This window comes from Pinus tabuliformis, chromosome 1_2 (genome assembly GCF_031772625.1).
Source record: "Pinus tabuliformis cultivar Carrire ecotype Pingquan chromosome 1_2, CPIR1, whole genome shotgun sequence".
Classification (NCBI taxonomy): Eukaryota; Viridiplantae; Streptophyta; class Pinopsida; order Pinales; family Pinaceae; genus Pinus; species Pinus tabuliformis.
In genome coordinates, this window is record NC_142298.1 from 447511399 (window position 1) to 447655577 (window position 144179).

A 144179-nucleotide genomic window follows, 5' to 3' on the forward strand; every position below is an offset into this window, starting at 1 on the left:
TCCTAGGTTTTGTTCCTCTCCTACGCTATAATCAATGTTGTCTCCGTCAGCCATCATTTCACAATTCATGCTGCCAGAGTGTACCTCTACATGGCTTCCCCATCCTTCTATTGCATCTGATACATATGTATTACTACTTCATTAACCACGAAGAATGGGATCTATTCTCTCACCCATTGTTGTTGCATTAAACATGAGGATGGGCACCTAAGTGTTCCCATGTTGAGACATAAATCCTCAATCAACTTGCACACTCCAACATGCCTCTTATTCTTTATGTGAATAAATATCTTGTCCCTGAGGCTATGATCTTTATTCAGTTGCTCATAGCTAACAAGAAAGATCAGGGATGGCTTGTCTCAGCTCATGAAAAACTCCATTATTTCATCCTGTTCAACCATGGTCCTATCTGTTCTTCGAGCCCAGAGTTTTTGTAGTTTCCATTATTCCAACGACCAACTCTTCTATGTGCATTTAATCTTAGCTTCCGACTCATTCATCCTTAATAAACCTATGTGCTACACTTTCAGAGCCCCACATTTCATAACTTTATTAAGGCAGGATATTACAAAATTGCGAGATTTTGATATTTCCCTTTAGCACCTTTTTCTTTTCCTCTTATTGTTTTTCCACGATAGGACTGGGTGCTATGACTAGTAGCATAAAACTTAGGTTTTAATCACTCTAAGATCCTACCGGGGGCCTATCTCCTTATGTTATTGCTCTACGCCCTTGGTTCTTTTGGCTCCATGACCAAACACCAACAATATTGGAGCTCCTTGGTATCAAAACTTTTCTCAAAGTGCAACTATCGAGAAGTTATGAAATCTCTGACCTCTAAAATATAATTACCACATGGCACCTCCATAACACTCCGTTTCTAAGCCCTTCAGGATCCTATCAGGGGCCTATCTCCTTGTGTTCTTTCTCTACACCCTTGGTTCTTTGGGCTCCATGACCAAGTGCCAACAACATCGAAGCTCCATGGTATCAGAAATTTTCTCAAAGTGAAATTATGGAGGAGTTACGAAATATCTAACTTTCGATATACTTCCAGGATGATATCATGATCGTGCCATATACCCCACATGGAGTATCCTTAGTGGTGACACGTGTCACCAGGATTTTCCCCAACATGCCACTCAATAATGCTGAAGATGACTGCCCTCTGTCCTCTGTAGAACCATGTCATGATGATTTCATCTTCCACTGACATTTCATGAGGGCTAATCAACTACTACCATGTGTCCTGTCTGAGGAGAGGGAAAGGGTCCCTCGATCCTTTGGTTTTGTAAATAAATACGTTTGTAAATCCCTACTCCCTGCAACCCTCGACACTTTTAAAAGAATTCATTAATAAGAAGTTACAAGGCTCTTAGGTTCTGAAATTTGGGGATCTCATATTCAACATGCTTTTGATTGACTTGGACTCTGACCCTTCCGACTCCTCGAGACTCCAACCCTTCGAATTTCCAAGGTTTTGAAATTCGGGGATCCGATATTCGACCTGCTTATGATTGACTAAGACTCTAACCCTCCGAGGTCCTGAAGTTATGAAATTTGGCATGCTACCCTGGTTCCAAGGTTCCAAAATTCAACCTATTTCCCTGATTTCGATATTTGGCCTTCTTCCCTAGTTTCGAGGTTCTGAAATTCAAACTGCTTCCCGGTTCCAAAATTGGGCCTGCTTCCCCAATTTCAAAATTGGGCCTCCTACTAAGGACTTCAAGATCCTTACTTCGGCTATAAATAACTTTTGATCCCGAGATCCATTTATGGAATTCCACATACTGTTGGAAATATTTTTCAAAGAACTTTCCAGTGGAGAAGGTCCGATGCAGTCCTTGAGCCCATTTTCTACCTGAAACATGGTTGCAAACTCTCTACCATTATTTTCACCTTGACTCTTCTTCTTATGCTTGGAATCCTTGACTCCCCGACCAACACAATCATATTTTTAAGGCTTCTCTAATAGGCTTTCTAGTATGATGATTATCTATAGAAAATTGTAGCAACCATGGGACTCCCCCTAAGTTTGATACACCAAACACATCAATGCTAGCATATGCTGCTATCACAACTAGCCTAGTGGAAATCGATGTTGTCTTGCCTAACATCATGTTAGCACATACATTCATGCTAATCTGGTTGACATCAATACCAACATACTTGATAACTGTTAGGCAATGCCAACTACCCAACTTGATCTCCCAACATGAACTGTTGACATCAATGCCAACACACTTACTTCCACTAGCCAAACAGACAATGCCAACTATCCAACAATATCCCCCTTTGGCATTGATGGCAACACCTCTTCACTTCTCCACATTAATGGCCAATCCTCGTGCTTATTCCACACATCTCCTTGCATGAGCCACCAATGGATTTCTTTCCTCTTCTTTGGCCATCATAACTTGTTCTCCAATAAGCTTCTCTCCCCTTTGACATAAATGGCAAAGAGATACAAATTGCTTCTTCTCCCCCATGCAATCACTGACTGTTGATGATGAGGGTCTAGCTACTGCTATGCATTATGCTCTACAAACTTCTCTTCAAGGGTTAATAAATTCTACTACTCTATAAACTGGACCTATGTGATATGCTACCCCTGAACATATACTTCCTCTACTTTGAATTCCTTCAGTTTTTGACACCTTATGGCTGCTAGCTAAATACTATTTCTTCCAATGCATCTTTTATACCAATTAAAAATAAATTGATACCAATTAAAATTTCTCATGGTATTGTTGCTACTGCAAATACCAATCATTAGTGATGCATTGAGATTATTTTTCACTACTATTGCTGCTTCATCATCTATGCTCAATCTTCCTAAGAATCTACATTAACCAGCTCTGCTCCTCTTGAGATTAGGCTACTCCAAATATGGATTGCTACTTAAATAATACCAATTGCACCAAAAAGGATGATACAAATTGGATATTGTACTAGGAAAACTCTAATACTTCCTTTCAGAAAGAAATTCCCATTTGCACAAAAGGCTACTCCATATGAACCCAGACCACCAATTGACATAGTGATACCAATTGAAAGCTAAGGGACATTCAAAGCTTGTACCTATTGTGTTTCATGAACACAAGACTGCTAGGAAAAATCAAATTCACAACTTAAATGAAATATGGGTATTTCACCCAAGATGTAAACCTTTCATTTCCTGAGAAATATTTTTTCCTGAGGTTGACAATTGATGCTTGCTACTGCTTAATAAAGAAGCTCCCCTTAAGATAATTCCCTCTGATCTCCTTCACATGCTCCCTTTCATCTACATAAGGACAAATCCTGTGGACTTGGCTTAATTGTGGACCTTTCGTCATTCCACACTTCTGTTGTAACTCATCCTCTTCTTCCCACAACATAATATGTTGTTGTGTACTCCCCCTGAAACTTGGTTGGCTACACTCCTCCTCTCTCTTTCAATGCTGATACATTTGAAATAAACAAATACATTACTGTAATCAACAAGGGGACTCGACCATACCTCCAAAGTTCAGATGCACCTCTATAATTATTTTTTTCACTGCCCACCTCTGACTTATTCAACCTCTCTTCAGGCCATTCTCTTCTATCACTAAAGAGAAATGAGGACATACTCCCCTTGAGAAAATTATCCTCTTTCTTCTTCCAAACCTTCTTTGGCTGAGTCCAAACATAAGCATTAGCATCAAGATGCTTCTTTGCCCATGTTTGAGATTTCTCTCGGCTGCACACGACTGGAGGACACTTCTCCTTCACCTCCTCTTTCTTCACCCAAATCTTTTTGTTGCCTTTCTGCCTTACAGAGGGGTCCATCACAAGGGTAAGAGGATTATTCTTCCTGGTTTTATTTTGATTTTATTCCTCCTCTTTTCATCTTTCTCTTTTGATATTAAGCACTGGAGACAAAATTGTATTCCTCTACTCCACTATTTTTTCTTGTCTTCAAATCCCAAGCTGCTACATTTTCATGCATATGATGAGAAGCATGATTTTTCTCCCCATATCTGCAACATGCTGCCTCATGCCCAAAGTTTCCATAGTTGTAGCATTCGATTTGGCTTAAGAATGGGACATAGGAATTACTATTCTTGACAACACTCTTGTCAAGCCTTCTATTACTATCAACATGCCTTCTCCTAGCCTATTTATGCATTATTAGGTTGCTACTACCCAACGCATCTTGTTTTCTTCCATGCCATCTACAGTCTATGGCCTTATGCCAAAAATTATTGTAAGAGAAACAATAACCATGAAAAGGATTTTGACAGTAAACAATACCTTTTCTTTGAAGGTGTTTTCTTTGAGAGGGAAAGGACCTTTGTTGGTTCTTCATATACCTTCCATGGTTGTCTGAAATGTTTTCTTGCATTCTTCCTTGTAGCTGCCTAGATTTATTCTATTGTTTTCCTCGTTGTTTCTTCTTAGCATTTTGCTGTTGCCTTTTCTTCTCTTGTTGCTACTGCTGTCCAACAAATTCTTTTCTTTTGTTATTGTTGGAACATCCAACTTCCTTTACATGAGTAGTTGACCCTTTAGCCTTTTCCTCCTTAGAGCTTGGTTCTTCTTTGAAACTCAATCCAACCTTGATGAGAGGGGATCTTTTCTTGGAAAGAATCTCATCCAAGACTTCCTTGCTCTCCCCAAGCTTCTGATGTTGAGACAATTCTTTATTTTTATTTTCTAGATCATGTCTCAATGGGACTACTTCAACTTGTAGTCTCTCACAATGATCTTCTCTTTCATCTAGCTGAATGGTTAACCTCCCATTCAATCTTCTAGCCTCTTCTTTTTGAGCATTTAGATCAACCATTTTTTTGCTCATCTTCTCATTCTCAATCTCATACTTGTGCAACTTATCCTTTTGCTTGAGATTTTCTTCTAATATCTCCTTGACCTCTTTAGCGTAGAGATCAACTTCTTCCTAAAATAGACCCTTTCATCTAAATCCTTTTCTTCACTATCAGAGGTTCTAGATGAGCCACCAAAGAGGTCTAAACCCATCCATGTGTCCATGGAATCTTCCATAGGTATCAGGAGTATTCCATCTTCATCACTTCCAGTGATACCACTATTCTCTTCACAAGATATACTCTCTTCTTATTTAGAGGATCCCTCATTTGTTATTGCTACTAAAGTGGGTCTATCTTCATTACTACTACTAGATGCATGACTATCTCTATCTTCAAGTGATCTACATGAACATCTAGATAATGAACGACCTATTTATTTATGTTTATCACAAAGCAATAACTTACCTCCTAAGAAACATGCCATTTCATCTGATTCTTCATCGTCATCAACTCGAGAGTGATGGGTAGTAGCTTCCTTAGTGGAAGAAGGATCTTCAATATTTTGAGTATATTTCCTTTGAGATTCCTTTATATTTTCCTTTATTCTCCTTTTCTCATTATCAATAGCCTTCACATATTCAAGTTCACTATTTGAGAAACAAGGTTCATCAACCTTCTTTGTTGTTGCATAGATTTCTCCTCCACATAGACATTGCAATCTGTCCAACATTTCCTTCGCTAACTCACAATGCCTCACTTTATCAACATATGGCTTACACAACCCTTTCATGATGATTTCCTTGGCTTATGTATTGAACTCATTCCTCTCTCCATATATCACAGACAACCAAATGTCTTCATTGATTACCATTAAATAGGTTTCCATTCTAATCTTCCAGAGCTCATAGTATGATCCATTTAAAAATGGAACTCCTTCTGTTGTTAGCCAAACTTGATTAGCCATTGTTTCCCTTTGATCTACCTTCTAGTGATTAAGCTATTCTTGAAGGAACCTTGCTCTGATACCAATTGTTGGAAACAATGTTAATACTGAGAGGGTGGGTGAATCAATATTAAGACTAATTTTAACTTTTATGCCAATTTATCTTTAGTCATTCATATTTGGCTTCCATTATATGAGAGAAACCATTAGCAAACCATAAAAACATCCATATCAACCAATAAAAGCATACACACCATGAGCAAAAAACACATCAGACACGAAGGTTTAACGTGGAAACCCTTCCGGAGAAAAACCACCAAAGCTTGTTTTTGTTATTGATGTAAAAATAATATCACCTACTCTATTACATCAATATGTTTGTGAGTCACCACTCACAGGAAGCAGCCAATCCATTTGATTATTTTCTAGCACCCACTAGCAAGAAGCACCTATTGGCATTATGATACAAGTGTTTTCCTTGATGGCAACTCACATAGATGAAAGACACAGTGCAGCAGGTCAGTAGAAAAGAATTGATGATCAGACTACAAAGAATGAAGAAAGAAAAGTATATACGCAGGTTCACTATATACCAAGTCGTGTACACACGCATGTTCACTATATACCAAGTCGCATATATACGCAAGTTCGCTATATACCAAGTAGTGTATACACGCAGGTTCACTATATACAAAGGCGCGTATACACGCGGGATTGCCAATCAAAAGTCGCATATGCATATGCATGCACTTTCATGCACGGAAAAGCGCGTACATGTGGGAAAGCTTATTTTTGGGTCCGTGGTATTTAGACCTATGGTTTTGGACCTTGGTATTGCATCCGAAGTGTTGAACCCAGGTATTGGGTCCCTAGTATTGGTTCTAAATGGTTTTGGACCATGGTATTGAGTAAGGCCTAAGACTATAAAAGGAGAAGAAGATCATTAGGCAAATGCATTCAGAAAATCTTGAATATCTGATGAAGTATGGGATCTAGTATGCAGGTTATGGATTCATAATGCTTTTCTAAGGAGGAATCTCAGTGGCTGATGGAGAAAAAAATATAAGGATAGATTGGGATCTAATGACTTGGAATGAATCATCTCTATATGGTTTGATCACGCTTATTCTATATCTGTATACTGACGCATGTAATGCTCTATAAATATTATGACCTGGGTATAACTCAAGTTTTAGAATAGCTGTAAATCATGAATGAATATTTATAGATGTATACGCTGGTTGACTATGATAAAAGCACATACATACGCAGGTTAGATACATCTAAGTAGCGTATACCATATGAACTATGATGTTTGAAGTTACAGGTGGTTCTAGTTGTTGATGAGTTCTGATGACTGTTTACTGGTGTCAGTATTCTGCATATTCAGTTTGGTTGATTGTGTTTAGCTTCAATGTTGATGGATGAGATCTATAATGGATCAGGATCCTAATGACTTATCTTTATGAGATTTGATGGACTAGATCTAGTTGCTAGCATATGTATTATCCTTGTATATGTAATGATCTGGGTTTGTCTGGAGTCAGGGAGTGCAACGAAGTTATAAGTAAGTAATTGATGACATATATGTTGGTTTGCTTTTGTGAAGTTGTGTATACACGCTGGTTCAACTCTTCCAAGTAGCGTATGCACTCTGATGCATGATTTTTGATGATACAGTTAGATCTGAATGTTGTTGCAGAGTTCTCTGTTCTGCTCTGTGTTCTGGTGACTGCAGTTTGTTGACAGGGTTTTAGTGATTTAGTTTTGGGTGATTTAGAGATTGATGATGCTAGTGTTGATTGATTGTGTGCTTCAATGATATTGATGGGTCCAGTATGAAAATTGGAAGAAACGTGGCCTTTCAGATTATGGTGTTGTGCTTCAGGAGTATCCAGTCTAAAAATTTATGAAACGTGGTACCTAGAGGATGAAAGAGAAGGTTATAGCCTTTTGTAGGTTGGCACCTACATACTAGTACATCAGCTAGTACAAGAGCTAAGGGGGTGGTAGCTCCCTTCCAGTAGCAGCTGGAAAACGAGTGAAGGTTGGAGCATTCAGTAGGCTGGCACGTATGTACTAGTACATCGGCTAGTACAAGAGCTAAGGGGATTGTAGCTCCCTTCCAAGAGAAGCTGGAGAACAAGAGAAGGTTGTAGTCTTCTACAGGTAGAAACCTGTGTACTGGTATAAGACTGCACTAGTATAGAAATATTGTAAAAAGAAGTTTCTTATTAAAAGAAGATAGAGACAACTTGCAGCAGGTGGTTTTCACCCACATTGGGTTTCCACCGTACATCATGGTGTTCATGTGTGCTTCTTGTGTGTGATGATCTGTTTTGTTTTATTGCACCTGTTTACTATTCATATGGTTAATAAAAGTTCTGATGCACTAACTAAATATCAACATTTAATGGATTAACTGAATCATAAGTTTACTGGATATACGCTAGTTGCATTAGACACAATTGCGTGTACATGTAGGTTCCCTTCACTGAAGTAGTGTATATGAATCTAAGTATGGAAATGAAAAAGTGTTTGATTTGATAATACTAATTCCCCCCCCCCTCTCAGTATTATTCCCAACAATTGGTATCAAAGCAGGTCCTTTGGTAGAAACTTGATCGCTTGAAGGAGATCCGTAGAACAATGAGAAAGAAGCTTAAGAAGAAAGCGCCTAAGAAGAAGAAGACATCTCAGAAGAACTATGACAGTGGGAGAATCAATTGGGGAATATGTGGAAGAATCACTTTAGATTCAGAATCACTTCAGAATGAAGATGAAAAAAAAAAGAACTATAGGTATGAATTTGTTATCCTCTGGTGATGCATTTCTCTATCCATTTGAAAGTGATAACGAAACAAATGAATTTGCTCTTATGGGTAAGCAAGAAAGATATCAAATAGAGGCAGAATTTAAAAGGTTTACAGACAAAATTAGAGATCAACAAGATCTATTGAACAAAAGGGAATGTGCCTTCAAAGAAGAAGCTACCAAACTAAAAGCTCAACTAGAGAAAGGAAACAAGGTAAGGAAGCCATTCAAGGAAAAGGAAGATCAATGTCAAAAGTTGCAGGATGAAGTGACATCATTAAGAAGTGAAGTAAATGAAAGGAGCACAACAATCAAGAAACTCAGAGAAAGATCCAGTTACTATGAAAGTCTTGAAGCTACGATCCTCTCGCTAAAAGAAGATCTTGAAGAATCAAATAAGCAGAATAAAGAACTACTCCAAGCTCTTGAAAAACAAGAAAATGAAGTTCTTGAATTAAGACACCAGTTGGAAGAAGGAAGAAAAGCTGAAGAAAACATGAAGAAGCAGTATCGTGAAAAGGAAGAGCAACTTCAGGTTGAGGTAAATATTCTAAAAGATAACTTAGAAGAAAAAGATAAGCTCTTACAATTTCAAGATAGTACTAAGATCTTGGATGATATTCTTAGTAGTCAAAGGTCTCCTGCTATCAAAACTGGTCTTGGTTTTCATGAATCTATTGAAGGTGAATCTAGTTCACAAAATAAGACAAGGAACTCTAATGCACAATCTGAAATACTCAACAAGGAGATGAGAGGTCAATCCCATCAACAACCAAGGAAAGAAATTCTTCAAAGAAAATATTTTACTCCTCCGATGAATAATGTTGAATGTTATGTATGTCATGATATTGGACATGTTGCAGCCAAATGCAGAATTAGAATGGTTCAAGACCATCACACAAAAAGATCATCACATTCCAGGTACTTTAAGGGATATTTTTTTTCTTGCAATATGTTTGGTCACAAAGCTATTGATTGCTACAGAAGGAATATGAAACATGTAATATGTTATGCATGTAACAAGCTTGGACATATAGCAAAGGAATGTAAGAACAAAGTACGGGCACCATACCAAAAGGAGAAAACATCATCACACTTGAAGATATGGAAGAAGAAGGAAGTACAATCAGAAAGATGTGTCATAGCACAATGTACAGATATAACAGAGTCAGAGGAAGCTGAAAGTGTAAAACTTCAGTGTTCTCAATCTCATATGCAAGTTTCATAAAGAGAAGTCGTGTATATATGTGAGTTAGACAGTGCACAGTCGCGTACATGTCAGTTTGAGAAAAGCAGTGGGACAGGCTCAGGAAAGGGTCTGATATGATTCAGTCCATTATTTGCTCTGCTTGATAATGGTTACAATCTTCTGATGATGTGTGGAAATATCTTGACACTTGTAAGATGTTTAAAAGTGTTTTGATCGTAAATTAATGATGATGATGCGTTAATACTTCTTGCTGATATATGCATGATCAGATCTGACAGTGAACAGATGGCACAGGTTCAGGGGGAGAATATGCTTTTAATAATCAATTGTTGGCATTATGGTTAGTAGTCCTTGGTGATGATGCTTATATGGCTAAATGATACATCTTGCTATGATATGGTTATGAGTTGTCCATGATAAAATCTCATATGATTCTTGGGGTTACATAGTTGGTGTTCAGATAAGATTTGTGGTTGATTCTCTGATGATGCATATATTGTGCTCACATGGTGATCTTCATAAGGATAAGGAGAAGTACAAAGCTTGAATACACAACTTCATTACTTGATAATGAGTCACTCATATGCTGCTGTCAACATATAGCATAGTTATGATGCAGTATTCCTATAGTTCTTGGTGCTCACATGGATGAGGATTGTTGCTGTTGATGATATCAAGAAGTCTTGACAAATGATCTTGAGCTCAAGATACATAGTGCTGGATACATGAATGATTACTCAAATTGCATTGTTGGAGACATGATGATGATGAGTTCTTACCTATATGATGATAGGTTGATACTTACATATGTTGATTGATGCAGATGTTCCCAAAGTGATGATACTTGGATCATGCAAATCTTGATGAGACAGCTATGGTGTTTTTCACATATGATATAATGTGAATGACTTTGTATGTCATATGCAGAATTCTGTTCAAAAGGATGAGTTGATATCTATATGCAGACATACCTTGTTATAGGTTGATGACTTATACACTAATGGACATATACAGGTTGCTGGTCTAGATGCTATTGACAGATGCTTATGGAGTAGATCATACATTGTGTATGATAGTTGCTGATTACTATCATGGTCTTATTTAGATGTTTGGTCTCTGTTATAAACGTCATGTAAAGGTCATATCAAGACTCATGATGTAATAGTTTGTCTCTATTCTATTGTAGTCATTTGATGAATCCCTTTTGGTCATATGATGTAATTTGTACCCCCACTATGCATGGGAAAGATGATGTAATATTTCAGTCATGTATAAACAATTGGTATCTGGTGTATCCCCACTTGGTTGGGTGGATGAGTCAATATTGGTATATCCCCACTTGGTTGGGAGATGAATGTATGTATGAGTCTTTGGTGATAGGAAGGTCATTTATGATAGAGTCATGTTCTTCTTGTAGAACATCTTTTTGCAGACCTTGCTTACAGTTAGGGGGAGCATGAACAACACTCTTCAGCAGAGAATAGATTTCAGCATGTACTCAAAGGGGGCATGGATAGATTGGTACAAATTGGCATATACAAAGGGGGAGCTCAATTAGAGATTTCAGCAGGTACTTAGGGGGAGTATGGATAGTGGAATGTATATCAAGGAAGAGAATATCTTGGTCCACCCTTTGCCCTTGATGTCAAAGGGGGAGAGTGAATTGGTATGGTTGTTGCCATCAAGTCCAAAGGGGGAGATTGTTGGCATTATGATGCATGTGTTGTACTTGATGGCAACCCACTTGTAGCAGAATATCTCACTTATACATAACTAGATGAATCTATAGAAGAGAGATCAGATGTGACAGAACACATGGGATGCAAGGCAGCTCAAAGGAATCAGTTCAGATGTAATGTACAATGACAACTCATTAAGTTGACAGTTCTTAGTATGGCAAGTTAGCTTTGCCATCAAGTCCAAAGGGGGAGATTGTTGGCATTATGATACAAGTGTTGTCCTTGATGGCAACTCACACAGATGACAGATCATAGTGTAGCAGGTCAGTAGCAAAGAATTGATGATCAGACTACAAAGAATGAAGAAAGAAAAGTATATATGCAGGTTCACTATATACCAAGTCGTGTACACACGCAGGTTCACTATATACCAAGTCGCATATATACGCAGGTTCGCTATATACCAAGTAGTGTATACACACAGGTTCACTATATACAAAGGCGCGTATACACGCAGGATTGCTGATCAAAAGTCGCGTATGCGTATGCACGCACTTTCATGCATGGAAAAGCGCGTACATGTGGGAAAGCTTATTTTTGGGTCCGTGGTATTTAGACCTATGGTTTTGGACCTTGGTATTGTGTCTGAAGTGTTGAACCCAGGTATTGGGTCCCTAGTATTGGTTCTAAATGGTTTTGGACCATGGTATTGAGTAAGGCCTAAGACTATAAAAGGAGAAGAAGATCATTAGGCAAATGCATTCAGAAAATCTTGAATATCTGATGAAGTATGAGATCTAGTATGCAGGTTATGGGTTCATAATGCTTTGCTAAGGAGGAATCTCAATGGCTGATGGAGAACAAGATCTAAGGATAGATTGGGATCTAATGACTTGGAATGAATCATCTCTATACAGTTTGATCACGCTTATTCTATATCTGTATACTGACGCATGTAATGTTCTATAAATATTATGATCTAGGTATAACTCAAGTTTTGGAATAGCTACAAATCATGAATGAATATTTACAGATGTATACGCTGGTTGACTATGATAAAAGCATGTACATACACAGGTTAGATACATCTAAGTAGTGTATACCATATGAACTATGATGTTTGAAGTTACAAGTGGTTCTGGTTGTTGATGAGTTCTGATGACTGTTTACTGGTGTCAGTATTCTGCATATTCAGTTTGGTTGATTGTGTTTAGCTTCAGTGTTGATGGATGAGATCTATAATGGACCAGGATCATAATGACTTAATATGAGATCTGATGGACTAGATCTGGTTGCTAACATACCTATTATCCTTGTATATGTAATGATCTGGGTCTTTCTAGAGTTAGGAAATGCAGCGAAGTTATAAGTAAGTAATTGATGACATATACACTGGTTTGCTTTGGTGAAGTTGTGTATACACGCTGGTTTGGCTCTTCCAAGTAGCGTATGCACTCCGATGCATGATTTTTGATGATACAGTTAGATCTGATTGTTGTTGCAGAGTTCTGTGTTCTGCTCTGTGTTCTGGTGACTGCAGTTTGTTGACAGGGTTTTAGTGATTCAGTTTTGGGTGATTCAGAGATTGATGATGCTAGTGTTGATTGATTGTGTGCTTCAATTATATTGATGGGTCCAGTATGAAAATTGGATGAAACATGGCCTTTCAGATTATGGTGTTGTGCTTCAGAAGTAACCAATCTGAAAATTTATGAAACGTGGTACCTAGAGGATGAAAGAGAAGGTTATATCCTTTTGTAGGTTGGCACCTACGTACTAGTACATCAACTAGTACAAGAGCTAAGGGGGTGGTAGCTCCCTTCCAGTAGCAGCTGGAAAACGAGTGAAGGTTGGAGCATTCAGTAGGTTGGCACCTATGTACTAGTTCATCGGCTAGTACAAGAGCTAAGGGGGTTGTAGCTCCCTTCCAAGTGAAGCTGGAGAATGAGAGAAGGTTGTAGTCTTCTGCAGGTAGAAGCCTGTGTACTGGTATAAGACTGCACCAATATAGAAATATTGTAAAAAGAAGTTTCTTATTAAAATAAGATAGAGACGACTTGCAGCAGGTGGTTTTCACCCACATTGGGTTTCCACCTTACATCATGGTGTTCAGGTGTGCTTCTTGTGTGTGATGATCTGTTCTGTTTTACTGCACCTGTTTACTGTTCATATGGTTAATAAAGTTCTGATGCACTAACTAAAGATCAACATTTAATGGATTAACCAAATCATAAGTTTACTGGATATACGCTAGTTGCATTAGACACAGTTGCATGTACACGCAGGTTCCCTTCACTGAAGTAGCATATATGAATCTGAGTATGGAAATGAAAAAGTGTTTGATTTGATAATACTAATTCACCCCCCCTCTCAGTATTATTCCCAATAGCACCAACACCCTCCTTTTGCAGACACCTGATTAGCCTACCAGAAGAAAAATCTAAAGCACCAACTTCATGGATTTATTGCAAGAACCAACTTACATGTCCTTGGATTTATGCAAGCACCAACTTGCAGGAGGCACCAACCCCCAAGCCTTCTAAGATACCCACTAGAGATGGAAGAACCAACTTCATGTATGTAGGCTCCAACCCACACTCAAAAGATAACTTATTGCTCACTATAATTGGCAGCCTCTCTGCCTATTTTCAGCTCTTTGTTCTCCTTAGCCCTTGGCCCATGCAACATTCTTTGTCCTCTTCTCACTCTGTAGCGACCCACTGTTATTCTCAACAATAAAAACTCATCACAAATCTCTCAACACTCTTTCCACGCCATAACATCATACTATTCTTGATCCTTTTCTATCAACAACACACATTCAACACTCAACCCCTTCTATTCCACAGGCTCTCTCGACCTCTCACACAACAACACAGGCCGACCTCACAGAACATCACGGTCTCTCTCAGGGTCTCTTTCCTCTACATAGGCACTCTCAGCCTCTCTTTGTAACACTGGTGGACTTGGCCTCTCCTCAACAACACACACACACCCATAGAGCTCTCCACACAACTCACTAGAAACTATACTGCATTCCCCCAATTGCTCAATTGCAATCTTGGGTTTTGTTCCTCTCTTATGTTGTGATCAATGTTGTCTTTGTGAACAATCATTTCATTGTTAACGCTGATAGAGTGTACCTATTCATGGCTTCCCCATTCTGTTATTGCATCTGATACATAGGTATTGTTGCTTGACATTAACCACTGAGAATGGGCTCTGTTCTCTCACCCGTTGTTGTTGCACTCAACATGAGGATGGGCACTTGAGTGTTCCCATGCTGAGGCATAAATCCTTAGTCAAACTGTGCACTCCAACATGGCTCTTTTTCTTTCTATGAATAAATATATTGTCCCCGAGAGTATGATCTTCATTCAATTCCTCGCAACTCACAAGCAAGATTAGGGATGAATTGTCTCAGCTCACGACAAACTCCATTATTTCATCTCGTACAATGATGGTCCTATTCGTTCTTCGAGCCAGGAGTTTCTGTAGTTGCCATTATTATAACAACCAACTCTTCTGTGTGAATTTAATCTTAGCTGTCGACTCATTCATCATTCATAAACCTTTGTGTTGTAATTTTGGAGCCCCACATTTCGTAACTTTATTAAGGCAGGATATTATGAAATCACGAGATTTTGATATTGACCTTTAGCCCCCTTTTATTCACCTCTTATTGTTTTTCCACCATAGGACTGGGTGTTGTGACCGGTGGAATAACACTTAGGTGCTAAGCCCTTCAAGATCCTTCCAGGGGCCTATATCCTTGTGTTCTTTCTCTACGTGCTTGGTTATTTGGGTTCCAGGATTGAACAGCAACAACATCATAGCTCCCTGGTATCAGAAATTTTCTCAAAGTACAATTATGGAGGAGTTATGAAATCTCCGACCTTCGAAATATACTTCCCATGTGGTGCCTCCGTAGCACTTCAGGATCCTGCTGGGGGCCTATCTCCTTGTGTTATTTCTCTACACCGTTGGTTCTTTGGGCTCCATGACCAAGTGCCAACAACATTGGAACTCCCTGGTATTGAAACTTTTCTCAAAGTGAAATTATGGAGGAGTTATGAAATCTCTGACCTTCGATATATTTCTAGGATGACATCATGCTCATGTCATCAACCCCATGTGGCGTCTCCTTAGTGGTGACACATTTCACCAGTATTTCCCCAATATGCCACTCAATAATGCTAAAACTAAATGCCACGTGTCCTCTGTACAACCATGTCATGCTGATGTCATCTGCCACCGTGAAATCTTGAGGGCCAATCAACTACTGTCATATGTCCCGTTTGAGGAGAGAGAATGGGTCCCTTGATCCTTTGGTTTTGTAAAATCCGTGCTCTCCTCAACCCTTAATGATTTTAAAAGAATTCATTAATAAGAAGTTACGAGGTTCCAAGGTTCTAAAATTCAGGGATTCGATATTCGGCCTACTTCCAATTGACTGAGACTCCAACCCTTCTGACTTCCCAAGACTCCAACCCTTTGAAGTTTCGAGGTTCTGAAATTTGGGGATCCGATATTCAGCCTGCTTCCGATTGACTAAGACTTTGACCCTCCAAGGTCAAGAAGTTTAGAAATTCGGCTTGCTTCCTGGTTCTGAAGTTCGATTTGCTTCCCTATTTCTAAAATTTGGCTTGCTTACCTGTTTCCAAGGTTCTAAAATTTGCCCTGCTTCCTTGGTTCCAAAACTTGGCTTGCTTCCCGGTTTTGAAATTTGACTTGCTCCTAAGGAATTCAAGATCCTTACTTCGACTATCAATAAATTTTGATCTCAAGATCCATTTATGGACTTCCACATACTGTTGGATTTTTTTTCAAAGAAATTTCTAATGGAGAAGGTCCGATGCAGTCCTTGAGCCCATTTGCTACCTGAAACATGGTTGCAAACTCTCTGCCATTCTTTTCACCTTGAATCTTATTCTTGTGCCTGGAATCCTAGACTCCCTGGCCAACACAGTCATATTTTTATGGCTTCTCCAATAGGCCTGCTACTATTATGATTCTCTACAGAGCACTATAACAACCATGGGACTCCCCGTGAGATTGATACACCAAGCACATCAATCCTAACATCTGTTGCTATCACAATTAGCCTAGTGGAAATCAATGTTGTCTTTCATAACATCATACTAGCACATACATTCATGCTCATCTGCTTGACATTAATGCCAACACACTTGCTAACTATCAGGAAATGCCAACTGCCCAACTTGATCTCCCAACATGAATTGTTGACATCAATGCCAACACACTTACTGTCACTTAGCCAGACATACAATTCCAATTGTCCTACAAGAAGGTGGTGAAGAGTCAAGTCTCCAAGTAGTGAAGTGGTGAGACTATGAGCTTCACACCTCAACTACACCATCATTAGCCTTGGCTACAAAAGTATTCATTATTCAGAGCATAAGAGCTAGTGTGAGAGTTAATCATTTGGAGCTTTCATTGTTTGGGCATCAAAAAGAGTGTCACTCTTTCAAAGTAAATACATAATTGCAGTCAAGTAAAATATAGTAGTATGAAATTCTCTCAAGTCACATTTGGAGATGTGTTTGTAAAGCTGGAAATCTTAGTGAAAATTAAGAAAGAAAAATGTAACAACCCTGGTCAAAATTCCATGTAATAAAGCTAATAAAGGAAAAATAATAACCAAGGACATGGGACACGTATTCCAAGATGAATGTTGGGCAAAAACATAGTGATGAGCATAACTTGTGATTAATTAATGTCTATGGAAATCGGCAAAGGCAGTGGAAAAGGATTTGGAAAGGCATGAGACATTTATTGGCATTGTATTTATGAAAATAATGGAAAATAGGAGAAAAGGGAGGTGAAAGGTCACAGGTTGCATGCGAGGAGGAAAATAAAGGAAAATTGAAGAAAATAGAGGCCTCATTAATAATAAGGTTTTTTAGGATTAGTTTGTAGCTTTTTGTCAATTTAGTTTTGGAGCTCTCGCTCTATTCTCTCTCTCTCTCTCTCTCATACTCTTGGACACTTAGATTTTTCGTGGAGCACCCTTGTACGAGTGTGGCATACTGGGGATTTGGAGAAAGAAGGAAAAAGAAGTGCAGGAAAGTGCAAGAGGATATCAGGATCAAAAACTACAATGGGTTTTACTTGCAGGTACCGAGTTACATGTATGATTTCCTTGCTTGTTTTGGCATGCATGGCACATGCGTGTGGTTTCTTGGTCATGATATGTCATTGGCATGGAGGATCACCTGGATTAACAATGGTTTTTCCTAGTATTTCCATTTTATGGATAGCCATGGTGTTGTGGGTTTCTTTGCTTTTGATTTCTAGTTGGTTCTCATGTTCCTTATGGCTGTGGGTTGAGTTACTAGTCCTGAAAGCCTTGGTTGGAAACACTTCGGATCCCTTGGTGGGTTGAGTTGTTAGTCCTGTAATCCTTGGTTGGATAAACACTCTGGAGTTCGGAAACAACTGTGGGTTGAGTTACTAGTCCTAGAAGCCTTGGTTGGAACAAACGCTTTATGTAACATCCTGCTCCCACATCTACCCGAGAAACCAGCCAACCGGGATAAACATGCGTTGATAGTCTAGTATGATATGATTCGACCTCCCAAGTCATGTTAAGGAAGTGGAATCGATGGAAACGCACCATATATACATTAATTATCACCTACATGACCCTCAAGAACCAATCCAATACTTTAGACAGCTTGCCTTAGGGTCCCACTGAGCTTTTGGATAATTTGAGGCTCAATCACTCCCATGATATAGGCATGAGTGTGACCAGAAACTCAAAGTTGCTCTCATAGGCTTACCTGCAAGTGACTAGAGACCAAAACAGTTAGTGTTATGCTAGTGACTCCAAGATTTTAGCCACTTTTTTAGGTCCGAAGTCCAGGTCACTGCCCATAATTGAACCATCTCTTGAGATCAATAAACTAACATGGAAATGACAGTACTAAATCAAATACTTGTTCAAGACCTTGACTGGACCCCTATTAGCCATGACAAGAATTTAGTCAAACATATTGCAGATGGGTAATCTACCGGTGTAATTAATAGTTCTGAGCATAGGGGTCTCATACTTAGATAAGAATCGTTAAGAACCATTGATTCCTCAACACATCAATTGCCATTCTATCCATTAGATCATAGATACATTGATCATTCAATTACAAGTAAAAACATGAGGAAGTCCATATATGGTTGTTGTCATAAAAACATACATAACTAGCATAATAGGGAAAAAAAAATACTCATGAAAGTACAACCATATAGACCACGTACAATCCATCAAAATACTCATATAAATACAAGGAGAAATAGACTTTAATTGATGAAGAAAAATCCAAATCTAGGATGGGAATTCCATGTTCCACCTGACCATAGAATGGATGAGCCAAATCTCTCTTCAGGCATTCACCCCCGTGCCATATTCCATATTCCAAACATGAATGTGGGATCTCATAGAACACATCAATAAAAAACCATCCAGGGCTTCCAGAGGCCACCCACCTCGACCCATCAAATAGTGATTCCACCTCACAGTTAGACATCACAAAACCATAATCAAATTGGTCTTTATCCCAACCATCCAAGGCTCCAGATTGTTTGTCTAACTTGGCTACGGGACTAGTTCCTCAACCCACAACTTTTACCAGGCTCTAGAGTATTTGTCCAACCAAGGCTACAGGACTAGTAACTCAACCCACCAAGGGATCTAGAGAATTTGTTCAACCCAGGCTACGGGACTAGTAACTCAACCCAAGCTATTCTAGGGCTCCAGAGTGTTTGTCCAACTAAGGCTATGGGACTAGTAACTCAACCCAAGCTAAGGAAACATGAGAACTAATAAAAAAAAAACAAGGAAATAAACCCACAATCACCATGTCTATCCAGGAAATGGCAAGGCTAGGTAATCAGCTGTCATTCTCGACCATCCTCCATGACAATGACAGATCACAACTAACAAACCTCATGCATATGCCATGCATGCCAAAGCTAGTGAAGGAAACATACATGCAACTCGGTACCTACAAATAAATATGATGTAGCTTCTGATTCTGATGCCTTCTTGTACTTTCTTGCTCTTCCTTTTCCTTCTTGCTCCAAGAATCCAAGTATGCCACACCCTCCAAGGGTGATACAAGAGTATGAGAGATAGAGAGAATAATGAGAGAGCTCCAAAAATGAACTAACAAAAGGTTACCAACTGATCCTTAGAAGCCTTTTTATGAATGAGGCCTCTATTTTCTTCATTTTCCACTATTCTCCTTCATTTTCCTCCTCACATGCAATTTGTGACCTTTCACCTACCTTTTCTCCTAATTTCCGTTATTTTCATAAATAAATGTACTAAAATTCATGTTTTTCCTTTCCAAATCCTTATCCATTGCCTTTGCCAATTTCCTTATCCATAAAAAACCAAATCAACACTCCCTAGGATGTCTTTCCCAACATTCATCTTGGAATAAGTGTCCCATTCATCCGTGGTTATTGTTTTTAACTTTTATTACATGCAATTTTCACTAGGGCTATTACATAACCCTCCCCCTTAGGGGACATCGTCCTTGGTGTTCAATCACACATATACCTTAGAAAACCACTGAAAGAATAGATACTGCTTATGGAGCTTTATAACACAACTCGATGCAATATTTACAATGAAATATCTACTCAAGAGAAAAACATCATGAAAGCATGACAACATACCGCACAACAGAGCTTTATAACATAGCTCATTATGATATTTACAACGATCATATTGCTGAGTGCCAACTCACATGACATCATAACATCATGATAACATAACCATAATGACATGATACCCATACCACATAGTGGAGCTTTATAACATAACTCATTACGGTATTTACATCCATACACATGGGTACATATAGCAACATTATCCAAAATATATATACTAAACACATACCAAATCATATACCAAGACATATATTAAAACATGTACTAAACACAATGTCTAAGCATATATCAAAGAATCATATAACATATATCAAACCATCATAAAGCATATACCAAAACACCATATCAATTTTCTTTGCCTCAACTGGAAAACAGGAAGGATACATAGCCTACATCTAATTTGCCATCTCCCATGTAGCTTCATCGGGCCCAAAGTGCTTCCATTGAACTTTAACTTTCTCAATTGCTTGGTTCCAGAGCATGAGCACATTTTTCTGCAATATACACTGAGGCTCCAGCTGGAATTTTCCATTTGGTTCCACATGCAATATAGACCAGTCAATCACATGACCAAAACCTTTAACATACTTCTTAAGCAATGAGACATGGAAAAAATCATGGACTTTCACTGTCGAAGGCAGTGCAAGTCGATAGGCTACTGGTCCAATCCTCTTAATAATGTTGATAGGTCCATAAAACCATGGTGCCATCTTAGCACATGATCCAATCCACAAGGAGCTCTTCTTCGATTTGATGCGCAAGTACACCTATTCCCCAACCTGGAACTCCTTGAACAACATGTTCCTATCTACATAACTCTTCTGCCTATCTTGTTCTGCATTTAGATTCTTCTTGCTTATGTGCATTTCTTGTTCCATGTTTGCCAACATATCTGGTCCAATAAATACCCTGCTAACCGGATCACTCCAACTGATAGGAGTGTTACAACTCCGCCCATACAGTGACTCAAAAGGACTCATCCTCAATGAATCCTGATAACCATTGTTGTATGAAAACTTGACCAAAGAGATATACTCTTCCCACTTCCTCTACTGATGCATCACATACATCCTCAACATGTCCTCTAATATCTTGATGACCCTCTCTGTCTATCCATCTGTCTGCGGATGATAAGATATGCTAAAGGCCAACTATGTGCCCAAACCTGCAAATAACTCCTTCCAAAATTTGGAAGTGATTTTCCCATCCTTGTCTGACACAATCTTCTTCAGAAAACGATGTAGTCTAACCACATATTTGATGAACACCTATGCCACATCACTAGCTGAGAACGTAGACTTCACTGGAATGAAGTGTGCAACCTTTGTTAACCTGTCTAGAATGACCATGATGGAATCATGCTACTTTACTATCTTCGATAAACCTATGATGAAATTCCATGGAAATGACCTCCCATTTCCATTTTGGAATCACAATCGGCTATAGCAGTCCACCTGGATTTTTACATTCTGCTTTCTCTCGTTGAAAATCAAAGCATCTAGCCACAAAATCTGCTTCATCCCTCTTCAGATTCAACTGATAATAATATCTCTTCACCGCTATCAGTGTGTTCTGATAACCCAGGTGACCTAAATATTGTTTCGCATGAAACTCCCTCAAGATCACCTTTTTGAGCTCACTACTATCCAATACATATATCTTGTCTGTGAACCTGACCAATTCATCTACTGTAATATGATAGTCCATGTGCTGTGCACCTACAACTTTACTTGTACCTGTACTTCTGCCTGTACCTATACCACTACATGTACCTGTACCTGCACCTATACTTGTACCTGTACTATCACCTTGCTGCAACCTATGCACAATCTCCATATACCTGACATCTTGTTGTTATGCCTACAAGATCCTATCTTGTAAATCTGTCCCATAGGAGCTCATAGCTTCCAAGTGATGTACTTGTATCCATCTATTGAGAGCATATGCCACCCTATTCTCTTTACCTTTGATGTACCTGATCTTGAAATCAAACTCGTTGATCATGGCCAACTATCTAGCCTTCCTGGCATTCAAATTCAACTGTTCAAACAAATATCTCAACCCAATGTGATCACTCATAAGCAAAAAATCACTTGCCCAGAAGATAGCGCCTCCACATATTTAGTGCATGTATACTCACTACTAACTCAAGATCATGTGTCGGGTAGTTTTGTTTGTGATTGTTTAGTTTCTTGGACTCATAGCACACCACCTATCCATCCTGCATAAGGACTCCACCAAGCCCTCTCTTGCAAGGATTTGTGCATACTAAAAACTATTTGTCTGGATCTATAATCTGAAGTACTAGTGCATGTGTCAACAACTACTTAAGCTGCTCAAGGCTAGCCTCACACTCCTCAGTCCATTCAAACTTATTATCTTTCCTTTGCAATGATGTAATGGGATAAGAAATCTACAAGAAGTTCCTGATGAACCTCCTATAGTAGCATGCCAACCCATGAAAGATCTCACAGCATCCATACTCTTGGGAGCTACCCACTCCATGATGGTCCTTATCTTCTCTAGATCTACTACAATGCCTTCGTTGGAGAAAACATGTCCCAAGTAGTTCACCTCAGTTTGAAGGAAACTACACTTATTGATCTCAACATACAACTGATGCTCCCTCAACAACCTCAACACTGCTGCTAAATGCTCAGCATGCTCTTCCTCATTTTTAGAATATACCAGTATATCATCAATGAACACAATAACAAACTTATCCAAATATGGATGCAACACACTATTCATCAAACACATGAATGTAGCTGGAGCATTAGTTAAGCCAAATGGAACAACAAAAAACTCATAATTCCCATACCTGGTCCTGAACGCAGTCTTGTAAATGTCCTCCTCTTTGATGCGTACCTGATGGTATCCAAATCTCAAATCAATCTTTGAGAACATTGCTGCTCCCTTCAGCTGATCGAACAAGTCATCAATCCTCGGCAAAGGGCACCTTTTCTTGATAGTCACTTTGTTCAAATACCTGCAATCAATTCATAATCTGAGAGTACCATATTTCTTCTTCACAAACAAGACCAGTGTGCCCTAGGGTGATACACTTGGCCTAATGTATCCCTTGTCGAATATTTCCTTTAACTGTAACTTCAGCTCAACCAACTCAGGTGTGCTCATCCTGTAAGGTGCTTTTGATGCTGGAGCTTCCCCTAACACTAACTCAATAGAAAAGTCTACCTCTCTATGAGGTGGCAACTCTATAATGTCCTCAAGAAACACATCCTGAAATTGCTACAAAAATGGATACCTGTTCAACACATATGCATCCTTAGCCTCCTTACCCTTATCTCTAGAAATGTGTACTACAAATAGCTTGCACCCGTTCCTATGGCTACGCTTTTCTTGCATAGCTATCCCCATCCTAACTGATGTAGCTTTCTTCTTACCCTTTAATACTCTTGGTTCTCCATTATCATCAACACATTCAATAGCATTATCATAATAGTCTACCTTGGTTCTAAGTAGATCCAACCAATCCATGCCCAATAACATACTGTATGAACCCAATGGTAATACATTCAAATGTGTTGCGATAGGCATACCATTTAAGTCAAATGTGCAAGCTCTTACCCAATGATGAACTCAATTTTTTGTACCTATAGTCAACTGCACTAACCAAGACTCTGCATGCAACTCCTTACCCAAACCACACTTATCCACCAAGTCAGGACTAACATAGCTATAATTAGATCCAGGGTCAATCAAAATAGAAATAACTTGATCACAAGCTTACCGTCCATCTTGATGATAGATTCCTAATGCTCTGCATGTTTGTTATTGAAGGCTGCATAGATACACGAAATAATCTAACCAACGTCTCCAGCAGTCTGTGCCTCTTGCACACTGTATATCTTAGGCCTACTCTTGTACTATGGACAATCCCTCCTATGATGATCTCCTCCACAAGTCCAACATTACATGGGCTCCTTGTTTTGATCCTTGGATATGTGTCCCTATCCTTTATCTGATGCATTGAACCTCTCAAGTGGTGCAACATTCTCCTTGTTACCAAATCCTGTGGTCTTACTCGCTTCTTGTCACAATTTCTTTTATTCTTTGTATTACCTCTCCAATCTGCCTTCAACTCAGTTGAATGCTTCAATTGTTCATAAAAAATCTTCATTTTTCGGATAGACTCCTCCAAAGATCTAGGCTCATCAAGCTCAATCCTATATTTGAATGCAACTGGTAACCCAATAACAAATCTCTGAATCTTAGCCTTCTCCTCCTTGAGGTAAGGCACATACCTCAACATTTCCAAGAACTTACTGGTGTACTCATCATCTATCATGGATCCAATCTTTAGTTCATAGAATTCTTTTGCCCTGTCATCAAAGTACATCTCCGACATATACTTTTTCTTGAATATCCACTCAAATTCACTCCAAGTCATATCTTCCTCATTTATGTCCTTGACATTCTTCACATCTTCCCACCAAATGTATGCTTTACCTTTAAGATTGAAAGTAGCCATTCTAGCTTTCATGTTCTTTGAGTAGTCATGCAACTTGAAGAAATTCTTCATACCAAGTAACCAAACCTCTGCATCATATGATATCCTTACCTCTCCATCAAAGATAGGTAGCTTTTCTTTCTTAAAATCATCCAACAAGTATCCCCTATCACTCCTCTTGTAAGGATGATACCAGTGACAATCATAGTGCCTATCTGAATCAGAACTAGAATCATACCTATGTCTATCCCTTCTCCTCTTCCAAGTGGCCAACAAGCTGCCATATCAGATTGTGTCATCTCTATCTAATTGGCGACTGCCATGCGATCTACTGCCATGTGCCCCATTAGTTCTGTCCTCATGCTCATGACTGATATGAAGCTGTCCTTATCACTACAAATCGGACAAGCTTTGAAGTATGAATGCATTTACCTCTGCTAACTTTTAATGTGACTATATGATTCAGTCATTATCTACCTTACAACTCCTTATCTCTTCCTTTAAGCTTCTTAGTGTCACTACCAAGTCATAAGAGTTCCCAACTCCATACTACTCTTCGGATTCATAGGGAGACTCTTTGTAGTCAACCATCTTGCTAGCCATTTGATATTTCTTCCTACAAGGTATATCATGTCAACTAAACCAAATCACAATAAACCAACATACCTTATTATAGCTTGGGGGGGATACCTTGTATGCAAGATCAACAAATCAGTGTGATACATGTATAACATAATCATGACATCATATAGAAACATAAAACATAAGCATACGACCATGCAAACACCATTCTAGCTAGGGTCCAGTCATCAATGCATGACCTCAACAACAACACACACCATGACCTCGTGCATGAAAAACACCATCATTACATCACTATAAACTTGACCACATGCAAACATGAACATGCATCGACAATGCATAACCATCCACACATATGCATAAACACGTATGATCAACCATGAATGAACAATTCTTGAAATAAAGCCTACACGAATGATACATGCAACTAAGCATACAAGAATGTAATCGAGCATGCAATAATGTAACCAATCATACTACAACGATATGTTTAAGCAACATAAATCAACATGTAACCAGTCATACACTCACAACGATGCATTCCACAATCACACCACAAATCTCACATGACGTCAACACTGCAATCATGAACAACATAATGCAAATACCACAAGCACATGTAATGCAAGGGTGAGAGACATGCATGCAACTGACATGCATGCATGAACAACACATAGCCCATCTAGTCTGAGGGGTGAACCATGCTCTGATACCACTCTGTAACACCCTCCTCCCACATCTACCCAAGCAACTGACTAGCTAGGGTAAACACGCGACAAGAGGCCACTATGATATGATTCAACCTCCCAAGTCACGCTAAGGTAGTGGAATCGATGGAAACACACCATACTTAAATTAGTTATCAACTACAAAGCCTTAGGAACTAATCTAATACTTTAGAAAACTTGCCTTGGGGTCCCACTGAGATTTTGGATAGTTTGAGGCTCAGTCACTCCCATGATATAGGCATGAGTGTGACCAAAAACTAAAAGTTTCTCTCACAAGCTTGCCTACCAGCAACCATAGACCAAAACAGTCAGTGCTATGCGAATGACCAAAGACCAAAATAGTCAGTGCTATGCCAACGACTCTGGGATTTGAGCCACCTTTTCAGGCCTAGAGCCTAGGTCACTACCCATAATTGAACCACCTCTTTAGATCAATAAATTAACATGGAAATGACAGTATTAAAGCAAATACTTGTTCAAGACCTTGATTGGACCCCTACTAACCATGACAGGAATTTTGTCAAACATATTGCAAAATATGTAATCTACATGTGTAATTAATAGTTCTAAGCATAAGGGTCTCATAATTAGCTGAGAATCACTAAGAACCATGGATGCCTCAACACATCCACTGCCATTCCATCCATTAGGTCATAGATACATTGATCATTCAATTATAAGTAAAAGCATGAGAAAAGGCATACATGGCTACTATCATAAAACACATACATAACCAACATAATAGGTGTTATCACTTAAGAATTCTAAGGCCAGAATTTCTCATACTAGTTTGATGATAAAGGTCAGTGCTAGTCTAAGTTTGATTTTGTTTTTCCTTAGAGTCTGAGTCTTAGGGGGTCTTGAGTCAAATATGCATTCTCATTCATCACTGGTCATTCTCATTCATCACCGGTCTCATAGCCATGTGTCAGTTTGGTTTAAAAATTACTATGTGCCACAAAGCCTTTTAGGTGATTTCGTAGCGCATGTAACCATTTTGAAGTGTTTTCACAGCGCATAAATCCTTTTAGCAGTTTCGCAACGCAAAATTCCTTTAGGTGATTTCGCAGCGCGATGTGTTTTAGGTGATTTCGGAGCACACAATTCAAAATTTACACTGACTGCACTGCGAAATCGGAGATTCGTGCATTCCGCAGCGAATATTTCCCAACTGTCAAATCTATCAAGTTAAGTTATAGTTGCGTCATTCATTGTTAGTTTATGCACTCCACATATCATGTCCAACTGCTTATCTCCATTATTACAGTCACTAGGTACATTGGTACACACGGATTGCAAGTTCCAAGAAAAGCCAAGTATCCACAGTCTTAATGATGATTGTATTCGTTGCATGAGGAACAAGTCTGCAAGTTTTCAATTTGAATACATTGTTATCAAGCGAGGCAGTTATCAAGTGAGGCAGCCATTCAAACAAGGCAGAGATTGAAATTTGAGCAGCGACAATGTTTCAAACCTTCATGGAGGGATCAGCAGAAAGGAAAGACCACAGATCAGGCAAATGTTTGAGAAACGAACCTGAAGGTTTAGACATAACCTTGAAGAACAGAGAAGTCGAGCATGCGTTTAAACAAGCTGGATGTTGGAATTTTTGCAAGAAGCTCCAGGGAGGTCATGCACAAGTTACTAAGGAATTTGCCCTGAATTTCACAGGACTAAACTCAAAGGTTGGTATGCTGGAATTGTAGGTCTCACCAGACATGATATCCACAGTTACGGAGATTCCAAGAGGGCAAGAAAGTTGGTTCAAGAATTTCAAATTTGATATGACCCCATGCAAAGAATTTCTAAAGCAGGAGTTCATTAACTCAGATTTAAGCAAGTTTGTTCCTAGAAGTTATGTCAAAGAGTCATATGCCAATTTGCTTACTTGTATACAGAAGTACCTTACCTGTGAAGGGAGATATAACAAGGTGTATTCATATCATTTTAAACTTCTGTTGCATTTCATAGGAAAGACATCTATTGATCTACCTTTTTACTTATTCCGCAGCTTAAGCAAAATGTGTGACAAGGTGCAGCTAAGAAAAGAAGCCTGTGAGACTTCATTGTTCCACCATGGCTTGGTTAAGTTGATTGTTCTGCATGAACTCCAGAGGGTAGGTAGGGATTGGGACACATTCATATTCATGTCTGGTTTCAAGAACAAGACCGGTCTCAGCCCTCAAGCTGCAAAAGATCTTCCAACAACAACTGGTCATCAGGCAGAAACAAGATCCAAGAGGTTTTCAAAGTTAAAGGCAAGAAAACAAGTTAGAGAATCCACCAGGCCACTGACTATCCAGGATACACCCCAACAGTCCCTTAAAGAGAAAACTCAGGTAAAAGAAACTACACATGAATCAAGCACAGGTGAAGGAGTTCAAAGAAGAAGGACTAGGAGCCAGGTGGCTAAAGAAAAAGGTAAGTCAGTGAGTATTGAAGAAAGCCCTGTTTCAAAGGGAGACTTAAATGACTTATTGCAAGCCATTGACATTGAAGAGTCTCCACTAGTTCAGGCAGATTTGATAGAGTCAGGAAAAGACAAGGCTAAGAGAGTCAAAGCCTCGAAAAAACTCAAGTTTGATGAGCAGGTTGATCAATTTGTTTTTAAGCCCAGGAGACCCATAACGAGGAAGTTTAAACAAGTACAAGAGGTACTGCCAAGAGCAGATGAAACAGGGGAGGTGACACGGCCTCATGAAAGAAAGGAAAAAGGCAAAGCAGTTGCCATTCAAGAAGAAGATAGTGTGGAAGACTTGAAAAGAAGATTGGAATCGGCCAACTTTGAAATTGCTAGATTGAAGAAAGCTGCCAGGAAATTTGCAGTTAAGGAGGCTTATTTTAACCAAATGCAAGCTCGGTGGGAGGACCAAACATTTCAAATTCCTGAGGTGGTTGATTTTAGTGTTCAATTCCGTAGCTAGACTGTTCCTGCAATAAAGGAAGCTCAATTTATCAGAAAGGTCAATACAAACCTCAGATCTGGGATCAAGGTCATGAAGAAACAAATTGAAGACTTAAAGATACAGTTAAGCCAGCTGAAGGAATCTCCTTAAAAAAATCCCACTTCAAGTAAGGCTATGTTTCAAATTTTGATGGTTTTGCTTGGTATAATCTTTCTTGAAGAATTATACATTTCCATTCAGTTTTGAAAGGCCTTGGAGCAGTTGAAAGAATGTTTAAACAACAAAGGGCTCAAAATACCTAAAGATTAGTTTGAAACAGTTACTTGAAGTCTTCCTGGTCTGCAGCCTTCCAGGGCCTGATTTTGAGATAACAATAGGGACAAAAATAATCATGAAAGTACAACCATATAGACTATGTACAATCCATCAAAATGCTCATAGAAATACAAGGATAAATAACCTTTCATTGATGATGCAAAATCCAAAATTAGGATGGGACTTCCACGTTCCACCGATTGTAGAATGGCTAAGCCAAATCTCTATTCAGCCATTCACCCCGTTCCATATTCTAAGCATGAATGTGAGATCTCATAGAACACATCAATCAAAAACTATCCGGGGCTTCCAAAGGCCATCCACCTCAACCCATCAAACAATGATTCCACCTCCCAGTCAAACATAACAAAACCATCATTAGATCGGTCTCTATCCTAGTTATCTAAGGCTCCAGAGCATATGTCCAACCTGACTGTAGAATGGCTGAGCCAAATCTCTCTTCAGCCATTCACCCCTGTGCCATATTCCAAGCATGAATGTGGGATCTCATAGAACACATCAATCAAAAACCATCTAGGGCTTCTAGAGGCCACCCACCTCAACCCATCAAACAATGATTCCACCTCGCAGTCAGACATCACAAAACCATCATTAGATCGATATCTATCCTAGCTATCCAAGGCTCTAGAGCATTTTTCCAACCCGACTACATGACTAGTAACTCAACCCACAACTTTTACTGGGCTCCAGAGAGTTTGTCCAACCAAGGCTACTGGACTAGTAAATCAACCCACCAAGGGCTCTAGAGCGTTTATCCAACCCAAGCTACAAGACTGGTAACACAACCCATGTTGTTCCAGGTCTCCAGAGCATTTGTCCAACCACGGCTACGAGAATAATAACTCAACCCAACCTAAGGAAACACAAGAACCAATAAAAAACACAACAAGGAAATAAACCCACAATCACCATGGCTATCTAGGAAATGGCAAGGTTAGGCAATCCACTATCATTCCCGACCATCCTCAATGCCAATGAAATATCAAAACCAACAAACCTCATGCATATGCCATACATGCCAAAGCTAGTGAATGAAACATACATGCAACTTAGTACTGCAAACAAATATGATGTAGCTTCTAATCCCGATGCCTTCTTGCACTTTCCTACTCTTCCTTTTCCTTCTTGCTCCAAGAATCCAAGTATGTCGCCCCCTCCAAGAGTGCTCCAAGAAAACTCTAGTCTCCAAGAGTATGAGAGAGAGAGAGAGAATAATGAGGGAGCTCCAAAACTGAACCGACAAAAGGTTACCAACTGATCCCCATAAGCATTTTTATGATTGAGGCCTCTATTTTCTTCATTTTCCATTATTTTCCTTCATTTTACTCCTCACATGCAACCTGTGACATTTCACCTCCCTTTTCTCCTAATTTCCATTATTTTCATAAATAAATGTGCCAAAAATTCCATTTTTTCTTTCCAAAGCCTTAGCCATTTCCTTTACCATTTCCTTAGCAATAAACAACCAAATGAGCACCCCCTAGGATGTCTTGCCCAACATTCAGCTTGGAATAAGTGTCCCATTCATCCGTGGTTATTGTTTTTAATGTTTATTACATGGAATTTTCACCAGTGTTGTTACACTTTGGAGCCCTGGAAAACTTGGGTAGAGACTGATCTAGTGATGGTTAGTGATGTTTGACCGTGAGGTGGAAACATTGGTTAAGGGTTGAGGTGGTTTGGCCTCTAGAAGTCCTGGTTTGGTTTTGTTTGATTTGTTTCATGAGATCCCACATTCATTCTTGGAATATGGCATGAGGGTGATTGGATGAAAGAGAGATCTGGTTCAACCCAATCTATGGTAAAGTGGTATATGGAATTCCCTAACTTGGTTGGATTTTCATATGTTAATAAGAGCCCTTTCTATTTTGGTTTTTTATGAGTATATGTGATTTTCATTATGTGGCTTTAAAGGTTGTTTCCTCATTTATATATCTCTGGTTATTTATTGGTTATAAGTATGTTTGTGACAATTATGATGTATGGCTCTTATTATGTTTTGATTAACATATGAAATGTTAGTGAATGATTGACCTAATAGATAACAATGCAGCTATTGTGAGGAGATATCAATCCTCTTTGAAGTTTCTAAGTATGAGACCCCTATGTTGAGATATGTTGTTGTGACCTGTAGATTACATGTTCTTAATGTGTTTGATGAAATTCATGTCATGGATAGCAGGGGTCAATAAAGTCCTTGTTCAAGTGTTTGAATTAGTGACCTTATCTGAGTGTTATTTAACATTTCTATAAGTTTCATGAAGTTATGAGCAGTGGCCTGAGTCTTGGTCCTACAAAAGTGGCACACAATGTAGAGTCAATGGCACATAACTGTCTGGAAAAGTCCACAGTCGCATGGATGCCTAGTTGTGGCAGCGATTGGAGGGTCCCAGTCACGTGCATGCCTTGTCATGGGAGCGAATAAGGCTCTAGGGAAGTGAAAATGAAAGTTCTCTCAGGGGTTGGACACTTGAAATGGTTGCTTGGCTCTTGGAGGTTCTGTAGCTTCTGAGGAAGGTTAGATTTGTCTTGTCATGTCAGTTCCATTTCCTTAATTGTACATGGAGAGTTGAATCATATCATAGTAACTCTTTGTCACATGTTGACCCTGGTGGATCGATTAGCTTGGGTAAATGTGGGAGGAGGATGGTTATAGAGTGGTATCAGATCATGGTTTTCATTCTCCTTGGGTGATGTCTTGTTTCCATTCCCCTTGGTTGATGTCTGGTTTCCATTCTCCTTGGATGAATGTGTTGTGATGTGTACATGTCAGTTGAATATTTTTCCTTATGCTTGTGGCCTATGTGCTCATTGTGTATGCATGGTGGTGGTCATGATTTCCATTGTGATGTCATGTAGAAATTGATGGTTCTTTTGTCAGAATGTGTTCGTCGTGAATGCATGTTAGTGTTTGTATTTATTGTGTATGCACGCATGTCATAGATATGTTGTTATACATGCATTATGTCTAGTTGGTGTGTAGTTGTGGCATCATGCGTGGTAATTGGGTGATGATTGAGATGATGTATATATACTGTGATGATTATGATTATACATGTATTGTGCTAATATAGTTGATCTTGCAATCAAGAGATCCTCCCCTGAACCACACTGAGGTATGTTTGTTTTTTTTATAATTTGGTTTAACTAACATGATATACCTTACATGAAGAAAAGATCAAAGATGTCTGGCAATATGGTAGACTACAACTCACGAGATTCTTCCTATAGATCATATGGGCAACATGGTGAGGAATATTATCCTAACATAGTAGACACTTTGAGAAGTTTGAAGGAAGAATAATGAGTTGTAAAGAAGATAATGACCAAATAATTTAATCACAAGAGAGACTTGCTAGGGCATAGGAGAAATGAGCATAAATCAATGCAGTGGTTCTTCAAAGCTTGTCAGATTTGCAGAGACAGGGACTGCTTAGAATTAGTCATGGACAAGAGGATATGACTAACAGAGCATATGGTAGCAGGTCACATGGTGGGCACAAGTTGGATAGAGATGAAATGGCTAGCATATCCTTGGATACACCTGATAGGCGAGGCAATGGACATAAGATTTACTATAGTCTGGTTCAGATAGGTATATAGGTCATCATCGCTATCATCCTTGCAGGAGGAGTGATAGGGGATATTCACCGGATGAGTTCAAGAAAGAAAATCCACCTACATTTTACGGGGAAATGAAGAAGTCACAAGATGCTGAAGCATGGTTGCTTGGGATGAATAAGTTCTTCAGGTTGCATGATTACTCAACGAACATGAAGGCTAAAATAACTACATTCAGTCTTAAAGGTAAAGCAAATATTTGGTGGGAAGATGTAAATAATGTCATAGGTAATCATGAAGAGGAGTTGACTTGGAGTGATTTCGAGAGACTATTTAGGAATAAAAATATATCGAAGAGATACAATGAAAACATGGCAAAGGAATTCTATGAGCTGAAGATGGTATCTATGACCGATGAGGAGTACGCTAGCATATTTTTGGAGTTATTGAGATATGTGCCTTACCTAAAGGAGGAGAAGGCAAATATTCAAAGATTCATCAGTGGGTTTCCAATAGCATTCAAGGATAGTACTGAGTTTGATGAGCCTATATCACTAGAGAAGGCAATCCGGAAGCTAAAGCATTGTTATGAGCAATCAAAGCGCAAATCTAAGACTAAGGAGGATTGGAAATGTAATGTAAGAAGAAAGGGAAATGGGATAAGAAGTGAACAAGACCTTAGGACACAAGTAACAAAGAGAATGAAACAACACCTAAGAAGTTCAATACATATGATATAAGACAAGGATTTCGGTCTGAGGAGTAGAACAAGGGTGATGGTAGGAAGCCCTTGCAATGTTGGAATTGTGGAAGAGAGCATCACAGAAGAGATTGTCCACAACATTAGGGTGGTAGAACGCAAATCTACAGTGCTCAGGAGGCACAAACAATGGAGGATGTTGGAAAAAGTGTTCCTCGGATTTATGTAGCGTTGGAAAACAGGTAGGCGATCACCAGGCATCTATTATCGAGATGGAAAATAAGCTTTGCAATTAAGTTATTTCTATTTTTATTAACCATGGATCTAATTATAGTTATGTTAATCTTGACTTGGTGGATAAGTGTGGTTTGAATAAAGAAGTGCATGCATAATATTGGTTAGTGCAGTTGGCTGCAGGTACAAAGAAAAGAGTTCATCACTGGGTAAGAGCCTATGCATTTGAGTTGAATAGTATGCCTACCTCAGTATATTTGAATGCACTTCCATTTAGATCATACAATATGTTGTTGAGAATGGACTGATTGTATCTTCATAGGACCAAGGTGGATTGTTATGACAAGGCTATTAACTGCCTAGATGACAATGGGGAATAAAGAGTCTTTCAGGGTAAGGTGAAGGAAACATCAGTTAGAATGGTGATAGCTATGCAGACAAAGTGCAACCATAGGAAAGGGTGTGTGTTATTAGTAGTGCATATTTCTAGTGAAAAGGGTAAGTAAGTTGAGGATGTAGATGTCTTGAGAAGGTGCCCAGTTTTACTGTAGTTTTAGGATGTGTTTCGGGCAAAGATTTTATAGTTTCTGCCTCATAGGGAAGTGAAATTTTCTATTGAGTTGGTACCAAGGGAAACACTAGCGTCAAAGGAATCATACAGGATGAGCACACCAAATTTGGTGGAGTTGAAGTTGCAGTTGATGGAAATGCTTGACAAGGGATACATTACGCCAAGTATGTCACCTTGGGGCGCACTAGTGCTGTTTGTGAAGAAGAAGGATGGTACTCTCAGGTTATGCATTGATTACAGATAGTTGAACAAGGTGACCATCAAGAACAGGTATCCGTTGTCGAGGATTGATGACTTGTTTGATCAGTTGAAGGGAGAAGTAGTGTTCTCAAAGATTGACTTGAGATATGAATATCATCAGGTACACATTAAAGAAGATGACATATACAAGATTGCTTTCTGGACCAGGTATGGGAATTATGAGTTTGTTGTAGTTCCATTTGGTTTGACTGATGCTCTAGATACCTTTATGTTCTTGATGAATAGTGTGTTGCGTCCTTATATGGAAAAGTTTGTTATAATATTCATTGATGATATATTAGTATATTCTAAAAATGAGGAAGAGCATGCCAAACATTTAACATCAGTATTGAGATTTCTAAGAGAGCATTAGTTGTAAGCCAAGCTTAGCAAACACATTTTCTTTTAGATATAGGTACACTACTTGGGGCATGTGGTTTCCAAGGAAGGCATAACAATAAATACAAAAAAGATAAGGGCTATGATGGAGTGGGAAACTCCTAGGAATGTGGATGAGGTAAGATCATTCATGGGGTTAGCAAGTTATTATAGGAGGTTCATCAAGAACTTCTTATAGATTTCTTATCCTATTACATCATTACAAAGGAAAGGTGAGAAATTTGAATGGACAAAGGAATGTGTAACCATTTTTGAGAAATTGAAGCAACTGTTGACAAATGATCCAGCTCTAAAGATTGTAGATTTGGACAAAGAGTTTGTGGTATGTACAAATTTCTGCAAGAGAGGGCTTGGTGGAGTCCTTATGTAGGAAGGACAGATGGTATGTTATGAATCAAGGAAACTGAATGAGCATGAGCAGAATTATCCAACACATGATCTTGAGTTGGTAGAAATCATCCATGCATTGAAGATGTGGATACACTATCTTCTTGGTAGGAGGTTTTTACTAATGAGTGATCACAGTGGATTGAGGTATTTATTTGACCAGCCAAATCTGAATGCCAAGCAAGATACATGGTTGGCCATGATCAGTGAGTTTGACTTTGAGATTAGTTACATTAAATGTAAAGAGAACAGGGTTGCAGATGCTCTTAACAGGAGGATGTAGGTGAATCATATAACAAATATGAGTTCTTATGGGAGATATTTACAGGATCAGATCTTACAGGAAGGGCAACAGGGTGACAGGTATAGGGAGCTTATGCATAGGTTACAGTAGGGTATAGGTGATCAGGATGTGGACTACCATCTCACAACAAATGGCTTGGTAAGATTTAGGGAAATGATATATGTGCCAGATGAAAGCAAGCTCAAGAAGATTATCTTGAGGGAGTTTCATACTAAGCCATATTCAGGTCACCCAGTATATCATAAGACATTGACAATGGTGAAGAAGTTATACTATTAGCCAAAATTGAAGAAATAAGTGGCATAGTTATGGCTAGGTTCAGGGATTGTCAACAAGTAAAAGTAGAATGTAAGAATCCAGGTGTTATACTACAACCGATTCTAATCCAAAGTGGAAATAGGAGGTCATTTCCGTGGACTTCATTATAGGTTTTCTGAGGACATCTAGACAACATGATTCTATTATGGTTGTGGTTGACAGGTTGAAAAATGTAGTGCACTTCATTCTAGTGAAGTCTACATATTCAACTAATGATGTAGCATAGGTCTTCATCAGAGATGTAGTGAGGCTGCATGGTGTTCCAAAGAAGATTGTGTCAGAAAGGGATGCCAAGTTCACTTCTAGATTCTGGAAAGAGTTATTTGCTGGTTTGGGTACACAATTGGCGTTCAATACAACTTATGATTTGTAGACAGATAGAAAAACAAAGAGGGCCAACATGATATTGGAGGACATGTTGAGGATGTATGTGATGCATCAACAATGGAGGTGGGAAGAGTATATTCCATTGGTTGAGTTTGATTACAAAAATGTGTACCAGGAATATTTGAGGATCAGTCCATTTGAGGCACTCTATGGGCAAAGTTCTAATACTCCCATCAATTTGAGTGATCTAGTTAATAGGGTGTTGATAGGACCAGACATGTTGGCAAAGATGGAACAAGAAATGCAGGCAATCAAGAAGAATCTAAAGGAAACACGTGACATAATTTTCTTTTATGCAGATTAGAACAAGATGTTTAAGGATTTTCAGGTTGGGGAATAGGTGTACTTGCACATCAAGCCCAAGAAGAGCTCCTTGAAAATTAGATCATGTGCCAAGTTGGCACCTCGATATTTTGGACCTTTCAGGATTCTTGAAAGTATTAGACTAGTAGCTTATCAACTTGCACTCCCTCCGAGTGAAAGTCCATGATGTTTTCCATGTGTCATTTCTTAAGAAGTATGTTAAAGATGTTGATCATGTGATTGATTGGTATGTATTGCAGGCAGATCCAGAAGGAGAATTCCAGCCAAAACCTCAGCGCATTTTGCAGAGAAAGATTCTCATGCTCCGAAACCGAGAAATCGAGCAATTTAAAGTGTAATGGAAGCAATTTGGGCCCAATGAAGCTACATGGGAGATGCTTGATCAGATGTGGGCTATGTATCTTTTCCTATTCGCTGTTTGAGCAAATGTTTTGGTGTGATTTTTTGGTATATGTATATATGTATATGGATACAAATACTGCCATGAGTTGTGTTATAAATCTCCAATAAGCGGTATGGGTGTCATGTTGTTATGGTTGTCATAGTTGTCATGTCGTTATGCTAATTGTAAACACTGAATCGAGCTAATTTATAAAGCTCCATGGGCAATATGTTTTGATTCTCAATAGTATTGTTGGTTGTAGGTGTCATTGAACACCGAGGATAGTGTTCCCCAAAGGGGGAGGGTTCTATAATTGCCCTGGTAAAAAATCCATGTAATAAAAGTTAATAAAGGAAAAATAATAACCAAGGGCATGGGACACGCATTCCAAGCTGAATGTTGGGAAAAAATATAGTGATGGGAATCACTTGTGATTAATTAATGGCTATGGAAATTGGAAAAGGCAATGGAAAAGGCTTTGGAAAGGCATGAGACATTTTTTGACATTGTATTTATGAAAATAATGGAAAATAGGAGAAAAGGGAGGTGTAAGGTCACAGGTTGCCTGTGAGTAGGAAAATCAAGGAAAATAATGGGAAAATTGAAGAAAATAGAGGCCTCATTAATAAAAAGGCTTATGAGGATCAGTTTGTAGTTTTTTTTTTTTTTGAGTTCAGTTTTGGAGCTCTCATTCTATTTTCTCTCTCTCTCATACTCTTGGACACTTAGAGTTTTCTTGGATAATTCTTGGAGGAGTGTGGCATACTTGGGATTTGGAGCAAGAAGGAAAAATAAAAGAAGGAAAGCACAAGGGGACATCGAGATCATCAACTATAGTGGGTTTTGCTTGTAGATACTGAGTTGCATGTATGATTTCCTTACTAGTTTTGGCATGCATGTGGTTTCTTGGTTATGATATGTCATTGTCATGGAGGATTGCCTGGATTGACAATTGTTTTTCTTAGCCTTTCCATTTCCTGGATAAACATGGTGTTGATGGTTTCTTTCCTTTTGTTTTTTGGGTGGTTCTCATGTTCCTTATGGCTGTGGGGGAAATAATAGCTATAATTAAATGCAAAATAGTATATTAATAGTCAAGTTAATAATAGTTAAATGTAATAACTATTATACTGCAAAGTTTAACTCATTAATTATTAACTATTAATGAAAGTGTGAACCTTTTTGTTTAATAGTAATATTTGTGTTTTCATTGTGTGGAAAAGCTATCCATGTAAAATAATTATCAAAGCAGAAAAAATTAATGTGAGAGAATTAATAGCTATAATTAAATGCACAATAGTTAATTAATATTCAAGTTAATAATATCAAATGTAATAGTTATTGTAGTGTGGAGTTTAACTCATTAATTATTAACTATTAATTAAAAAAGTTAATACCTATAGTATTATAAAAGTTTTCCATGTAAAATAATTATCAAAAGAAGGCATTAATGACATAGAATTAATAACTATATTTAAATGCAAAATAGTCTATTAATAATCAGGTTAACAATAGTTAAACGTAATAGATATTACAGTGCGGTGTTTAACTCATTAATTATTAACTATTAATGAAAGTGAGAACATTTTTTTTTAATAATAATATTTGTGTTTTCATTGTGCCGAAAAATTGTCCATGTAAAATAATTATGAAAAGAAGAAGGCATTAATGCTAGAGAATTAATAGCTATAATTAAATTCACAATAATCTATTAATAGTCAAATTAATAATATTAAATGTAATAGCTATTGCAGTGCAAAGTTTAATTCATAAATTATTAACAATTAATAAAAAAAGTTAATAGCTATAGTATTATAAAAGGTGTCCACGTAAAATAATTATCAAAAGAAAGCATTAATGGCAGATAATTAATAGCTATATTTAAATGCACAATAGTCTATTAATAGTATGTTAATAATACTTAAACGTAATAACTATTGCAGTGTGGAGTTTATCTCATTAATGAAAATAGTTAATCACTAGAGTATTATAGATTAGTAGGTTTCCTTGTAATAGCTACAGTATTATAAAAATGTAATATTTTCAGGAAACTATTTCTATTGTTTAATTATTACAGTTATTAATAGTTATATATCATTTTTCTACTGCTATTATGTTTCTATCACTTATAGCTTCATAATTAACTTCAGACAACTAATTAATTAATAGCTATTAGCCATTATTTATTCTTTCATTTATATTTTATCGTTAATGCTTTGTGCATAGATTCTTTCTTTCATTTTCATTGTGCGGAGGCACTTCTAAAATGGTTGAAATCGAAACAACCAATTTAAAAAGTCAAACATGTCAAGCATAGACATCTCTCTGCACAGTGAAATATTTCCACACAAAGCTCTCTACACAGTGAAAGCTTTCCACACAAAGCTCTCCACACAAGCTTCAACAATAATTTAATTAACATGGAATGTTCTATGAAATTTTAAAGGAGGGGTATGCTTTTGGCAATTTTGGTAGTCTTAGAGATATGATTTGTAGTAGTAGTGTAGAGAAGTTGATTGTGCAGAGAAATGTGTTTTCTCCTCACTCCCACATAACCATTCACTCATGTTGTGCAATTAAGTTTTTAATAATTTGAATATATAGTTTAAAGCTAGATTGAGTTAAAATTACGTTTTTTAACTTGAATATATAGTTTTATTTATGTTTTTGAAATTAAAAAAAATTACGTTTTTAATAATTTGAATATATAGTTTTATTCATGTTTTCGAAATTAAAAAACATCATAAAGGAATTATTTTTCATGTCAAGCATTGGTGTTATGGTGGACAAGTCACTCTTGCGGACAAGAGCGATATCCCTAGATTCAAAGACAAATCTAGAAACAAACAGACAAGTAATTGCTACATTTCCTTAATCTACAACTGAAATAGGATGTATAAAATGTGAAAGAGCATCTTACCTTTCTATGAAATGCTTGTGGATGTCTTTTCGATGCTTTCAAAATCTCTTCCTCGCTGCTTCAAGAGAATATCTACATAAACAAAAATGAACAAGGAATAAAAGCATAACCTATATAAAGAGTGAAAAACAAAGTGAATAAATATTGCAACATAATATACATCACAATATTAATCCAGTATTCAATTATAAACTATGTAAAAGACCAAGGAGTTTTACAAAAATCATCATAAAAAGTGCAAATAAGAAAGAAATAGATGCTTGTATTAATATTTAATAAAGAGGAGTAATACAACCTTAGCCTTGATGATGTAAGCCTCCTCCCAATGGTCTCCAATCCTCCCCTTACGTGATAAGCTTCCAACCCTAATCTGACAGCATAAGTTTACATTCATAAGTCATCCTTTACCCTCTAGTCTATGTTGAATTTATAGGCCAAGAGTAGGAGGTTTGAGATCCTCTTCTCAAGGAATGAGATCCATAAAGAGAGGGATTATGGTTCCACAAATATAGGGAGTTTTCTCCATGAAGATGGGGATGAGGCCCAAGTATGTAGGGGCTTTAGGCCTTTAGTTTGGAAATAGTCTTCCAACAAAGCTTCTATAAACCACTTTATTTTTACCTTTATTAAGAGATTTGTGTAGTTTTTAATGGAAGACAAAGCACAAGATTGCACAAGCCACAATGGTCAAAAATGTGCTTGCGTAGGCAATGGTTAGGGAAAGTGTGCAAGTGCTTAAAAATAGGTTTTTGAGCAATGTAATCCAAGATTCTTGTTGTCTTTGGGATTCTTTTGTTTCCAACACTGTAGGAGAACGCTTGGAACATTTCATCAACTAGCGAGAGATTCGGATTGGTGATCATTTGCCTAATGGTGACAAAATGGCATGTAATAGGTTTCCCTTGTTGGGTGTGGAGCCTAGTTATCTTCGTGATTGTTTAGAGTTTTTTTTTTTTTTTTTTCAGTCACATTGGATCCCTATTCCTAAAGGGGAGTCAATGCATCTCATTTAATCGCTGCCAGGGGGGTCGATGATGAATTTTATGAGCCCCTCCAGTGAGGGTTCGTGGGCAGCACCCTTAAAGCTAAAAATAAATGAAATTCTACCTTGTAAAATATTGTAATTTCATGATCAATCTGGGTCATTCATTAGGAGGATGATATGACGGTAGAAGTATTTAGAGTTTCTTTCTCTAGAAGGAACCCTCTCGGTTTATATGAGGGAATCGTATTGTGGTTGTGGATTATTATTCAGAGAGAGAGAGAGAGAGAGAGAGAGAGAGAGAGAGAGAGGAGGTTGTGTGAGAGCAAAGAGGAAATTACAACATATTTGTTGTAGGTTGTACCTCTTTACTTTGATGGATAATATAAAAGGAAGGACTGACTGCTTCTCCGTGGATGTAGACCAAATTAGGTGAACCACGTATATAGATCTGTGTCTCTCTTATTTTATGCATTTTTATATTTGTGTTTCCACCATATATCATTTCCCTGTTAATTAATTTCTAACAAATGGTATCAGAGCCAAAGGTCTATTCAGCTGATAAAATCATAGGAGAGAAGAGTTCCTAGTGTTGAGCCCTAAAACTACCTCTCTTCTACATACTTTCCTAGACCTTTTTCCTCTCACCAGTGCCTCATAAGCTATCAAAGATCATTACATATTGATTATAAGAGTGCATTTAAGTTGTTTTCTAACTATATTTTTGTGTTTGCTATTTGACTTAGATTTTGTTTATCAGTTGCGGAATGCAGCCACTTTCCGCAGCTGACTCGTGATTCTGCAGCTGTTTTTATTGATCAAGTGTTTCAGGTGTCGGCAAGTAAAACGAGGCACGTGGGTAGTTCAAGAATGATCTGGACATGGACCAGGTCCTATCTGTTTAGCCAAATTTGTAAAGGAAAGCCTTGGTCAAATGACGGTTAAATAAGGAGTCCTACAACAAACAGGTCTCTGTTTTCAGCACGTGAAAGGTCCGAGACCATTCATAGATCTGTGGATCCATTTTGACAACTGTAGACCGTCTCCACGACGCAAATCCAACGTCCAACTTTTGTAGATTGAATGATCATGGCAACCAAGACGCTAAGCTCATGGGTTCTGTCTTTTTACGTGTCCTCTGCTGAAGGTTTTTCATAGAAAAATAGTTATGTAATTTCCTCTATAAATAACACGTTTGCAAACGCATGTAGCTAGTTTTTGGAGATAGCCTTGTTGTTAGTTTATATACTGTTGCCATAGCATTAGTCCTGCTGTTGTAACGAGAGGATACTTCCTCTATTTTGCAATATAAAGACTCTGTTTCTTATGACTGTGTGAGCGTAATTTTGGATTGACAGCGTATTAACCAAGGCCGTGCAGAGGGCCCCTGCTGGCTGAGGTTTTGTTTCTTTATTTCTGTAAAGTCTTCATGTATTGTTTTCTTATTTTCATTGTAGATATTTCATAGCTTGTTCACCTGTATATATTTCATAATTCAGTTATGGTGTTAATGTTTCATTCCTGTACATGATTTTCCAGCATTGTATATTTTTGCTAACACTAATCAATGTGTTTCAGGATAGGTTATGCTCGAGCGTTTTCATATAATTTTTGCATTAAATAGTGACATGAGATTGGCCTCTCTGCTGACTTTGTTTTTTTTAGCTTTTCAATTTCATTTATGCTTTGATTTCAGTCTTATTTATTTGCTATTGTTAGTTAGTTTAGATATCAAATTCTTCATGTCATTTGATGTTATCTCCAGAGCCATGGCTTAACCCCGAAAAGCTACTTGGCGAGCTATCGGATTATGAGTGAAGCGATTTGATTTTACTTTTGTTTCTACAATTAGATATCAGGTTCTTCATGTTATTGACGTTATCTCTAGAGCCATGGCTTAACCACGAAAAGCTACTTGGCAAGCTATTGGATTATAAGGGGAGTGACTTGATTTTACTTTCATTTGCAAGTAGGTAATTTAGATTTCAATTCTTCATGTTATTTGACGTTATCTCCAGAGCCATGGCTTAACCCCAAAAATCTACTTGGCAAGCTATCGGATTATAATTGAAGTCAATTGATCTTACTTTCATTAGTCTGCAATTTTTGGTTTGTTTGAGTGCAATAGTTTAACTTTTATTTCTGTATTTAGATGAGCAGCAGAGACAGTGATTTCATGATCAGTATTTCATCATTTGTTTGATTTGAATAGTTGCACATTTACATTCCTGTTCAAGTACTAATTTTATCACTAGTATGTTTTGAGATCCTTTGAAGTGTTAAGCTCTGGAAGTTATCATAAGGGACATAAAACCTTGTCTTAAATCTATATCCATACTTGCCTTCTAAAGTATTCTTAACACTTAGGAATAGGATTTTTTTTCGCACTAGGAGACAAACAAAGACAAAACCCCAAAACAAAATAAAATTGAAAACAATAAAAAGTAAGAAAAAGGTTGTCTTGCACATATAGTGCACCACACTTCATCAGTTTACGACTCTTGGGTTGATAATTAATGTAGCAATTTAGGACATACTAAATTGACTAAACATTTTGGCATCATTGCCGGGGAAGTGTAACTAGGTAGCCGATCTCTTACATAAAAACAAAGAGGGAAAAACTGATAACTTCTTGAAGTATGGTCTCCTCTTGCACCTAGTGTGATATGGAGGATTAGAAAAGAGAGTTATTAGTTCAATAATTTCTTGAGTATGCTCTCTTCTTGCACCTAGTGTGATCTGGAAGATCAAAAAGAGAATTATTAACCCGACTAAAAAAAAATATTAAAAAATGACATGCATAGAGTAAGAGATTCTAGGGGAAGGTTCATAGCTAGGGCCAAAAGTTCGATTTTCACAACTCCAGCTACTTCGAGGCATAGACAAGATACACCTCCATCCTAGACTCATACTCCCAGCCTTAGGATTCCTGGAATTCAAGGGGCAGTAGCTGAATTAGAAGATTCTCCCACACTATCTACTAAATCGAATCTAGGAGAAGAAACTTTCTTCACTTCTACAAGGGAACATATTGTAATCAAAGAAGTAGAATCACTGATGAGCCCAAAAATGGATAATTATTTGGGCTCATTCAACCTCCTAATTTGACTTAATCCACCATTCTCATTAGTTTATTGCATGTTTTTAATTATATTTACGCTAATAGAGTGAATTGGGTTAGTCATTATGCCAACAAGTCTAATGTGTGCTTTGTGTAGCCTTTTTGGTCAATTTGGAGACAAAATTGAAGGTCTTAATGAGCACTTGGCAGCCAAATTCGTGGGAGAACAAGGGAGAAGATTTGTAGGAAGGTGTCCCCTTCATTTATGGGCCCTTACCTCGAATTCTCCACCATCAGCTCGGAGTTCAAGGGCCACCAAATCAATCAGCACAAGGGCAGCCAAGCAAGTCAAGTGGGACTGTTGTTAACTACAAGTCTTGGGCAGCTGAATCCCTAAAGTTTAGGAAGACTGTTGGGGTCCTCAATTTGTATAAATAAGAAGGCTTAGGGCCTCATTTTGGTTAGCTAGTGGTTAGTCGATTTGTAGCTGGTAGTTATTCATTTCATAGTCTTGTTGTAGTCATTTTGTAATTCGATTTCTAGGCAATAGATTAGTTTTGCTGTCAGCTCATTTTCAAGTTCTCCTTGTGGACAGTTTTGATGTAACTCTTCATTTCTTGATCAATAAAGATGAATCCAGCTTTGCACCAGCTCTAAATCTCTCTTAGGAGGCTGTAGCTCTTGGGGTTGGGCCCATCTCAAGCGCCCAATACCTCCTTTGATTATCTTTATGTGTTTTTGCTGCATTCTTAGAATAAAATCTGCTATTTAGATCTAACTCTTGTTTTGTTATTTAGTTTGTTTTTTTATGTGTAAAATAGCTTTTCATGCTCAGATTTAGTTGATAGGTTGTTAACAGAAAAAGCTTCAAGAAAAGGGCCAACAAAAATCCGTGGTTTCACCTCTCCCTTAGTGGGATCAGGAGCTGTGACTAGGATGAATTTGCTGCCCACAAAAGCACTGACTTTGCTTTGCCATGCAACCATTAGTGTTTGGTTTTCATTTGCAGAAGTTGGTTACATGTTCAGATCTTTGAATGCTTCATTGCACAGTTAATATACATGGTTTCCTTGCAAATAAAGCTGCTGTCCATTCTTGTTACTGTTAGCTAGATCATATTAGGGTAGCATAACTAGATCTTTTTTTTCTTGCATGTCTTTGTTTGTTCAGTTTGAAAAACCACTTGCAGAGTACCTGTTATCCTTCTCTATCTACCCATAATCCATCTGATAATCTGCTCCAACCCTTAGTCCATGATTCGTACCCTTCATTTGCCATACTTTCCCCACCTTGCCGTAATTCCTACATTCTTGTGCATCATCGCTTCCTCCATCATTGAACAAATCCAATCGCTCCTTAGCCTCATCCACCAAGTCCTAGGCCTCTTCACACCCCTATTTCACCTTCATACTCATTCCTCCATCTTTTTCCCTCCATCCATGCTCCAAAATCCCATTTCGAAACATCCTGTAGAAGAATTACAGAACATCCTGTAGAAATCCTGAACATCCTGTAGAACCCCTGCAGACTTCCTGTAGAAGCTCATAAACACAGTTTCTTGGCAGCCAAACTTTGTGAGACTCTCTGGAAGGGTGTTAGGGACCCTTTAGACCCTCTCTGAACCTTCCCAACCTTTCCCAAGTGCTTCTCCTCCTTGATCCACCTCTGCACAGTCAAAAATAGTTAGAAGCACATGCATGATAATTCCAACAACTTAAACAAAAATACAAAAAGATGTTTTCTTCAGATAGAGGTAGTCTAGACACATGTATTTTACCTTCATAGAAGTAATGGCATCTCTTTTAGTAGTTTGCATGCTCTCCTTTACGTCAGTAGGACTAGCTGGTAGAATTAGGGTTTGCGGTTCTTTTTGGCTTTCAGTTTCTTTTTGCAATTAGATTAGCTTCCTTCGAGTTAGCTTTCATCCATCAATTAAAAAGCTTCTTCTAAGAGCTCATAGAAGTTGGCTTAAGCTCCTAGTGGACTTGTGCCAGCTGACCAAGTGACACCTGCGGCAAGAGCTAGTACTTGTGCATACAGCACCGTCGCTTCCAAGTTTGTTACGAACTACCGGGTTGATAAAATTAAAGAAGGGAGTTCCAGGAGTTGTAGCATTATTGCTACAATACTGGAGCTCACCATCTTTTTGGCGCCGTTGCCGGGAAGCGTCAGAGTATTGGTGATTGCCGCTTTTCTTCTATTTTCCACTACAATCTTCTGCTAAGTAGTTTATTTCATTTCCATTATGCAATTTCGTTTATGCAAAAGTAGATTAGCCTTTCCCGCTTTCATAGATTAGCATTTCAATTCTGCAATTTCATTTCTGCAAGCGTAGATTAGCATTTCAATTCTGCAAGCGTAGCCTAGCATTTCATTCCTGCAATTTCATTTGAGCAAAATAGATTAGTCCTTTCCTGCTTTCATTTCAATTCCGCCTTTCCATTTCAGCAAGATAGTTAGCTGCAGTTCAATCTATTTTAGTTTTTGCAGGTACAAGTAGAAGAAAAAACAACCAAAAAGATTTCCTTTCATGCCTTGTAGGAGTAGAGATAAGTTAGAAAAATATTTTCATAACACCCCCCTTTGCTTCACACAACCAACCTTCTCTCTTCTTCGATGGCTGTGACTAAGAAGAACCCCTGGGTGGACATCAAGACATATCTGAAGAACCTATAGGGGAGAAGAAGAAGAAAACATTCCTCTTGAGCGAATGGCTACAAGCAGAAATGTTGGGAGCAGTACCTTATCCAAAAATGAATTTGCAAATCAGATTGAAGATTTCAAGAGTGATATGAGGCAGTTTCTTGCCATGCAACTGGATACCTTGCGAATCCAAAAGAAGCAAGAAGAAGCCAAGAGGGCTTTGGCAATTTTTTGTCCTAGGTGCACTAGAAAGCATCCTAGGAATGAATGTCCATTGTACTCCATAGAAGTGTGTTTTGTCTGTGAAGAATACCATCCTACAGATCAGTGCCCTTCCTTACCCAGAATCAAAGTTGCATATCAGAGAGCCAAAGGAGCCACTGAATCACTCTATTATATGAACCAAAGGAGGCCGCATGGACCTAGATCTTACTAGCAGGAACTGCAAGGGACATCCGAGACCTATTATGACCCCCATCAAGCCACTTTCATGCCTTCTTGGGGTCCCCCTACTCATCCTTCCTGGTTCACACCTCCTCCTTGTTCCTTCATATATCCATATTATGCCCAACCAGCTGCTCATTCATTTCACTCTTATGCTCAGCCACAGCCTCAGTGGAATGCACATCATCAGGGGTGGAGGCCCCAATACAACACTCCTCCCGCTTATTTTCCTCCACCACCTGCTCATCCACAACCATCGCCTCCTCCTCCACCAAGGCAACCCCAAATGCCTACCCAACCACAATGCCATCCATCTCCATCTCAATTTCACACCTCCACTCAACTACCCATACCATTTCCAAAGCCATACAATGGAGTAGCTCAACCCAATTGCAAAGTTGAGGCACAACATGTTCAAATGACTCCTTTTGAGCTCAATGATGTTCACCAAAGCTCAGGAAGAGTGTTGCAAAATAGAGATTATATTGACAACATTGAAGGACCAAGGGAAAAAGAAGATTCCAAAGAGGAGATCAAAGAACCATGGGCTGCACTTGATGAAGAGAAGAGATCAGAATCAGAGATCGAGAGGGTTCCTTCATGGTTACCATCAAATCCTCCTTGTACTCAAGAGAAAGATCAGCAAAAAGAGGAAGATGAGAAGGTCATGGTAGAAGGTGACATGAAGAATGATCCAGATCAGCAAAAGGACCAAGGATATCAAAGCTATATTGAGGTATGGTTTTAGAAGGTGACTAAGTTGTGCGGTACTCTCTTCCTCAGCTATGTTTGATCCCTTCAAAGTCAGATCATTTGGTCTCTAAATTCCGGATAGTTGTCCAAGCATGCATTTCGAGCCTTCACATCATTTTTTCTCTAATCTCGATGTGCACATGGCTCCATTGGAAGTATTCTTATACTTGAAAATGATTTTGTTTTTCAAGTAGGGTAGGGTAGAAAAAAGAAAAAAGATAAAAAAAAAAAAATGAAAATAAGAAGAAAATAAAAATCTAAGGTGAAAACCTCTTCGGAGGCGCCTCAGATTGGCTCATTGATTGAAAACCTTCATGAGGCGGTCAATGGGTTGGAAAAAAAAGAGAAAAGAGAATAAGATCTATGGGTGAAAACCTCCCTTGGAGGCGCCCAGGGCAGGCAATTAGGGTGAAAACCTCCATGAGGCGCCCTAGTTGTTTTTCAAAAAAAAAAAGAGAAAAAGAAAAAGAAAAAGAAATCTAATTCCCCTTGAATAATTTCAGGTTGCAGCAATGACATTGCAGGTCAGGAGGATCACTCAAAACAAAGACAAAGGAGTTTTTGTGCCTTCTACAGGAAGTTCTGTATTTCTACAGGAAGCTAGAAATGGATTTCAAAAAGGTGGTTTGGCGAACTTGGTAGCTTCCTCAAGGGTTCAGAAGTCCTCCTGCAATATTCAAACTCCTCCTCCATCATCTCCATACCTGCATCACAGCCCAAGCTCAGTTTTTCTTTCCATGCAAAAATTTGCAAAATGCCTTGAAGCAAAAATACCTAGAACAGAATTTGTTTTTGCCCTAACTTGAAAACCATGCATCCATTTGAAAAACCGTTTTATGGGGAATTGCACAAGGGTGATGGAAACACGCCTGAGCAGTTTCAGCCAATTCCGGTGCACGGTTTCCAAGAAATCAGCCTCCATCACCATCAGCCATTTTTGCATTTTCTCCATATCCGTGCATCCGTTTCAAAACCTGTTTCATGGGGATATGCATATGAGTGATGGTAACCTACCCAAGCAGTTTCAGCCAATTCTGATGCACGGTTTCCGAGAAATTGGTCTCTGAAATCTTCAGCCATTTTCTAATTTTCTCGAAATCTGTGCATCCATTGATCACGATTTTGCTATGGGAGGTGCACCATGATGATAGGAACATGCTCAGAAATTTTCAGATCAATCCGGTTCACCGTTTGGGAGAAATGGCGAAAACAAGTTCTGGTCCTGTGAAAATTCAATGGCAGCAGCTTGAGGGTGCAGATCTGAACGTGGAAATGAACTCTTGTTGCATGCATCTGGCCAGAGGACACCTGCACAAGGAAACCAGCCATGAATCAGCAACCAAGCCATCATGCAACCATAAAATCAAATGCATGCAGCAATGACAGCCCACAACAGCTCACGGCAGCCATTCGACTTCGAGGTATGTGACTGAAACTCGTTCTTCTATTGCACAAATTTAATTTAAAAACGGCATGAGTTAATGGAATGGTGGGATTAAGCCACGAATTAGCAAGGTTAAGCCGATTGTCTTCTCTAGCACTCAGCCGGCAGTCACGCAGTACATGTGGACAGGTGACTCACGTGAAAATTAAAAAAAAACAGGAAGTGTTGGCCGTTTGAACTCTAGTGCAACTGATCCAGAAGAGAACATGCAGTTCATGATAGCACTGCAGTCTGCATGTGGCCACGTATGCCTGGCCACTTCACTTCCTCACCACGAATCACGCTGTAATTGAAAAACAGGCTCGGCTGGCTCTCACCATCCGCTGATTAATTTGCACTTGCAACATTCTTAGCAGAAGTATGTGTCCTCTGCTCCCACAATCGGTTAACCTATCGCCCTCCACTGAGCTTTGCATCCTGGTTCGAATTTCTCTAGTGTATCGGGCTCACTCAAAGGCAGAATAACATTCTACAGGAAACGGGTGGGGTCTTCTACAGGAAGTATGGCACAACATTCTGGACCAGAGAAGCCCAGACTTTTCTTCATCGAATTTGGAGTTCTGAGAGAGGTAGGATTGGAAAAAACACTCTTCCATGCATGATACATCTGAAAGGTGGCAAATTAAAGTTGTTTTTGAATAAGAAAATATGGAACAAGTCTTCCTGTGAATCCAGAATAGCAGTTTTCCTGTGTGTTACACAGAATGTTTCAATTGGTTTTGCATCAAATTCTCTTCCACAGTTCCTATTAGGAAATTCCACTGTTGGAAGCGATAAACCATTGTAACACTCACCTGTGCACATATCCAATCTCTGTTTTGCAACTGTTACATGGTTGGTGTAAAAATTAGCTCTGCACTATGTCTGTGAGAGCTTAATTCTTGTTGATCAGTCGAGTTTTGGGCAACAGCGGTATTATAACCCGAGAAGTGGTGAGAGGAGAGATCTACACAGTGATGAAACTCTGTCATAAGAACCAAGAAGAAAAATCACATCCGAATTTCCACCTTAACCAGAGATCAAGCCAAAAATAGGGTGTTTTCACCATGCCTGGAGGGTTTATCAGAAAGGGACCCTCAGACTCCAAGAAGTTGAGGGAAACTCCTGAGGTGGTAGGACTATTTACCTGTAAACTCATTAGCCGGATCACTGGATTGCCATTGGAGATGCCCTGGGATAAGGAGGAAAGGAAGTTGGGCCAAAAAAAAAAGCCAAAAAGGAATTCTTCCTACCAGAAGAGCAGTATTCAGAGGATAAAAATGGGGTCCAGAGAGCTAGCCTACAACCATTTTGGGGTGAGTTCGGCCTTCAAATTGTGAAATATATTACCTGTGAAGGGCGATTAAGCATTGTGTATGGTTATCACTTCCGCTTGTTAACAGAGCTCAGGCACACGATGGATTTTCCCTCAAAACAAAAATTGAGCATTACATACTTCCTCATATAGTCATTGGTTAAGTGTAGCACGAAACTGAAGGAGGAAACACCAGACCAGCTGGCCCATCATGGGCTTATCAAGCTCCTTGTAGAAGATGCTCTCCATACTTATATTGTCCCTATTTCTTGGGAGTTTTTCCACAATATGTCCAAGGGTGATGACATCCAGACTCTGGCCGAAGAGTTCACCTCATCCAGCAGCAAGGACTCGGAGCACATTGAGGCAGAGAGGAAAATAGAGGGGAAGAAAGCTAAGGGTAAGAAAACCCAGGGAAGACCATCATAGGAAAAATCACTGGAGAAGCCACAGGAAAAGCAAGAAACAGGACAAGCTGTTGAGGCCAAAGCTGCAGGTGAGATAAAGACACAAACACCCCGGAAGAAACAATTGCAAAGCAGGGCAGAGAGGACTGAAAAAGTCCAAACAAGTGAAGACAAAACCAAGGCAACCACACCAAAATTAAAAGGGAAGACACCCCCAGCCACGCAGACCAAAACAATGAAGACACTTTCTACAGGAAGCCAGAAAACAGTTGACACAGGACTTTCTACAGGAAGTCTGGAAACGGAGCAGCAAAGGGAGAAATCGCCTGAGATTTTGGCCAGGGAGGCGGTAGCAGTGCTAGATGCCCTAAGCACATCTCCAAAGCAAAAAGGGAAGCAAAAAAGGGAGCCTTCCATGTACTTTAAGGCAAGAAGGAGCATGTGGATAAAAGCTGGCAGACCCTAGCCACAGTCAGAGGAGCCAATTACAATTGAGGACACCACAGCTAAACAAAAGGAAGAGTCTCCTTCAAAGAGATCCATCATCTGTGAATGAGGAAGCTAAAAAACTTCACCTAGAGAGAGCAAATCAAGATGATGGACTCAAAGACAGTTCTACAGGAAGCTGAGATAGTTCTACAGGAAGCTACAAGACTTTCTACAGGAAGTTCTGTATTTTTAACAGAAACATCCTGTAGAAGCCTTTGGGCAGGCCAGAATCAATTATGGAGTGGGATTGGAAGCTTGAAGTCTGTTGAGGAGGCATGCAACCACTCTTTTCTTCCATCCTCCACTGGTTTCATATCCTTTCACCACCATTGCCGCCATCAGATTGAATATACTTGCACAATCATACCAAGGCTGAGAATTCACTAGGAAAAGGAACATGCAGTGGGAAGAAGCAAAGAAGCATGGTTTCATGACAGAAAAGAGGACATCACTTCAAAAGTTGACATGACAAGGAGGCCACCAGGGCCATCAAAGATGAGGAGAGAGATTGGTTGCTCAGAGGATGAGCAACACTTTCAGTAGGGGGGTGATGATGAGCCCCAAAAATGGATAATTATTTGGGCTCATTCAACCTGCTAATTTGACTTAATCCACCATTCTCATTAGTTTATTGCATGTTTTTAATTATATTTATTCTAATAGAGTGAATTGGGTTAGTCATTATGCCAACAAGTCTAATGTGTGCTTTGTGTAGCCTTTTTGGTCAATTTGGAGACAAAATTGAAGGTCTTAATGAGCACTTGGCAGCCAAATTCGTGGGAGAACAAGGGAGAGGATTTGTAGGAAGGTGTCCCCTTCATTTCTGGGCCCTTACCTCGAATTCTCCACCATCAGCTCGGAGTTCAAGTGCCACCAAATCAATCAGCACAAGGGCAGCCAAGCAAGTCAAGTGGGACTGCTGTTAACTACAAGTCTTGGGCAGCCGAGTCCCTAAAGTTTAGGAGGACTGTTGGGGTCCTCAATTTGTATAAATAAGAAGGCTTAGGGCCTCATTTTGGTTAGCTAGTGGTTAGTCGATTTGTAGCTGGTAGTTAGTCATTTCATAGTCTTGTTGTAGTCATTTTGTAGTTCGATTTCTAGGCAATAGATTAGTTTTGCTGTCAGCTCATTTTCAAGTCCTCCTTGTGGACAGTTTTGATGTAACTCTTCATTTCTTGATCAATAAGATGAATCCAGCTTTGCACCAGCTCTAAATCTCTCTTAGGAGGCTGTAGCTCTTGGGGTTGGGCCCATCTCAAGCGCCCAATACCTCCTTTGATTATCCTTATGTGTTTTTGCTGCATTCTTAGAATAAAATCTGTTATTTAGATCTAACTTTTGTTTTGTTATTTAGTTTGTTTTTTTATGTGTAAAATAGCTTTTGATGCTCAGATTTAGTTGATAGGTTGTTAACAGAAAAAGCTTCAAGAAAAGGGCCAACAAACATCTGTGGTTTCACCTCTCCCTTAGTGGGATCAGGAGATGTGACTAGGATGACTTTGCTGCCCACAAAAGCACTGACTTTGCTTTGCCATGCAACCATTAGTGTTTGGTTTTCATTTGCAGAAGTTGGTTACATGTTCATATCTTTGAATGCTTCATTGCACAGTTAATATACATGGTTTCCTTGCAAATAAAGCTGCTGTCCATTCTTGTTACTGTTAGCTAGATCATATTAGGGTAGCATAACTAGATCTTTGTTTTCTTGCATGTCTTTGTTTGTTCAGTTTGAAAAACCACTTGCAAAGTACCTGTTATCCTTCTCTATCTACCCATAATCCATCTGATAATCTGCTCCAACCCTTAGTCCATGATTCGTACCCTTAATTTTCCATACTTTCCCCACCTTGCCGTAATTCCTACATTCTTGTGCATCATCGCTTCCTCCATCATTGAACAAATCCAATCACTCCTTAGCCTCATCCACCAAGTCCTAGGCCTCTTCACACCCCTATTTCACCTTCATACTCATTCCTCCATCTTTTTCCCTCCATCCATGCTCCAAAATCCCATTTCGAAACATCCTGTAGAAGAATTACAGAACATCCTGTAGAAATCCTGAACATCCTGTAGAACCCCTGCAGACTTCCTGTAGAAGCTCATAAACACAGTTTCTTGGCAGCCAAACTTTGTGAGACTCTCTGGAAGGGTGTTAGGGACCCTTTAGACCCTCTTTGAACCTTCCCAACCTTTCCCAAGCACTTCTCCTCCTTAATCCACCTCTGCACAGTCAAAAATAGTTAGAAGCACATGCATGATAATTCCAACAACTTAAACAAAAATACAAAAAGATGTTTTCTTCAGATAGAGGTAGTCTAGACACATGTATTTTACCCTCATAGAAGTAATGGCATCTCTTTTAGTAGTTTGCATGCTCTCCTTTGTGTCAGTAGGACTAGCTGGTAGAATTAGGGTTTGCTAGGGTTTGCGGTTCTTTTTGGCTTTCAGTTTCTTTTTGCAATTAGATTAGCTTCCTTCGAGTTAGCTTTCATCCATCAATTAAAAAGCTTCTTCTAAGAGCTCATAGAAGTTGGCTTAAGCTCCTAGTGGACTTGTGCCAGCTGACCAAGTGACAGCTGCGGCAAGAGCTAGTACTTGTGCATACAGCACCGTCGCTTCCAAGTTTGTTACGAACTACCGGGTTGATAAAATTAAAGAAGGGAGTTCTAGGAGTTGTAGCATTATTGCTACAATACTGGAGCTCACCATCTTTTTGGCGCCGTTGCCGGGGAAGCGTCAGAGTATTGGTGATTGCCGCTTTTCTTCTATTTTCCACTACAATCTTCTGCTAAGTAGTTTATTTCATTTCCATTATGCAATTTCGTTTATGCAAAAGTAGATTAGCCTTTTCCGATTTCATAGATTAGCATTTCAATTCCGCAATTTCATTTCTGCAAGCGTAGATTAGCATTTCAATTCTGCAAGCGTAGCCTAGCATTTCATTCCTACAATTTCATTTGAGCAAAATAGATTAGTCCTTTCCTGCTTTCATTTCAATTCCGCCTTTCCATTTCAGCAAGATAGTTAGCTGCAGTTCAATCTATTTTAGTTTTTGCAGATACAAGTAGAAAGAAGAAAAAACAACCAAAAAGATTTCCTTTCATGCCTTGTAGGAGTAGAGATAAGTTAGAAAAATATTTTCATAACACCCCCCTTTGCTTCACACAGCCAACCTTCTCTCTTCTTCGATGGCTGTGACTAAGAAGAACCCCCGGGTGGACATCAAGACATATCTGAAGAACCTATAAGGGAGAAGAAGAAGAAAACATTCCTCTGGAGCGAATGGCTACAAGCAGAAATGTTGGGAGCAGTACCTTATCCAAAAATGAATTTGCAAATCAGATTGAAGATTTCAAGAGTGATATGAGGCAGTTTCTTGCCATGCAACTGGATACCTTGCGGATCCAAAAGAAGCAAGAAGAAGCCAAGAGGGCTTTGGCAATTTTTTGTCCTAGGTGCACTAGAAAGCATCCTAGGAATGAATGTCCATTGTACTCCATAGAAGTGTGTTTTGTCTGTGAAGAATACCATCCTACAGGTCAGTGCCCTTCCTTACCCAGAACCAAAGTTGCATATCAGAGAGCCAAAGGAGCCACTGAATCACTCTATTATATGAACCAAAGGAGGCTGCATGGACCTAGATCTTACCAGCAGGAACTGCAAGGGACATCCGAGACCTATTATGACCCCCATCAAGCCACTTTCATGCCTTCTTGGGGAACCCCTACTCATCCTTCCTGGTTCACACCTCCTCCTTGTTCCTTCATATATCCATATTATGCCCAACCAGCTGCTCATTCATTTCACTCTTATGCTCAGCCACAGCCTCAGTGGAATGCACATCATCAGGGGTGGAGGCCCCAATACAACACTCCTCCCGCTTATTTTCCTCCACCACCTGCTCATCCACAACCATCGCCTCCTCCTCCACCAAGGCAACCCCAAATGCCTACCCAACCACAATGCCATCCATCTCCATCTCAATTTCACACCTCCACTCAACTACCCGTACCATTTCCAAAGCCATACAATGGAGTAGCTCAACCCAATTGCAAAGCTGAGGCACAACATGTGCAAATGACTCCTTTTGAGCTCAATGATGTTCACCAAAGCTCAGGAAGAGTGTTGCAAAACAGAGATTATATTGACAACATTGAAGGACCAAGGGAAAAAGAAGATTCCAAAGAGGAGATCAAAGAACCATGGGCTGCACTTGATGAAGAGAAGAGATCAGAATCAGAGATCGAGAGGGTTCCTTCATGGTTACCATCAAATCCTCCATGTACTCAAGAGAAAGATCAGCAAAAAGAGGAAGATGAGAAGGTCATGGTAGAAGGTGACATGAAGAATGATCCAGATCAGCAAAAGGACCAAGGATATCAAAGCTATATTGAGATATGGTTTCAGAAGGTGACTAAGTTGCAGCGGTACTCTCTTCCTCAGCTATGTTTGATCCCTTCAAAGTCAGATCATTTGGTCTCTAAAGTCCGGATAGTTGTCCAAGCATGCATTTCGAGCCTTCACATCATTTTTTCTCTAATCTCGATGTGCACATGGCTCCATTGGAAGTATTCTTATACTTGAAAATGATTTTGTTTTTCAAGTAGGGTAGGGTAGAAAAAAGAAAAAAGAAAAAAAAAAAAAATGAAAATAAGAAGAAAATAAAAATCTAAGGTGAAAACCTCTTCGGAGGCGCCTCAGATTGGCTCATTGATTGAAAACCTTCATGAGGCGGTCAATGGGTTGGAAAAAAAAAGAGAAAAGAGAATAAGATCTCTGGGTGAAAACCTCCCTTGGAGGCGCCCAGGGCAGGCAATTAGGGTGAAAACCTCCATGAGGCGCCCTAGTTGTTTTTCAAAAAAAAAAAGAGAAAAAGAAAAAGAAAAAGAAATATAATTCCCCTTGAATAATTTTAGGTTGCAGCAATGACATTGCAGGTCAGGAGGATCACTCAAAACAAAGACAAAGGAGTTTTTGTGCCTTCTACAGGAAGTTCTGTATTTCTACAGGAAGCTAGAAATGGATTTCAAAAAGGTGGTTTGGAGAACTTGGTAGCTTCTTCAAGGGTTCAGAAGTCCTCCTGCAATCTTCAAACTCCTCCTCCATCATCTCCATACCTGCATCACAGCCCAAGCTCAGTTTTTCTTTCCATGCAAAAATTTGCAAAATGCCTTGAAGCAAAAATACCTAGAACAGAATTTGTTTTTGCCCTAACTTGAAAACCATGCGTCCATTTGAAAAACCGTTTTATGGGGAATTGCACAAGGGTGATGGCAACACGCCTGAGCAGTTTCAGCCAATTCTGGTGCACGGTTTCCAAGAAATCAACCTCCATCACCATCAGCCATTTTTGCATTTTCTCCATATCCGTGCATCCATTTCAAAACCTGTTTCATGGGGATATGCATATGAGCGATGGTAACCTACCCAAGCAGTTTCAGCCAATTCCGATGCACGGTTTCCGAGAAATTGGTCTCTGAAATCTTCAGCCATTTTCTAATTTTCTCGAAATCTGTGCATCCATTGATCACGATTTTGCTATGGGAGGTGCACCATGATGATAGGAACATGCTCAGAAATTTTCAGATCAATCCGGTTCACCGTTTGGGAGAAATGGCGAAAACAAGTTCTGGTCCTGTGAAAATTCAATGGCAGCAGCTTGAGGGTGCAGATCTGAACGTGGAAATGAACTCTTGTTGCATGCATCTGGCCAGAGGACACCTGCACAAGGAAACCAGCCATGAATCAGTAACCAAGCCATCATGCAACCATAAAATCAAATGCATGCAGCAATGACAGCCCACAACAACTCACGACAGCCATTCGACTTCGAGGTATGTGACTGAAACTCGTTCTTCTATTGCACAAATTTAATTTAAAAACGGCATGAGTTAATGGAATGGTGGGATTAAGCCACGAATTAGCAAGGTTAAGCCGATTGTCTTCTCTAGCACTCAGCCGGCAGTCACGCAGTACATGTGGACAGGTGACTCACGTGAAAATTAAAAAAAAACAGGAAGTGTTGGCCATTTGAACTCTAGTGCAACTGATCCAGAAGAGAACCTGTAGTTCATGATAGCATTGCAGTCTGCATGTGGCCACGTATGCCTGGCCACTTCACTTCCTCACCACGAATCACGCTGTAATTGAAAAACAGGCTCGGCTGGCTCTCACCATCCGCTGATTAATTTGCACTTGCAACATTCTTAGCCGAAGTATGTGTCCTCTGCTCCCACAATCGGTTAACCTATCGCCCTCCACTGAGCTTTGCAGCCTGGTTCGAATTTCTCTAGTGTATCGGGCTCACTCAAAGGCAGAATAACATTCTACAGGAAACAGGTGGGGTCTTCTACAGGAAGTATGGCACAACATTCTGGACCAGAGAAGCCTGGACTTTTCTTCATCGAATTTGGAGTTCTGAGAGAGGTAGGATTGGAAAAAACACTCTTCCATGCATGATACATCTGAAAGGTGGTGAATTAAAGTTGTTTTTGAATAAGAAAATATGGAACAAGTCTTCCTGTGAATCCAGAATAACAGTTTTCCTGTGTGTTACACGGAATGTTTCAATTGGTTTTGCGTCAAATTCTCTTCCACAGTTCCTATTAAGAAATTCCTCTGTTGGAAGCGATAAACCATTGTAACACTCACCTGTGCACATATCCAATCTCTGTTTTGCAACTGTTACATGGTTGGTGTAAAAATTAGCTCTGCACTATGTCTGTGAGAGCTTAATTCTTGTTGATCAGTCGAGTTTTGGGGCAACAACAGTATTATAACCCGAGAAGTGGTGAGAGGAGAGATCTACACAGTGATGAAACTCTGTCATAAGAACCAAGAAGAAAAATCACATCCGAATTTCCACCTTAACCAGAGATCAAGCCAAAAATAGGGTGTTTTCACCATGCCTGGAGGGTTTATCAGAAAGGAACCCTTAGACTCCAAGAAGTTGAGGGAAACTCCTGAGGTGGTAGGACTATTTACCTGTGAACTCATTAGCCGGATCACTGGATTGCCATTGGAGATGCCCTGGGATAAGGAGGAAAGGAAGTTGGGCCAAAAAAATAATCCAAAAAGGAATTCTTCCTACCAGAAGAGCAGTATTCAGAGGATAAAAATGGGGTCCAGAGAGCTAGCCTACAACCATTTTGGGGTGAATTCGGCCTTCAAATTGTGAAATATATTACCTGTGAAGGGCGATTAAGCATTGTGTATGGTTATCACTTCCGCTTGTTAACAGAGCTCAGGCACACGATGGATTTTCCCTCAAAACAAAAATTGAGCATTACATACTTCCTCATATAGTCATTGGTTAAGTGTAGCACGAAACTGAAGGAGGAAACACCAGACCAGCTGGCCCATCATGGGCTTATCAAGCTCCTTGTAGAAGATGCTCTCCATACTTATACTGTCCCTATTTCTTGGGAGTTTTTCCACAATATGTCCAAGGGTGATGACATCCAGACTCTGGCCGAAGAGTTCACCTCATCCAGCAGCAAGGACCCGGAGCACATCGAGGCAGAGAGGAAAATAGAGGGGAAGAAAGCTAAGGGTAAGAAAACCCAGGGAAGACCATCATAGGAAAAATCACAGGAGAAGCCACAGGAAAAGCAAGAAACAGGACAAGCTGTTGAGGCCAAAGCTGCAGGTGAGATAAAGACACAAACACCCCGGAAGAAACAATTGCAAAGCAGGGCAGAGAGGACTGAAAAATTCCAAACAAGTGAAGACAAAACCAAGGCAACCACACCAAAATTAAAAGGGAAGACACTCCCAGCCACGCAGACCAAAACAGTGAAGACACTTTCTACAGGAAGCCAGAAAACAGTTGACACAAGACTTTCTACAGGAAGTCTGGAAACGGAGCAGCAAAGGGAGAAATCGCCTGAGATTTTGGCCAAGGAGGCGGTAGCAGTGCTAGATGCCCTAAGCACATCTCCAAAGCAAAAAGGGAAGCAAAAAAGGGAGCCTTCCATGTACTTTAAGGCAAGAAGGAGCATGTGGATAAAAGCTGGCAGACCCTAGCCACAGTCAGAGGAGCCAATTACAATTGAGGACACCACAGCTAAACAAAAGGAAGAGTCTCCTTCAAAGAGATCCATCATCTGTGAATGAGGAAGCTAAAAACCTTCACCTAGAGAGAGCAAATCAAGATGATGGACTCAAAGACAGTTCTACAGGAAGCTGAGACAGTTCGACAGGAAGCTACATGACTTTCTACAAGAAGTTCTGTATTTTTAACAGAAACATCCTTCAGAAGCCTTTGGGCAGGCCAGAATCAATTATGGAGAGGGATTGGAAGCTTGAAGTCTGTTGAGGAGGCATGCAACCACTCTTTTCTTCCATCCTCCACTGGTTTCATATCCTTTCACCACCATTGCCGCCATCAGATTGAATATACTTGCACAATCATACCAAGGCTGAGAATTCACTAGGAAAAGGAACATGCAGTGGGAAGAAGCAAAGAAGCATGGTTTCATGAAAGAAAAGAGGACATCACTTCAGAAGATTGGCATGACAAGGAGGCCACCAGGGCCATCAAAGATGAGGAGAGAGATTGGTTGCTTAGAGGATGAGCAACACTTTCAGTAGGGGGGTGATGATGAGCCCCAAAAATGGATAATTATTTGGGCTCATTCAACCTCCTAATTTGACTTAATCCACCATTCTCATTAGTTTATTGCATGTTTTTAATTATATTTATGCTAATAGAGTGAATTGGGTTAGTCATTATGCCAACAAGTCTAATGTGTGCTTTGTGTAGCCTTTTTGGTCAATTTGGAGACAAAATTGAAGGTCTTAATGAGCACTTGGCAGCCAAATTCGTGGGAGAACAAGGGAGAGGATTTGTAGGAAGGTGTCCCCTTCATTTATGGGCCCTTACCTCGAATTCTCCACCATCAGCTCGGAGTTCAAGGGCCACCAAATCAATCAACACAAGGGCAGCCAAGCAAGTCAAGTGGGACTGTTGTTAACTACAAGTCTTGGGCAGCCGAGTCCCTAAAGTTTAGGAGGAGTGTTGGGGTCCTCAATTTGTATAAATAAGAAGGCTTAGGGCCTCATTTTGGTTAGCTAGTGGTTAGTCAATTTGTAGCTGGTAGTTAGTCATTTCATAGTCTTGTTGTAGTCATTTTGTAGTTCAAATTCTAGGCAATAGATTAGTTTTGTTGTCAGCTCATTTTCAAGTTCTCCTTGTGGACAGTTTTGATGTAACTCTTCATTTCTTGATCAATAAATATGAATCCATCTTTTCACCAGCTCTAAATCTCTCTTAGGAGGCTGTAGCTCTTGGGGTTGGGCCCATCTCAAGCGCCCAATACCTCCTTTGATTATCTTTATGTGTTTTTGCTGCATTCTTAGAATAAAATCTGCTATTTAGATCTAACTCTTGTTTTGTTATTTAGTTTGTTTTTTTATGTGTAAAATAGCTTTTCATGCTCAGATTTAGTTGATAGGTTGTTAACAGAAAAAGCTTCAAGAAAAGGGCCAACAAACATCTGTGGTTTCACCTCTCCCTTAGTGGGATCAGGAGCTGTGACTAGGATGACTTTGCAGCCCACAAAAGCACTGACTTTGCTTTGCCATGCAACCATTAGTGTTTGGTTTTCATTTGCAGAAGTTGGTTACATGTTCAGATCTTTGAATGCTTCATTGCACAGTTAATATACATGGTTTCCTTGCAAATAAAGCTGCTGTCCATTCTTGTTACTGTTAGCTAGATCATATTAGGGTAGCATAACTAGATCTTTGTTTTCTTGCATGTCTTTGTTTGTTCAGTTTGAAAAACCACTTGCAGAGTACCTGTTATCCTTCTCTATCTACCCATAATCCATCTGATAATCTGCTCCAACCCTTAGTCCATGATTCGTACCCTTCATTTGCCATACTTTCCCCACCTTGCCCTAATTCCTACATTCTTGTGCATCATCGCTTCCTCCATCCTTGAACAAATCCAATCGCTCCTTAGCCTCATCCACCAAGTCCTAGGCCTCTTCAAACCCCTATTTCACCTTCATACTCATTCCTCCATCTTTTTCCCTCCATCCATGCTCCAAAATCCCATTTCGAAACATCCTGTAGAAGAATTACAAAACATCCTGTAGAAATCCTGAACATCCTGTAGAACCCCTGCAGACTTCCTGTAGAAGCTCATAAACACGGTTTCCTGGCAGCCAAACTTTGTGAGACTCTCTGGAAGGGTGTTAGGGACCCTTTAGACCCTCTCTGAACCTTCCCAACCTTTCCTAAGCACTTCTCCTCCTTGATCCACCTCTGCACAGTAAAAAATAGTTAGAAGCACATGCATGATAATTCCAACAACTTAAGCAAAAATACAAAAAGATGTTTTCTTCAGATAGAGGTAGTCTAGACACATGTATTTTACCTTCATAGAAGTAATGGCATCTCTTTTAGTAGTTTGCATGCTCTCCTTTGCGTCAGTAGGACTAGCTAGTAGAATTAGGGTTTGCTAGGGTTTGCGGTTCTTTTTGGCTTTCAGTTTCTTTTTGCAATTAGATTAGCTTCCTTCGAGTTAGCTTTCATCCATCAATTAAAAAGCTTCTTCTAAGAGCTCATAGAAGTTGGCTTAAGCTCCTAGTGGACTTGTGCCAGCTGACCAAGTGACAGCTGCGGCAAGAGCTAGTACTTGTGCATACAGCACCGTCGCTTCCAAGTTTGTTACGAACTACCGGGTTGATAAAATTAAAGAAGGGAGTTCCAGGAGTTGTAGCATTATTGCTACAATACTGGAGCTCACCAATCACCTGAAGGAGAAGGAAAGGGAGAAACTTTCTCTTGTCATCCATTAATAGAAGAACTAGAAGAAACCGAGGAAACTATCATGACAGAAGAAGTAGTAGATGGATTTGGAGGAGGGGGTAGAGGTAGAGGAAGAGGAAATAATGGAGGTAACAATGGAGGAGGTAGAGATAATATTGGGGAAAGTAGGGAAGGAGATGACTCATTTGGATTCCCTATAGCTGATGAGGAAACCCACACAGCCATGAAAAATATTTCACCATTTGTCCTCCCAAACTTTTATGGGTTGCGAAGTGAGGATCCTGAAACATTTCTATTTGAGTTTGAAGTCTTGCGCCAAACCTATGACTATATGGAAGGCTCTCAAAAACTCAAACTATTTCCTTCAACATTGAAAGGAGATGCTTTGAAATGGTTCATGGGATTAGTCACTCAATCTATTAGGACTTGGAATGATATGAAACAAACATTTTTGGATAGATACCTAGATTATTGTATGCCCACCAATCATAAGGATGAGGTATTCAAAATGATGCAAAAAGAAGATGAGAACTTGGAGGATTTACTTGAAAGATTTCAATACAACTTAAAGAGAGCGAAAATGAGTAATTTAGACGAGGAAACCTTGAAAGCCCTTCTATTGAAAGCCATTAGAGATGAATGGATATATATTTTAAACATGATGGGGAAGGGAGACATTTTTCAACTTCCACTTCGTGACATAGCAGAACCATGTGTCCATCTCTCAAGGGGAAAATCTAAAACTGGAAAAGGGCCTAGAGATCCTTCTCCTGTTAGAGCAAACAAATCTGCAATTGGATTAGTAAGTAGGGTAGAGATTGGCAATATGCTTGATGAGTTCAAAACTGATATTCTAGGGAGCCTTAGTGAACAACTAGACACCCTTAAAATTCAAAACAAGTAGAAAGCAAAAGTTGATGCCTTGGCCATCTTTTTCCCAAAATGTAGAAAGAAACATGCTCTAAGGGAATGCCCCTTAGATGCAAAAGTTGTAGAAACATGTATGATTTGCTCAGAAATTCATGAGACCAAGGATTGTCCTTCAATTCCTGGGCTCAAAGCTATCTTTCAGGAAGATCCAAATTCAATAGAATCCCTTTGTTTTGTTTCAAGAAGACCTTGGCAAGGGCAAAAAAATCAAGGATTTAACAATCCTATGCATTTTTAGCTCCCGCCAAATTGGAATTCTTGGCAATAGCCTTGGGCCCAACCTCAAAATCCATACCAATCATGGGCACAAGGGATGCAAAATCCTTATGGGAGATTTGCTCAATTTTATCAATATCCTCCATCTTTTCAAAATCAACAACAAAATCCACAACTTCCAAATCAGAACCCATAACTTTCATTGCCATTTCCATAACAACAACCTTCTCAACAAAATCCAATTTCTCAACTCTTGCTTCCATTTCAACAAAAGACAAATCAACTATCAGCCTAGCCATTACCAAATCCCAACAACAAAACTCCTCAGAATGCTTACATGGTAGAAGGAAAACAATTTCCTACCTATATGATTGTTCCTCTTAATGATGTTCAACTTAGATCTGATAGAGTTTTAGAAAAACCTTCTATAGATGTTCAAGAGCAAGACGCCTCTGAGGAGGATTCTCTTAAAGTCAATAAAGGTTCTGAGGAAGCATCTCTTCAAAACCCAATCATTCAAAAAGAAAAAGAAAAGGAGTCAACCCCCACAACTCCTCTAGTTGAGCAACCTGCATCTTCATCCACGCCTCCTTTCCCTGAAAGATTACAAATTGACAAAGGGGTGGAAAAACAAATCTTGTTGCCTGACTATGATTTTCTAGATGAATTAAAGAATGTCTATATCAAGATTCCCTTGCTACAAGCCATTAGACAGATTCCTATTCTAGCAAAAACAATAAAGGAGTTGATTTTCAAAAGACCAGGTAGGAAACCAAGAGATACAAAAAGAATCCACCTGGTAGGAAAAATTGCAGATATCATGATGGGAAAAATTACCATGCAGAAATATGTGGATCCAGGTAGTCCAATTGTCAAGACACATATAAATGGGATAGAAATTCCAAATACTTTGATTGACTTAGGGGCTGCTATAAACATTATGAGTAGACAGACTATGGAACAACTTAAACTTCCTAATCTTCTTTTTACACCCACCTTACTACAACTTGCAGATAGATCAATAATCAAACCAGATGGTGTATTAGAAGATATTTCAGTCTCCTTAGATTCTTGGGAATATCCAGTAGACTTCATGATTTTGACTCCCAAGAGTAATTTAGGAGGGCACCCACTCATCTTAGGAAGACCTTGGCTAGCCACAACTGATGCTTTCATTAGTTGTAGATCTGGGGATATGTACATTTTTTATGGTAGTTCGACAAAGAAATTCAATTTGTATCCTCCAGCAAAAGAAATTATAGAAGTAGGAGACAATGAATGGGTCAATGATGAAGATATTATACAACCTGTCTTTACTATCTCTGAAATTAGTGAAGATAGTCAAATTTTGAACACATTAGAAAAATTTGAAACATCTTCAGAATATGACCACACACAATTCCAGTTAGATTCTGATATTGAATATTTATCATCAAGGAAAATGTCTCTTTACTCTATGGAAGAGTTTGGTAGTTCTACCATTGAAATTTTCCCAGGTAAAACACTGAAAATCAACAAAAATTTGGAAAGTCACAACAAGAAGAGCTAACCAAAATCTTGCAAAAACACTATGCTGCATTTGCATGGGAGTATATTGATATGAAAGGTATTGACCCTAAGACTTGCATCCATCATATCTATGTCAAGGAAAACAGTAGACCAATCAGACAACCTCAGAGAAGGATGAATCCAAATCTTAGGGAGATTGTGAAAGAAGAACTCCAAAAACTACTCAATGTAAACTTCATTTACCCAATTTCAGATAGCCGATGAGTTTCTCCTTTGGTTATAGTACCCAAAAGGAATGGTAAATGGAGAGTGTGCATTGATTACAGGGAATTGAATAAAGCAACTTTGAAGGATCACTTTTCTTTGCCCTTTATCGATCAAGTATTAGATACATTAGTAGGCAAAAATTACTTTTCATTTCTGGATGGTTTTAGTGGTTATAATCAAATTCAAGTAGCACCTGAGGATCAGGATAAGAACACATTCACTTGCCCATGGGGAACTTTTGCTTATCGAGTGCTTCCTTTTGGATTATGTAATGCACCCGCAACATTCCAAAGAGCAGTACTAGGAATTTTTTCTGATCTAATCCATGATTGTGTAGAGGTATATATGGATGATTTTACATTTTATGGTAATTCATTTGAAGAGGCATTAGAAATTTCGAAAAAAGTCCTTATAAGATGTAAAGAAACAAACCTTTCATTAAGCCATGAAAAATGCTTTATGATGTTTACTGAAGGTATTGTTTTAGGACATCATATTTTAGGGGATGGGATTAAAGTTGATAGATCAAAAGTTGAAGTTATCTCCAAGTTACCTATTCCAAATTGTCAAAAATATGTTAGAAGTTTTCTGGGATTTACTGGATATTATAGAAGCTTTATAGAAAAATTCACCAAAATAACATCTCCACTCTTTAAACTACTTACAAAATACTGTGAATTCAAATGGGGTCCTGATTGCCAATCAACATTTGAAACTTTGAAAACAAGAATATCTGAAGTGCCTATCTTGAGAGGACCAAATTGGAAACTTCCTTTCCATATTTCTATAGATGCTTCAGATACAGCTCTAGGGGTTGTGTTGGAACAAAAAGGTTTAGTTCCTTATGCCATTTACTATACCAATAAAAATTTAACTCCCACTGAGTTGAATTAAACTGTGACTGAAAAAGAGTTCTTAGTTGTTGTTCATGCAATCAATAAGTTCAGACATTATATAACAGGATATGAAAATTTTATTCATATTGATCATTCTGCAATTAGATATCTAATGAACAAACCCATTACTAATGGCAGAGTTACAAGGTGGCTCCTACTTTTACAGGAATTCAATATTACTGTGTTAGATAGACTAGGGAAACAAAACACAGTAGTTGATTCCTTGTCTAGGATTCAGAATACTAAAGAAGATTCTTCTGTAGAGGACAAGTTTCTTGATGAATATTTATTTGCAGTAACTACTAAGACTCCTTGGTATGCAGATATAGCTAACTATTTGGTTACAGGGAAACTACCTCCACATTTATTTCCTAGTGAAAGAAGAAAGATTATTCAGGAGAGTTCAAAATATTCATGGATTTCTAACGAATTGTTTAAGACAGGGCCAGATCTTGTGATCAGAAGATGTGTTAGGGAAGATGAAATGCCTGATATTCTCAAAGCATGTCATGATGAACCATGCGGCGAACACTTTGCTGACAAAAGGACAGCCTATAAAATCCTTTCTTTAGGATATTATTGGCCGTCCCTCTTCAAAGATGCAAAACAATATGTCAAAAGATGTGACAACTGCCAAAGAGTAGGGAAACCTACCCTCTCAAATGAGATGCCATTACAACCACAGGTACTCATCAAACCCTTTGAAAAATGGGCTTTAGACTTTATTGGACCTATTAATCCACCATCTAAACAGAGAAAGTATATATTGGTATGTACTGATTATGTCACTAAATGGGTAGAAGCCAAAGCATTATTTTCTGCTACTGAGCACTCAGTTGTTAGTTTTCTTTATGAGGATATTTTTACTCGCTTTGGTGTTCCAAGAGAAATTGTGACAGATCAGGGAGGTCAATTCACATCCAAACTGGTGGAGAAGCTGATGGAAGAGTACAAGGTCAAGCACAAAAAATCTACTCCTTACCATCCACAAGCAAATGGTCAAGTGGAGTCCACAAACAAAGTTATTGAAGGTATCATTACCAAGACTGTTCATCTATACAGAAGAGATTGAGCAGAAAGGCTTCCTGAAGCCTTATGGGCCTACAGAACTACATGGAGGAACACAACAGGACATTCTCCCTATGAACTTGTATATGGGAAAGAAGTTTTGCTCCCCATTGAGTTCCAAGTTAGAACCTTCAAGATGGTAGTTCAATTGGGAATGGATCTATCAAAAGCTCAAAAGCATAGAATGGAGAAGTTGAATGAACTAGATGAGATTAGACAAGAAGCAATCCTAAGAATTGATCTAGTTCAATATCAAAGAGCTAAGTGGCATGACAAATACATCAAGGAGAAAAAGTTTCAAGAAGAAGATTGGACATTGCTATTTGATTCCAAGTTCAAAGATTTCAAAGGTAAATTTCAGACTCATTGGCTTGGGCCATACGATATTGACAAAGTCTTTAGTAATGGAGCAGTAAGAATAAAAACCATTGATGAGTATCAAACTACTCTCATTGTGAATGGTCACAGATTGAAGATCTATCATAAGCCACTCTCAAAGGAGGAATTTGTTAAAATATTTCAAGATAATTCTGCAATAAGGCTGGTGAAGAAGAATCCTTCCTCTCCACCAGCCTAGACTTTTTTCTTTTCATTGCTTCTTAAATTATATATATATATATATATATATTTGCATAAGCCTGAAAACCAATCACTGATTGGCAGTCTTATACAGAAAATACAGGGTGAAAATCAGAAACTTCTGACGCCCTATATTTTCCAAAAAGAAAATCCCTCTCATTTCATTCATAGTTGTTCCATTTCATGTCATTTCACTTCACTTCATTCCATTTCATCATCACATTTCACCAATAAAAGTCCTTTCATGTCCAGTTTTCATATATCATTCATTCAATCATCATTCATTTCCATCCATCTCCATTCAGTCATATGTTCACTGTGTCAGTTTCCACAACTGAATTCTGATTCTACAGCTGATTGTTGATTCTGCAGCTAATACTCTGTTACTCAGCACTGACAGTCAGATGTTAGCCAAATAATGATAAAAACCAAATGAAAGTATGGAAGAGGAAGATATTTTGAAGATGTTAGCACCTAAAGCACCAACAAGAAGCAGCCAATCAAAGGTCAGTGGACGGAAGTGGTAAGATTCTAAGGTATGAGAAAAATTTATTTCAAATAGCATTTTAAAGCACATAATCTATATAGTTGTGAAACCACCGGCTCCATTATGTGTAATGATTCACATTGATAGCTTTCATAACTCCTCCATGACCTTTGCATAATTCCACCACGAACTCCGCATCAATTTCTAATGGCCTCATGATCCACCTCCGAATCTAACTTGTACTTAATTGTATGCCTGCATTCCACCTGTTGAACCGGGTAATTATGAAGACGTAATCTATTTGACCACGGCTCTTCTTTGCCGCACAAATCCCTAGTCATTTTATGAACGTGCTAACGTCCACTCCGCAACCTTTTAATTCAAAGCTCTGCCAGACTCACTTTGTTTCCATACTCTCCCATTGAAGTTGCGTTTGTTAGCACTGGCCTGTTTATACAAGCCTCCGCTCTGCGAACTCATTTTCACTGCATGTTCTGTGTTCTTTTGTTTTACAACTACTAGTTTTCTCCACAATCCTTCTCCATCTTCTACTCACATAACCGTTCCACCTCTGTCAATCTAACACCTACAGTCCATCACCCACAGAGGTATTTTTAAGGCAGGAGGAAGGAATGGGCCTTCTAGTAAGAACATAGCCAAATGAGCCTAAATTCATGGAGGTAAAAAGTATATTAAGGAAGGCACGGTGGCTACAATTTAACCAGAAATTCAGAGATCACAATAAAGAAGTCACGAAGACATTTGCAAGGTCTTTTAATGGCATGGAAGTTGAGGTTGGAGATCTTAAATTTTCAGTCACAGAGACATCCATTGCAGCAACAACGAAGCTCCCACTGGAGGGGGAACGATGGTTCAGAAACAAAGACTTTGATGAGAGGGCTTGGAGGATTATTTTGCATAACCCAGGTATGGATATAACCATTTTCAAATGTGGAATCCTTGTCTTTGCTCTAGAGGAAAAGTGGACTAGTTTATTATTGATAATTTAGAAGTTTATTACATGTGAAGGATGGTTTGGGTCCATGTACATGTACCACATCAGGTTACTAATGAATTTTCTGGAAAATCAAACCATCAATTTGCCTTATTTCCTATTGAGTAGCCTGAAAAAGATGTCCACAACTGTACAAAAGAATCTGGATGACGTAGAGCCTCACCTTTACCATCACAGCCTTGTTAAAATTCTGATTGAAAAACAATTGAAGGAAAGAAAGGACACTTGGGAACAGTTCTTGATTAGAAACTTCTTTCAGGACCCACCTGAAACACCTGAAAGTAGCTCAACAAGGAAAAGTAGGAGAAGGAAAACAAGTGTGAACATTCAGGATACTCCTACTAACATAGCTAAAGAAACTAGTAAGGAAGAGAAGCTGTCTGAAAGTAGGAAAGAAAGAACTGAGGTTAGGAAGCAAGGGAAACTAAAGGGGAAAAGAAATATTGAAGCTGCCTATCAAACCCCAGAACCTTCCTCAGAAGAGGATCAAATACTTTCTGAAAGACTAATCTACCTTAAGGAACAATCAGCTACAACAAAGGGAAAAGGGAAAGAAAAACAGAGTGTAGAGAAAGGAGACACCAGCTCACAGAATCTAAGGAGGAGCTCCAGACTTAAAGGTAAACTGAAGAAAGTACAAACTAAAGGGGCCCACTTCATAGACTTAGGAGGGGAAACACCAGAACAGTCTCCAGCAATCCCTCCTGGCCATAGCCCACAACATTCTCCTTTTTCTCAACCAGATTTTGAGATCAGTCCTTCTCAACCAGATTTTGGGGTCAGTCCAAGAAAGGCTACACCTGAAATAGATCCAACCCAGCAAGAAATGTATGATTTTATTGAATCGTTGGAGAAGACTGCAACAGATCAAGGCACTTCATCTACTCAGCCTAATACAGCCCAAGAAGTTTTAATCCAATCACTAAAACAAGAAGTTTTTGAACTGGAAGTCCTGAATAGACACATCAAAAGAGAAAATGAAACATTGAAAGAACAGAGCAGGTTGGATAAAATTATCCATGACAACACCATGTTGCATCTTGGGCTGTGGTAGAAGAAAAATAGGAAATTGAAGAAAAAGAGCAGGAGGTTGAGCAGAGCTCTTATCAACCTCAAATACAGGTGCCTAATGAGGAAGCCTAGGATGATAGTGGTACCAAGGAAGAAGAAAAGAAGGTTGGATGTATTAGCAGAGGTTTTAGAACAAATGAACTGAAGGGAGGATGGTCACAATTTTGGTTGCATGAGGACATGCAACACCTTCATAGTGGGGGTATGTTGAGCCCTAAAACTACCTCTCTTCTACATACTTTCCTAGACCTTTTTCCCCTCACCAGTGCCTCATAAGCTATCAAATATCATTACATATTGATTATAAGAGTGAATTTAAGTGGTTTTCTAACTATATTTTTGTGTTTTATATTTGACTTAGATTTTGTTTACTAGCTGTGGAATGCAGCCACTTTCTGCAGCCGACTCGTGATTTTGCAACTGTTTTTATTGATCTATAGGTTATAGATGTCGACAAGTAAAATGAGGCACGTGGGCAGTTCAGGAATGATCTAGACATGGACCAGGTCCTATCTGTTCAACCAAATTCGTAAAGGAAAGCCTTGGTCAAATGACGGTCAAATAAGGAGTCCTACAGCAATCAGGTCTCTGTTTTCAGCACATGAAAGGTCCAAGACCGTTCCTAGATCCGTGGATCCCTTTTGACAGTTGTAGACCATCTCCACGATGCAAATCCAACATCCACCTTTTGTAGATTGAATGATCATGGCAACCAAGACGCTAAGCTCACAGGTTCTATCTTTTTACGTGTCCTCTGCTGAAGGTTTTTCATAGAAAAAATAGTTATGTAATTTCCTCTATAAATAACGCGTTTGCAAACGCATGTAGCTAGTTTTTGGAGATAGCCTTGCTATTAGTTTATATACTGTTGCCATAGAATTAGTCCTGCTGTTGTAACGAGAGGATGCTTCCTTTGTTTTGCAATATAAAGACTCTTTTTCTTATGACTATGTGAGTGTAATTTCGGATTGACAACATATTAACCAAGGCCGTGCAGAGGGCCCTTGCTGGCTGAGGTTTTGTTTCTTTATTTCTGTAAAGTCTTCATGTATTGTTTTCTTATTTTCATTGTAGATATTTCATAGCTCGTTCATCTGTATATATTTCATAATTCAGTTATGGTGTTAATGTTTCATTCGTGTACATGATTTTCCATCATTGTATATTTTTGCTAACACTGATCAGTGTGTTTCAGGATAGGTTATGCTCGAGAATTTTCATATAATTTTTGCATTAAATAGTGACATGAGATTGGCCTCTCTGCTGACTTTGTATTTTAGCTTTTCAATTTTAGTTATGCTTTGATTTCAGTCTTATTTATTTGCTGTTGTTAGTTAGTTTAGATATCAAATTCTTCATGTCATCTGACGTTATCTCTAGAGCCATGGCTTAACCCCAAAAATCTACTTGGCGAGCTATCAGATTATGAGTGAAGTGATTTGATTTTACTTTCATTTCTGCAATTAGATATCAGGTTCTTCATGTTATTGACATTATCTCCAGAGCCATGGCTTAACCCCGAAAAGCTACTTGGCGAGCTATCAGATTATAAGTGGAGTGACTTGATTTTACTTTCATTTGCAAGTAGGTAATTTAGATATCAATTCTTCATGTTATTTGACGTTATCTCCGGAGCCATGGCTTAACCTCGAAAAGCTACTTGGCGAGCTATCAGATTATAAGTGAAGTCAATTGATCTTACTTTCATTAGTCTGAAATTTTTGGTTTGTTTGAGTGCAATAGTTTAACTTTTATTTCTGTATTTAGATGAACAACGGAGACAATGATTTCATGATCAGTATTTCATCATTTGTTTGATTTGAATATCTGCACATTTACATTCCTATTCAAGTACTAATTTTATCACTAGTATGTTTTGAGATCCTTTGAAGTGTTAAGCTCTGGAAGTTATCATAAGGGACATAAAACCTTGGCTTAAATCTATATCCATACTTGCCTTCTAAAGTATTCTTAACACTTAGGAATAGGATTTTCATTCGCATTAGGAGACAAACAAAGACAAAACCCCAAAACAAAATAAAATTGAAAACAATAAAAAAGTAAGAAAAAGGTTGTCTTGCACATATAGTGCACCACACTTCATCAGTTTACGACTCCCGGGTTGATAATTAATGTAGCAATTTACGACATACTAAATTGACTAAACACCTAGTTCAAGTGGGAGCTATGGATGAAGATGGTAGGTTTAGGGTCAAAACATTTAATGGCTAAAACTACCAGTTGTGGAAGATGAAGATGAAATATTATATGTATTAGAAAGATCTAGGTAGTGGAAAATCAAAGAAGCTAATGAGTATGACATATGCATAATGGGAGAGTCTCGATAAAAAGGCACTAGGAACAATACGATTGTGTCTAGTAGTGTCAGTGGCATTCAACATTTCAAAGGAAATAACAACAAAAGGTTTGATGACGACATTGGACAAACTATATGAAAAACCTCGACCTCAAATAACATATTTCTTATGAAGCATCTATTTAATATGAAGATGTCAGAATGTGGATCTGTTGCTTATCATTAAATTAATTTAACACAATTACTAGTTAGTTAAGTTATGTAGGGGTAAATTTTGATGGTGAAGTTAGAGCTCTGTTATTTTTGTGCTCATTTCCAGAAAATTGGATTGGCTTAGTTATGGCTATTAGTAACTCTGTCTCTGGATCTAGTACTTTAATGTTGGATCATGTTGTTGGTGCCATCTTTAGCGAGGAAATGCAACGGAAAAGCTCTAGTGAGACATCAGGTAATGCTTTGAGTGGAGAAACCACGGGAAGAAAAATGGAAAGAGGAAGAAGCCCAAGAGATCGCAGTAAGTCAAGAAAAGACAAATCCAAATCCTGATAAGGGATAGTGTGCTAGAATTGTGGGAAGAAAGGACACCTAAAGAAAGACTGTAAATCTCAAGAGGGAAAAGAATGAGACAGACAACAAGAGAACAATCATGAAGCGAATGTGATAAGTGATTTGTTGCAAGATGATTTGATTCTTTCATTAGATAATAGTATTGATGCTTGGGTGGTAGATTCAGGGGCTTCATTCCATGCCACACCTGATAGGAAACATTTTCATGACTATTTTCAAGGATATTTTGGACAGGTTTGTCTGGGTGATGATAAACCCTGTAAAATCGTTGGAATGGGTAAGATTTTTATAAAGCAACAAAATGTAAACCAATGGCTATTGAAGGAGTTAAGGCATGTTCTAGATCTGAAGAAAAAGCTAATTTCAATAGGGCAGTTGGGAGGTGAAGGCTGTGTAACTACTTTTACAGACAAGATCTGGAAGGTCACTAAAGAAGCCTTGGTAATAGAAAAAGGAGAAAAGGTTGGTACATTGTATTTATGCAATGGTATTTCTTATTTTGTTAATGATTTAACCTCCATAGGAGTAGATACAAAATTGGGGCATCATAGGCTCATGCACATGAGTGAGAGAGGGATGCAGATTATTCACTCAAGAAATTTGTTGCCAAGTTTGAAGCACGTTTATTTGTATTTATGTGAAAATTGTCTTTACATAAAACATAATATAGTTAGATTTATCAGAGTTGGAAGGAAAAGAAGAGTGAAAATTAAAGCTTGTGCATACATATGTATGGGGACTTTCTCAGGTATCGTCTCTTAGTGACTCTCACTATTATGTTACTTTTATTAATGATGCAACTAGAAAAACTTGGATTTATTGTATTCGAAATAAATATGATGTATTTGATACATTCAAGAAATGGAAATATTTGGTTGATAATGAGATAGGAAAGAAGTTGAAATGTCTTAGATTAGACAATGGAGGTGAATACTACAACAAATATTTTTATAACTACTATTTAGAGCATGGAATTCACAAAGAAAAGACAAGTCCAGGAACACCACAGGAAAATGGTGTGTCTGAAAGGATGACCAGGACAATCATGGAGCGTGCAAGGTGCATGCGATTTCATGCAGGATTTCCCTTACAATTTTGGGCAAATTTTGTAGATACTGTTGTTTATCTAATAAACAGAAGGCCTTCAAGTTTCTTAGATGGTGGTATTCGAGAGGAGGCACAAACAGGTAAAAAAATTAAACTACTTAATTTTAAAGAATTTCGGTTGTGAAGCCTTTGTCCACATCAATAAAGAAAATAGAATAAAGCTTGAGACAAAATCAAAGAAATGTATCTTTATCGGATATGGTGTAAATGATTTTGGTTATCACTTATATGATTATGAAAATCACAAAATCCCTAGGAGAAGAGATGTCATATTCAATGAAAAATCCATGTTTAACAACCAAATGCAGGGAAAGAAACATGAAACATAAAACAAAGAATACACAGTGCTCAATGAGATCACATTGAAAGTAAAGGTGCCTGAAAATCATAATGATTAGCAGCCACAACAACAACAATAGCCACAACAACAACAAGCACCTCAAACATATGAAAGTGGTATTAGAAGATCTACCAAGATAAGTAGATCCCATGAACGACACTCTCCTTCATTATATTATGTATTGTTGACTGATTCTAGTGAACCGGAAATATATGAAGAAACAATGCAGGTAGAAAACATGAATAAGTGGGAGCAAGCCATGGAAGAAGAGATGGAATCCTTGATGCATAACTAGACTTGGGACTTAGTCAAGTTTCCTGTAGGTAAAACAACATTGCATAATAAATGGGTTTACAGGTTGAAGGAAGAAGATGGAGGTAAATAGAGGTATAAGGATAGACTTGTGGTGAAGGGGTTTACACAAAAGAAAGGTATATATTTTGATGAAAAATTTTCTCCTATTGTTAAAATGACTTCAATCAAAACTATTTTAACTCTAGTGGCAGTAGAATATTTGCATCTTGAGTAGTTAGATGTAAAGACAACCTTTATCCAAAGGGAGTTGGAGGAAGAAATATATATGAAGCAACCACAAGGGTATGAGGTCAAAGGGAATAAGAAGTTAGTGTGAACATTTAAGAAGAGCTTGTATGGCTTAAAATAAGCTCCAAGGCAGCGGTATCTAAAATTTGACAGGTTTATGTCTGAACAAGGTTATACTAGATGTCACTTTGACAATTGTCTTTATCTTAAAACTAAAAATGATGGAAACTATATTATATTGTTATTGTATATAGATGACATGATTTTTGCAGGGTCTAACATGCAGGAAATAAATGTGCTCAAAGGAAAATTGGAAAATTCATTTGCAATGAAAGATTTGGGTGTTGCAAAACAAATCCTTGGTATGAGAATAACTAGAGACAGGAAAAATCACAAATTAACATTATCTTAGAGTGAGTACCTAAAAAAGGTGTTGGAAAGTCTTTAATATGTAGAATGCAAAACCAATTAGTACACCTTTGGCTAGCCAATTCAAACTAAGTAAGGAGATGTGTCCCAAGACACAGGAATAGATGGATTATATGTGTAAAGTTACATATGCATTAGCAATTGGAAGCTTAATATATGCAATGGTCTGCACAAGGCCTGATATTGCACATGTAGTGGGAGTTGTAGGCAAGTATATGAACAATCCAGGAAAATAACATTGGATGGCAATAAATTGGGTTCTCAGATATTTGATAGGTACCACAAATCAAGCATTATGCTTTGGTGGTTCAAACATTTCTCTACATGGATATGTTGAAGCAGATATGGCAGGTGATAGAGATAATAGGAGAAGCACCATAGGGTATGTGTTTACTATAGGTGGAAAAACTATCAGTTGGGTTTCAAAATTGCAAAACATTATTGCACTTTCAACAACGGAAACATTGTATTTTTCTGCTACGTAGGCTAGTAAAGAAATGATTTGGTTACAAAGGTTTATGGATGAGTTGGGAAAGAAGTAGGAGATGGGTAGGTTATATAGTGACATCCAGAGTGCCATTCATATTTTAAAGAACTCGACATTTCATTCCAATACTAAACATATACAACTCAAGTACCATTTCATACGGTTAGTGTTGGGAGATGGACAGTTGAAGCTGGAAAGGATACACACTAGCGATAATCCTTCATACATGTTAACAAAAGTTATAACCAGGGAGAAACTGAGATCCTGCTTAGTTTCAATTGGTCTTTAAGTATGATGATGAAGATGAGAAACAACTAGGTCCAAAGTGGAATCATTTTACAATAAGTGAATAAGCGGTGGAGTTTTTATAATTAGTCTCCAAGTGGGAGATTGTTGGGTATGAAGCCTTCTTATCTTACTAATTGTTTAGAGGTTTTTGTTTCAATCGCGTTGGATCCATGTTCCTAACAGGGTAGTAACAATGCTTGTTTAATCACTAGTAGAGGGGTCTAAGGGGGTGATGACGAATTTTATAAGCTCACCCCATAGTGGGGGTTCACGGAGCACCTCTAAAGCTAAAACTAAATGAAAAATTTCCTTGTAAAATATTGTAATTTTGTAGTCAATCTGGGTCGTTCATTATGAAAATGATATGATAGTAGAAATTATGTTAATTTAGGGTTTTTTCCCTAGAAATCACCCCCTTGGTTTATATGAGGGAATTATATTGCAATTGCAGATTATTATTCAATGAGAAAGAGAGAGAGAGAGAGGAGGTTGTGTGAGAGTGAAGAGGAAATTACAATAGATCTGTTGTAAGTTGTATATCTTCATTTTGCTAGATAATATAAAAGGAAGGACTGGTTGTTTCTCCATGAACGTAGCCCAAATTGGGTGAACCACATATATATGTGTCTCTCTTGTTTTATGCATTTCTATATTTGTGTTTCCACAATATTTTGTGTATTTCGTTTCTCTGTTAATTAATTTCTAACAACCCCCTATAGTGCAAAGTCAGAAAAGATGTTTAAGGACTGAAGCACTTTATCATGCCAAAGTTCAGATTAGAGATTATGGTTGGAGGCATGAAACAAACAATCAAGGGTTACAATACAATATATTCATATAATCATCACTGAGGTAGGCATTCCCATACTCAGAGTAAAAATATCTCAAAAAATCAGTATGGAAATATACTAAGATCCATGTCAACAATAGACATAATATGGATGCAACCATTACATTTGGATCTATCTTTACAATCATAAATATCTTGAAATTCCATGTAGTCTGGATGAAAAAATTAGATCCAGGGTCTTGGTCTTCATCTCTATCGATCCATAGTATGAATCTAGCCATGTGAGTGAATGTCTCGAAGTCGAACATGATAAAAACCACCTAATTACCTGTCAATGATATGAACCATTAACAGGTGCAAGAGAAACCACCAATAATGACAATGTTTCTCAAGGTACCCTAATATAATCTATGAAGTGTGATTAAATTTCTTTCAGTCGAACACTCATAGAATCATTTGAATGAAGGTTAATGATTAGAACCTATTGTTGAAGGCAAGAAACCTACCATTGAGGCATGCATGTTTCATGGTACTAAAGGATGTTTCTAGATCAACTTCCTAGATAATGAGTTGAAGTTGATAGGAAGCGATCCGTCACAGGAGGTCTTGCGAGATGAAACCCATTTCAAGTTTTGAAGAACAAATTTGGAGTGATTCATGACTGACTTAGGGATGACTTATGCGATTGAGGGCTATGAATTGCAATGTAATTTTAACTGAGGTTAAACTTCTCTTGAACATGTCGGCGACACACCATTTCGAATTTTGAATACTTTCAATAAGGTATGATCAATTGAGATGAAAATGGATTTACCAACCTATAGACAAAGGTGATAGTGTCATGTTCATGAGTGACATACTGTCTTTTTATGATACAAGAACAAATGTTTCTTTCCCATTTCCCCCCACCATTACTAGTAAGCACCTCTTAATTTTTACACAAGCTTGAGGACGATAACATATGCTTTTCATGTAAACTCATCCTTCAAATGAGTCCTTATGATTATTTTTAACAAACCCTAGGAAGGAGTGGTTTTGTCTCATCATGACTAATGAGTCCTACACTATTTACATTTTACAAGTCTAGTGAAGGGTAACTTGATGTCATTTCCATATTTAAAGATGTTTAAAAAGACATAAAAAGGATTCGTACAGTTCTTTTAATGTAAATCTTTAACGATCCCAGAGAAAGTAAAGCTCGACATTTTTCATGTTTAGGGAGTTAAGAGAAAAAGTTAACTCCACAATGTCCTTTTTTCTAAATTTGCTTTCAAGCCTGAAAAAGGGTAAAATAATGCAAGAGAGAACTCTTTGGACCATGATTAGTCAAAGTATACATTTTTCATAAAGAGTCTACAAGGTCCGTAAAAGGGGTAAACTTATACCAAGTAGACATCTTTTCATTTACTTTAATGAGTTCGAAAGAAACAAGTGTACTCGATAATCTTTTCATATTTGGGAGTTTGAAAAGAGATTTAAAGAGAACTCCTTCAAGAGGAGCAACCCTAATCCGACAACGTAAGTTTACATTCAAAAGTCCTCCTTTACCCTCTAGTCTCTGTTGAATTTATAGTCGAAGAGTAGGAGGTTTGAGATCCTCTTCTCAAGGGATGAGATCCATAAAGAGAGTGATTAAGGTTCCACAAAGAGAGGGAGTTTTTTCCATGAACATAGGGATGAGGCCCAAGTATGTAGGGTCCCGAGGCCTTCAGTTGGAAATATTCCTCCAACAAAGCTTCTAGAAATCACTTTTTATTTTTATATCCATTAATAGATTTGTGCAGTTTTTAGTGGAAGACAAAGCATAAGCCACAATGGTCAAAACTGCATTTGCGCAGACAATGGCTAGTGAAACTATGCAAGTGCTTAAAAATAGGTTTTCGAGCAATGTATTCCAGGATTATTGTTTTCTTTGGAATTGTTTTTTTTTTCCAACATTGTAGGGGAATGCTTGGAACATTTCATTGGATAGCGAAAGAGCTAGATTGGTAGTCATTTTCCTAATGGTGACAAAATGATGTGTAACAATAGGCATAATAAATGATAAGATATCATTTGCAATAGTAGTGCGGAGAAGTTTTTTTTTTTTTTTCAGACGAAAAATCAAAATATATTATATTCAGGAAATATAATGATCTGTTTACATATGAAACTCAGAAATAAACAGCTAAAACATAACCAGCATGACTGGCTGTTGCGGCAGCAAATAAACCCCTGCATCCAAACATGATAAACCACCCATCGCCGAACTGAGTGAAACTAAAACGTCTGAAGACCATCAACAACTTAACAGGACATATTACGCATCCAGGGGATGGATCAAAAACTGTATTGGAAACTATTGAATCATCATAGACAGAACAGCATGCCAAAAACCTCTAGAAACACCCGCATTGTGCGAATGAGGACCAAGAAGACGAAGTATAGAAAACAGATCAGACCATGGTTAATCAGAGGAGGGCATATGGCCCGTGATTGAGATGAGGACGGAATCGAGGGGCCTCCTGATGTTCTGAAAAATGCATGTATTGCGCCACTTCCATAGGAACCAGCAGGTGAGAATAAATAGTGTGCGCCAGGAAGGATTCTTCGCGCACCACCAATTGAAAGCATCCTGTATAGAAAAAGAGGCCTGGTGAGGAAAGCCATAAATCAAGGATAATTCATACCAGATGGTTGATGAAGAGGCACAGTAGTGCGGAGAAGTTTATAGTGCAGATAAATGTGTTTTCTGTGCACTCCCGCACAACCATTTCTCTTTGTGAAATTAAGTTTTTAATAATTTGAATATATAGTTTAAATATGGATTGAGTTACAATTACATTTTTAATAGTTTAAATATATAGTTATATTTCTGTTTTCAAATTTTAAAAACAATTATGTTTTTAATAATTTGAATAGATAGTTTTATTTATGTTTTCGAAAAAAAAAACATCATAAAGGAATAATAATTTGAATATATAATTTAAAGTTGGATTGAGTTACAATTACGTTTTTAATATTTTAAATATATAATTTCATTTATGTTTTTGAAATTAGAAAACATTACGTTTATAATAATTTGAATATGTAGTTTTATTCATGTTTTCAAAATTAAAAAACATCACAAAGGAACAATTTCTCACTTCATAGGCATAAAAGCATTAATGTGAGAGAATTAATAGCTATAATTAAGTGCACAATAGTCTATTATATTGTTGTTAGTTGATTATTACAATTATTAATGGTTATAGTTCATTTTGCTATTACTATTGTGCTATATCATTTATAGCTTCATAATTAACTCTGGACAACTAATTAATTAATATATATTAGCTATTCTTTATGATTTCATTTATATTTTTATCATTAATGGTTTGTGAATATATTTTTTCTTTCATTTTCATTGTGCGGAGACACTGCTAAAATGATTGAAATCGAAATAACCAATTTAAAAAGTCGAATAACTGAAGAGTGTGCATTGGCATTGAAAATGGGCATAGAGTTAGGAGTGTGCGGAGCATTGCTTGTGCAAATATTTCTGCACACGGAAAGCACCGCACAAGCAAATGTTCACACAAAAGGTAGTTTATCGCCACTTTATAAAAAATAAAAAGCATTAATGCAAGAAAATTAATAACTATAATTAAATGCACAATAGTTTATTAATAGTCAAGTTAATAATAGTTAAATGTAATAGCTATTGCAGTGCAGAGTTTAACTCATTAATTATTAACTATTAATGAAAGTGTGAACATTTTTGTTTAATAGTAATATTTGTGTTTTCGTTGTGCGGAAAAGCTGTCCATGTAAAATAATTATCAAAAGAAGAAAGCATTAATGTAAGAGAATTAATAGCTATAATTAAATGCACAATAGTCTATTAATAGTGAAGTTAATAAAGCCCATGGGGCTTTGGATTGACGGTGAATGGGTGTACTGTTAAGGCACTCCTTGCGATAGGTCACTGGTTCAAATCCCCCGTGGGTGCTTAGGTAGTATTATATAGAAAAAAAAATAGTGAAGTTAATAAAATCAAATGTAATAGCTATTGCAATGTATATTTTAACTCATTAATTATTAACTATTAATAAAAAAGGTTAATAGCTATAATTAAATGCACAATAATATATTAATATTCAAGTTAATAAGACGAGTTTAACTCATTAATTATTAACTATAAATGAAAGTGTGAACATTTGTGCGGAAAAGAAGTCCATTAATTATTAACTATTAATGAAAGTGTGAACATTTGTGTAGAAAATAATTATCTTCTTTTCCATCTAAAATAATTATCGAATGAAGAAAGCATTAATGCGAGAGAATTAATATCTATAATTAAATGCACAATAATATATTGATAGTCAAGTTAATAATATTAATGTACTAGTTATTGTAGTGTGAAGTTTAACTCATTAATTATTAAATATTAATAAAAAAAATGAATAGCTATAGTATTATAAAAGCTATCCGTGTTAAATGATTATCAAAAGAAAACATATTAAATGCACAATAGTATGTTAATAGTCAAGTTAATAATAGTTAAATGCAATAGCTATTATAGTGCGGAGTTTAACTCTTTAATTATTAACTATTGATGAAAACAGTTAATCATGTAGCTTTCCTTGTAATAGCTATAGTATTATAAAAATGTAATAGTTTGAGGGAATTATTTCTGCTCTTTAATTATTATAGTTATTAATAGTTATAGTTCATTTTTCTATTATTATTATGATGCTATCATTTATAACGTAATTATCTTCTTTTCCATGTAAAATAATTATCGAATGAAGAAAGCATTAATGCGAGAGAATTAATATTTATAATTAAATGCACAATAATATATTGATAGTCAAGTTAATAATATTAATGTACTAGTTATTGTGGTGCGAAGTTTAACTCATTAATTATTAAATATTAATAAAAAAGATGAATAGCTATAGTATTATAAAAGCTGTCTATGTTAAATAATTATCAAAAGAAAGCATATTAAATGCACAATAGTATATTAATAGTCAAGTTAATAATGGTTAAACGCAATAGAAATGCAGTGCGGAGTTTAACTCTTTAATTATTAACTATTAATGAAAATAGTTAATCGTGTAGCTTTCCTTGTAATAGCTATAATATTATAAAAAAGTAACAGTTTCAGGGAATTATTGCTGCTTTTTAATTATTATAGTTATTAATAGTTATAGTTCATTTTTCTATTACTATTATGATGCTATCATTTATAACTTTCTATAGTACTATAAAAATGTAATAGTTTCAAGAAATTATTGTTGTTGTTTAATTATTACAGTTTTTTTTTTTTGCTGTGGTTCACGGACACCCTGGTCAACGGGTGGCACTACGTCCACGGACCAGGGTGTCGCTACGTCACCCTAGTCAACGGGTGGCGCTACGTCCACGGACCAGGGTGTCGCTACGTCCACAGACCAGGGTGTCACTACGTCCACGGAAAAATCTGGGCTAATCGACCTCGAAGGGAATCTAGCCCCGCGACCCACTAGCAAGGCCTGGCCCCAAGGGCTTCGAGGAGATTAGACCCCGTGACCTCCCGATAGCAAGGCACTGATTTTGACCAACTGAGCTAACCCTTGGGGCTTTTAATTATTACAGTTATTAATAGTTATAGTTCATTTTTCTATTACTATTATGTTTTTATCATTTATAACTTCATAATTGACTCTGAAAAACTAATTAATTAATATCTATTAGTTATTCTTTATGCTTTTATTTATATTTTTATTGTGAATGCTTTGTGCGAAGATTTTTGCTTTCATTTTAATCATAATAACCCATTTAAAAATTCAAACACCTTAAGCATATTTTCATTTTAATTGTGCGGAGGCACTGCTAAAATAGTTGAAATCGAAATAACCAATTTAAAAATTCAAACACGTTAAGAATATGCATCTCTTTACACAGTGAAAGATTTCCACACAAAGCTCTCTACATAGTGAAAGCTTTCCACACAAGTTTCAAAAATAGTTTAATTGACATGAAATGTTCTATGAAATTTTCGAGGGGGGTATGCTTTTGGCAATTGCTATAGCCTTAGAGATATCATTTCAGTAGTAATGCGAAAAAGTTGATTTTGCGGAGAAATGTGTTTAATTGACATGAAATGTTTTATGAAATTTTCGAGGAGGGGTATGCTTTTGCCAATTGCCATAGTCTTAGAGATATCATTTGTAGTAGTAATGCAAAAAAGTTTAAAGTTTATTGTGTGGAGAACCGCACAACCATTCACTCATGTTGTATAATTAAGTTTTTAATAATTTGAATATATAGTTTAAAGATGGATTGAGATACAATTACATTTTTTAATAATTTGAATATATATTTTTATTCATGTTTTCAAAATTAAAAAACATCATAAAGGAACGATTTTTCACGTCAAACATACTCATAATAAAGGATAAGATATTGTTTGTAGTAGTGTGTAGAAGTTGATTCTATACATAAATGTGTTTTCGTGTTTTCTTTGTGCTCTCGCACAACCATTTACTTGTTGTGCAATTAAGTTTTTAATAGTTTGAATATATAGTTTAACGTTGGATTGAGTTACAAATACATTTTTAATCATTTGAATATATAGTTTTATTTCTGTTTTCAAAATCAAAAAATAATTACCTTTTAATAATTTGAATATATAGTTTTATTTATGTTTTAGAAATTGAAAAACATTATAAAGATTAATAATTTGAATATATAGTTTTATTTATGTTTTCAAAATTAAAAAAAAATTACGTTTATAATAATTTGATTATATAGTTTTATTTATGTTTCCAAAATTAAAAAAAAAAAAACATAATAAAGGAACGATTTCTCACATCAAGCATAGGCATAATAATGATAAGACATAGTTTGCAATAGTAGTGTGGAGAAGTTGATTGTGCTAAGAAATGTGTTTTGGTACAATTACGTTTTTAATAATTTGAATATATACTTTGTAATTGTAATGTGTTGGAACCCAATGTGCTAAATTTTTGTGTTCCAAGTTAATATTTTTTGGAGGCTTTTAATTGTTAATATGTCTTGACACAAACTCGGGAGTTGTAGAATGGTATTGTGTGGGGACGTAGAAGCTGTTCAAAACTAGTTTGTGCGGAGAATGTAATGTGCAGGAAGCTAGTGTGCAGAGCTTTGCTCTTCAACAATGTGCATACCTTTGCCCTGCCTCCCTCCCCCACACCCACATAAGAGACCTAAAACATTGGGAAGAGAAGTAGTAGTGTCAAACATAACAATGTGAGTGTCATAGCATTCATCGACAAGCCATTCACTCAGAAAATTAGTAGTTGTTGTTGTTTTTTTTTTTTTTAAATGAATTGTCAAGATTGATAAATACTGAAAATAAAACCCTCTCCACTAGGGCAATTATGTCCCATCAAAGCTCCCTGAGCCAATAAAAAATTAGAAATAATTTAGAAAATTACAAAATTATTTTTAAATTTATAGAAAAATAGATATATTGAGAATTTTTATGAAACTTTTGTTAAAAGTACAAAAAAAAATAGCAAATTATGCAAAGTCACTGCACTTTGACCATGAATGCTATAACCCCTGACAAGCGAGGGACTAATAAAAATAGATGAAGTCATTCACTTGGAAACAAATAATGTGACCACTTATTTTTTGTTTTAAAGACATTTGATCTAAAATCTCATGAACCGACTCACAGAGTTAATTTTTTTTTAGAATTGAAGTGTTTTTTTTTTTATATTTTTTTTTAGGAATGGAAGATGGTTAGATTTATATCATATTAATATAATATTTCTTATATGTAATAGGTTTACTATTATTTGTTGTTTTGATTTTAAATGTTATAGTGTAATTTATTTTAGTTTTGTAAAAAGTATTTAATTTATTAGTGTAATTATATAAATTAAATAAACCTTAATTTATGATAAACATCAAAGCAATTATTTCATAACACATCTATGTTATTAAGATTAAAATTATAAAAAGAATTAATTAAATTGTAAATTTTTTAAAATAATATTTTATTTTTATTAATTATAATAATAATTAATATATGAGTTAAATATATATAACGAGATTCTTAATCATGGAGATTTATTTTCACTTTTTCAAGGAGATTTTTAACCTTTAAAAAAGTATTGTTACAATTTCATAACCCAATATGTTCAAAAAACCATAACTCATTTCATATACACTTGTTCATATGACAATTTTTTGATTAATCAATTTTTAAAAGATTAAAAAGGGCATAACTACTTTTGAGATAAATTTTCATCTTTAATCTATTCTTTTATGTGATTTCTACCCAAAGATGTTGCTTAACTATAATTTTCACAATATATTTTAGAATTATTGATAATTAAATTAAAGTTGTAGAAGCCCTATTCCAAAATAGACAAGTCTATAATATAAGGTTTAATTTTTTTGACATATATTACAAATGATCCAAGTCCTAGGGTGATCCCTCAGGATGGATCTCTTAGAGGATATTTCCTCAGGGAAAAAAAATCATGCATTAAAAAATTAAGAAAATATTTATTTTTCCTTACATTTATAAATGACATCTCTAATAAATTAATGAATGTAATTTAGTATATTTTATCTAATAAAATTTAAATGGAATATTTTCCAATATAAGATAAAGTAAATATTGGATATGATTAATAATAATTATTTAAACTAATTTCCTAAATTATTTTAAAATACCTAATTAAAAAAGAAAACTATTAAAAAAATTCAAATATCGCTGATAATTTTTTCAAAAATTACATGTATGTGTGTGTCAATTGGGTAGAATGGTTGTTATTTCTCGGTATGTGTGACATAATGATGCGAAATTCACCCCCCCATGATGATGCGAAATTCACCCCCCCCCCGCACACACACGTGTGTGTGTGCGCCCAAGGGAGGGCGGGGGCGGGGTAGGTGAATTTCGCATCATCATATCACTAGTTTGACAACTAAGTAAACCATGCCACCTGGAATAACCCGCTGGTGGTTCGAAGGGGGCAAGCTTTCACACCTGCGAGATGTCTCTGGGTCTTGTCCCGTTAACCTGTTTCCTTACGTCCAAGGAAGACGAGCTCTTAGCCAAGCTGAAGCAGTTTTAGGGCATACTCTTTTTTATTTTATTTTTATGTAATTTGACCAGGTCAAAATGTTTTATTGGTAATTATAATTATTAATTATTTAATTTTTAAAATTTATTTAATTTTTTAATTTTGACAACTGAGTAAACCACGCCACCTGGAATAACCCGCTGGTGGTCCGAAAGGGGGCAAGCTTTCACACCTGCGAGATGTCTTTGGGTCTTGTCCCGTTAACCTGTTTCCTTATGTCCGAGGAAGACGAGCTCTTAGCCAAGCTGAAGCAGTTTTAGGGCATACTATTTTTTATTTTATTTTTATGTAATTTGACCAGGTCAAAATGTTTTATTGATAATTATAATTATTAATTATTTAATTTTTAAGATTTATTTAATTTTTTAATTTTATGTAATATGATCGAGTCAAAATATTTGACAAGATAAGACATAAAAACATCTTTACCATACTCTGTTGGAGAGCACTTCTCCACACAAAAATTATACCAGCCTAGATTGTGCCGAGAGGCACTCTCTAGCCCAATATAATAGAGATGTAATGTCTTGTCCTATCTTATTTAACATTTTGACTTGGTTAAATTACATAAACATAAAATTAAAAATAAAATAATAAATAAAATAAAATAATTAATTATCCTTAACAATTTTTGGATTCTATATTTTGAATATCATATTTTATTTTAAAATGTAATATAAATATTAATAAGCCATAATTCCTAGTGTTGTGGAAACCATTAGACATCACTAAGAATCATGGCATTAGAAATCTCAAAATTCTCGAGGATTCCATGCTATTTATTACAATGATTTCAAAATCCCAATATTTTGAATATCATATTTTTATTTTAAAATGTAATATAAATATTAATAAGGCATAATTCCTAGTGTTGTGGAAAGGATTGGACATTACTAAGAATCATGGCATTAGAAATCTCAAAATTCTTGAGGATTCCATGCTATTTATTACAATGATTTCAAAATCCCAATATTTTGAATATCATATTTTTATTTTAAAATATAATATAAATATTAATAAGGCATAATTCCTTGGAAAGGATTGGACATCACTAAGAATCATGGCATTAGAAATCTCAAAATTCTCGAGGATTCCATGCTATTTATTACAATGATTTCAAAATCCCAATCGTCAACTGATCCCACATTCCCCCTGTGGTGAAAAGAATGACTCTCTAGTTAATTTTTTTTTGAAGAAGCCTCCCTTTATCACATCTTGAGACAACTAAAAGGTGAGGATGATGGTATGATGAAATCAGGGAGCGGAGTTGGGGGTTGAAGCTCTCGAATTAAATGGATTTGACAAGGGTTAGATCCCTATGCCATAATCCAATAACCTCAAATTTGGTTCATTGATCCATCAATGATGGCGATGGCAGGAATACCTGACTTTGAATATTAAATCCTTGCATACAGGACATGTGGGGAGCGTGGTTTATTAAGATCCCAGTTGGTGGAATTCACTTTGCATGTGGTGCCTCGAGGAGATCAACACCACCTTCCAAGCGTGTCATGGGTAGGGTGATGGAAAGATGGACGTTATTCATCTTTGGATCAACAATATTACAAGTGGTTGTATTAATGGATCAAATCTGTATGTAATCTTCCCCTTGTGCCTCTGCAAATATTCTGGAGGGAATGTTAAATTGGTATCTTGGGAAGGAATAGCTTGCAATCGACACAAATATTAGAGAATATTTGGATTTAATGGTCGTAGTGGAGAGCAATAGAGGGAACTTGTATGAGGAAGGCCTATTTAAGTTAGATATGTCGGGTCTTTGGGCATCTGTTTTCCTATTCTCTGGGTGTTATTCTCGCATTTTTCTGCTGTTGAACCGTTTGGTGATGGCATCAAAAGGTGACCAACCTCCAAAGTATAAGATGGAGCATTGGAAAAAGGTAGTGGAGTTCTTGTTTAAGTTTCTTATGGGTAGAACCAATCTCCTAATGCATCGAATAGAGCTATTGGAGAGTGACAAAGAGGGCAAGACAACTCTGTCAGAGGCCAGGTTTGAAAGTTGGGTGGCGAAGGTGGACATGAAAATCATTAATATGGAATCATTCTTGTTGTCCAAGCTCAAAGATTTTAGTGGTAGTTTATTTTCATAGGTTCACGAACTTTTGGCTTGTAAACCAAGCTCAGACCCCATCGAGCAACAAGAGCTCTTCAGCGGAGGCGCAACTAGTGCAGGGACGAGGAAAGGGAAAGAGGCCACCAGTGAAATCGATGAGGAACCCAAAACTTCCAAGAATGATTAATCAACAATTAGTATATGTATTGCAAATATTTTTTTTGTTGAGCCAGTTTCTTAGGATATATGGGAAATATCAATGTAGGATTATAGGCCAAAGGCCCTGTCGAGGAAAAAGACTATGCAATGATTATATTGGAAAGTCGGAGTAGCAAAGCTGACTGTATCATTTTTTTGTTAAATATGATGTAAATGTTTCTGGGCATGTAATCTAGGTTTTATAATAGAAAAGTACCCATTTCATTAAAAAAATAAAAATAAAATCACTCATTTTCTCTTGGGCTGATAGGTGCTCTCCAGCCTAGTATTCTAGAGATGTGTAATGTAACATAATGTAATGTAACGTAAATATCTTGACTCCGTCAAATTAAAATTAAAATCAAAATTAATATTAAAATATGTTAGAGATGTGTAACTTAATGTAACGTAATGTAATGTAAACATTTTAACATAGTGAAAATGAAATAAAAATAACCCTGTAAAAATTAAATAATAAAAAAATAAAAAATGACCAATAGTATTCATGTCGAATATAACTTATTTAAGGGTAAAATTAAACTCGCTTAGATCCATTTTAGTTTGATGTTATATTTAGATACATAATTAGTTGTAGAAAATGATAACCTTGAATCCATGTAGCCTGTAAAGGTGTCGATGATGTTGGACTTGCCAACATTCAGGGGATCTCCCCGATATGAAGTCCTAATCAGACCTCACACCATTTGGTGTAGGGGTCCCATCCGGTGTAAAGGCACGGTTTCCAAATCCTTAAAGATTTTCCTCAACTCTAGATGTTAGCAGAAGAGAGTGATGCAATGGTGTATTCGAAAAGCAAGGGAGGTGTGCCTGGTGAGTGTGCAGTTGCAACTGTGTCAAGGTTCTTCTACTACAAAGGGGGGAGAAAAGTGAGCCCCTAAGTGAGAGGTAATAGTACCACCCAGGAGGAGACACTTATCAACCAGAAGGGTTTGTCTAATATCCAATGGAATAGTCCAGAATGGATGCGACGATTGTTACAACCAACAAACAAAGATAGATCTGTCTAGTATTCCGCGTAATAGTCCACAAGGATGGGACAACAATAGAAATCATTGCAACACATTCTCAAAAAGATAAGCACTAAAATAACCGAAATAGTTCAACTATCTTAGTACATGTGAAAGAAAACGTGAAATACAAAGATCTATAGAATAGTATTACAAACATTCATAGTCCATGAATGAAGAATGTGCTGGGTTGAAAATGCTTCTGTTATTAAGCAAAGCTTCCAAGACACATGTTTATAATGTACATCACTAGCCCTAGTAGTGGGACATTGGAGCTATTCCTTGCTCCTCAAAGAACTAGCTGATCTCTCCGATGCCTTGTGGGAGGAGCCAAGGTGAAAAGTCCTTTGCTCATACAATGAGGGGGTATATATAAACAAGGGGTGATGCTTCCCCCTTGTGACTCTTTGACTACCGTCATGATTGTTTGACTTCCTATGACTTTTCAACTTACATGACTCTTCATATTCATGTGTGTCCTTTGGACTTCCACTTCACAATACATTTGAATATAATATACATGATCCACAATAGTGATGTGGCATATGACTACTCATGACATGACATGACATGAAACTGTTGACATGGACTGCTTGGTGATGTGGTAATGTTAAGTCACTGTTGCTGCTGAGTGCTAGATGTCTTCTTGGATATGATTTCTCTTCACCTCCGAATGACTTGATGATGTAGAGTCTTCAATGAGTCTTGGATGGTAGTTGCAAACTTGTGTCCCTTTGCTTCTTCTTGATTGATCCGCTTGTGAGTTTAGCTATAAGAGAGTCTTTAGGAATGTTTCCCTCCTTCTTCTTCTTCTTCATCATCTCACCATGACTTGATAGTGTACCTGTTCCTGGAATTCTCTCATGATGGGACAACATCAATTCAGAAAGCCCCTAGTCTAGGATGATGCATTCTTATCCATGAATTGTGCATTGCATAGTTCTAGTAGATAGGGGGAGATCTTGGGCTCTAAGAATGCATAATGCACAGCTTAGAGAGGCTTGAAAGACATAACTGCGCAGTTTGTGGAGCCAGTGAGATCCAACTGAGGGAAATGTCAATAGAGGAAGTATCTACGTAGTTTTGGAGGCCAAGGGAGGTTGGGCTTCTATGCATTGCATAGTTCCAGTGGAGAAGGAAAAGGCTTGAGGGTTGAAGATGTGAAGTGCGCAGTTCAAGGCTGAATGGGAGACACAACTGCACAATTTTGGAGGTCAAGATCGAGAGTTGGACTCAGGAATTGCGTAGAGTAGCTGCCCTGAAAGGCAGGGACCACACAATGTGAAGTTCCAAGAAGTAGGGTCACAACCTAGAGGGCCAAGACTATGCACTGTACAATTCAGTCGGTTCCTCGTGAAGCTAAGTTGCTTAGTCAGGAAGATTTTCCAAAAATGGCTAAGTGCGGGATGGGATATGGACTTGTGATGGACCTTAACTATGATCACACACTTAGCATACTTTGATGACATGAAAACATAGGTTATCAAAACACACAAACAAAGCATTCCCCTCTGTGTGACTTCCTCATGGAAAGATACGACAAGTGCAACACTTAAGATAGGCTTTAAGACAACTGTGACGACACTTGTGCGATAGTGCTCAATTCTTTGTGTATGGATGCGACAAATGTTTACATGGTTGGGATAACTCAAATACAGAAAGACCAACCTTCAAAACCACCAGAAAATGTTGACAAAAATTTTATGATAGTTAAACACACGAAAATATGACAATTCATCCAACATACAAAAAGGACCAGAGAACTTTGAGAAAGCTCATGAAATGAGCTCTAGTGTTTGCAACAGCGAATGAAAATACCAAGGAAGGCTCTGAAATTTGAGTGTAAACCAAAATTTTGGAGGGTGTTGAAGCAACTACAACAAAATGTAAAATGTTTTTATGGATATGTTGGCGCTGGGAATTTGTATAGATTTGTTTGGTGGACCTATGTATGTATTATGTTTTCTTTCTATCATTGAATGGATGAATAAATAATGTGTATATACGTATAGGCTTTAGAGCTTCCTGCTTCAGTGTTATCCTTGTTGTAGTTCTAAATCAAAGTTTGAATTATTGTATTGTTGGGGTTTCGTTCAAGGTGATTATGTTTTTAATAAAATCTACCCTCCAATTTTATAGAGTTGATTCACTCGCAAGACCATGAATATGGGAAGAGAATAATATATAATTTATGAGTATGTTTATGCTATTGTGTATCCCTACATTGTCCATGTGAATGTGAGTAGTTTGTACATTGTTTAATGCAACTACTCCATGGCCAATATCTGATTGTGGCAAGTAAAGAGAGGATTGAGGGTTGTACATCCATGTGGCTTACCATAAATGACCAGAATTACTCATCCCACTCCTAGAGGCTATTTGGTGATTTAGGAAGGTGTTTTTAAGAAAAGTAGGGTTAAGTAGGACTGCACAACGCACAAAATAATAGCTAAAGAAGAACAATAGTTGGTTCTCCATTCTAATGGATCCTTTGATAATCACTTTAATATAATATCTTTAATATATTCTCTTAATTTATGTTTAATAATGTGCTATAGAAATATAGCTCTGATGGATCTAGGACGGTAAGTTTAGAAATAAATAATCTTAACTATGAAGGTGAGTCGGGGTGAGGGGAGGAGGTGGGGGAAATATTAGGTAAAATAATATTACATTTTAATTACTATTTCCCCCCACTCTTGGCCAGTTTTTATTGGGTGGGGGTGGTAATAAATATTGGGTAAAATATAATACCATAATATTATATTTTATCCAAGATTTCCCCTCAATCAATCTACTTTTTATTAAAAAAAATCCTTATATTTGAGGTTCATAAGTAAACTTAACTCCTATGTAAACATTTGATCTCAGTATGGTAGAGATGTTGTAATGTTTAACATTTTGACTCGATCAAAATGAAATAAAAATAACATAAAATAAAATAAAAAACCATAAAATTAATAAATAAATAAAAACATAAAAATAATAATTATAAATATTAAAATTTAATAATTAAACCAACCTAGATTCATATTAATTTTGGTTCTATCAAGCATCGAGAGGGATCAAATCTCTTTTCACCTATATGAAAGGTTAACAACTTGAAAAGTGGGCCCTTGCAGAGATCTTTTTCCCAATTGATTTTCCTTCTACACAAACAACCTGTTCTTGTACTATTGCAATCTACTTGCACTAGTGAAGGTACACAGTACTTATGTGCAAAAGTATATTTTACTTTCTTTATTGAAGATTTATGTTCTTGTGGAGGTTCTCTAAGCCCTAAGGCTTAGAGCACTCTGTTCGTGTGACAAGAGACCAACTCTTGCACCAAGACAGGGCTTCCTTCACCAAAGGTTCCAATTTACTTTCGAAAGAATTAAAAGAAGTGTTGAAAAGAATTGCAATTGCAAACTAAATTCTGAGATAAATTATATATGGAAAAGAAATGTTTTAATTAATTGAAGCTTGTAATGAAAGTCAACTTCATAAAGCGAAAACAACTTGGAATAATCAAAGTAGTAGTCAAAGTAATTTGCATGCATCAGCTAACTTCGACAACTTGCTTGTAACGTTTCTGTTTCTTTTTCTTAAGTCATAAAATGCAAGTGTAAAGTGTTTGTAATAACATCCTTTCTTAATTCATATAAACATTCTTAGATCCTTCAGAAGTGTACTCTTAATGTTAAGGACGATTACTGGAATTAACAATACTTTTGTTTGCAGGAATAACTGAAATGATAAGCAGGAAAAGAAATGTAACATTTGTTGTGGAGTAAATGAATAAACCGGAGTGTGGGAAACTACATGCACTAGTACAGGAAGAATCTTCCTGCATGACTCGAGCGGAAGCAAACCAAGACAAGAATTGCAGGAAAGAAATTGCAAGAAGGAAATGAACTCAATCAAACTTCCAAACCATGGATCCGTTCACACTTAACTACGAAATGAATTTAACTCAGAACTTCTTAAATAAATATAAGAACCATTCAAATCACGCAACTGCAAATGAATAAATGTTTACACAGACCTTTTAAATGGCGAAATAACAAGGGTAAATGAGGTGGGTTGGCTGGGCCCTAGCCAACCAGCTCGTTTCCCATTTAGGAAACGAAACGATTCAACACTTAAGCAAGCATAAAATGAAAATTATACATAATGTGTAGATAACATGGCGTGTTCCTTGTATTAACTTGATCAACAAATATCCATGATGGTGTGAGTCCAGCCCAGAGCCGAGGGTGATACAAAATTAGACAGTGAATGGAATTACAACTTAGATCGCTCCCTTGGTTCTTCCTATAGTCTACACTATATACAATCTTTTGGCCTTAGCCCAATTCTACTAATTATAGTCATTTCCTTATTCAAATCCTTTCGGCCGAATAGACTAACAACCAATATTACAAAACCAGATAATAGTTATAACGGAACACGAACTTTGTTGGCCGTAGACCATCCTTAGCAAGTATGGCTGACTATACGCCTCCGATATCCAACCTCAGTTAGTCTGCAACCGAACTAGGAGTCATGGATCAAAACGCTCACGTGGAAGGATTCAAACTATGACAGAGATCTCGGAGCAACATTGTTGGCGATGCAAGAATCTACCTGCACTGATCATGCTAACTCATAATTAACACTTAGTTCTTCAATTAATTTTAGGAAATTAAACATAAGTTACAAGAGATACTAACAAGCATGAAATCTATGTAAAATAATTAATAAAGCACTTAATAAATCTTAATTATGAAATACGAAGCATATGTAGGAATAGATGATTATCTTGGACTAGTGCAGGAATGAGAGGGTTAAGTAGAGATAAAAAATAGAGGTTAAAGTTTATGGAAATGGGGTAAAAATAGAGCAATTTGGGACACCAACATCCTCCCATCCCTAAGCTATTGTGTGTCCTCACACAACATTTTACCTTCTGCAAAAAATATTCAAAAATGGGTGGCCAGCTCTCAATCCTGTACTTCAATACTTATTCCTGCTTTCACTACCTTTGGTTTTTTAACTCGAGCTATTTTCAGCTTATTAGTCACCTTCTTGAGGCATTTGTAGCATTTGGAAGCCCCATACTTCCATACTTTTACTTGTTGTTTCTGCTTCTTGACCTCTGCAAGTAGCTCTACCTCGCTTTGCTTTTGCCAATTTTGCTCCTTCATGACCTGGTTTAGAGCCTCCAGGTCATGAACTTGCTGCTCCAATTCTACTATTTGGTTATTGAGGTAGAGAGTAGAGGGCTCCGTGCTCAAATCTTCTGGTGTAAATACCTTCTCTGCAATAGACTCAAAACAAGTCCCGCCATTGTCAAGATCAAGGTCGCCCAACGTTTGCATTATGACATTGCCAAAAGTTTTTATGCTCGGGGTTTCCTTATCACCGAGGGTTTTGGTGCCTTCCATAGCCTTTGTGCCAAGGGTTTCAGTACCTTGCGCACTCAACTCCACAGGGTTTTTAATGCCCTGTCCTTCCAATTCTCCAGAGGATTCAATACCCTGTTCATTTAAACCAGCAGGGGTTTCAGTACCCTGTTCCTCAAAAACAGCAGGGGCTTCAGTACCATGTTCCTCAAGAACATTGAGGGTTTCGATGTCCTGTTCATCGAAATTATCAAGGGTCTCCATGTGTTGTGCCTCATCATCCTCATGACCCTCTACTTGAACTTCACCTGCACTCGGTGTCGTCTTCCTCTTTCTTAATTTGCGAACAAAGGTAGACAACAATATGTCGTCTTGCACGTTCTCTTCATTTACCGCGGTGTCAGCTACTACATTTGCAAGCACTCAAAGGTTATGATCTTTAGGAGAAACTTGGGGTGATTCGTCAATCACAATTGGAGAGCCTGACTAATTAGTCCCTGGAGAGACAGTGTTCTTCCTCATCGAGCTTCTAATTTTTCTTTTCTTTGTCGAGGACAGAGTGTTTTTGAAAAAATTCTTTTCTGCTTGCACCGGCGTGCATTTACCCTTTTTCTTGGCAGGGGACGATGTCTCTTCCTTCCTTTTCTTGCTTGTACTAGTGCTAGCAGACTTCCCTGCACTCCTCGCTCGAAAATGCTTCAGGAATGCTTCCCAGGTCATTCCCTTTTCTTACAACACTTTCTTGACGAGGATTGTGATAAGCTCGTGCTGATATAGCTTATTCACGACTTGGCTTGCATTCCCACTCTACACACCCTTCACCATTGTCTCGAGACTTCTGAGCAGGTAGTAAGGGAAATTAACAAGTTTTCCCGACTCAAAGTGCAACAACAGTTGAAGGTGATACATGAACACTAATGTATAACATCCCTCGTAGGTCACAAATTTTTGCAATATGAATAGGAGGTCTCGCCATTTCCCGATCATGGCACTCTGCGAAAGTCCCTTCTTCCAATCAACCTTAATCTTTTTGTCAACCACAAACCGATGCCATCGTTTCTTCTTGAGCCACTCCTTTTTGAACCACTGCTCCCCTGTAGTTGGCAAGCCTGTAGCTTGCGCAATGGACTCCTCTGTGACTTCGAATTCTAATGAGCTGACCCTAACTCGGCCTCCTTCAAACATCTTCGCGAACTCCAGTACCACAGCCATGTCGAAATCGTCAAACTTCTGTAAAAATGGAAGGAACCCGAATTCTTGCAATAGTGCAAGACTGTTCCGATATTCCATGGTCTGCTCGATCTCCTTCAAGGACGACGGTTCATTCCTTATGGGTGCCATGTTCGAATTACACTTCACAATTCTCGATCACAACCTCAAAAGGATTTCGTTGAGTGATACCAACAATTGTTGAGAGCTTTATGCCGGAGGTTCATCCATCCTCCATATTTTCAGTCCCACCCAACCAATCATGATGAAAACATCTCCTCGGATTAGATGCAGATACATATCAGCTTGCTACAAGTGAGCAATAATGATTGGATGTGATGTAGGCTTATGCGGTGGTGGTGCAACGGTCATAATGATCGGGTTAAGAGGTAAGATGATAATGAACAAGTGATTTTAGATTGTTTCAAGGCAGGTGAATACAGGTTATCGGACAATCAGTACTATCCCACAATCTACCTCATAATTTAATCAAGAAATATTTCAGTACTCATTAAATAAATTAGACTTCAGAACCCAATATATCTTGCACTTTAAAAAATTTCCTAAGTCAGTAAATGATAAAACAGATTATTAATTAAAATATATAATGCTACGATCTATCAGTACTCATGTGCAGGATAATAAAGTTCCATAAACATCCTTCATAAGATGCCCTTGGACTGTGTGAAATTTATTTTACACTTGCTTCCACAATCGGTCGCATTCCTGCACTGATCCTGCTTGCACTACGCATCTTGCACCAGGGATTTTACCAAAACAAAAATTCTGATAGAACACAATTCTGTAGCTGGATTTTTTTTTATTTTTTATTTTTTATATAAATTTGCCTCAATATACAAGAAAAGTTGTATTCACCATCCTTTGGTGTTTCATGAGCATGCCTTCTAGATTGGCTGCATCAAATTCTGCAATCAATTTATGAGGGAATAAAGAAGTGGGAAAGGGGTAATTTTCATAATGGGAAGGAACATTACAGCAGGGATTCAAGGAATAATATCACTAAGGGGGGTACACGAAACAGGATGTGGAAAAATTCAAGGGAAAAGAGGGATTTTACGAAATTGGGTAGGGTAGTTTTCTTAGAAGAAAGAGGAAGGTAATTCATTGGGGATTTTAGAAAAGAAAATAGTGGGAATTTTCGAAATGGGATATAGAAGAAAGGCAAAGTTTTACTTTGAAAATCTGCCTGCACTAGTGCCGGAAAAGTAATTGCAGCGGGAATTAAGCGTTTACTTGGATAAAAATTTCCATGCTAGTTACCCCAAACTTGGGTAAGGGCTCGGTTTCTCGAACCTGCTTCTTCTTGGTGGCAGCCAACATATCTAAAAATCAAGTAACATTCCATTTTTATTAAAATTTCGATCTTCCTGCCAGCATGCTGGTTTTTAGGTTGATCCTTCTACAATCATGTCAGTCAACTGATTTTCATAATTACAGGAAAAAAAATTCTTTTACTTTTTATTTTTGTCATTTATTTTAATTTTTAATTTTATTTTATCTTTTTTTTAATAAGGACAAGAAGGAACCAAATCTTCAATAGGTTGGTGTTACCACCTACCAACTCCTTTTCAAATTGTTGTTAGACTTGTTGCATAAAATCTCCTTTAGTAAGGGGCTGAAAATATACCTTCAATCTATGCCCATTTACCAGGAAAACAGCATTTTGTCTATCAATAGTTTTAATTTCTACCGCTCCATTTTCAAACACTTTGACCACCTCATAGGCTCCCATCCAACGTGTTAAAATATTTGAGTCTAGAATCGTAAAGGAGTACCTATTCACCTAGTTGGAATTACTTTTTCTGAATGGACTTTTCATGCCACTTCTTGTGCTGCTGTTGAACCAAGATGCTCTGTTGAGCATCATCCCTTCAGAATTCATCTAACTCATTCAACTGTAGAAGACGTTGCTGCTGTGCTTCAGAGAGATCTAGCCCCAATTGGACTGTGGTCTTGAAAGTCTTAATCTGGAATTCTATCGGTAAGAGGACTTCTTTTCCGGACACCAGCTCATATGGTATGTGTCATGTGATGTTTCTCCAAGTGGTTCAGTATGCCCACAATGCTTCTGGTAATTTGTCAGCCCAATCTTTTCTATGAATATTTGCTGTCTTTGTGAGGATGGAGTTAATCACCTAATTTGTGGACTCCACCTGACCATTTTCTTGTGGGTGATACGGTGTAGATTTCTTGTGCCGTATTTTGTACTGCTCCATCACACCTTGTACCAGATTTGAAATAAACTATAATCCATTGTCAGAAACAATTTCTCTATGCACACCAAAACTAGTAAAGATTTCAGTAAAAAGAAAATCAACAACAACTCTTTCAGTAGAAAAAGAAATAGTTTTAGATTCTACCCATTTTATAACGAAATTTGTACAAACCAAAATATGTTTTTTATTTAATGATGTTGGATTTATTGGTCCTACGAAATCAATGGCCCATTTTTCAAAAGGCTCAATCATAACCTAAGGAAATAAGGGCATTTCATTGGTTTGATTAGGCTGGCCAACTCGCTGACAACTATCACACCGCTTGACATATTGTTTGGCATCCTTAAACAAATAAGGCCAAAAATAGCCATCTCGTAATACTTTGTATGTAGTCTGCTTATCGGCGAAGTGACCCCTGTACGGTTCATCATGGGTAGATTTAAAATATCAAACACTTCTTCCTCTCTTACACATCTACGGATAATGAGATCTTCTCTGGTGTAAAAGAGGTCTCCTTGAATCTAGGAATATGCAACACTTTTCTGTATGATATTCTGCTTTTCACAAGTGGATAAGTGAGGTGGTAATTTTCCAGTGACTAAATAGTTAGCTATGTTAGCAAACCATGGGGATTTTGTTGACACAACAAAAAGATGTTCGTTAGGAAAATCATCATCAATAGGAATTGCTTCACCAGGATTATTTAATCTTGAAAGATAATCTGCTACTACATTCAATTTTCCTGGTCTATCAACAATGGTAATATTAAATTCCTGTAACAATAATAACCACCTAGTCACCCTACTGCTAGTTAATGGTTTATTCATCAAATATCTTATTGCAGAATGGTCAGTATGTACAAAGACTTCATATCCTGTAATATAATGTCTGAATTTATTAATGGAAAAAATTACTACTAAAAACTCTTTCTTGAATTGAGGCTTTTGTGATCCATATCAGGTTTATGAGAGTAGTCTTCAGCGAAAATCACATCATATTTTATTTGTCGACGCGTTTCGAACCCACGAGTGTGGTTCATCGTCAGGACGAGTTGAAGAACCAGATCATAGTTGCATGTTAAATAGAGAGAGCAGGACCTCAAACGGTTAAATTTGACTGGGAAACGACTATATTTGATTGGACAACTAGGTTGTACTAATGGCTACTACGAAAGGCTAAGTTTGACTGGGCACCAAGACCAAGAAATAGGGAGAGGAAAAATAATTATTAAATTTTTTATTTTTTTTATATATACCAAATGTTAGAGTATGAAATAATAATCTATTAATAGGTCTTTTAATTAAATCGATTAATAGTTAGTAAGTTAATATAAGGGATATTATATAATATTTAATTGAAAATAATAAGAAATATCTTTAAATAGATAACCTATTAATTTTGTTAAATAAAGACCTCAAACTAACTAAATGGAATTCCACTACATTGGTCCATTATATATATATATATATATATATATATATATATATATATATATATATATATATATATATATATATATAAGTTAATAAAAATGATTACTTAGTGGGCAGAAAATAATTAAAAATGTTAGGTTGGTTTGTTATAATTGTTATCTTAAGGTAGAGCAATAATCTATTAATAGGCTTTTTAGTTAAAACTAGGTATGTAAATAGTTCGTTAATTTATTTTTGTGGGTTAGTATGTTATATATATTAAAGTAAAAGTTTGAATTTAATTAACAAGAACCATAATCTTATTACTAGATCCAATTAATACTATTCTAGCATTAAATTTATATGAAATAAGAAAAATTATAGATAACCTAATAAAATAGTTAAATAATTACCTCAAACTAACTATAATTTGATTTTATCTCGATAAAATTAATATGTTAATTCAATTAGAAAGAATATAGAATTTACCATAGGTTAGTTAATTAATTTATTTTATTTATATCTAAAGGGTTGGAAAGAAAAACCATACTATTGGAATTCTTCCATCCACGAGAAGGAATGGACAATGCTTGCTTCAATACCTTACTAGGTCACTTAAAAGGAATTCAAGCACTAAAATCAAACCTAGACACTGTAAAAAAAGGGCCGGGGGGGGGTGGGGGGGGCAAAGTTGAGAAGGAAGAAAAGGAAACAAGCGGTCTCAAAGATGAGGTGGTAGACAAAGAAGATCATAGAGAAGAACCACCTAGGGGGGGGGAAGTCGAGAAGGAAGAAAAGGAAACAAGCGGTCTCAAAGATGAGGGGGAAGACAAAGAAGATCGTAGAGAAGAACCACCCAAGGGGCGGGGGAGGGAAGGCGTAAGCTAGGAGGAAAGGGCAGGAATCCAACAACTGCTAATCTTCCAGCCATCATCCCTATTGAGATTTCTCGGCCTTTTCTCAATTTTGATGGCTTCCCTAAATTTTTGGTGATGAAAGGGAGCAATCTTGGCAATGACCTGGGCCTCCTCAATGCAAATGTGATGCTTTGTTTTTTTCGCGTGCTCTGCCAAGGCAGAAGATCAGGTCCTCCTATGTTTGATGTTAGCAAAGTGTTCATGAATCCTTTGATTAATAGAATGCCCCGTCTCACCCACATAGGGGGTCCCACAAGAACACAGAATAACATAGACACCTTTCATGTCCTTGGGGTCAATAGGGTCTTTTACAGATCTAAGGGACCTACTGATGGTGTTAAGGGGTCTAAAGGTAGAGGGAATATTATGCTTTCTGAGGATCCTCGCAATCTTATCTGTGGTTCCTTGGATAAAGGGTAGATGAACCCCCGAGACACGATCCTTAGTGTCTCCCTTAACTTTATGACCTTTGTTGGCTTTAAGGAAAGCCTTCAGACCTTGGTGCTTATTATAACCATTATTGACAAACATGTTAAGGAGATGGGCTTTCTCTCTATCGAGGTTCTTTTCATCGGAGATTTTCAGTGCTCGAGTCGCAAGCGTATTGAGGACACCCAACTTCTGAGCAGGGAAATGATGGGAGCTGGCATGAATATACTGCTTAATATGAGTTTTCATCATAAACACTTGATGGGAGAAAGAACCATCATCATTCTTTGAGATGAGAACATCCAGGAAAGGAAAAAAACCATCAAATTCCTGCTCCATAGTGAACTTTATGGATGGGGATTGATTGTTGAGATGCTGGAAGAAGAGTTCCAATTCCTCCTGGCCATGAGACCAGATGACATTAGTGTTGTCAACAAATCTCTTCCAAAGTTTGGGAAAGAGACGAGCCGAGGCCAAAGCTTTGGACTCAAAGTCTTCCATAAAGATATTAGCAACAACTGGGGATAGGGGGGAGCCCATGGCGACCCCACATGTCTGTTCATAAAATTCCCCTTCAAAACTGAAAAAAGTGGATGTGAGACAGATTTAGTTCATCAAGTGACAAGTTTTTACTAATGACATAAATTGCATAATATTGTTTGTCTTCTTCTTGTCCTAAAGCTATGCCAATAGCAATATCTGGGGCATCAGAGGAAATATGAAATGGCAGGGACCAATTTGGTCCTCTCAAAACTAGTGCCTGGACTAGTTTTTCCTTCAATGTCTCAAAGGACTGTTGGCAAGCTGTGGACCAAGAAAACTCACTATCCTTAGCCAAAATTTGGAAAAGCGGGGTAGCTATCCTTGAGAAATTCTCAATGAATCTCCTATAGTAGCCCGCATGTCCTAGAAAAACTCTCATGTCCCTTTGAGTTTTGGGCATAGGGAGCCTCAAAATAATTTCTATTTTTGCAGGGTCAACCTTGATACCTTTGTTAGAAATAAGATGGCCAAGAACCACCCCCGCCTTGCACATTAATCTACATTTTTTGTCACTCAAGGCGAGATGAGCTTCTTGGCAGCGAAGAAGCACTTTTTCTAGATTCTTGAGGGCTTCCTGAAATGAATCACCAAACACAGAAAAGTCATCCATATAGATTTCTACACACTCAAGGTCAGTAAAAATAGCCAGGAATGCCCTTTGAAAGGTAGCCGAGGTATTACATAGCCCAAAGGGAAGCACTCGGTAAGAAAATGTACCCCATGGACATGTAAAAGTGGTTTTTTCTTAATCCTCGGGTGCAATCTATATCTGGTTATACCTGCTAAAGCCATCTAGAAAAGAAAAGTACTTCTTACCAGCAAGGGTATCGAGTACCTGATCGATGAAAGGAAGGGGGAAGTAATCTTTGAGAGTGGCTTTGTTCAATTCTCTGTAGTCAATACAAATGTGCCATCTCCCATATTTTTCAGGACTAATACCAATGGAGAGACCCACTGGCTATTAGAAATAGGATAGATAAAATCAACATCTAAGAGTTTTTGCAATTCTTCCTTTACAACATCTCTTAGAGCTGGGTTCATTCACCTTTGGGGTTGTTGGATAGGTCAGGCTCCATCCTGAATATAGATATGGTGTGTACAAGTTTCAAGAGGGATTCCTTTCATATCTTCATAGCCCCATGCAAAGGCATCAAGATGGTTTCACAATAAATTCACAAGCTGCTCTTGTTGGGAAGGATCCAAGTCTGAACTGATATGCAAGGATTTACCTGGACTAATCTCAACAAGAGTGGTATCAGGCTCAAGAGTACACAGAGGTGTCGCTAGAGATGGTGGCGAGGGAGGTAGAGAGTCATATCTTTCCTGAAAATCTAGACTAAAAATCTGACTCAATGACTCAAAATTGGGCATGGTGTCTAGATTGTTCAAGAAGTCTTGAATCTCACCCTCCTGCAAGAACTCAACATTTTGATGTATCAAGGAAACAGGCCGAGTCTCCTCATCACTACTGTAGTCTAACCATAAAGTGTCTCAAAGCTCCTAAATGGATCTAGCGGGTGGATACAAGGTGACCTTCTTCCTGGAATCTCCATGGGAAATATACATGTCACCAGAATGACATCCGATATAAGCATCGACCGTAGCAAGCCATGGTCGTCCCAAGATCAAGGGATGTCCTCCCATAGGATTCTTTGGCTGAAGCACAATGAAATCTGCGGGATATTCCCAAGAGTCTAGGGAAACAACCACATCATCCAACACCCCTTCCGGCTTGATTTTAGATCTATCTGCTAGTTCAAGCACAGTGGGAGTAGGACGAATATGGACCAATCCAAGTTGATCCATGGTTTGCTTGGTCATAACATTAATGGATACCCCCAGGTCTATAAGTACATTGGAGACAAGGACATCACCTATCTGAACAGAGACAACAGGGTTTCTAGGGTCAGTATATTTCTCTATGTGTATACACCCCATCATTAAATTTTCTGCTCTACCAACAAATTGAATGGTTTGAGGTTCTAATCTTCTCCTTCCTAGCTTCTTGAGACAGAGTTCCCTAATGATTTTTGTGTAGATGGGGACCTCTTTAATAGCTCAGAGAAAGGTACCCTTATGAAAAGGTTTCTAAGCTCAAAAGTCAGGTTAGACTCAGGAATGGGGTCTTTCTTCTCCACAACTAACCTCTCTAGATAGGGAGGTCAGTTGGAAGAAGATGAAAAGGGCTCAGAAGGTACGGGGATAGGTTGAATGGTGTCATCTTTTTTAGAATGGTCAGGAGTTTCCTCCTCTCCTTTCTCATTGATAATCACCATAGGCTGCTTTTGATTTTTTGAGGTTACTATCTTCCTTGATCTCAATTGGAGGTCATTGACTCCAACTGGCATAGACTGATATTTGGATGAAGAAAGTGGGTTCATAGAATGGATCATTTGTACTGCTTTTTTATTGGTGTTGGGTAAAGGTTGAGCATGCAGCCGAGAAGGTCGAAACAGTGGAGGTAAAGGTAATGGTGGCATTGGTTGACTCAGCTCAGGTAATGATGGTTGTGGCATTAGGTAAGGTGCATATGTAGGAGGTTATGACTGCATAGGTGCAGGATAGGAATGATGTGAATTGTGTGAATGGTTTGGCCCTCTCCATCCTTGTTGCCAAGATTGGTAGGGTTGTCCATACAGATATTGGTTCCCATGCTGCCAATTTTGAGAGTGACTAGTGTTAGGATAGGCATATGAATGTGCACTATAGCAAAAAAAAGGCGGTGGAGGTTCAGGAGCCATACCTGCACTTACCTGAGGCCAGTTTCTTCATGCTCCCATAGCATGCAATGATTCAGCTTCAGGTTTTCCTCCGTCAAGTACAACTTTCAGCCCAGGTATGGAAGGACTTTTTTATGTGGCATGGTTCTCTACACAAATTGCACATTTATTAGTTTCTTTAATATCAAGAGGAAATTCTCTTAAAAGATTCTTTCTTCTACATTTTGGAAAAAAAATATACAATGAATCTTATTCCTCTACAAGTTTTTGCTGAAACTTCAAAGAGTCTATTTGTTTACTAACAGTATTCATTATTTCAATTTTCATATTGTCCATTTTGTTTTCTAATCCAATAATCATATCATCAGTAGATTCGGTTTTCTTGTTTCTATTCTGAATTCCTTTACTGGATCTATATTTGTTCCTTGATAGTTTCCTACACAAGTCACAGATTTGATCAAAATATTTTTGATCAATATCCCCTTGGCCTAACAAATTTAAATTATTCCTAGCATCATAAGTAAGCCCACGTAAGAACAAGGTTTTAATGGTACTTGGATCAAATTTATGCTTTGACCTTTGGAGGATATACAGGAACCTCTCCAAGTAGTCCTCTAGAGTCTCATCATTATTTTGCACAATAGTAAAGATTTCATCTTGAATATCTCTAATTTTACAATATTCTTGATATTTTGACAAGAATACTCTCTTCATTTGCTCCCAAGAAGATATAGTGTTTCCTCCTAGTCCCATGAACCAATGGAGTGTTGCGTCCTTGAGAGTTGCAGGAAACAACTTTAACTTCTGGGCATCAGATGAATAATCATAACTTTTACACAAAATATCAAACTCAAATAAGAAAGATTCTGGGTCTTCATGTACCTTACCATAGAAATGAGGAAGAGCTGATGGTGAAATATTTTTCATTTGTACTTGTGTATCAGGATCCACAATTGGGAATCCAAAAGTGGATTATTCCTCATTTACTTGATTTTCACTAGTTCCTTCTGCATGGTCTTCCTAATCTTCCATTGTTGTTTTTCCACTCACACCACTCTCAATAGGCTGAGAAGGCTGACTATGGGTTCTAATAGTCTCCTTCTTCCCCTTTGTGGCCTGTGTCACACCTGGATGACTGCTACCAGAGCCCAAATGGACTGTTCCTGCGTGATGAGTCCTTGTTTGTTTGGACTTTCTGCCTGCGAAAGAAGGCCCAATATGAGATTTGGTTTCAGATTTATCAGTATTTCTTTGGCCCCTAGCAGGCTTCGTACCCCTACCTCTTTTAGGCATTCATTTCAAAAAATGACAAAACGAAATTCAAATAAAAGATGCAATTTCAAAAATAACTCAACACCTATAAATTCCTTCAAAAAATAGAAGCACATTGCAGGAAAAAAATAATAGCAGACTTACCCCTATTGCAAAACGGAAAATTCTTACCAATTCAAATCGCCTCCCCGACAACGATGCCAAAATGTTGGGTACAGGAATTGCACTTAAGCAAACTCCTCACCACTTAATTGTCAACCCGACGGTTGCATAAAATTAGAGACAAAGCACAGGCAATGCCAGAAGTGGTATGAATTTTTCCTATTCCTAATCATACTTAAAGGAAATGTTGCAAAATCAGATAGAAAACAATCTTAAAGGCAATCGACACCAAAGAAACTCTAGTGCTGGAATGTAAAAGAATAATTTGCAAGGAAATCAAGTAAAGGAACTTTCACACAACTAGAAGTGATATTAAATGTTGGAATGAAATACTATGTTTATCTTTAGTATAGATGGCTAACGGCTTGACAAGTGAGCCCTTGCAGAGATCTAATTCCCAATTGATTTTCCTTCCATAGAAACAACCTGTTCTTGTACTATTGCAATCTACTTGCACTAGTGCAGGTACAGTACTTCTGTGCAAAAGTATATTTTACCTTCCTTATTGAAGATTTATGTTCTTGTGGAGGTTCTCTAGGCCGTAGGGCTTAGAGCACTCTGTTCCTGTGACAAGAGACCAGCCCTTGCACCGAGACAAAGCTTCCTTCACCAAAGTTTCCAATTTACTTTTGAAAGTATTAAAAGACGTGTTGAAAAGAATTTCAATTGCAAACTAAATTCTGAGATAAATTATATATGGAAAAGAAATGATTTAATTAACTAAACCTTGCAATGAAAGTCAACTTCATAAAGCGAAAACAACTTGGAATAATCAAAGAAGTAGTCAAAGTAATTTGCATGCATCAGCTAACTTCGAAAACTTACTTGTAACGTTTCTGTTTCTTTTTCTTAAGTCATAAAATGCAAGTGTAAAGTGTTTGTAATAACATCCTTTCTTAATTCATATAAACATTCTTAGATCCTTCAGAAGTGTACTCTTAATGCTAAGGACGATTATTAGAATTAACAATACTTTTGCTTGCAAGAATAACTGAAATGATAAGCAGGAAAAGAAATGTAACATTTGTTGTGGGGTAAATGAATAAACCGGAGTGCAGGAAACTACATGCACTAGTTTAGGAAGAATCTTCCTGCACGACCTGAGCGGAAGCAAACCAAGACAAGAATTGTAGGAAAGGAATTTCAAGAAGGAAATGAACTCAATCAAACTTCCAAACCACGGATCCGTTCACACTTAACTACAAAATGAATTTAACTCGGAACTTCTTAAATAAATATAAGAACCATTCAAACCACGCAACGACAAATGAATAAATGTTTACACAGACCTTTTAAATGGCGAAAGTACGGAAGACGTTTACGGATGCAGGGGATCAGGATGGCTAGGGCAAACGCTTTCCTCAGCGCCGCCGACACAAAGCACATCACCGAGGACGCAGCAAACGCAGGGAGTATCTGCACGATACCACGCTCCAGATCAACCGAATCGTTTTCATCGCCATGGATCTGGCTCCCCTCCACGGCGGATCGGTCCTTGGCGGCAGCTCAAACATCCTCCAGGTCACGGACGAGCCCCCTTTGCCTGCACAAGGGTTTCTCATACAGTGCGCAGTCTGCTTTTCATTCAACAGGGCAGGGCATGGACGCTGCAGACTACCATCGCCCAGATCTGCTAACCAAAACACATAATCAATTTGGTTTTGAGCTATCAAGTGAGCACAAAGGCAAGGAAGCAGCGATCTGGCCGTTAGTGACCGCGGGTGCACCAGATCTATTACGGATGCATCTGGATCCACTACGGCTGCATCTGGAAAAAGAAAGAAAGCTCATTAGCGAGGAGGGTAGGCATTCAAACCCTAGAACCACCATCGATCCGCCAGATCCGGAGCTCAAACAGATAAATCAGGGTTTGGTTAAGGCTGATCCGTCAGATCTGAAACAAATATTTATCAGATCGGTAGAAGGCAAACACTACTGTATACAAATCAAGGAAGGGATGGGTGTTCTGGAATTAAAAAAGCAGATCCAGATAAAACTGGGCACTCCGACAACATACCAAAATATTTTATTTTCAGGACTGTGCATGCAGGACCAAGACACTCTCCAGCACTATGGAATAGCTAAAGATTCAACCATCATCCTTAATCTGAGACTTCGAGGTGGATGCCAGGGAACTAGCTCAAAGAATACAGGCTATTTCCGCGATGCAATCAAAGGAAAGGAACCACTACAACACAGACCAGCACCCACATCAGAGTTTCCAGGGCCCTACATTGTGGAACAGAGGCCAGAATCACCTATGCTTACTGTAACAATGCCGGAGGTAACAGATCTATACACAGATTTAATTCACAATGTTGTTATATGCAGATTTAATGGATACTGGCCCAAAGCTTATGCACTGCACCAATGGGTTTTCACTTCATGGACACCCAAATGTGAAATATATCTATGCCCTAAAGGTTTCTTCATAGTCAGATTTAGCACAGAACTAGAAAGAGACAATATCATCAATCAGGGGCCATGGTTTTGGGGCAATGATGGCCTCTTTATCACCCCCTGGTTCCCAGACTTTGATGCCAATACCATGGTAGTTTCGACGATGCCAGTTTGGGTAAGGCTAAATAACCTCCCACTGCATTTCTGGCATCGAAAAGCATTAACAGCCATTGGGAACTCCTTAGGAAAACATCTTAAAATAGATGAGGACAGAGTTAACCAAGGCATCTTCACATATGCCAGAATATGTGTAGAGGTGGATCTAAGTCAAGGACTCCCAGATCACATCACATTGAATTTTAATAATTCACTGTGGTCGCAACAACTTGATTATGAGAACACGGCATTCAGATGTCGCAGCTGCTTGCAGACAGGGCACCTTCAAAATGCATGTCCACTGTCTAGTAGGGAGCCTAAAGGCAACAAGAAACAACAGAAAAAACCAAAAGGTTGGCAGCACACCGAACCACTGGAGGAGGAAGCTCTGAACACGGAACCCACAGATGCACAGAGAAGACAGGAAAAAACGATGGAGGAGAACATCGAAGAGCCCAAATTGGAGTCAAATAGCTTGGTACGGCAGCAAGAATTACAGCTGGAAATAAGCGGAGCCAAACGAGCACATAGCTCTGAAGGATCAGACTCGGATAAAGAACAACCAGTGTACACAGAGGAAAACCAACTTGCCTTAATCGTCCCCACTCCCAACGCTGGAGTCTGGCATAAAGTAGAGAAGAAAAAAGGAAGGAAAATATAGGCTTGTAGACAAAACTTTTTCTATTATTCTTGTTGTATTCCTGTCTTTACAGGAACAGTTTTTGCCCCTGTGTGTTTTATTTCTGTTTGCTGCCTGTCATTACAGGAACAGCCATATGCATATGCTTCAAGCATCTACAAAATGTAATTTTATCAATCATGAATAAAATTACGATTTTTCTTACGGGAAAAAAAAATGGTGAAAGTACAAGGGTAAACGAGCTGGGTTGGCTGGGCCCTAGCCAACCAGCTCGTTTCCCGTTTCGGAAATGAAATGATTCAACACTTAAGCACACATAAAATGCAAATTAGACACAGTGTGTAGATAACATGGCATGTTCCTTGTATTAACTTGATAAGCAAATATACATGATGGTGTGAGTCCAGCCCCGAGCCGAGGGAGTTACAAAATTACACAGTGAATGAAATTACAACTTAGATCGCTCCCTTGGTTCTTCCTATAGTCTACATTATATATAGTCTTTCAACCTTAGCCCAATTCTGCTAATTACAGTCATTTCCTTATTCAAAGCCTTTCAGCCAAATGGACTAACAACCAATATTACAAAACCAGCTAATAGTTATAATGGAACACGAACTTCGCTGGTCATAGACCATCCTTGGAAAGTATCCCTGACTATACATCGCTGATATCCAACCTCAGTTAGTCCGCAACCGAACTCAGAGTCGTGGATCAAAACGCTTGTGTGGAAGGATTCAAACTATCATAGAGATCTCGGAGCAACATTGTTGGTGGTGCAGGAATCTGCCTGCACTGATCATGCTAACTCATAATTAACACTTAGTTCTTCAATTACTTTTAGGAAATTAAACATAAGTTACAAGAGATACTAATAGGCATGAAATCTATGTAAAATAATTAATAAAGCACTTAATAAATCTTAATTATGAAATATGAATCATATGTAGGAACAGATGATTATCTTGGACTAGTGCAGGAATGAGAGGGTTAAGTAGAGACAAAATAGAGGTTAGAGTTTGTGGAAATGGGGTAAAAATAGAGAAATTTGGGACACCAACAATGAGGATGTGGAAGCATTTCTCTATGTCATTTCTATTATCCAACTTGACTGGATAACTAAAGAAAGGGAGGAATGGAAGAATGATGAAGACGTATGGACACTCATTCAAAAGGTGTAGCAAGACCCCAATGCATATGATTCATGTATTTGGAAAGATGATTCACTGTGGTACAAATATTGCTTATATATATGTAATAAATCCCAACTTAAACAAAAGGTTCTTTTGGAACTGCACACCTCTCCTATAGGAGGGCACTCAAGATTTTTAAAAACCTACCACAGGGTCAAGAAGGATGTTTTTGGGGATAGCCTTGAATCTAAAATTCAGAAGTTTGTGGTAGAATGTTTGTCTTGCCAACAAAATAAAGTTGAGACAGTTAAGATCCCAAGTCTTTTACAACCTTTAGCCATTCTGAGTTAGCATTGGGAAGAGGTCTCAATGGATTTTATCACAGGTTTACCCAATTATGAAGGAAAGAATGTCATAATGGTGGTAGTTGATAGAATTGCTGAGTACACACACTTTTGTGCACTATCTCATCCTTTCAAAGCTATAACAATCACTACTGTATTAGTGGAAATAGTACAAAAGTGGCATGGAAACCCATTGATTATTGTAAGTGATAGAGATCCGATTTTCACTAGAAATTTTTGGACATAACTATTTTCTTGTCTTGGTACTCAATTAGCTCATAGCTCATCTTATCATCCTCAATTGGATGGGAAATTTGAGATTGTGAAGAAAATTTTGGAAGGATGTCTTCATTGCTTTATATCTGATAAGCAAACACAATGAATCAACTGGTTATCCCTAGAAGAATGGTGGTATAACACTTCCTTCCATACCGCAACAAAAATGACCCCATTTATGGTGCTTTATGGATATCATCCACCATCCATTACATCATCTTTAAGAGACAATTATAAGATTTAAGTAGTGGAAGATCACGTTGTGCATCAACAAAAATTTCTCCAAATCTTAAAGGATAACCTAAATCTGACGCGGAATCAAATGAAACAATAGAGCTATCAACATTGTGGTGAAAAGAGTTTTGATGTGGGCGATTTGGTACTTTTATGGCTACAACCTTACAAACAAATGTCCCTCAAGAAAGCTAAGAAGGATAATAAATTATCACCCAAGTACTGTGGCCCTTACAAGGTGTTGCAAAATATTGGTACTACGACATACAAATTGAAGTTTCTTGTATCTTTGCAAGTACACCCATTTTTGCATGTTTCATACTTAAAGAAGGTTATAGGTGACAAGCTCCCATTTCAAACTTTCCAGAACTTGATAAGGAAGGAAACATTATATTGGACCCTAAATCAATCATAGAAACAAGAATCCAATAGCTACGGAATAAATCAATTTTAGAGTATCTCATTAAGTGGAATAACTTACCTTCTAATGAATCCACATGGGAGGATGATTATTTTATTTAGAAGCATCCGAGACTATTCAAGCTTTGAGGAAAACGCTTTTTTGAAGTAGAGTGGCATGTTAGGTCCCTATAATACTAGTGTAGCCCCCATATTGTTATTGTTGTGCCCCATAGAAGTCCATTATTGTTATTTTTATGCCCTTACATTATTATTGTTATGTAGGCTCTAGTTATATTTTACCCCCTTAGACTCTTGTATATACCAAGGAGGTCTTGTCATTTGAATCATCCAGGTATTGTTCATTTATGTGATGTAAAAGGAGGTCACCCCCTCGAAGAGGCTTATTTTCAAGTTGTTGATCTATATTTTCTTCTGTTTTTTGTGATCTGGTTGTGTAACACGATTCTTATTGTTGCTTGCAAAGGGGACATCAGTAAGTGTCATGAATACCATTTTCTCTAATATTTTCCACTATCAAAACTTTTTTATGGGATAAAAGCCAATATAAGATTTTAACCTTTGGATCAACATTATTGAGCCATAGATTTTCCAAAGGGAGGACTTCGGGAGAAATTGAGTGGAGAATGATAGTTCTTTGTAACCTTATTTGATAGTATATATTGAGTACTTCCACCTAATTTGATATTTTACTTGTTGATTTTGTTGAAAAATGCAACAATAAATTCTCAATTTGATTTTCCCTTGATTAAATTAAGAAAATTCAAATTTCCACATTAGCAGACAACTTGGACATAGTTAACTTGTGTGATGTGGCTTGTGTCACCTATTTTACTAAGTAAATTCAAGTTCTAGGAGTTAGAGGTCAGTTAAGCATGTGTGATTACTAATTTTTAGAAATCAAGGTCAGTTATCTCAAGTTGTTTTCAGTTAAACTAGTTCCAACTATTCAAGTAACTAGTGGAAGGTCATTTGTGCAATGGAACTTCAGTGAAACTCAATGATCATCTAGTTAATTGATCAATCAACCCAAAATATCTAGTGCATGTAGAGAACTCGAGCTCCCCCGTTGTTGTGGATATTCCAAGGTAGTGTAACACTAGTTTTAGACTAGTATTAAGTGTACATGTGTTGGATGCATTCAGATGATCAAACTTGGGAATTGTGAAATCCATTTTGGAGAAATTTCTAAATAATAGGGGCTTAATTTCTCAAGGAACTGTGCAAGGAAATAGGGGCTCAAGAAAAGGAAAAAATTTACGAAGTCTGGGTCAAAGCTTCTCAGTGAGCAGAGAGATAGGTTATTCACTTGCAGGTTGTGCTTAGTTGAGCAAAGAAATTGTAATACATATCTATTCATTAGATTAATGCAATCAGGCATTGGGGTTTTTAGTAGATTTCTTTCCCCGGGAAAAATATTGTGTGCATGTGTGTTATTTCTTATTGCATGTCTAAATTTTTTGTTCTAAATTGTGAATTAACTTCCGAAAGCAGTAGACTAGGTTTGTGTCTTGTGATTTTGATTATAACTTCATGAGTAGTTGCAAATATACACCCTAATTTATACATAGTATCAGAGTCAGATTCACAGTAGAACAAGAGTTTTGAATTTTTTTATCAGGAGGATCAAATTTGCGGTTCAGTGTAGCAGGACCTCTTTAGAGCTAAGAAGATGACCTTTAATGGGTTGAGACTAAAGTATGCCTTGGAAGGCACCTGTAATTTTATTGCATGGAGGCAGTATTAGATGACAATGGATTACTAGAATACATAAAGACAGATGTTGCAAAACCACAAGCATATGATGCCTAGAACCTTACTCAGTGGAAGAAAGATGTAGCCAAGGCGAGGAGAATAATCTTGGAGGGAGTACGAGATCACATATTCTGAAATATCCATGGGAAATAAAATCCATTCGCAATGTGGAAATCATTGACATAATTGTTCAAGAATAGTAGTGACCACATGAAGCTGGTACTCAAGGATAAAAGTCAAAATATCCAGATGAAAAAGAATGACCTATTCCGTAGTATCTGAGTAGGTTCACACAATGTCATGATGAACATGGTGGAGTTGGTGTTAATGTTGCACAAGATGACTTGGTAATCCTAGCCCTTCTAGGCCTTCCCAAGAGCTGCCATAGCTACTAAGGTTCAGTGAATAGCATGGAGAAACCACTGAATTGGGAACACTTATGGTCTGATTTAGTACAAGATGAACTAAGGTGGAATACTAGATATGGGACTTCATCCAAGGGAAATGATGAAGAAAACTTTACATTGGTTGGAAAGGGAACGAAGGGAAAAGGGAATAAATCTCAAACCAAACTAGAATCCGACAAAGGGGGAAAGAAGAAAGATTTGTCCAAAATTAAATGCTTCAATTGTCATGAATTTGGGCATTATGCCACGAAGTGTCCACACAAAAAGGAAAGCAAGAATACCTCATGAGGAGCAGTAGGTGAATAATTGGCTTCATAGTTTGAGCTTGAATTTACCCTTATCGCAAGAATGACCAACATAGCGATGGGGATCATGTGGTACTTGGACTTAGGTGCATCGTTCCACATGACATGGTGTAGAGAAATTTTTTGGGATGTAGAGGAGAAATATTTATAGATGCACATTAACCTGGGGGACAATGGAAGGTACAAAGAAACTGGGATTGGTATATTCACCTTTCAGAGGGAGATAGGCTCCCCTCTTAGGCTGAAGGATTTCATGTTCATTACGGGCCTAAAGAAAAATCTCATCTTTGTTATAGTTTTGGAAGACCATGGTTATGACATGATCTTCAACAAAGGAAAATCATTACTGACACACATAGCCACGATATAGGTGAAGTAGATCGAGGTTCATGTGAAGAACCTATATAAGCTAGATGTGTAAGATTGTACTACATTAAGCACTTAGTGGAGAAAGTGTAGGGTTGTTATGTCAGTGAACTTTGGCATAAAAGACTTGGCCATTTGAATCATGATGCCTTGAAGATTATGCAGCGAATAACCATTGTCCTCCCCAAAGGAACACTTGAGCAACAAGATGTACTTTGTGGAAGTACACAAAATCCACATTCCATGATCGAGACAACAAAGCACATGCAATCCTAAAAAGGATCCACTATGATGTATGTGGACTTTTCTAGACATCCTCCACTTCCAAACACAAATATTTTGTAATTTTTATTGAAGACTTCTCAAGGAAGTGTTGGATCTTCTTCATGCAGAAGAAATATGATACATTCTACAAGTTTGTAGAATTCAAGGCACTGGTTGAGAAAGAAACCAACAAGAAGGTGAAGGCTCTCAGAAGTGATAATGGAGGTGAGTATGTGTCAAATGAATTCAAGAATTTTTGTGTGAAAGAAGGAATTCAACGAGAGTTGACACCACCCCACAACCCACAACAGGATGGGGTGGCTAGAAGAAAGAATCGTAGCATTATTGGATTCATGAGGGAGATGTTGCATGACCAAGGCCTACCTCTACATTTTTGGGCTGAGGCATGCAACACAAAATTATATTTACAGAACCAAAGTCCTCGCCAGATTCTTGGTATGATTACATAGAGGAGGCTTTCTCAGGGAGGAATTTGGATGTGTCACACTTCAATATTTCTGGAGCCTTTGTTTACTGCCATGTGTCCAAAGAATCAAGGAAGAAGCTTGAGCTGACAGTAGAGTTGGGGGTATTTGAGGGTTACACAGAAACTCCACGTGTGTGTGCTTTCCATCCCTCATAATGGAAGTTGTGTGAAGGGATTTAAAGTTTGATGAGGAGAAAGCGATGCAGTGCTTTCTTGAGAGGGAGCTTCAAATCCCACAAGAAGAGGAGATTTTAGCTCCAAAAGAGGAGCCTTAGGAGGCTGTGGAGTAGCCACAAGTTGAGGAGCAAAGAGTAGAGACATCCACTCAAGCTTAGCCATTATATAGAGAAGGTAGAAAAAGAACTAGGTAATCTAATACACTTGTAGAGGATGCAAGGGACAATGTGGGCGCTCCTTCAAATTTTGCGCATGCAGAGAAGGTCACTTGATTGATACACTGGCTACATGGCTCTAATGACTGATCTTGTAGAGACTTGGCCATCCTATTTTGAGGAAGCAGTAGAGAAACCAATATGGGTTAATGTAATGGTGGAGGAATACGAATCCAGTGTAAAGAACAATGTTTGGGAAGTGGTCCCAAGACCTGTAGATAAATCAGTAGTGGGTTCCGGATGGATCGTCAAGGTGCATCAGGCACTATATGGAAGTGTAGAGAAGTATAAGGCCAAATTTGAGGCCAAGGGGTAATCTCAAGTTGATGGAATTGAATATGAGGACACCTTTTCTCTTGTAGCAAGGTACTCATCCATTAGATAAATTCTTGCACTAGTTGCATAGATGGGGTGGAAGATCCACCAGATGGATGTAAAAACAACATTCCTTAATGGAGTTATTGAGGAGGAGGTGTACATCAAGAAACCATAAGGTTTTGAGAAATTTTATTGAGAGTCTCATGTGTGCATAATCAAGTGAGCATTGTATGGATTCAAACAAGCACCTCGTGCTTAGTACACTAGGATCGATACCTATCTCCCCATTTTGGGCTTCACCAAAAGTGAAGCGGATGCAAACCTCTATCATATCTTTTTCAAAGGTAAATTTCTTATTATTGTCTTATATGTTGATGATTTGATTTTAACTAGTGATGAACAACTAATCAGATATTATAAGGAGGACCTTGCAAGGGAATTTGAAATGAAGGACATGGGCCTCATGCACTACTTCCTTGGGTTGGAAGTATGGCAGGGTAATGGGGAATTATTGGTTTCTCAAGGAAAGTATGCAAATGAGATACTATAGATATTACGCATGGAGAGTTACAAACCCATGGAGACCTCTAGTGACAACCTAGAGGAAGGAGGATCCCACTTCAGGTGAGGAAGTGGATGGTACAATTTATTGAAAACTAGTGGGTTCACTAATGTATCTTGTGAGCACATGACTAGATATGTGCTATGCATTAAACTAGCTAATCCAAGCTATGGTTAGGCCAACCAAATGATTTTGGAAGGAAACTAAGAATGTTCTATGGTACCTCAGAAGCACTACCCAATTTGGACTGTGGTACATACAAACAGAGGAAGTGATGTTGTGTGGCTTCACAAATGCAAATTGGGCAGGGAGTCCATAAGACCGGAAGATTACATCAGGCAGAATTTTTAGTGTTGGGTCTGCAACTATTTATTGATACAATAGGAAGCAAATATATGTCATGTGTAGCTCGGCATAAGCAAAATACATGGTTGCAAGTCAAGCGACATGTGAGGCTATTTGGATGAGAAAGATACTTGTTAGACTATTTGGTCAGATGATGGATCCAACTGTAATCTACTGTGATAATCATTGTTGCATCAAGCTCTTTGAGAATCCTGTATTTCATGATCAATCCAAGCATCAAGATATCTAGTATCACCATTTATGGGACTGTGTGTAGAGGTGGATAATGTTGTTACACTACATTCCGACATCGGAACAAGATGCTCACATTTTCACAAAGTCTTTGTCAAGAGGGGAGTTCGAGTTCCACAAGTGCAGGATAGGGGTGGTTGATAATCCCTTTCTTGCTGAGAGGGAATGTTGAAAAATGTAGCAATAAATTCTCGATTTGATTTTGCCACGGTTAAATTGAGAAAATTCAAATTTCCACATCAACAGACAACTTGGATACGGTCAACTTATCTGGCATGGCTTGTGTCACCTAGTCCACTCCAAATGCATCGATATGGATGAAAAACAATATAATGATCCAACTCAAATCACCACTTCTAATTCCTTGTTCATACCTGATTCCTGGGAGGCAGACATTTCATCATTCATGCTCTAGGTGATGAATGAGAGAATTAACCATAAGAATGTATAAGAAAGGGGATAACATGCAAACTTGATGAACACCTAGGGACACCTTGAAGAAGCTTGCCACTCTACCATTCACCATTATAAAATCCAAGGTGAGTTAATGCAAATATTTATCCATAGAATAAATTTTGGGTCGCAACCCAATTTTCCCATAGCTTTGAAAAGAAAACCATGTATGAATTTGTCGAATGAATTCACCATATCAAGTTTGATGACCATCCCTTTGTTTCCTCCTTTTTTACTATAATCAATAGCTTCTTGGACCAAGATAATATTGTCAAGTATTTGTCATTGAGGGACAAATACTCCTTGATTTTTGGAGATAACCATAGGGAGGAATATCTTGAGTATTTTAGCTAATACTTTGGCAATAATTTTATATGAGACATTGCAAAGGGAAATAGGACAAAATATAGCAAAGTAGGAGGGGTTGGATTCATTAGGGATTAAGGCCAAAACAGAGGAGTTTATTCCCCCCCCATACAATTTTGTTTGAGGAAATAACTAACCATTTTGTAAAGGTCTCTCTTTATAATATCTGAAAAAACATAAAACTGTGCAGAAAACCCATCAGGCCGAGGGGATTTATCTAGGATAAAGGAGAACACACCTATTTTATTACCTCCTCTATTGGTAAAGATATTATATAATGATTCATGTCATTAATGATTAAAATTGGGACCTAGCTCAACTTGTAATATTTAGATGCATCTGACGGGGGATCGGTCTAGCTATACAGGCTATAGACATGAATGATGGAATCCATCTTAATTTGTTGGAAATCATCTATTTTATTACCTTGCACAAATATTTCCTAAATTCTTTTTACCATTCCCAATTCCTAGCTTGATTGTGGAAAATTTGGCATTTTTGTCACTGGCTTGGAGCCAAATAGTATGAAATTTAAGCCTCTTGAAATCTTCTTCATCCTTCAATAGGTTCTAGTATTTAGTAAAAACTTCCCTTTCCTTATGAAGAAGATCATTTGTGACCATATTTGTTTCTATGTAGGATTCTATTATCTCAATCTTTGTTCAAACTCTTGGATCATTGAATGTATTGTAGGCTATGAGGCAATGACCTAGGATTTGATTCACTCCTTTAACCACTTGATTTTATGCTCCCATATTTAGATTGGAATGTTATTAACCCAATCCCACCATGATAAGGAGAACATCACTTGAAAGCTTTGTTACTGGATTCATAAAGGGTTGAAGTAGAAGGGAATGGGTCCATAATTAATGGGAAATGACATTTCTAGCTTGCTAGGTCGATGATTAGAACCACTCCAAGGAAGGATATGAGATCAGACAATAAGACATTGGGAAAGGAAGGAATCTGAGATTAGGAACCTATCTAAATTCATTGTTATATGGCATGGCCTAAACCTTCTATTATTCTAGGTATAACAATGTGCTATAGGTTTGATATACATTAATCTAAGTTATTGGATGAGATATTCCATGTGCTCTTGGAAGGGATATTTGATTGGGAAGTCCTCTTTCTTTTCCCATTTATGAAAAGTGGTACTATATTCACCCCCAAATATGTTGAGGAAACCATACTCAGTCTCCTTAAGGCCAGGAAGAGAGGAACAACAATCCAGTTTCTTGCAGAAATGCACAGGCATGTAGATATTAATTAAAGAGCATACCTTATTATTAGGAAGGTATATGAAAGAAGTTTCCAACTAGTGAGGAAAAGAGGAAGAGTTAAAAAATTTAAGTTGTTGAGGATCCCACAAGGTACATAACCTACTCGAAGCTCCCTTGGAACTGACATATATGATTTTGCTTCCTTTTCACAACTTGTGATGCCTCAAGAGGATTTCATAATCCTCCATTTTAGTCTCCTAAAGTAGGGACACTATGGGCCTTTCCTTATTGATTAAGTATTTTACATCCACCATTATTTTCTTAGATCCAAGACCCTTACAATTCCAGGAGATAGTTATCATTACTTACTTCTAGTATGGAGTGACCCTTTAGATGGGGTGGCGTTGGTGCCATTATTGGTTTCCTTGTTGCTAACTTGTATTGTTTTAGGGTCTATAGTGTGTTGGAGACCAAGTTCTTTCTCTTTTTTATTCTTTTCATATCTAACCTCCCTATTGGATTTTCTTCTTGATATATGGGAATGGCTCTCAAGTTATTTTTCTTTTTCTACTTTAGATTTTTTTCTCAGTTTAGCCTGAGGAGCTAAGACATCGGCCTTCAGAATCTCATCAAGTTTCTTGACAAAGCGAGTGGGGTTTTCTTTCTATAAATTAGGGTTTTTGTTGACCATATAATTAAAGGCCACAATCTCCAGTTTAGGAGGAGGGTGAGAGGCCCGATTTCTCATGGATGATCACCCAACTGAGTAATCATGTAGCGAACATAAGGCAAGGAAGCGATGGACCAATTAAACCCACCAAGATTTGAACTTACCGATAGTGGACAAGAGCCATAAATATCACATGGATCTAATCAAAACCGCCTCACAAAAGAATAATGAGGGCAAAGATGGGAAAGTGCATGAGAGGGAGCAAGGAGCGATCGACCAATGTCAGGGCCTATGAGACACTGAGGCAGTTAGGGCCATAGGGTTACAAAGGTGTACCACAAAGCCATCACATAAAAATATCCATAGAAAATTGTTCTTATGGTTAAGTTTGTAATTTTATCCTCATCATATTTTGTCTATGTTTTAGTGTTACTATTTTTTTCATTGGGTTCTTTTATTCATGCCAATTATGTCCATTATTCTCCACTATATATTAATTCTCTTTATCCATTCATAATGAGTTAGGACTATTTTCATGATTTAATGTGCAAGATGTTATCATTATATAAATTTGGACGAACAATTTGTTTCTTAGATGTAACTATCATACAATTTAATTTTACTAATTTAATAAAAATTTCACTAAAAACATTTAACATTAAATTGATAAGATGTCACTTAATAGAAAATTTTATTTTAAAAATTAATCAAATTTTTCCAATCATTGATTGAATAATTTAATCCACCTAAAGAAAATTTACACATTATATGGCATTAATGGATACAAGTTTTTCCAACCACAATCCAAATTGAATGATTTCATAAAACTAATGTTAAACATTATATAACAACTCTAACTTTAAATGAGTGATACATCTCAAATTTAATTTAAAAACAAAAAAGTAATTAATAATGTTTATAATAATCAATATACTCATAATACATTATATAAATAAAACAACAACAACATTATCATGATATGAAAATCTCATATAATGAGCGATATACATATCAATATACATGCCAAGTGTACATTTCTTCAAAATAAATGGTACATTCAGTTGACCCTCATTATGGTCATGCTAGAAAATCAATGAATCATGTCCAAAATTTGGGCCCCACCCATTTACAAAAGGTGGGCCTCACTTACATACAATATATCCACATCTAGGGTGGTGGAAGCTCGATACCCCCTATACAAAAATGGGTCCAACTCCCTCCTTTATTAATTGGGCCCACTGACCTCTCACCACTACCCCAAATGATAATACAAACCGAAAAAGTGTCTATCACTTGGAATTCAACACTATTACAATCCTCCTCATATTATCTACTAATGTATCTATCTCTCCCATCTCAAGTGCTTCCACCAAGGTTGCATAAACTCAGTAATCTCTTGTCTTGCCTCCACTAAAAGGTCCTCTATAGTGTTCACTATGAAAGTCCTTTCCTCCTAATCATGGCATCCCACGAAATTCCCCAATAAATCAATCTCCACATGCATCAAATGTGACATTTTTGAAGGCCTCAACACTATTGCAAACATGATCTCAACCAACTCCTTCCCCCTAGGTCCAATATCTACATGTAACCATAGTAGGTATATTATTCATGCACAATTATATAATACACAAATAAACTCAAGTTAAAGAGAAATTACACAACTCACCAAATGAACTCCATCGTTCTCCAAGAAGAAGGACAATTATAGGATCTCTCTATAAATCTATTCGAACATATGGGAAATAGATGACCAATAATGGCATCCTCTACCAGCGCTCCAAGAACTATCACGTAAAAATATTCCCTATGCTAACTGGCACAAGCACGTCCCCCTAGCAATGCATCCTCATCTCTCATAATCCCCAAAAGGGACACCTAGGCAAGGTTATAGGGAGGATGCTTACTCATAGAACAAGCAACACAAGAGGGGCCCAAATGAAAATTTCCCTCCATTTCCTACAAAGCACAAGGTTAATTGTAATTCTATGGCCTCTCTCATAAAATATAACCATGCAAACAAATGACCATAAAGCATGTTCAACAATCTGCATGTAACCCCTTGTGATCTAACAAACTCTTAGTGAACCAAAAATTTGTACTATCATGGTAGCCCCTACTCAAGTTAGTAGGTTCCAAATGGTTGGGATATACAGTAAGCCTCTCTTCCAACCCTTTGGACCCATACAATATTGGATAACCAAATTGATCCACTTATCTATCCTTGCCGAACCTTATATGAAGGTCGGTCTACCCTTGAATCAAGATTCCTGTCAAGAAATAAATTATCAGTCAAGGTACTCGAGGATATTGGTTGTCAATGTGGTACACCTTTTTCCTCTTAAAACCTCCACATTCATAGAATATTATTTAGTAATCCCTCATTTAGATGAAATGTAGGGCATTCAAAGTATTTGAGTAACATAGAACTTGTCAGCCTAAGATGCACTATAGGATTTGCATGCACCTTGATGTGCAAATCCTCAAAGTCTCGCTACCACAAAGACATAGGCATAACTACTCATTTGTATAATGAAAAATTTACAAAAGCAACAAATAAGGTTTGATCAATACATAGAAAAAATGCACTGATATGTACACTAATGCCAATGATAAAAATATACATACCATAAATTTGGTGCTTTGTAATTTATAATGCATAAACGCATTTTTTATTTTTTATTTTTCATGAAATGCACTGATATGCATACCAATGCATCTTCTAAGACAAGACATATCATGAAAACTTTCAAAGACATTTTGGGACATCGTGTTTCATAACACACCATTCATGGGGATTCCCCAAAGATGAATCACTAGCGATGCTTCTTGTAAATTCATAGGAATCGCCATTGCAGGGTTTGAAGTAAGATGAACCTGTAAAGTGCACCATATGAAATTAAAAAAAATGATCAAGTTTAAGCCCAATTGTAAATTTTAATATAGTGAAATTGAAAATAAGGAGGTAATAAATAATTTACCTAGGCTCATCTCACCTGAGTTTTGGTTTGCCTCTTAAAGGGAAAAATAAAATGTGCACTATTTTCAAAAATTTGAAAATGAATCAAATTGACCAGTGAAGTTGTCGAACTAAGAAAGAAACATTGTAGATCACTAAAAATGGATCATCATGCAAAGACAATGATCACCGATGCTCATATGAGTAGTTGGAAGCAAAAAAATGTGATAATGAATTTTGGTTTGGTAATTTTGTTTTTATTTTACTCTTTCATGGTGCACATGTGATATGGACAAGTAGTGCATTTTGGGGAATTGAAGCACACTAGTGGTGTATGTTATTTTTCAAATGAAACTTTATATTTGGTAAGTGTAAGACCCAAGCATGTAGTGCATTATATATACACACCGATCCTTTGTGTATTTTCAAGCGCACTAGGAGGCAATTTTATTTTATTTTTTACCTATTAATATTACTATTATTTTGATGAATAAGGGATTGTTCTAACCTAATCAAATGCATCCTTCACATGTGCACCAATGCTTTTAAGTGAAGAACATCCATATGCATTTTATTTTTTTAAATATAAAAATGATATTTTATTATTTTATAATAATATGGCTATTGATGCTCTTTATATTTTAGAGCACACTTAGTTGCCATGGTGGGTTAGGCACACAATAGGGGAAACATCCATGAAAACCTCTGACTACCTACCTATGTGTTGTAGCAGCTACAACCACCCTCAAAATTTTTTCCTTAGCCTATTTTGGAGCCTCCCCTACCAACCTTCACAGCAGCTTGCCTTGCTTCGTCATGTCATCAAGCTTCAGTGTCTTTCTTACTCAAAGGTAGCCTGTCGAGCACAGTTTGATATTTTCCCTTCACAGGCTGCTCACCCAGACTTGGTCTAGCTGTAGGTTGAGAAGATTCCACTTGAAAATTGTGCATTTCTAGAGGGCAACCAGCCTTCCCTCTAGAAATTGTGTAATCCTCTCTGACATCCTGTTGAGCTCTAGGATTGCGCAATCCTGACAGCCAACCTTCTTTCCTAGCAACAGGTTGTTCAGCCCAGGATTTGCGCAAATCTGGGCAGCAATCAGCTACTCTACCCAGAAATTGCGCAAATTTCCGGGGAAACCAGCCCAGCTCCCAACCAGAAATGTGCATTTTTCTCCAGCAGTCAATCAATCTCTTGCATGTGCAGCTGAGTTGATGGTTCCCTCTGGGACTAAGAAAAATAGACTTTCATGCATGGGTTGCTTCTCCCAAGGCAGCATGCAAACACATCCCTTGTTTCAGCGATCTATGTTTAGCAATTGGAGGTTACATGCAAGGAGCAATTCAGAAACCTCCCACCAAGTGTCGCTTCCCCTAGATTTGTGGCATGTGCGTCACAACCTCGATGTTATCAAAACCCATCAGCCAGACACTGTAGGGCTCATTCCTCACATCAACCTTATAGCTCTGACACCCCACGTCACATTCAGGAGCAGTTGACACATTCATCTCAGTTGTTTTGGGGTAAAACGCTTCCCATGCCTTGTGCTGCATTTCTGTTGCTTTTTGTGTTTTCGCTTCTGGGAGTACTATTTGCCTGATTTCTTTGAGCGCTTTTTGTCGTTTACATGTATACTAGCTAGTCATAGCTATGTTTCATTTTTCATTGTTATCTCACTGCTGTCACATGCATGAGACTGTTTTGCACAGATGTTCGCCCAACCGACGAACTGTCTCACCCACATGAATGTTGATGTTCTTGCTGAATCTTTCATACATGTTTTTCATGCAAAGTTAATCACTTCTGCTATCACTTCATGTCACCATGCATTCATTGACTTACTTGTTTTTAGTTGTCTGTCGGCGAGTCGGGCCAACCTTGGCCCGAGCTTTGCTTTCCCCAAGGTTTCATTACGCAATCTAGGAAAGGAAGGCTCACCTTCCTCTCTAGATTTGTGCATTCCTACCCAACACTGGCCTCCAGTACTATTTTGCACATTTCTAGAGGACAGTGGCTACTTGACCCAAGAAACTGCGCAAATATGTCCCTAGGCCAGCAGTCCTTCCCAACTAGAATTGCGCAATGTGAAATCCCAGCAATCAGCAGCTAGACTGGATTGTGCATTGTGTAGTTCCAGTAGTCAGCTAGTCTCTCAACTGCCCAAATTGTGCCTTTTGTAGTCTTGGCAGTCGGTCTCTGGACCTCTCGGTCGAAATTGCGCAACCTTCATGATCATTCACCCAGGTATGTTGCAAGTCAGTTCTCATGTTCATTTTGGTTTTCGACTGACAGATTTCTTGTTATGAGTGTTTCCATGTCACCAGGTATCGCAGGTGTTCATCTACCTTTCAGTAGTATAGGTACAATGGTTTCGAGGAGAGCAAAGGCAAAGACACCATTCAGAGCACGCTTTGGGATGTAGTCGATCAAGTGTCTATGAGCTTGCCCACTCACGAAGACATCAAGTTGTTCATAGACAAGGACATCAACCAGCATCATGAACAACAGCTGAAGGCAACATACCGAATGCAGAAAATGCAAGAGGAAGGTTGTTGACAACATAGAAGTGGAGAAAAGTTGCAAGATCAAGCATATCCACTGATAATGAAATAAACTTTGGAGATTCAAGATGTGAAGTGACGATGTGACATGAAGATCACACAAAGGAAAAGGATGGAACAAAGAATGAGTTGCATGTGTTGAAGCAGCAACTCAGGAAGAACATGAAGCTACATAGACAATCTAATGAGTTGTAGCAGGATCAGGAACAACAGTGTGCACAACAAGCACTCACAGATGAAACTACGCCTATACAAGTTAAAGACCCATCCCAGCAGCTAACACAAAACAAACATGGTGAGCAATGTTGTTGATCACATGGAAGGGATTTAGTAGCATGTAGGTCATTGAGCGTGTTAGCCTCCTGCTGCAGCAGGTATTCATTTTTCATGATTGACATTTTTACATGCCAAATATGTCATACTTTGCAAGCTACAGTGTTCCATATTTCCACAAGAGCCATGAAGTGTGCTGGTCCAAATTCCATTGCTGTATTATATTTTTGATGAGTTTTTCAGTTAAGGGAGAGCCAAACAGCTTAATCTTGGTCTCCCTAGGTTTCAATTTCCTGTTCTAGAATATAGAGAATGTATCTGTCCAAACAGTTTAATCTTGGCAGATTTGCAGATAGGTAGAAAATCAAAGGGACCCAACTATTTAATCTGGGCCCTGGCAGAAATAAGTGTAGATCTAGATAGGAGGAATTCAAAAGAAAATTGTAAATCTGGGTCTGCAAGTCTAAGTGCACCCAAAGAAAAGGCAAAAAATGTTAGGTGAGTAGGCTGGGTAGGTAGCTGTGGTTGCAGAATGATGATTGATAATCAATTTTGTGTTTCGAAGTGCTTTATCTTAACAGATCACAGTGCAGGCAGTTTTCATTCAGAAAGAGATCAAAGCTGGACATCACTAACTTTCCCCTTCTTCTAATTCCCCAAGTCCCTTACTAACTTCCCAAACAGGTCAAGATCTGCTTGATTCCTCTTAGATTCATCATCATCCATATCAGTTGCCTTGGTGAAGATCTGCTTCACTCAAGGATCTCAGTTCTTTACAAGTTATTTTCCCCAGAATTAGTCTAAGGTCCCTGACCTTGGCACCTGCTTATCACCTTCATATTAACTACTAACAGTATTATAAACTCCCTATCAGTTTTCCCTTTTCCCCTATTAAAACTTTGTATATAAAAATCCCCTATATAAATATTCCCCCCTGGCAATGTAGCCATATTTTTGTAAGTTCGGGAAAAAATGGTCCATCCGGGGCTGTTTTTAGCCCATCCGAGTCATCACAGGGGTTAGATGACACCTGGTCATGCTAACAGCCTCTTCCCTAGCCCTAAAAACCCTCAAAACCCCGCGCATTTTCAAACCCCATAACCCCCATTCCCTAAGTCTAAAACCCCGTCGCGCGCATATTAACTTCAGAATATTCCTTGAATATTCCCCGCCCTAACTTCCCGTCGCTTCACATTCGCCGCCAGCCGTCCGATCGTCCTGCGCCCAGATCGACGGTTGGCGGGCCGTCCCATCTCCAAAGCACCCGAGCTTTAGCGTCCGGGAGATGGGCGGTATTACCGCCGTACCTCCCGCCACGCGTCAAGCGCTGGGCAGTGGCGGAGCCCCCTCTGACAAAACCGCTCCCCCCCCAAAGGTGGTGCGCCACAAAACCACTTACCACCTCCTACCCGGTGACGTCGCCGCTTACGTCACCCCCCTGCGTAATCACCCCCTACGTCACCCCCCCTCTGCCCAGTCACATGTCGAGTCATCTGCCCATGTGGCCCCTTGCCACGTGTCATGCCATGTCACCGTCCGTACATGATGACGTCATGCTGACGTCATCTCGCCACATCATCATGCTGACATCATCGCTGACATCACCCGCCGTACAATGTCACATCATGCTGACGTCATCAGCACTTTTCTGGCGCGAAGGGCAAAAATCGCACTTCGGGGCCCCGGAATCAGATTCTGAGGCAGTTTTTGATGAGCGATTTGCGCCTAGCGCAAATCGCTCATCGCTAGATTTTTTGGGCCTGAATGGGGAATCTTCAGGGAATCTTTTTATTCTGCGGCCCCCAGCAAGCCCGAAAGGCGCCGAAAGAGCCGTTTTTCTTTGCGAGGCACTCAGGAAGGAGCAGAAAATAGTTTTGAAGGAAACAGAGGCTGAACAGCGGCCATTAAATGATGATTTAACCCACAGCACGTCAGAACAGCATCAATTGATTGCCAAAGAGTATCAGAGGAAGAAGGAGAGCCAAAGAGTATCAGCCGAAGATTTTTTGGAGGCTCGAAGCACCTGAACATTAATGAGCCCCCCAGAAAGTCAAATCAAGAAGGAGTAAGCACATCCTAGCTCTCAAATCACAGTCAAAGCATTCAATGCCACCGAACAACAAGGGTGCAAAGACCAATGCACAGTTATGACATATGAACAGCACAGAGCCACCAGGACAGACATTAACTCATTTTGATACAGCTGCCCCCAGCATAGCCCAAAGATATTTTCTTGCATTTATTTCTGGATAAGATTAGGTTAAAAGTAATCAGTTTTCTACCAGACCTGTTAGGTCGGCTGTAATAGATAATTTTGGATAAATCTTCCCTATATATACCACCCTCTGTATTGTTAAAGGGTCGGTTGGTTGATAGTCTTCAGTAGAGACTCGCACTGTATACCTGATATGTTTTCTGTAATCAAAGACTGCTGAAAGGCTTGGAGGAAAGATTGTTTGCTCTGTGTCTAATGGTTTTGAAGAAGTGAATTTGGAATTCTTGTGCTGCAGCCTGAAACAATAAGTTTTCCTACCTTTGTTTTTCCATTTGATACACCGTCTAAAATAGTAGAAAGAAAGAATATTCTAGAATTGGTTTAACTGCCCTCTATGCTCATTTTCTGTTATTTCTTTATGTTTTCATCTGGGTTAGAAATGAATATGAATTCCTTATGGCTCATGTTTCCCCCTAATCCATTCTTCTTTGACAGTTGTCTAGGAATTCTTAATTGCTCCTAGACAGAGCTCATTCACCTTCCCCCTTTTAAGCCGAGTGAGAGATTCTTTGTTTCCTCTCATTCCTTATCCCTCATTCCATCCTTTTAAGCTTTAAGTGTTGTTTCATGAGCAGCTACCTTGCTCCTTATTTCTCTTGTGACCAAGAAAACGCACCAACAGTCCCACTCCTTGACTCCACGCCCAATGGTTTGAAACTTACCAGACTATGTTTTGCCTCTTTACTTGAGACATCTTCCTTCCCACCAAAAACAAAACAAAAACCCTCTGAACTCAAGACCTAGCCTAAAATCCTTTCCAAACAAAGCTAAACCTAAAAGAGAGAGCCCTCTCTGATTGCAGGTTGGCTAGAACCTGCAGTCCAAAGTTGGTCTGTGGTTACCTCGGCCGTATCCTTTTCCGGAGCTTAAGGACAACCTGAGTGATAACATAATGGCGACTCCACTGGGGAAACTTCCTCAGATAGTTTCACAAAGAAGGTAAGAAAGCTCCACTGAGAGAACCAGACCTTCAGAACTACTTTTTCAAGACTAGTTCTGATCTTTGATGGTGAACAGAGATCAGACACTCAAAGTTGATATATTCACCTGGTGACTCCACATCATCCTCATAATAAAGACTCCACTGGAGAAATGAACCCAAAAGAAATTTATGAGCAGATCAGGCTTTTCACCGAGATTATTATCCAAGAGGTCATGTTCTTTCTCCTCCGTGAAATCTTATTGTACATATTGTTTGAACTTCACTTTTATGTTTTTCCCGTAGAAAATGTTGAAGAAAGCCCTCCTTGCACACCCGAACAGCATCCTTTAAATGCTGCTAATGCTCACCTTATAGTCAAGGAGGACACTACTGTCAAAGCAAATCATCCTATCCCTGTTCATACCCAACCCAGTCATTTAGTCCCTGTACACAATCACGCACCTCGTAAGGTTCCTGATAGATATAAGCCCCTCATTCTGCCTCCCGTGCTTAATCCTTTGCCCAAAAATCATCCCATGCATCTCCCAAGATTTGATGGAGAGAATGGAGTTACTGCCCAAAAGCATATTCAGGCTTTTGAAGATTATTTGAACATTTTTGAAGTGGAGGATGAAGATGTTAGTGTTAGGCTATTTGCCCTTTCTTTGCAAAGTGAAGTTAGGACTTGGTTTAAAGCATTTCCTGAGGCAAGCATCTTGAATCTCCAGCAGTTATTCAAACTTTTCCTTGATAGATGGATGATCAAAGTAAATTTCCTCGTGCTCATAGAAGAATACAATCAGTTAAAAAGAATTCCAAATGAATCTGTTCAACAATTTTCTGACCGATTCAATCAAGTTTATCATTCCATACCATTGAATATAAGACCTCCCCCTGATTTGGCCCTATTACATTATCCAGCAGCATTTGATCCAGAAATGGAATTTCATCTGAGAGAAAGGAGCCCCTCTACTATGCAACAGATGCATAACATGGCAGTAGATGTAGAGGTTAATCTGAAAGTTAGGGAGGAGAAGTTGAAAGCAAAAAAAGAGGATGAACTTGACATCTTTTTAGAGAAAGCAGAGGAATTGAAGCAGATGTGCACAATGGAAGTTGAATGTTTAGAGTGCCAGAACAGATCTGTTTTGCAAAAGGAAGGTAATGATATTCATAAACAAACCAGCTACAAAACAGATGACATATTCATACCGCCATACATGATGGAGCACTCTCCTGATATAATGTATGAATATAATAGCTTCTCTTCTTTCAACTGTCTGCCCAAATATGATCAGTATGATGATGACTGTGAGCCTAACGACCAAATCAGTCTTGCAGAAGAGTTACATCTTATTTTTGCAGAGAGCACAGTTCAGGATCAGCTGCCTGAAAACAATGATCAGCATGCCCAGCTCAGTTATGAAGAAAAGGAAGAAAATGCAGAATGTGTTGATTTCAGTGAAGGAGCTTTACCATTTTGTTTCAAGTCTTTTCAGTTTATTAGGGAAAAATATCATGCCGTTAATAATCAAGTGTCACCATGTTCTGTTACTGATCAGCTAGAGGAAAGTCCAGGCCCTGCTCCTAAAGCATTAACACTAGATTTGCAGCCTCAAAGTGCCAGTGAATGTCAGATTGAGGAAGACTCAGAAGCGGCAGCATGTGACCAAAAAATTCAATTGGATTCCCTGCCTGTTGATTTTCAGCCATCTCGGATATTTGAAGAAGAAAAAGAACAGTCAGCACAAATCTGTCAAGTGTCATCTGAGCCAGCTTTCAAAGAATCACAGGTACTATCCCATGTTTTGCAGAATTCATCTGATGGCAAGCTGTGTGATGAGGTAAATCACTGCTCTTCTCTGCTAGCAGGCTGCGAAGCACAGTATCAAGTGGTTGATGATCCCCCAATTTTAAAGCATGATAGCTATCCCAAACTTTTGTACAGTTCTTTAGTTCAGTCCAGAAATAATGTATATATGCTACAGGACCCTTTTGTACAGTTTCTTATTTCAGCAAAAAAGGTCAGCGGTTACCTGATCTTCTCAAAAATTAACAAAGCCAAATCAGATTGCAAGATCTCCATTTCAGGTAACAGAAAGTACAAGCAGCAGAGGCCATTCATGTTTGTAATGCTTAAATGGCTACATTGGCTGTTTCATTTTACCTAACGGCAAAGTAAGTGCTGGTTAGGGTAGGTAGGTAGGATTAATAAGACAGCCGGCCAAGAAAAATTTTTGCAGAATACAGCAGCAATTGAATACAAGGCAGTCTGACCTACTGTTCTTGGCTTTTCACAAGGAAAAGCCATCCCCAAGTGGAGCCACTATTAGCCTCCTGCTGCAGCAGGTATTCATTTTTCATGATTGACATTTTTACATGCCAAATATGTCATACTTTGCAAGCTACAGTGTTCCATATTTCCACAAGAGCCATGAAGTGTGCTGGTCCAAATGCCACTGCTATATTCCATTTTTGATGAGTTTTTCAGTTAAGGGAGAGCCAAACAGCTTAATCTTGGTCTCCCTAGGTTTCAATTTCTTGTTTTAGAATATAGAGAATGTATCTGTCCAAACAGTTTAATCTTGGCAGATTTGCAGATAGGTAGAAAATCAAAGGGACCCAACTGTTTAATCTGGGCCCTGGCAGAAATAAGTGTAGATCTAGATAGGAGGAATTCAAAAGAAAATTGTAAATCTGGGTCTGCAAGTCTAAGTGCACCCAAAGAAAAAGAAAAAAATGTTAGGTGAGTAGGCTGGGTAGGTAGCTGTGGTTGCAGAATGATGATTGATAATCAATTTTGTGTTTCGAAGTGCTTTATCTTAACAGATCACAGTGCAGGCAGTTTTCATTCAGAAAGAGATCAAAGTTGGACATCACTAACTTTCCCCTTCTTCTAATTCCCCAAGTCCCTTACTAACTTCCCAAAGAGGTCAAGATCTGCTTGATTCCTCTTAGATTCATCATCATCCATATCAGTTGCCTTGGTGAAGATCTGCTTCACTCAAGGATCTCAGTTCTTTACAAGTTCTTTTCCCCAGAATTAGCCTAAGGTCCCTGACCTTGGCGCCTGCTTATCACCTTCATATTAACTACTAACAGTATTATAAACTCCCTATCTGTTTTCCCCTTTCCCCTATTAAAACTTTGTATATAAAAATCCCCTATATAAATATTCCCCCCTGGCAATGTAGCCATATTTTTGTAAGTCCGAGAAAAAACGGTCCATCCGGGGCTGTTTTTAGCCCATCCGAGTAATCACAGGGGTTAGATGACACCTGTTCATGCTAATAGCCTCTTCCCTAGCCCTAAAAACCCTCAAAACCCCGTGCATTTTCAAACCCCATAACCCCCATTCCCTAAGTCTAAAACCCCGCCGCGCGCATATTAACTTCGGAATATTCCTTGAATATTCCCCGCCCTAACTTCCCGCCGCTTCACATTCGCCGCCAGCCGTCCGATCGTCCTGCGCCCAGATCGACGGTTGGCGGGCCGTCCCATCTCCAAAGCGCCCGAGCTTTAGCGTCCGGGAGATGGGCGGTATTACTGCCGTACCTCCCGCCACGCGTCAAGCGCTGGGCAGTGGCGGAGCCCCCTCTGACAAAACCGCTCCCCCCCCAAAGGTGGTGCGCCACAAAACCACTTACCGCCTCCTACCTGGTGACGTCGCCGCTTACGTCACCCCCCTGCACAGTCACCCCCTACGTCACCCCCCTCTGCCCAGTCACATGTCGAGTCATCTGCCCGCGTGGCCCCTTGCCACATGTCATGCCACGTCACTGTCCGTACATGATGACATCATGCTGACGTCATCCTACCACGTCATCATGCTGACATCATCGCTGACATCACCAGTTGTACAACGTCACGTCATGCTGACGTCATCAGCACTTTTCTGGCGCGAAGGGCGAAAATCGCACTTCGGGGCCACGGAATCAGATTCTAAGGCAGTTTTTGATGAGCGATTTGCGCAAATCGCTCATCGCTAGATTTTTTGGGCCTGAATGGGGAATCTTCAGGGAATATTTTTATTCTGCGGCCCCCAGCAAGCCCGAAAGGCGCCGAAAGAGCCGTTTTTCTTTGCGAGGCACTCAGGAAGGAGCAGAAAACAGTTTTGAAGGAAACAGAGGTTGAACAACGGCCATTAAATGATGATTTAACCCACAACACATCAGAACAACATCAATTGATTGACAAAGAGTATCAGAGGAAGAAGGAGAGCCAAAGAGTATCAGCCGAAGATTTTTTGGAGGCTCGAAGCACCTGAACATTAATGAGCCCCCAAAAAGTCAAATCAAGAGGAGTAAGCACATCCTAGCTCTCAAATCACAGTCAAAGCATTCAATGTCGCCGAACAGCAAGGGTGCAAAGACCAATGCACAGTTATGACATATGAACAACACAGAGCCACCAGGACAGACATTAACTCATTTTGATACAGCTGCCCCCAGCATAGCCCAAAGATATTTTCTTGCATTTATTTCTGGATAAGATTAGGTTAAAAGTAATCAGTTTTCTGCCAGACCTGTTAGGTCGGCTGTAATAGATAATTTTGGATAAATCTTCCCTATATATACCACCCTCTGTATTGTTAAAGGGTCGGTTGGTTGATAGTCTTCAGTAGAGACTCGCACTGTATACCTGATATGTTTTCTGTAATCAAAGACTGCTGAAAGGCTTGGAGGAAAGACTGTCTGCTCTGTGTCTAATGGTTTTGAAGAAGTGAATTTGGAATTCTTGTGCTGCAGCCTGAAACAATAAGTTTTCCTACCTCTGTTTTTCCATTTGATACACCGTCTAAAATAGTAGAAAGAAAGAATAGTCTAGAATTGGTTTAACTGCCCTCTATGCTCATTTTCTGCTATTTCTTTATGTTTTCATCTGGGTTAGAAATGAATATGAATTCCTTATGGCTCATGTTTCCCCCTAATCCATTCATCTTTGACAGTTGTCTAGGAATTCTTAATTGCTCCTAGACAGAGCTCATTCACCTTCCCCCTTTTAAGCCGAGTGAGAGATTCTTTGTTGCCTCTCATTCCTTATCCCTCATTCCATCCTTTTAAGCTTTAAGTGTTGTTTCATGAGCAGCTACCTTGCTCCTTATTTCTCTTGTGACCAAGAAAACGCACCAGCAGTCCCACTCCTTGACTCCACGCCCAATGGTTTGAAACTTACCAGACTATGTTTTGCCTCTTTACTTGAGACATCTTCCTTCCCACCAAAAACAAAACAAAAACCCTCTGAACTCAAGACCTAGCCTAAAATCCTTTCCAAACAAAGCTAAACCTAAAAGAGAGAGCCCTCTTTGATTGCAGGTTGGCTAGAACCTGCAATCCAAAGTTGGTCTGTGGTTACCTCGGCCGTATCCTTTTCCGGAGCTTAAGGACAACCTGAGTGATAACAGAGCGCACGCATGTAGTCCAACCCATTCAACACACTCACCAAGGAAAAGACAAGAAGCAGGTCGAACTAGGGCTGAACATGTAATTTAGCAAGTTGATGCGCATAACAACCAGCACACACTTGAAGATCAGCACAAACACTATGCATCAGTGTGTTTTCGATTCAAATGCACCCAAGAAGACCATGCACATGTTAGCAAACGAGTTGGATCAAGAAGCTGAACCAATGCACCGGTTGCAACAGAGTCAAGAGTTCGCTTTAGCAAGATGTCACCATGAGGTGCATGCACACCATCACGGATGACCAAGCTTGGCATTAGCTCACCACCTTCACCATCATAAGCATGTCAAAGAGTTGGTCTCATCACAATAGACTGAGTGTCAGTGATTTCTTGCAAGGCTTGCTCAAGCTATGTTGTCTCACATGAGTACATGTGCATTGTAATGTTGAGTCATGTCAAGTGTAAGTGAAGTGTCAACAGTTGAATGTAACGGTCATAGAGTAGGTGAAGAGTCATGAGGGTAGTTGAACTGTCACAAAGGGGAATGTCAAGGGTCACCCCACCCTTTTCTATAAATAGTCCCTCATAACTCATTGTATAGGTCTTTTGGTCAACCAAGCTTCTACTAAGACTATCTTGAAGAAGACTTGGACAATATTGTAACGTGCCTTGGCTTCTCCACTACACAGAGCTAGTACATCTCTTTGGAGGAGTAGGCGAATGTGGCTATAACATTCCACTGTTGGGGCTAGCAAGTTTAGATGGTGTATTGTATGATTGTGACTTACACTTTAATAATAAGAGAAAGCACATTTTCATGCATTTGTTGTTATTGTAGTTGGAATATTCTAGCTACCTTAATGATATATGTTGTTTAACTTACGTACTTTTATATGAACTTATTTGTATACAATTATATGAATATTGTTGTAAATGTTTTGCCTAATGTTGTCATTTTCCGTGTCGACTGCTCTGCCAAAAATCAAACAGACATTTCTCATGAACCTTGCTATATCAATCGTCACACTCGTCTCGGACTGATCCATGAGTGTTGTTCATGTTATCTTACCTTGTTGTTGTGATTGTCGCATCTGAGTGGACTGCTCCACCAGAAGCTATGCATGTCCTTTGTGTGGTATGTTCCTAGCCGAGTTGGGACTCATCCCTTTCAAGCTAGAACTCACCTTCACCTTCCTCTCCCTTCTAAGTGTTGGAACCTCTCGTACACATTCCTTGACTCTCTGCAGCAATCACACCCTTGCTACTGACAGAGTTATCTTACTTGCCTCTATGCAACATCGCAGTCAAGGCATTACCTTACGACCCACTACTGGGACTCCTACACCAAATGGTCTGAGGTCTAATTGGAACTTCTTACCAGGGAGATCCCCTTGACATGTTAGCGGGTCTAGCACCGTCAACATTTCTAGTGCTAGAAGGAGGGCCTGATGACAAGCAGTGTCCTCTCACCCAGTTTTGAACCTTTGCATATATTTCATGGAGTCTTGCATTCTTCTTCCCCCGAGGTGTTTTTTGAATCGTGAAGATGTCTCCATCTCGGGGAAGCTTTTCAATCTGTTGTCCACTCACACATATAATGGTGAAGGCAAAGTGGTCTGGCCTGAGCACTTACATAACTTTCTTTCCATGATTTATGAGGAAGATGAGTTTATTGATGAACAGGTCAGGTTGCTGCTCGCATACACACTTTGCAAATCTCCATTTCGTTGGGTGCTCAGCCTACAAGTTGACACCATGCACTCATGTGTGCACTTCTGTGATCTTATTGAAGACATGTTCTATCATTTTGATCCAGACCATCTTGACCAGAAATTCTTACAGCAATGGAGGGCTCCGCATGAATCTGTTATTGATTTTTGGTAGCGCTTTCGTGACTTGCAGTTTCAAGCTCCAAGTAGCCAGATGAATTTTTCTTACTGCTGGGACCGGTTTGAGTACTATCTTAAGAAATATTCCTGTCCCAAGAGGAAGCTTGATGTCAAACCTCACTCAACCTTCTTCGTTGATGGAACTGCGTAATCGCATGTGGGAGCAGGCACTATCTCAATGAACTATCCGCCTCCCTCCCATTCAACAGTTCCACCATCGCCCAGTGATGTTGAGGATCATGTTCGCACATCTGTTCACCCCTCACACCCTCCCAACATCACTCCACTTGATTTTCACGCAGATTTGGTTGTGAGTCCTTCGAGTTCCCATATGCATTCTTTTCTTCGACCTTCGTCTTCGCACTCAGGTATTCCTCCGGATGATTTTGTCTTTTGTTCGTCGATTTCAGACTCTTCACTTGTTGTGAACGAGGAACAACCCACTGACAAATTTGGTGTTTCACAACCAACATGCATTGTCATTCATGAAGAGTATGAGTGGGAGCTTGAACATCAACACTCGGCGAAGGATGACACCCTTTTGTCTGAGCCCCCTCCATTCTTTCCTAGCTGCTTTGGTGAACTTGCCATCCATGATTTTGCATGTGTGTCTTCATCCACAGATGCACCCATTGTTGATCACTCGCAGGACTCACCAGATGCTAATCCATCATTCGACAACGAAGAGGATAAGATATTAATTGAAGATCCACTTGATCCTTCATCTGTCTTTTCCGGAAACATAGAGGATGAGTTCGTTCACTTTTCATCTACCCCTCTGTTTGATTCATCTGATCATGAGGATTCCGAAGAATTCATTGATTTTATTTTTTTTTATCGTGGTAGTCGTGATCCATTTGTTTCCAATTTTGATCATGATCACGAATCTATCGCAGTTGATATTTCGAAGCCACCTGTTTATGATTATCTACCTGATGATGAAGTTGGGACACCCAAGACTATCGAGGCACTTTAGCCTAAGTTGATGGTTATGTCAAGCCCTCGCTCATTTGGGGTTAGTCTCACTTCCGATCATGAAACTGTTCAATCACCCAAGGCTCCTCATCACTTGTCTGTATGCATTGAAGATCCATCTCACACACAGATCACACTTCCTCCACTCGAACTACATGATCCCATTGCTCATGCATTGGAGGAGTCTTACATTGCAAGCACTTGTTCGTGACACAAGTTATCTTTGTTTCTTTTGTTTTCTTGCATGTCTCAGTCAAGAGTGTGCTTTTGCTTCAAAGTTGCACGTAGTGTCACACAACACCATGATAAGTCCACAGATTGTCTGTTATGCACATGCACTCACTTATGTCCCGTGGGCACTTTGAAACACAAAGTGTGGCTGTATTCACTGTTATATCTTTCTTGTATACTAGTCTACATGACTGGGTTACTCATGGATCAAGCCTTCACCCACATGGGTCTACCAATGCACTGGTGGCTGCATTGGAAGTATCACTGCACATGATCAGGCCCATGCACCGTTAGTGTAGGAGTAGGAGTAGTGTTTTCTTTCAATTGTTTTATTGCATTCTTGTTTGCTTTCATGCTTTGTTTGCTTATTTGTTTGCTTGATTTTCTCTCATTTTTTCTTCTGCTTTTCCTTGGCTTTGTTCTTAGTTCATTCACTTGTTTCGTTTGTAGGTTATTTCACATGAAACCATGTGTGACTCATGAAACGAGATGGGTAAAGTACAAGAGGGTTTGTATAGCTATCACTACTTGGTTATATGTCATCTTTCCTCTGTATGATGAACTTGTTGCTCTTAGTCCATGATACGTCAAAGGAAAATACGTACTTTTAGAAGTGAACCTTGGTGTAAACACAATGCTTGTGCGCTAACTAGTGTCACCTTCTCTAGTCGATTGTTTTTTGGTTAACCCTTGTCAGCTCAGTCAAGTAGAGTAAGGTGAGGGGGGAAACCTTAACAGGCACATCAGAGATACATTAAACTACTTATCTACTGGAACAACCTCTTTTTCTCTCAATAAGTCGGGATCCCTCTTCCGCCTCTGAAATGAATAAGTGCTATGCATAGTGAAAAAAAAAATGAAAAGCCAAAAAATTCAAAATGAAAAATGAATAAGTTGAAAGAAGATAAATGATTCCTGCATAGGGAGGTGATGCAAGTAACTCCACTGGGGTACTGACCACACTTGCTCGCAGCAGAGCCATGCTTGTGTTCCTATGTGACTCCACTAGGGTACTGTCCAGGCCTACTGGCAGTGGAGCAACACCAGAGATGAAACTAAGACTCTAACGACTATACTACTTGTGCACCTATATACCCCTCAACCCCAATCGAAACAATTGTGTTTCCTTGGCTTGGAATGTGTGTCAATCGACCAAGAGTCTGGTAGATGCTACATCTTACATCAAGCTAGTGTGAAGCCAAGATGAGCTGAGAACTGAACAATACTTTCGGAGGTGTTAGACTCGTTTTTCACAGACAAGGTCTATGCAGAGAGCTGGAGTTCTACTAGTGTGTCACTAAGTATTATAGTGCCTACAACCACCCCCCAAAATGGCCTTAGCCTATTTTGGAGCCTCCACTACCAACCTTCATAGCAACTTACCTTGCTTTGTCAAGTCCTCAAGCTTCAGTGTCTTTCTTGCTGAAAGGCAGCCTGTCGATCACAGTTTGATATTTTCGCTTCACAGGCTACTCACCTGGACTTGGTCCAGCTGCAGGCTGAGCAACTTCCCCTTGAAAATTGTGCATTTCTAAAGGGAAACTAGCCTTCCCTCCAGAAATTGCGCAATCCTCTTTGATAGCCCGCTGAGCTCCAGGATTGCGCAATCCTGCCAACCAACCTTCCCAGCAGGATTTGCGCAAATTTTCCTAGCAACAGTTTTCTCAGCTCAGGATTTGCACAAATATGGGCATCAATTAGCTACTCTGCCTAGAAATTGTGCAAATCTCCTTGGAATCCATCCCAGCTCCCAGCCAGAAATGCGCATTTTTCTCCAACAGTCAAGCAGTCTCTTGCATGTGCAGCTGAGTTGACCAGTTCCCTCCGGGACTGAGCAAAACAGACTTGCATGCATGGGATGCTTCTCCCAAGGCAGCATGCAAACGCATCCCTTGTTTCAGGGATCTATGTTTAGCAGTTGGAGGTTACATGCAAGGAGAAATTCAGAAGCCTCCCACCAAGTGTCGCTTCCCCTAGATTTGTGGCATGCGCGTCACAACCTCGATGTTATCAAAACTCATCAACCAGACACTACATAGCTCATTCCTCACATCAACCTTGTAGTTATGACATCCCACATCACATCTAGGAGCAGTTGGCACATTCAACTCAACTGTTTTTGGGTAAGCCCGCTTCCCATGCCTTGTGCTTCATTTCTGTCACTTTTTGTGTTTTCGCTTGTGGGAGTACTATTTTCTTGATTTCTTTGAGCGCTTGCTATCATTTACATGCATACTAGCTTGTCTTATCTATGTTTCAGTTTTCGTTGCTATCTCACTGTTGTCGCATGCATGAAACTGTTTTGCACGGACGTTCGCCCAACTGGCAAACTGTCTCACCCACATGCAGTTTGATCTTCTTGTTGAATCTTTCGTACATGTTTTTCATGCACTGTTAATCACTTCTGCTATCACTTCGTGCTGCCATACATTCATTGACTTGCTTTCATTTTCCCGTTAGCTAGTCGGGCTAACCTTGGCCCAGGCTCTGCTTTCACCAAGGCTGCATTGCACAATATGGGAAAGGAAGGCTCACCTTCCTCTCCAGATTTGCGCATTCCTGCCCAACACTGGCCTCCAGGACTATTTTGCACATTTCTGGAGGATAATGGCTGCTTGACCTAAGAAATTGTGCAAATCTGTCCTTGGGCCAGCAATCCTTCCCAGCTGGAATTGTGCAATGCGCAGTCCCAGCAGTCAGCAGCTAGATTGGACTATGCATTGTGTAGTTCTAGCAGTCAGTCAGTCTCTCGGCTGCTCGGATTGTGCCTTGTGTAGTCTTGGCAGTCAGTCTCCCAACCTCCCACCCGAAATTGCGCAACCTTCATGATCATTCACCCAGGTATGTTGCAAGTCAGTTCTCATGTTCATTTTGGTTTTTGACTAACAGAATGCTTGCTATGAGTGTTTCCATGTCTCCAAGTATTGCAGGTGTTCATCTGCCTCTCAATAGTAGCAGTACAGGTACAATGGTTTCCAGGAGAGCAGAGACGAAGACACCATTCAGAGCATGCTTGGGGATGTAGTCGATCAAGTGTCTATGAGCTTGCCTACTCACGAAGACATCAAGTTGTTCATAGACAAGGACATCAAGAAGAAGCATCACATCAAGCAGCATCATGGAAAGTAACTGAAGGTAGCATACTGAATATAGCGAACGTAGCAAACACAACGAATGCAAGGGGAAGGATTTTGACAACATAGAAGTGGAGCAAAGTTGCAAGATCAAGCAGATCCACTAATAATGAAAGAAACTTTGAAGACTCGGGCTATGAAGTGACGGCGTGACATGAAGATTGTGTGAAGGCAGAAGATGGAACAAAGAGGGAGTTGCATGTGTTGAAGCAGCAACTCAGGAAGAACATGAAGCTCCACAGATAGTCTAATGAGTTGCAGTAGGATCAGGAATAGCAATGTGCGCAACATGCACTTACAGATGAAACTGCACCTGCACAAGTTAAAGACCCATCCTAGCAGCTAACACGAAGCAGATATGGTGAGCAGTGTTGTTGATCGCATGCAAGGGATTCAACAACATATAGGTTGTTGAGTGCACACATGTAGTCCAACCCATTCAACACACTCACCAAGGCAAAGACAAGAAGCAAGTCCAACTGGGGTTGAACATGTACTTCAGCAAGTTGATGTGCATGACAACCAACACACACTTGAAGATCAGCACGAACACTATGCATCAGTGTGTTGTTGGTTCAGCTGCACCCAAGAAGACCATGCTCATGTTAGGAGACGAGTTGGATGAAGGAGCCGAACCAATTCACTGGTTGCAACGGAGACAAGAGTTCGCTTCATCAAGATGTCACCATGAGGTGCATGCACACCATCATAGACGACCAAGCTTGGCATCAACTCACCACCTTCACCATCACAAGCATGTCAAAGATTTGGTCTCATCACAATAGACCAAGTGTTAGTGATGTCTTGCAAGGCTTGCTCAAGCCATGTTGTCTCACATGAGTACATGTGCATTGTAATGTTGAGTCATGTCAAGTGTAAGTCAAGTGTCAACAGTTGGATGTAACAGTCATAGAGTAGGTGAAGAGTCATGAGGGTAGTTGAACTGTCATAAAGGGGAATGTCAAAGGTCACCCCACCCTTTGCTATAAATAGTCCCTCATAACTCATTGTATAGGCTTTTTGGTCAGCCAAGCTTCTACTAAGACTATCTTGAAGAAGACTTGGACCGTATTGTAACATGCCTTGGCTTCTCCACTACACAGAGCTAGTACATCTCTTTGGAGGAGCAGACGGATGTGGCTGTGACGTTCCACTGTTGGGGCTAGCAAGTTTACATGGTGTATTGTATGATTGTGACTTACACTTCTTTAATAATAGGAGGCAGCACATTTTCATGCATATGTTGTTATTGTAGTTGGACTGTTCCGGTTGCCTTAATGATATATGTTGTTTAACTTATGTACTTGTATATGAACTGATTTGTATACAATTATATGAATCTTGTTGTTAATGTGTTGCATATGTTGCTAATGTTGTCACCGCCTGTGTCAACTGCTCTACCGGGCATCAGACAAACCTTTCTCATGAACCTTGCTATATCAACCATCACACTCGTCTTGGATTGATCCGTGAGTCTTGTTCATGTTATCTTACCTTGTTGTTGTGGCTGCTACATCCAAGTGGACTGCTCCGCAAGAAGCTGTGCATGTCCTTTGTGTTGTGTGTTCCTAGCAGAATTGACACTGATCCCTTTCAAGCTGGAACTCACCTTCACCTTCCTCTCCCTTCGAAGTGTTGGAACCTCTTGTACACATTCCTTGACTCTCTGCATCAGTCACACCCTTTCTACTAACAGAGTTATCTTACTTGCCTTTGTGTGACATCGCGGTCAAGGCATTACCTTACAACCAACTGTTGGGACTCCTACACCAAATGGTCTGAGGTCTAATTGGGACTTCTTACCATGGATATCCCCTTGACATGTTGGCGGGTCCAGCACCGTCAACACTATGCATTGGTAAAGTTTTATGGTTTTTTAAATTACTTTTTTAAATTGAATGGTTAATTCTTTCTATCTTGATATGGTGCATTCATATCATGTCATCAATGCACTTTATTTACTTTGAAGCACCATTATGCATTTTAATATTTTTAAAAATAAAAAATAATATTTTAGTGCTATATAATAATAATTATCATGAGGGCATCTTATTACATAATCATTGATGCATTCATTTCTCAAGAGCATGAGGCCATGCTATCAATTAAGGTGTGCCATTTAAAAACCTCCAATTGCATATCTCCACTAGCAAACTTTCGTATAAATATAAAATAGACAAAAAAAAATTTTTTGGGGGGGCGGGGGGGGGGGGGGGTTTGGGGGGGGGGGGGAGAGGTTCTATTAAAACCTATGCTACAAGGTCCTATCCTTATAGTGAAAATTTGCTTTATTTCATGAGATTTAGGTCAATTAAAGTAAAATTGTTTACTATTTTTTAAGGAACATAGTGAGTACCTATGACAATGATGCTTCCTATGATAAATTAAAGTTGCTTCTTACTAACTTGGCCTTTCTCCAAGGCCTTGAATACCACTCACTTTTATATCAATGTAAATTCAAGTTTTGCGTAAAAGAATAACACAATACTTGTTATTATTACTACCATTTGTGATTTCTAAAGCATCAAAATGTGAGTCTTCAGAAATAATACTACGTTTTCTTCTAGTAGTTGAATCACAAATGAGCTCATATTTTAAACTACTCACTTTGAAGATGACCAAAAATGGAGAGACATATGAGAAGAAAAAGAAAAGGGTTCAAATCCTTTACTCTAAACACTATAATCATGGGTTACCACTATAAGTCAAAGGTGGAGGTAGTTGAACCCTATAAGTCATAGAAATATTTCTTTGTGATCCATTCACTACTTGAATACTTGTAGATGATTATATAAATGACCTTTTTCTACTAGATACAAACCACTGTTCCCCCCCACCCGCCCACCCTATCTATCTCCTTTGCCCACTTACCACGTTAACCAATTCCCCACCAAATGAAAAAATGAAAGTACTACTTTCCACACATTTGAGGCATTATGTAATCATTTAATTAGATTTCTAATTCATTCCTCTAACCCATGTAGTGGATTATATTTAGATATTATAACCTTTAGCCACGACCTAATTTCTTAATTTAGCCTCCAAATGCTTTTCATTGCTAGGAACTTTTAGAAGAAAAAAAGGTTCTTGAAGCCCCAACCACCCTTTTCCATTTGGAATTCTAGTTTCTTCCACAATGTAAGGACAAAAGATATTTTATCATGTTTCCTATATCAAAAGGAACCTACAATAGAATTTTATAATAACTTCTAGTATACTTTTCGGTATCCATGCAAGGGACGTCAAATATACTTGAGTTACTTCAAGAACCATTTTGAACAAAACTAGTCTCCCTCCATGGGATATCCATCACAAGGAATTATGCTTTCTTCAACTTTAGAAGATGAAATATAAAGATTTATGGAAGTGCATATTACAAATATAAAATCTAACTTAATAGTTTCTAACTCAATATTCATTAAATGAGGAAAGAGGCTCCTAACTAAGGAGATCCAGGTTGTCCTTTCCTACAATATTACTTTCAAGAAGAGAAACAAAAGTTAACTAATTAATAATAGTTTATGATGCATAAAATGTAGAGAGAAGTGGCTCCTAACTAAGGAGGTCCAAATTGTCCTTCCTTACAATCTTATTCCATCATTGTTACTATTGCATTTAAACTAGAATTCAGAAATAACTCAACAAGGAAATAAGAATGAATTTCAATTATAGCTCATAATCAAATAGAAGGAGAATTTAACTTGAATTCTTGTTTGTCCCTTCATATGCAGGTTAGAATTAAATCAATATTCATTCAACAATCAAAATAAATCTTCATACATCTAAATAAATTTGAAGCAAAAACTAGTTTATGAAAATTATGCTAAATTAACCAAGAAGTGCACTTAGCTTGGTGTGGGGGCCCTCCACCCTTGCCTTGCACACTTGAAGAGATATCAGCTATAGAAAAATAAGTTACTTCACTCAAGCATGAGCAGCAAATAAAATGAAACAAGTTCTTCAATTAACTTTTAGTCTTCAAAGAGTCTCAAAATCAGATTACATAAAATTCTACATGCATAAGCCTTCAATAGTCTTGGCTTAAATAG